General features: G+C 44.3%; 1 protein-coding gene and 1 long non-coding RNA gene across 2 annotated transcripts; one reads left to right on the top strand and one right to left on the bottom strand.

Annotated features, from left to right (window-relative positions):
• The first annotated feature begins 56,246 nt into the window (after positions 1 to 56,246).
• On the top strand, positions 56,247 to 133,300 carry PTGS1 (prostaglandin-endoperoxide synthase 1). Its single transcript, XM_072123465.1, has 11 exons — positions 56,247 to 56,373; positions 56,451 to 56,516; positions 89,276 to 89,392; positions 90,815 to 90,955; positions 91,809 to 91,952; positions 95,780 to 95,961; positions 107,041 to 107,124; positions 108,858 to 109,104; positions 110,690 to 110,976; positions 124,798 to 124,945; positions 132,812 to 133,300. The coding sequence occupies exons 1-11, from the start codon at positions 56,367 to 56,369 to the stop codon at positions 133,168 to 133,170; spliced, it is 1,782 nt and encodes a 593-aa protein (XP_071979566.1). The 5' UTR covers positions 56,247 to 56,366; the 3' UTR covers positions 133,171 to 133,300.
• Positions 93,562 to 141,452, bottom strand: LOC140076770 (uncharacterized). The gene is made up of 3 exons (XR_011849651.1): positions 141,411 to 141,452; positions 140,228 to 140,312; positions 93,562 to 93,930 (listed from the first exon to the last, which is right to left on the bottom strand). It is a non-coding gene; the product is annotated as an uncharacterized lncRNA (long non-coding RNA).
• Positions 141,453 to 144,179: the final 2,727 nt, after the last annotated feature.

Raw genomic sequence — 144,179 nt, 5'->3', positions numbered from 1 at the left:
GCGGCGATCGCCGTGAAAGCACGGGTGTTACCGGTAAGCCTTTGCTGCAATATGCAGCAAAGACTTACCGGCTATGGAGAGGGCTCGGCCCGCGAACCCTCTCCATGCACCGGGACCCGGCGCGCACCGTACTAGTACGGCGCGCGTCGGGAAGGAGTTAAGGTAGATCTGGTGGTAGGTGCCTCTATTGTACGTGAGGATAGCCCTTTTTGCCCTAATATGCTAATTTTCTAGAAAGATGCAACTGGGGAGTGGAGTAGCCAGGGGTGAGGCTACACGGCGCGGCTACTCCACCCCCCAGTAACCTCTTTGATCCTCCTACTGGCATATCTTTGGCATGCAGCTCCTCAACCGCGAAGCTGGCACCTGCATGGTCACTGCTCCATGCACAGAGAGCTCCGGCTTCAAGGCTCCTCGTAGCTGCGCACCGAAGATATGCCGGTAAGAGGATCAAAGAGGCTAATGGGGTTAGTTGCGCGTGTAGCCTCATCTCCGGCTACTCCACGCCCAAGTAGAAAATTAGCATATTAGGGCAATAAAAGTTATAATAGATACAGGGGACGCCTTAAAAGGGCTGTCCTCATGTACAATAGAGGCACCTACCACCCAATCTACATTAATAGGTAGATCCGTGGTGGTAGGTTTCCTTTAAGATCACAAAATCTCTCCCTCTAACCTGCAAACAATCTTCCCAGAACCATTGACGTTACAGGGATAATTGCAAATGTAGATGTTAAAAAGAACTTTCCATATTGAGGTGTTTTTATTGGTTTTGTTTTCAGCTTTCCTTAGTTAGCTGCCATAACACTGGTGCGCATCATTGCCAAACGGCATACACTAAACAGGAGCCGATTGTACAAGCTCAACACAACACAGACAATACAAGACAGGCGAAGGGATGACGTTCCTGTAATAGAAGTAGGGCTGATCAGTGTGTGCTTCATAAATCCAGAGGGAATTAGCACACAATTATATAGTAACGTCACTGAAATGTCTAACATTATTATATTAAAAATACAATTTCAGACAACACAAGACGCTATACAAAAAAAGGGTTATGGAAAAGAAGGAAAGGGAAAGAAATAGGGGACTGCAGTGGATCCCACCACGTCTCTCTCCCGTATCATATTACGAGTTGAGCAAACCCATTATATGAACAACCCCATATAAATTCTAGTGACCACTTGAACTAGAGCATCGCCAGGGACCCCACAAATAGTCAAACTTATCAAGTGTACCCACCACAAAGATACTCAGGCGATCATTGACCAGAGTTTTGCTCTTATATATACGAAAGTTGTGGTTTTCCACGCTCATGCAATATGGAGAAACGTACCCTCATGACCACAACCATGGAAGCAGGACCCATCGGTTGAGGGACCAATTTGGCGTAATCTAATCGGAAACATATACCACCTTATAATTACTTTATAACTTGCCTCTACCAAAGAGGTGCTCATTGACAATCAGGTTTTGGAATAGACCAAGTCTCTCCATTTCGGTAACTCAAGTTCCATTCCCAAGTCCTCTTGCCATCACAGCATGTATGGTAATTTACCAGGGTGTGACTATGATACAGATATTTTACCTCCTATCACCTGAGAGCGACAAAAGTATACTAACGGGTCAGTTTAAAAATATCTTTGTACTTTGTCTTCCAAGCTAATCAAATATCAAATGTGACAAAGCTGTCGATAACAATGCTCCTCTGCAGGTGAGAGGGAGTGCAGAGAGTTTCCCACCCAATTGTCCCTACTACTATAAAGCCTCTTATTCAACCGTCATTGAAACTTTGATTTTTGCAGATCCAGGGGGAACTCTGCGTTATAACAAATTGCCGCCATGGGAACATGTGGTGAGACTGGGCCACTTGAGAAGAACATCCTGCAGCCATCATCTGTGACACAACCAGTGACATTATTTTTACTGGATTTGGTGCAATTTATTGGACAAAGTTAAAAGTGTATTTACAAATAAAATAGAATATAAAGGAAGGACCTGTACTTTTAAATTGGCACGTGGACACCGCTCAATAAGAAATGACTGCCCAGGCCGAAAAGATGGGCAAGAGTAGGACATACAATATCTTTTGCGGCAGTCAGTTCAGCCATGGTGTGCATCCTCCGGCCATGTGGCTAAGTCCATAGAAAGTAATGGGACTGTGAGCTGCAAAAAAAATTGGTTAGCTCATGGTCCCATTACACGTGTAAAAAAGCCCAAAAAATCCACAGTATAGAAGATGAGTGTCTGATCAATGGCAGTATGACTGCTGTGAATCACAGGAGTCACAAGAACAGAAGTCACTGAGTCTCCAATGCCGATAATATTCCCGTTGCACTTCATTCTCAAAAACAATCCCCTTCATTTCCAAAAAAGTGGGCCTTAAAAGTTCAGACTTTCAGTAGATCCATAGCTGTAGACTTGTAGTTGTAATTGTAATTCATCACAGTCGCTGCTTGTGACTCAGGGAATGTCAAAGACTCGGTTTTGAGCTAAAATTTTCACCCGTGTTTTCCAAAATCCACTTATTAACCACCATATACAGGAGCCATTGTCTTCTTCTGCCTTGGCAGTTGGAAACTGAGCCCTGATTGGTTGCTCTTCACAGGTCATTAATATGAGCTCTGAACTGTGATTGGTTACTACAGGCAATGAGTATAAGACGCTTCTGTGTGAGGTAACATGGATAGCGATACAGAGATAGAGGGAGATTTATCAGAAATGTCTTAGGTAAAACTGTTCCAGTTGCCCATGGAAACCGATCAGAGATCAGCTGTAATTTTATAAACAGCTGTGGCAAAATGAAACTTGAGCTCTGATTGGTTGCCATGGGCAACTAGAGCATTTCTGCTCTCAGACACTTCTGATAAATCTCCCCATAGACAAAGTGACAGTTGGAGACGGAGACAGTTGCTGGAATGAGAGTGTCAGAGAAAGAGAGACAGTCGCTGGAATGAGAGTACCAAAGACAGACAGTCACTGGAAAAGATTGTTAAAAAAAGTTTATAAAAAAGGGACCGTCTGACACCGTATATAGATACATATAGAATATTTTTTTTACCTATTCTATTTTGTTGTAGCTAAGAGCAGTTATTTACTATCCCAAGCCGGGAGCTACAGCTAGTTGCTTATAAATGGTATTGACTGAATTAGTTATTGGTACAATATTACCATATACAACTTGATGATCATATAGGAGTATCTGTCTATGGTTTGTATATAATTATTTCCCCAAAAAATTGTGGTATGAACAGATACCATATTACCAGCTGTGTAAGGGAAATTTCCCTTTAATTAGTGAAATGGTAAACAATGTCCACAATTGTTTTTTCATGGAAATACAAAAACTTCGTAGAGTGGACATGTCAGGAGAAATAACAGGTCCTGACCTTAAATTAAGCAAAAATTCGTCAAAACTGCAGTGGAAATCTTGTTCCATAGAAGTGTTTTTCTTAAAGATGGCTGTATACATGGAATATAAGGTAAATGAAAAAAATCTAATAAAAAAAATCTAGTCTTGATCAAAGATGTGCTTCTCCAAGATGTGGGAGATGTTTCTTTGATATATCCAGAATGTTACCTAGGTTCATCACATAGTTTTGGTATTATACACCTTAATTGGTTATATAACCAAATTGTTTTATTTGTGCTCAGGTAAGTACTTTTAGAGAGAGTTAAAGGGGTTGGTATCAGAGTTTAAGGGGTTGGACACTATGTTGCTCATGTACCTTCACTGCCTTAATAATTATCCCTGAATGTTCATCAAGTGATTCAGCATTCCCGCTACTTACTTTAGTGCTGTTTTCAAACTCTCCGTGAATCTTTGTTCATATGTCTGATGAATAGGCGGAGCCAGAGTATACCAGGCATTGAAGCTTTTATGGTCGGAATAAAGAGTGTGGAACCTTGTGGGTGACTGTAAGTATTTATGGAACAGTTCTCCAACTACAGTGTTTTACTCTTAGTTTTTCCATTTCCTTTTTTGATGAGGTTGAATGTCCCACATTGTTGCTAGATTAGAAAAAAGACAAGGGCAGAGAAGTTGTTACACAATAAGGAAGTGGTTTTAAAAAGGAAAGTTCTGAGTAAAAGGAATTCATTGAAACCGTAACACATGCTGAATGTTAACCAACACATGTTTACAGTACTGATCAGTAATTCTGAATGGAGCCCCATCACAGTACTAAGCAAAGTGGAAGTAGATCTGATGGTACATTCCTCCTGCTGCCTCTACCGTAGTCTGTAATTTAATAATCCTGGAATCTAACCTAACTTGTTAAAAACGTTATTTTAGTAATATGTAAATTATCTGCAGAGGCTACAGGGGCGTGTACTATCCTGGCCAGGCATTGGGAGGTAAGGCTACTCCACGCCCCATTAGCCTCTGCAGTTTATTTACATATTATTAAAATAAAGTGTTTAACAAGTTACGTTAGATTCCAGAATTATTAAATTACAGATTGGGGCAGAGACAGGCAGGAGGAATCTACCATCACCTCTACTTCTGATGGTAGATTCCTTGTGGTAGGTTTCCTTTAAGGGCAGGAATTAATGTGCTACAGGGCAAACATAGGGCAATTGGGATACACAGACAGTGAGCCCTAAAACTTGTCCCATTTAGCTCTCTCCACCTACTTGCCTAAGGTTGAATGTGACAACTGACCAACATTTCCATCCTGTGACAAAGTGAAAATATGGAGACAAAACCAGGAAAAATAAACACAGAATAATGGTGGTAGAAATACAGGTCCACGCCTAGAGAAAAACGTACTGTAAAATCAGGAGACATACGAACAGTCGGAAGACAGGAAAGGGTCAGAAGGTCAAAAAATCTGGAATTCACTAGAAGAAAACACTAGCAAGCTCCAAAGAAGAATTATAGCAAACACAGGGAAGAGAGCAGACATTCATCTTATGAGATAGTGGGGCTATTTTATTAAGGGTCAGACTGTGCACCTTTTTGGGGGCTAAAACGGCTTGCACAGGTATTTAAGAAGTGTGTGCACTGGGATTGTGGCGCACAATTAATGTGGGTGCAATTGGGTGCTTTTAATGTGAGTTTTTACCAAATCAAAAGCCCTGCAATTATATAAAACTTTATCAAGCCTGACAACTTGATTTACTGTGCACTGGAGTGTTATCATAGTCGTTGAGTCTGAACATTAAGTAAAATGTCACAGGTGCTTGGGTCATGGGCACGCCCGTGCCCCTCCCTGTGACCGCCGCCGCTCCCCCCTACTCACTCACCTCTCCACACTCCTGCTCCCGTCCTGGCTTCCCAGCGCGCAATTACTTGGCTCCTAGGGGGCACGCACCGGCACTTGCAAATTTAAAGAGCCAGTGCACCACTGGTTGCCGCTGGACACTTCCCAGAATTAGTTAAAAACCGTCTCTTTCCAGTATTCCGTGCCGGATCTTCATGCTCTATGCTATTACCTGTGTGTTACTCCTGTGTATAGACCTCCCGTTGTGACCCCGGACCTGTTACAGATTATGCTCCTCAGCTGCCAGCCCTGACCTCCTACTCCATCTCTGACCCTGAACCTTTGCTGCCTGCCTTGACCTCTAGCCTATCCCCAACCTCGTACTCGCCTGCTGACTTTGTAGCCCGTCTTTGGCTGTCACCGTGGACAAGTCACACCTGTGGAACGACCTGGTGGTGCCACGCCGCAGCAAGTCCAACCCGCTTTGCGCCAGGCTCTGGTGAAGACCGTGTGTCACTTAAATTCCAGTCCCAGGTTTTGGCTTGTGTCATCGTCCGCGGGTGTCCAGGGGGTTCACTACCCCAGAAGCTTGACATAAAATAAGTCCTGAACAATAAATAAAATTGACAAGTGGAGGGTAATACACACATATGCAAACATTTGGCTACTTTTCTATACAACAAAATACTGTAAAAAATAAAAGTTACCTCTCGATGTGAGCAATTTACAACCTAACTGAATATAAGAATGCACAAATATAAAGAATATACACTTCCTGGAAAGAATGAAAAATAGTAACTAAACTAATCTGGAAAATTTCTTCACCCTTGTTTCAGAAATAATCCCTATGTCCTTTTTCTGAAGACTCATGAAGAATTTCCTCTAACAGGTCAATGCCAAAAATTATTCCATGTTTCTGACGGAGCGGTATAAGGCCGTTTTCATGAACAACAATACTATACTTAAAAAGGTCCTGCACCACAGATTTTTATCGGAATTCTGGCACCATCATTCAAGATTAATTGCAGATCACAGAAGAATGAGATTACAAGTAAGTGAAAGAGAAGGCAAAACCACAGCATCTATCTCATTCAATTTTTTTCATACACAAGAATGCTGCTCAGTAAACTAAATACCCGCATGATGTAGAGTATAGGAGACCATATAGCAGCCATTTTCCAGCTCCTAAGAAGGTAAAGAACCTACAAGTGGGAAAACTGTTAAAAAAAAATCAGGATGTATGTTATGTATTGGATACAGATAGTGTTTCTCCTTATGGCGCACGTAGTATAAATTGATGTAACCAAATGTAAAATGTCAAAATTGGAGACAATTCCAAATAATAAGAATCTTTCCGTTTTTAAATTAAAAGTCAAGTTTATAGCGTTTATTTGTCAAGATGGATTAGAGGAATTGTGTTTTTTTTTTAACTTAAAGGCTAATTCTATAGGAATGTGGGTAGGTATTTGACAAAGAATATGTCTTCTTAAAAATGTGATGTAACATCAGTGCCATGCTCCGTCCTTGGTGTGTGCGATTAAGGAGGTGCTGTATTATCTATGTGCCTTGCTTGCAGTTTATAGTGTGAACATGGGTTTCACTTGACTGATTTAGCCCCTTACCTGTTTCTTTCCTGCAGTTTAGTTTTGGTCCAGCAGTAGTTCACTTGTGGTTATTGACAACTTCACACTCCTCACCTGTTCTCTGGATCTCTGTGTTCTGGCCCAATCACTTTTGCAGCCGGGGGTTTGAGATCGCGTATTAGTCCTCCCTCAACTTTTTAAAGACGTTTTCTTATCAGCTTCATGTTCCTTGTGATTTGTATCTTTGTTTTCTGGTATGCTGACATTGGCTTGTTATTCTGACCTCTCCCCAGTCTAGTGTTTTTGTACTGTGCTTTTCTATCTGTTGTGCACTTCTCTTATTTGTTTGTATAGATTTATCCTTGTGTCTGTGCTTTCCACTTTAGTGTAGGGAGGGATTGCTGTCTAATTATCCCATACCACCTAGGGCAGTGGTGGCGAACCTATGGCACGGGTGCCAGAGGCGGCACTCAGAGCCCTTTCTGGGGGCACCCGGGCCATCGCACCAGACAGGACTCAAAGAATCTTCCTGCAGTTCCAAGCAACTTAAAAGATACTGTTTTCAGTCATATTTTGATACTTACTTCGCTACTTGGGACTGTAGGAAGAGGGAGAATGAACAGACAGGACCGAATTATCTTTTGAGGACCTTCTACTGGCCCCACGATTCTCTGTGTACAGAGGGACACTGGAAAGAAGCTAAAATGATAATGATGGGCAACAGCATGGCCATGACAGAGTGACAGAATGAAGCTAGATAGCATGTAAAACATCCAATAATTGACCCTGACACTATAGGGGACGGCATGCAGAGGCAGCGGCAGCAGCGGCAGGCTAGAGAGTGGCATGGCGACATACTCTAAATGGACTCAGGCTTCAAACCAATGGGTGGCAGAGAGGAACCAAAGGAGGTGAGCAAGAAGCGCTCAAATAATATCGGTACATGATAAAAGTTTGCCAGTATATTTTGTGGATTACACAGCAGGGTGGCGACAAAGTTAACATGGAAGCCATGAAAACAACCCAAAATTCTGCCTGACACAGCTCGTTTGATAAGGGGACCATGTATGGAGGCAGTGAACTAGTAGTAGATTAAAGGTGCTGCAGTTAAAACTATGTTAGTTGGATCTTGGCATGGAGCTGGCGCTCCGCTGCCAGGCGAGCTTTCGCCAATCCAAGCCCCTGTCTCTAGGCTACTCCCCAAACAGCACTTCTAAGAACCTTTTGTATAAGATCAAGTGTAGTAGCGTTCTTATAAGTTTGGGATATGGCGGGTGAGGGGAATGTAAACAGATGCGCAAGAAGCGCATGATGCGCATGGAGCTGGCGCTCCGCTGCCAGGCGAGCTTTCGCCAATCCAAGCCCCTGTCTCTAGGCTACTCCCCAAACAGCACTTCTAAGAACCTTTTGTATAAGATCAAGTGTAGTAGCGTTCTTATAAGTTTAGGATATGCCGGGTGAGGGGAATGTAAACAGATGCGCAAGAAGCGCTGAAATAATATCGGTAAATGATAAAAGTTTGCCAGTATATTTGTGGATAACACAGCAGGGTGGCGACAAAGTTAACAAGTTTGATGTGGAATCCATGAAAACAACCCAAATTTCTGCCTGACACACCTCGTTTGATAAGGGGACGATGTATGGAGGCAGCTATATGGACGACTTTTGGAGGTAGCAATGGAGACAACGTGTGCATTGGACACGTTGCAGTGGACAATTTAATTTGGATAGTGCCTGTATGTGGCAGTCCAAAAAAGTTTTCAAACAAGAGGAGCGGGTAGGTGGCCCTCCAGAAAAATGAAATAGATTGAGTACCTGTATGTGGCAGTCCCAAAAAGTTTTCAAACCAGAGGAGCGGGTAGGTGGCCCTCCAGAAAAATTACATAGATTGAGTGCCTGTATGTGGCAGTCCAAAAAAGTTTTCAAACCAGAGGAGCAGGTAGGTGGCCCTCCAGAAAAATTGAATAGATTGAGTGCCTGTATGTGGCACTCCCAAAAATTGTTTAAAACAGAGGACCGGGTAGGTGGCCCTCCAGAAAAATTGAATAGATTGAGTGCCTGTATGTGGCACTCCCAAAAATTGTTTAAAACAGAGGACCGGGTAGGTGGCCCTCCAGAAAAATTAAATGCATAAAGTACTATAGCTAGAGCCAGTGGGCCCTGTCAAAAAATAGCCAGTTTCCTCTGCTTTACTGTACAAAGAGGAGGAGAAGGAGGAAAATGAGGAGGAGGAGGAGTGGATAAATTATTCAGGTTGAGCTTCCTTCACCTGGTGGAGATTGGAAATTATGAGAAATCCAGGCTTTATTCATCTTAATAAGCGTCAGCCTGTCAGCGCTGTCAGTCGACAGGCGTGTACGCTTATCGGTGATGATGCCACCAGCTGCACTGAAAACCCGCTCGGACAAGACGCTAGCGGCAGGGCAGGCAAGAACCTCCAAGGCGTACAGCGCCAGTTCGTGCCACATGTCCAGCTTTGAAACCCAGTAGTTGTAGGGAGCTGTGTGATCATTTAGGACGATGGTATGGTCAGCTACGTACTCCCTCACCATCTTTCTGTAAAGATCAGCCCTACTCTGCCGAGACTGGGGACAGGTGACAGTGTCTTGCTGGGGTGACATAAAGCTGGCAAAAGCCTTGTAAAGCGTACCCTTGCCAGTGCTGGACAAGCTGCCTGCTCGCCTACTCTCCCTCGCTACTTGTCCCGCAGAACTACGCACTCTGCCGCTAGCGCTGTCAGAAGGGAAATACTGTTTCAGCTTGTGCACCAGGGCCTGCTGGTATTCATGCATTCTCACACTCCTTTCCTCTCCAGGGATGAGAGTGGAAAGATTTTGCTTGTACCGTGGGTCCAGGAGAGTGAACACCCAGTAATCGGTGCTGGAATAAATTCTTTGAACGCGAGGGTCACGGGATAGGCAGCCTAGCATGAAATCTGCCATATGCGCCAGAGTACCAACGCGTAAGAATTCACTCCCCTCACTGGCCTGACTGTCCATTTCCTCCTCCTCCAACTCCTCCAACTCCTCTTCTTCTGCCCATACACGCTGAACAGTGAAGGACTCAACAATGGTCCCCTCTTGTGTCTCGCCAACATTCTCCTCCTCTTCCTCCTCATCCTCCTCCACCTCCACCTCCTCCGATATGCGCTGAGAAACAGACCTAAGGGTGCTTTGGCTATCAACAAGGGAATCTTCTTCCCCCGTCTCTTGTGACGAGCGCAAAGCTTCCGACTTCATGCTGATCAGAGAGTTTTTCAACAGGCCAAGCAGCGGGATGGCGAGGCTGATGATGGCAGCATCGCCACTGACCATCTGTGTTGACTCCTCAAAGTTACTCAGCACCTGACAGATATCAGACATCCACGTCCACTCCTCATTGTAGACTTGAGGAAGCTGACTGACCTGACTACCAGTTCTGGTGGAAGTTGACATCTGGCAGTCTACAATCGCTCGGCGCTGCTGGTAAACTCTGGATAATATGGTCAGTGTTGAATTCCACCTCGTGGGCACGTCGCACAACAGTCGGTGAGCGGGCAGTTGGAGGCGGCGCTGCGCTGCCCTGAGAGTGGCAGCATCTGTGCTGGACTTCCTGAAATGCGCACAGATGCGGCGCACCTTCGTGAGCAAATCAGACAGATTGGGGTATGTCTTGAGGAAACGCTGAACTATCAGATTTAACACATGGGCCAGGCATGGCACATGTGTCAGTCTGCCGAGTTGCAGAGCCGCCACCAGGTTACGGCCGTTGTCACACACAACCATGCCTGGCTTCAGCGGTGCCAGCCACAGATCAGTCTGCGCCGTGATGCCCTGTAATAGCTCTTGGGCGGTGTGCCTTTTATCGCCTAGGCTCAGCAGTTTGAGCACCGCCTGCTGTCGCTTAGCGACGGCACTGCTGCTGTGCCTAGAGCTAGCGACTGATGGCGCCATGCCCACGGATGGTAATTCGGAGGAGGAGGAGGTGTAGGAGGGGTGGGAGGAGGAGGAGGCATAGTAGGCCTGAAACACCTGGACCGAGGTAGGCCCCCGCAATCCTCGGCGTCGGCAGTATATGACCAGCCGCAGGGTCAGACTCGGTCCCAGCCTCCACCAAGTTAACCCAATGTGCCGTCAGCGACATATAGTGGCCCTGCCCGGCAGCACTCGTCCACGTGTCCGTGGTCAGGTGGACCTTGTCAGAAACGGCGTTGGTCAGGGCACGGATGATGTTGTCTGACACGTGCTGGTGCAGGGCTGGGACGGCACATCGGGAAAAGTAGTGGAGGCTGGGGACCGAATACCGAGGGGCGCCGCCGCCATGAGGTTGCGAAAGGCCTCGGTCTCTACTAGCCTATAGGGCAGCATCTACAGGCTAAGCAATCTGGAGATGTGGACATTAAGGGCTTGGGCGTGCGGGTGGGTTGCACTATATTTGCGTTTCCGCTCCAGCGTCTGGGGTATGGAGAGCTGAACGCTGGTGGATGCTGTGGAGGATCGTGGAGGCGACGATGGGGTTTTTGTGGCAGGGTCCTGGGCAGGGGGCTGACTATCAGCTGACACAGGGGAAGGAGCAGTGGTGTGCACGGCCGGAGGTGAACGGGCTTGTTGCCACTGAGTGGGGTGTTTAGCATTCATATGCCTGCGCATACTGGTGGTAGTTAAGCTAGTAGTGGTGGAACCCCTGCTGATCCTGGTTTGGCAAATGTTGCACACCACAGTCCGTCGGTCATCCGGTGTTTCCTTAAAGAACCTCCAGACTTCTGAAAATCTAGCCCTCGCCGCAGGAGCCCTCGCCACGGGAGCTTCACTAGTTGACACATTTGGCGCTGATGCACCAGCTCTGGCCCTGCCTCTCCGTCTGGCCCCACCACTGCCTCTTCCAACCTGTTCTGGTCGAGGACTCTCCTCTGTCTCAGAAGCACTGTGTTCACCCGGCCTATCAACCCAGCTTGGGTCTGTCACCTCATCATCCTCCGATCCCTCAGTCTGCTCCCCCCTCGGACTTCCTGCCCTGACAACAACTTCCCCACTGTCTGACAACCGTGTCTCCTCATCGTCGGACACCTCTTTAGACACTTCTTCCACTACGTCAAGAAGGTCATCATCACCCACAGACTGCGACTGGTGGAAAACCTGGGCATCGGAAAATTGCTCAGCAGCAAACGGACAAGTGGTTTGTGAGTGTGGGAAGGGTCCAGAAAACAGTTCCTCAGAGTATGCCGGTTCAAATGGCAAATTTTCCTGGGAGGGGGCAGACTGGGGGGGAGGAGGCTGAGGTGCAGGAGCTGGAGGAGTGCCGATTTCGGTGACATGGGTGGACTGCGTGGAAGACCGACTGGTGGACAAATTGCTCGAAGCATTGTCTGCAATCCACGACATCACCTGTTCGCACTGTTCTGGCCTCAACAGTGCTCTACCACGAGTCCCAGTAACTTCAGACATGAACCTAGGGAGTGTAGCTCTGCGGCGTTCCCCTGCTCCCTCATAAGCAGGTGGTGTCTCACCACGGCCTCTGACCCCTGCAGTAGTTGGACGCCCACGTCCCCGCCCTCGTCCTCTACCCCTAGCCCTCGGGTTAAACATTTTTAAAATGAGAGTTATAACTTTAATTTTTTTTTTACTTTTTTTTGTGTTTTTTTTGTTTTTTTTTTGTGTTTTTTAGTTTTTAAAACCAAACGATGCTATCCTATTGCTATGGCTATTTTCTAGCCAAGTATGAAAGCACACTACTATGCCAGATGAGATGACGCTGAGTTATTAAACAAAATAAACGTAAAATAAAAAAGGAAATGGCAGACTGTGCCTAATTGAAATCCAACCCCTAATAAATTTTTCCACTTCGGTCTTTGCAATGGATATGTGCATCACTAAGCGCAAAACACAGCGGTCGCAAGTCTCACTACGAATTGCTCACAATTTGCTAGTAGATGCACTGCAGCAAGTACAGCCACCAGCAGATCAACCAGAAATCAAATATATATAACGCTACTGTAGGCGTAAGTAAGCCGTTTGGATTCTCCTATGGCTATTTTCTAGCCAAGTATGAAAGCACACTACTATGCCAGATGAGATGACGCTGAGTTATTAAACAAAATAAACGTAAAATAAAAAAGGAAATGGCAGACTGTGCCTAATTGAAATCCAACCCCTAATAAATTTTCCCACTTTGGTGTTTGAGGTGGATATGTGTGTCACTAAGAGCTAAACACAACGGTAGCAAGTCCCCCTGCTAATTCCTCACAATATGGTACTAGCTGCAAATAAAAAAAAAAAGTATAACGTTATTGTAGCCCTAAGAAGGGCTGTTGGGTTCTTGGAGAATCACTCCTGCCTAACAGTAAGCTAATAGAACACCCTAACGCTTTCCCTGACCAGCAGCAGCTCTCTCCCTAGCGGCATCCAGACACAGAATGATCCGAGCAGCGCGGGCAGCGGCTAGTCTATCCCAGGGTCACCTGATCTGGCCAGCCAACCACTGCTATCGACGTGTAAGGGTACCACGTCATGCTGGGTGGAGTGCAGAGTCTCCTGGCTTGTGATTGGCTCTGTTTCTGGCCGCCAAAAAGCAAAACGGCGGGAGCTGCCATTTTCTCGAGCGGGCGAAGTATTCGTCCGAGCAACGAGCAGTTTCGAATACGCTAATGCTCGACCGAGCATCAAGCTCGGACGAGCATTTTCGCTCATCTCTAATCGTATCCTTTACAGGATTTTCCACTATTTGCATTTAAATGTTAGTAAAACCATGTTATATAATTACAGCTAAAAAAGTTTACAAATATCAGATTCCTGTGTACAGTGGTTAGGCCAACACATCCTAATAAAGTTCTACTGGATGTGGTTTGACTAACGTAAATAACGTTTTAGATTTGCAAACAGACTCCAGATTTAAAGCCATCTGCTATGTATCACCCAAAATCTGACACACGATAATTATTCTCCATTAGTGCTTGTAGTAACAAGTTTCTGTTTCCTAAGGTTTGGGGGGGGGGGGGGGGATTACAAAGCCTAATATCTTATCAGACTTATGATAATTCAGGCACTACAAGAAAATTTTATAAAACGACTGGTGAGTGCTTTCATTGTTCAGCGTTTATACCACAGTACACTACATAGCAAATTCATTAAGAAATGCAATGGTTATTCTAGCCTTCCTGTCACCGCTGATGCAATGTCTAGACTTGCCGTTCCCTATCTGTTTTATGTCATGATTTGTCTAAGATAAGATTACACTTTCTAATTTCAGGCTGACTTAAAATGTACATCAACGTTAAAATCTTCTTTTATCATATGAATAATAATTCCTTTATTTATATAGCACCTACAGATTACGCAGCGCTGCACAAAGCATGTCAAATCGGTCTCTGTCCCCAATGGGCCTCACAATCTAATCAACCTACCAGAATGTTTTTGGAGTGTGGGAGGAAAACAGAGGAAACCCAGGCAAACACGGAGAGAACATACAAACTCTTTGCAGAAGTTGACCCTTGGAATTGAACCCAGGGCCCCAGCACTGCAAGGCTGTAATGCTAACCACTAAGCCACTGTGCTGCCCAATCAATAGTGTAAAAACATTCTATGGACTTCACCTTTACAGACTTGGATACTTGTCGTTCCGTAACGGTATCTATAAGGGGAACTTTACTTGAACGGAAGGTAAAAGTTGTAAGGAAATCGAGTCTTTTAAGAGTTGGGAAACTGAATCAAGCATCAGACACATCAGAGACTCTCTAATTTGTATATTACATATCATCAATTCCTAACAGATATCTGGGGGTATTAAGAAAGGTCCATGCCTGAATGATGGGCCACCAAATTCCATAATGTGGCACCAGGGCTGTTAAGAATCAACTTTGAATCGCATGTCATGAGCAATAAAAATCAAGACTGCCGTATTTTTAGGACTATAAGGTGCACATAAAATCCTTTGATTTTCTCAGAAATCAAAGGTGCGGCTTATAGTCCAGTGCGCCTTATATATGAACTATACTTACAGACAACAGCTGCCTGGAACTGTGCACAGGTCTGCCACCTGCTGGTCATTCATCCTTTTAATCCGGTGCGCCTTATAATCCGGTGCGCCTTATATATGAACCTAGACATTTAAGCAGGCATTTATTGATGGTGCGCCTTATAGTCCAAAAAATGCGGTAAACTAGAGGCAAGTGGAAATAACAAACTCCATAACATTCCCAAAGAGCTTATAGACTGGAAATACTCAATGAAGACATAGATAGAGGGAAACATTTATAGATGTGTAGTTGTCATTTCCCAAAAAAGTTCTGTGTTTTAGGGATCCAACCCCATAATCATATGTCATTTAGAGTCTGAACGTAGAGTGGCACAAAAACTTCTTCATTAAGGTAAATACAGTGTAAATTTTACTGAGGCTTCGGCCTATTTGGCCTTCATCAGACACTGAAAATGTTAACAAATGAAGTAGATAAAAGAGATATTAGACATTCAGAAACATGAAATGAATTACACCATTATATCTGTGAGGGTCAAGAAGTAGCATGGTGGCTCCTATTACCATAGATCCACACGGGGAAACCATGGTCGGGACGTAAGAGTCATTGAATTGTAATGAAGAGACCCAATCATGTCGAAACAGCGCTGTCTGGGAGTCTGTTCCTTCTGGAATAGATATACTGGTTTGGTTTTAATCCTGCATCATGTCATTAGGCTTCCTGAAGGTCATGCTTGATGTCAAGGGAGCTGCCTTACAAGGTAGCTAAAAGAGGCGTGGTTTTCTTATCCCATCCTAGAAAACTTATTAGCATATTTTTTCAAGGAAACCATGTACAGTGATATAATCATCTACAGGGTAAGCATTCGGGAATGTTACTGCAATGTGTCATTTACTGGGTGTATATAGTAGTATACCGCTGTAAAAACTAATTTTCAGAGCCAGTATTTATGATATACAGGCAGTCCCCGGGTTACCTACAAGATAGGTTCCATAGGTTTGTTCTTAAGTTGAATTTGTATCTAAGTCGAAACTGTATATTTTATAATTGTAGATCCAGAAAAAATTTTTTTTGCTCCAGTGACAATTGGAGTTTCAACATTTTTTGCTCTAATGGGACCAAGGATTATCAATAAAGCTTCATTACAGACACCTTACAGCTGATTATTGTAGTCTTGGACTATAGTAAAGCATCCAGAGAGCTTCACCAGAGGTCACAGCAGGCAGAGGGTTCTGTCTGCAACTAGGGGTCGTCTGTAAGTCAGGTGTCCTTAAGTAGGGGACCGCCTGTATATCAAACAACATGAATTATACAAACATTTCAAGCCACATTTACATACAAATCATGATGATAACATTTAGTGAATAAGCAATATCAAGTATCTCCTATTATCTGACATCTGGTGTACAATGCAAAACTCTGTGACATTTTCTGTTAATCTAAAATAGTGAAAGTATAATGGCAGGAATAACATCTGATAACAGCCCAGATATCAAACAGGGACTGACCCATCACGTTCTCTGGTCAGATCTTCAAGCTGCAAAAGGAATATACAAGATAAGATAAGCTTACCACATGTGCATAGAGAGATCGGGTATCAGGCACAGTAGTCGCCCTGGAGTGGGCGCCACATGTAATGTTCAAGAAAGGGAAAAAAAAGTTTTTAAAAAAACTGTGGAAATTTCCCCCAGGGGTCTTTTATGACATCATGTGTGACATATAAAGTAAACACACACGCATAAACACACAAAGTATTAATAAATATTTAAAAATAAACATTAATATTTCCCAATAAAATGAAATAAATCCCCCACTACACTCTATAAAACATCACTATAGTCGCCCTATTTGCCTGAGACTATTACATATTGGGGCACATTTACTTACCCAGTCCCTGTGCGGTCCCCAAAGTGCGTTATCTGACGAGGATGAAATCTTCTGCATTTCAACAAGATTGTGCGCCCGATATCCTGCATGTGTCGCCTCCCCGCTCAGGTCCGCCAGGGTTCACCTTTTTCTTCCCGGTGTATGTGAGTGCATGTCTTGCCAGACAATTTGACTTGTTAAAGCCCGCGCGTAGTCTGAATCCATCGGATCGTCCGCCGGCCCGAAGCCCCCCCTGATTTGTGTTGTGTGAAAGCCGGCGCAATTGCAACACTATCCGATCGCGTGCGACACAATCCCCGGAGCGATCCCCGAAAATGCCGGAAAGAGCGACGATATAGAGGCAACGAGACCTTAGTAAATGAGCCCCATTACAGGCAGTCCCCGGGTTACGTACAAGATAGGGACTGTAGGTTTGTTCTTAAGTTGAATTTGTATGTAAGTCGAAACTGTATATTTTATCATTGTAGTTCCCGACAATTTTTTTTTTTTGCCCCAGTGACAATTGGAGTTTCAAATTTTTTTGCTGTAATAGGACCAAGAATTATCAAGAAAGCTTCATTACAGACAATTTTAAGCTGATTATTGCAATCTGGGACTATTTTAAAGCATCCAGAGAGCTTCACCAGAGGTCAGAGGGGTCTGTCTGTAACTATGGGTTGTCTGTAAGTCGGGTGTCCTTAAGTAGGGGACCGCCTGTATATATCAAAACAAGAGTCGCACACTTGGAGATTCATTTATACTGGTCTTTTTGAGTCAATGTGAAAACTTAAAAAGACATTCTAGATGTTACAATAAAAAATCCATTTCTACTTTTTTGTAACTTTAGACCCTTAAAAAAAACAAAAAAAAGGTATTTTTTAAAACTATCTCTTTATACATCCCACACACAAAAAAATTGTGTCCCTTTGACCAATAAGTATACAAATTTGCTAAAATTGTCAATGCCACATGGCACTGAAGTCCTTTAAGGCTTGGTCAGAAAGGGGTTATTTCTTGGGAATGTTGCGACATTTTTCTTGTACTCCAGTCCTGAATGGATAATGTTAGTGTAATAAGTTCAACCACGACTTGTAAGGATTCACCAAGTTAGTCATCAGTATCTTGAGGAAACAATTTAAGAGTGTTGCCAATTTGTCAAGACTTGCACGCAAAACCTCAGACTAATGACCTCAGATTCTGCTTGAGCGTTAGTAGTCATGATGGTGAATTGGTAAGTTAATGTAAGTAATGTGGAGACTATGCTATGGATTTTATGATCCTCCCATAGATAACACACAATATTTAGCTCCTTTTATAAGCAGCAGCATGGAGGATATTATACAGCAGTGCTGAGCAGTTACAGCTGTAATTCCCATACCAGCCAGCAGGGGTACCCAGCAGCTCCCCCTCATCCCTCTCTTCTTTGTAAACTAATCTGTTGATGATCTGCAAACCTGCCTTTACTGAGCAGTGAATTGAGAGTTCAGTACAAGAGGCTATGGGGTAGAGGAAGGAGGAAGTGGAAAAAAAGCAATCTTCTTTAAAAGGTTTTTGGGCATGAAATGTCATTTCTGGAATTGCCTCTTGTATCTGATATTGCACCCATTTACCTATAATGAATCGACTCCAAATTCATGTCATAATGACCAGAGAAGAGTCATATTTGCTTGAGATGAGTCAAGTATAGAGGCTGTGGAGGGAGAGTCACTTATCTTCGCTTCTATAGTACATGATGCTGATGTCATCTGAAAAATAAGAATCTCATCTTTCATATCACTTCATATACATTAATAAACCTGATTGAGACAGTTATGGATACTGAAACCCCATCGATCTGATTTTCGGCCATCAATTTGATCAACTAGAATATCTCTTTAAGCTTCAGTGTTTTTTGTGAAAAAAGAATAGAAATAAAATGTTCTACAGCAGCTTGCAGTGATATACAGTATATAATTTAATGTAATATCAGATCTACAATCTGTTTGGGAAATCCAAGTGCAGTTTTTAATGAGAATTCATCTAATCTCTGGTGTAAAATGACAGATCTGTAAACCATTCACATAAAAGACCTGGAAGGAGTCCAGAGATCAGTCATCACTTATAAGTAATAGGAGAAACTTCTTTCCCAATCTTTGTTGTTTATTAAATATCCTTCCATCATAGTCACAGCACAACAACCTCTTCAGAGGAAACCTCAGCCCCCCCACCCATAGATATCTCCCCTACAATCTCTGCTTCCTTCATCTCTCACTTCCTTGATGGCCGGGACCTAACCCTAAGCTATGGCTGTGAGGTCATTAGAGAATGACATTAAAGCAGGGGCTGGTAAATCTGAATTTATACAATGCAAACTCGTCTGCACTCAGATGGACTCAGCCCTGCTGCAGTGTGACCTTTTAATATAAAGACCCTTTAACATTACTAAACAAGCAGAAACATTGGAGAGTTTACATTCCATAATATATTTATACTTGTAACCCTATAAACCACTGACCCTAAGCGACTCATCCTAAGCTACAAACTAACCCTCTAACCCTGAGCTACTTGCCGTAAACTACTCACCCTAGCCCATTAACGCTAAGTTAAAAACCCTAAGCTATCAACCTACTAACAGTGTGTACAGAAAGTGTTCAGTCTTCCACTCTTTGTTTCATTGCAGCCAATTGGTGATATCAAAAAAGTTCCTTTATTGCTCATTAAGTCTGAGGTCCAGAGCCTCTGGAGGTTTCCATCCAGGATATCTCTGTAGTTGGCCGCATTTGTCTTTCCTTCTATTGCAACCAGTCGTCCTGTCCCTGCCCCCATAGCATGATGCTAACACCAAAAAGTTCAATATTCATCTGATTAGGCCAGGGAATCTTATTTCTTATAGTCTTGGAGTCCTTCATGTTTTTTTTTGCAAACTGTATTCGACTTTTGTATGTCTTGCACTGAGGAGAGGCTTTCGTCGGCAAAATCTGCCATAATGGGAGAGCGGAGCCTGCGCAGCTGGGCGTAGAGCGGGCATGACAGGCTTGGCAGGGAGGGACATATAATACATGGGTGGAATTCTATTGGGGGAGGAGAATAACAGTGTTAGGGATAGGGGGAATTTAAAATGGGGGGTGGAGTTAGAGGTTATTTAGGCAGTGGCAGGAAGAGTTGGCCTCATTCTGGCCAGAAAAAATTGTAGCAAGTAGCTGAGGGTGTTTGGTGGGTTAGGCAAATTGTAGCAGTTATCTGAAGGTGTTCTGTAGGTTGGGCCTGAGTTAGGTAGGGGACTAGGGTGTTAGGGCAAGGTAGGGATGGCTGACCTGGAGGAGTTCCTGGCGAGGATGAGGGAGGAAGCGGCCACGCGGGGGCCCGGCTGGATGGCGGAGCAGATGGCGGTGTGGGGCCCTGGAGGATCCATCGAAGGGGGAGCGGAGAGGCCAGCGCGGGCCAGGAGGCCGCCGGTGAGGTTGAGCCCCTCCACCTCACCGCAGCGAGGAGCAGACCGGGCAGTACCGGAGGGCAGAGGCGGCGACGACAGAGGAGCGGACCCACCTGCAAAGAGGGCGCGGGCGAAGTCGGCGCCATCCGGGCGCCGTGAAGGCAGAAGTGGAGCGGGAGCTGGTTCCAGGGCGGTGATGGCACGCGGAGCAGAAAAGATGGCGGCCGGAGGGAAGAATCCGCGGCGGGAAGGCGGCCGGAAGAGGAGGTGTGGCCTAGCGGAGGAGACCGGAAGTCGGGGACGGCAGCGCAGTCCGGAGCCGGGGGAGCCGAGGCAGACATCGGTCACCACCAAGATCGCGGTGAGTGACAGGGGGGCAGCCAGGGAGCAGGGAGCGGCTGCCTGCCAAGGAGCGGGGGGGCGGGGGGGAAGCCCCCGTCCTCCCAGGGCTGCAACATGGGAGCAGGCGGTTAGGGGGGGTAGGCCAGGAGAGGCGGCCACCCCCTGGGAGCTACAAGAATTGGAAAGGGAGAGAGAGGAGATGTTTGGCGCACCGCCAGAGGTGCAGGACCAGCGGCTGGAGGAGTTGAGAGGGGGCAGGCCCGGGTCTATGGCCACGGACTCGGGGCTGGAAGCGCCTGCGGGGGTGGAGCGTGCCAGAGGGCTCCCCTCCAGGAGTGGGCAGTTAGCTGGGGGGGTAGTGGAGGGCAGACATAGGGCTGCGCTGGGGGACGCTCGTGGCCCAGGGGAACTGTACAGCAGGGGTTTGGGTGGGGAGACTGAATACTTCCAGGGTGTTTCGTCTGTCCTTTTTCCACTGCAGGAGAGGGGTGGTTCGGACGGCGCCATTCTGGATATGATGCGGCGGGCCAGTGGAGTGGCTCCGCCAGGAAGCGGTGGTGCGCCAGGTGTGCTGCCAGGACTGGACGGTTCCGCTGGACAGAGGACATCGGCGTTGGAAGCGGGATCTGCGCCGGCGCCGCTTAGCGGTGGCTTGCATCTACCAGGTGGGTCTTCAGCTACACACACTCCAGACATCACCACACCATTGGGTCAAGGGGCAAGTACTACAGGTGGGGCAGGTCAGTCGGGGCTGCCCCTAGGGGGCAATCTATACCTGGGAGCGGTAGGACAGTTGTTTAATGGGTTTCGTCAGTTACTGGTGTCGGTTGAATCATCTTTGGGGTCACAGTTGGGGGGCCCGGTAGGGGCCTGGAGGGGCGAACAGGACAGGCCGTCTGGGCAAGGTAGTGGGGGACCTCAGGTGGTTGGGGGGGCCACCCCGGTTAGTGAAGGGCCTAGCGGGTCTACGGAAACGGGGGTTCAGACTGAGAAGGAGGGTTCCAAGGGGCTGCAAGTCTCAGATGCGGCCAAGAGCAGTCTATACATTTGTTTTGATGGGCCATTGGGGGGTCATTTAAAACAGGAAGTGAAGGAGAAAATTTGGAAGAGGGAGAACATAGACATATTTACTTTGTTACCTTTAGAGCGCTTTAGTATGGAGAAATGGGAGAAAGGGAAGGAACACAGGAAGGAGGAGGATGAGGAAAGAAGACGATATAGGTTAATTCCGAGGAATTTTGGGAATTGGCTTCATGCCTTTGCCATTTTGGGTAGTGTTATTGGGGAGAAACATCCGGAGTGCTGCTCTGGGCTGTTCGGGTACTTGGACACGATCTGGGAAGCCTATAAGACGTATGGGGGCATTGCGTGGCTCAAGTACGACGAACAGTTCAGGCAGAGGATGGCAGTACAGCCGACCCTTCAATGGGATCACAGGGACATTGCACTGTGGATGAGGATTATGACGGCCCCTAAGACGGCGCCGAGGAACCCATTTGCTAATGCGGGTTCAGGGTCGTTTCAAGGTGGGCCCGACGGGGGTAAGAGTGGAAACTCGTCGGGCGGATTCAAGAAGGGAGTGTGCTGGAAATACAATGAGGGGGCATGCTCCTGGGGAGCGTCTTGCTCCTATAGACATGAGTGTTCAGGATGTGGGGGAGCCAACCATCCGCTTACTAAGTGCTTCAAGAGGGCAAAGCCAGGCCAGCAGCGTGCTGGGGATGGGGCTCACAAAGGGGGTGACTCCGGTGAAGGTAGGAGAAATGATGCGGTGGCTAGAGAGGTATCCAAATAGGGATAAAGCTGTGTTATTGTTGGATGGTTTTCAGTTTGGTTTTAAGATCCCGTTTAAAGAAGGGGGTGGGGTTGGTTTTGTTAAGAACTTAAGGTCAGTTAAAGATCATCCAGAGGTGGTGAGGGAGAAGCTGCAGAAGGAGGTGAGCTTGGGCAGGATGTTGGGTCCATTCGACAGCCCTCCGGTGGGGAATTTGAGAATTTCCCCACTGGGGGTTGTCCCAAAGAAAGAGACAGGAAAGTATAGGCTGATTCATCACCTGTCATACCCGTCAGGGGCGTCTGTCAATGATGACATTGACGGCTCGCTGACGGCGGTGTCCTATACTTCGTTCGACGCAGCAGTGGCATTGGTTCGGGATGTCGGACATGGGGCACTGATGGCTAAGGCTGACATTGAGTCAGCCTTCCGGCTTCTGCCAGTGCATCCCGAATCCATGCATCTGCTGGGTTGCTATTTCGAGGGCGGATACTATGTAGATGGATGCTTGCCTATGGGCTGTTCCATTTCATGCGCTTACTTCGAGGCTTTTAGCACTTTTCTGGAATGGGTCATCAGGCAGGAGTCTGGGTCGCGAAGGGTAATTCACTATCTAGACGATTTCCTGTGTGTGGGCCCAAGTACGGGATGAGGGTGCCGGGTGTTGTTGCAGACTTTAGAAGATGTGTTTAGCAAGTTTGGGGTTCCTCTAGCAAAGGACAAAACGGAGGGCCCGGTGACTTGCTTGTGTTTCTTGGGGATTGAAATAGATTCCATTAAGATGGAATGCCGCTTGCCGGAGGCCAAATTGGAGGATTTGCGAATGAGAGTGCAGGAAGCGATGGTGAAGACAAAGGTGTCTTTGAAACAGTTACAGTCCTTGTTGGGGAAATTGAACTTCGCATGTCGGATCATGCCAATGGGGAGGGTTATTTGTAGGAGATTAGCGCAGGCAACGGCAGGGGTCAGACGCCCAGAATTCTTAATTAGATTGAAACAAGAGCAGAGGAACGATCTGCGTGTGTGGGATGAATTTCTTGCAAGTTACAATGGCAAGACGTTGTGGATGGAGGAGCAGGTGTCTAGCGTAGCCCTAGACTTGTTCACTGATGCTGCGGGTTCAGTGGGGTTCGGGGCATTTTTTCAAGGGGAATGGAGCGTGGGCGGTTGGCCAGGGAGATGGGTAGAGGCAGGATTCACAAAGAACCTATGCCTGCTGGAGCTGTTCCCTATCATAGTGTCAGTTGAATTGTGGGGGGCACGGCTGGGTAACAGGTGTGTAGTATTCCATTGCGACAATATGGCAGTAGTAGACGTGATTAACAAACAGTCAGCTTCATCGTCCCCGGTGATAAAGCTGCTACAGCATTTGGTATTGTTATGCTTAAAATGGAACATAATTTTTAGGGCTGTGCATGTCCCAGGCGTAGACAATAACATTGCTGATGCATTGTCTCGCCTACAGTTAGACAGATTTCGGAGCCTGGCGCCAGAGGCAGCGAAAGAACCATTGCAGTGTCCAGAGCGCCTGTGGGATTTAGTTTGGTAAGGTTGCTGCATTGGATTCGGCGGTCGTTGTCCCCGACCACCTGGGAGGTGTACAGAAAGGTTTGGAAGAGCTGGTTTATCTTTACTGATGGATGGGTAGTTATGGGGGAGCAAGGGACGCGGTTTGATCAGTTGTTTTGCTTTATGGCGTTGCTGTTTGACAGAGGGGTGTCGGGGTCAGTTATACGCAAAAATCTGGCAGCACTGTCCTTTTTGTTTAAATTGATTGGAGGAGAAGACTCGACGCAAGCCTTTTTGATACGACAGGCGACTAAGGGGTTTGTAAAACAAGGGGTCAGGCAAGATGGCAGAAGGCCGGTGTCTTTTGATTTGTTGGGGAAGATAATGCGTGAGTTGGGAGCTGTTTGCAAATCAGGATATGAAACATTGCTGTTCAGGTTAGCCTTTTCGTGGGCATTTTTTGGAGCTTTCCGGATTGGGGAGTTGGTTAGCGGTAATAGGAAGAGTGAAGGAGGTGTGCAGTTCAGGCATGTCAAGAAGGAGGGTGAGGCGATACATATTTGGTTGTTTGGGTCAAAGACTGATAAGAAGGGGAAGGGGTTCTTGATAAAACTTCATAGATTGGCGGATTGTGATTTTTGCCCGGTTGGGGTATATGAGGCATTTGTGGAGTTAGGGGTCAGGAGTGTAGATCTCTACTGGTGCATGAGGATGGTTCGACCCTGTCGAAATTTCAGTTTGTAGCAGTTTTTAGAGGTTGTTTGGCGAGAATTGGTTTGTGCCCAGAGGAGTATAGCTCGCATTCCTTTAGAATCGGGGCGGCCACAGAGGCTGCGAGATGGGGCATGAGGGAGGAAGAGATCATGAGGATTGGCAGATGGGAGTCGCAGAGGTTCAAATCTTATGTCAGGCCAGGGCTGTTGGAGTAGCAGGATGGGAAGTGCAGTAATAGGGGGCGGTTGTTGGGTGTTAAGTTACTGTTGTAATTCTGTTTATATTTCTCAGGGGCAGGAAAATGTGTTGTGTGGGTTTTTGGCCATTCTTTCGTGTACTGGGCAGAGAGAAGGGCTAGGCTTCGGCTTTGCGGTAGGTCATTGGGCTTGAATCCTGATCAGGTGAGTGTTCACTGGTTGGGTTTTCGGGGCCTGACGTGGAGCAGGGTGCAGCCTAAGCTCCAGGAATGTTTTCGCAGATGGGGCCCACCGCATGTGTTGATGTTGCATGTTGGGGGGAATGATATTGGGAAGTTCCCAATGCGCCCCCTTATTAAGAGCATAAAGAGGGACTTACTTTGCTTATGGGACATGCACCCAGGAATGATGATTGTATGGTCAGATATCATTAGGCGTGAGTCCTGGAGGAATGCGATGTCCGTGTCAGCATTGAACAGGTGTAGAGTGAAAGTGAACAGGAGTGTGGCGAAATTTGTGAGGCTGAATGGAGGCATGGTGGTCCGCCACACGTTGCTGGACGAAGAAAAAAGTTACACTGGCCCGGATGGGGTGCATCTGACTGAGGTTGGTTTGGATGTCTTCAACTTTGGCCTCTCGGAAGTTGCTGATTTGTGTATGAGGGTGTGGGGGAGCATGTCGACTTAAGGGGTCAAGTCGACATGCTTGGCGGGTTCTTGGCAACAGCCAGTGGTACACTTAAAGTGTGGTTACGAAAAAGATAGCCACGAAGTATCAGTAAGGTGAGGTTATTGATGTGAGGTTGGTGGTTTTTCCCCTTGGGATCGGTATCAAGGTGGAATGTTGGTTTTCATTGTCTCCGAGTTGGTTTGGTCTAGGGCCACATCTTCGTTCGCCATTTTGCTAGGAGGTTGGCGGCAAAGTGGAGCTGGGGGTGTGGTTCTCGTGCGCTGAGCGTGCATTTTTATGGTTTATGGAGACAATGAGGTAAAACGGTGGTTTTGGTTACGTTTTTTATCCTATGCCAATTAGGGTTGTTGCCAAGAACTTTGCCGTCAATTTTTTATGTTGATGTATTTTATTATTATGTTAACAAATGTTTCCTGTTTTTCAGATTGACATCCATTTGCAATAAAGCTGTGACCATTCACCTTTCCAACTAATAAATGTGTCTGTTTTTATTTGTAGCTAGGTGGTGGTCAGGCTAGGGGGGTATTGTGGGTCTTTCCCTGTGTGCCGAACTCGGCCATTGCCTGGTCAAGCCCCGACTGGTGGAGGCTGCAGTGATAGGTGACTTTGTAGAACTTTCTCCCATCTCCCCATCTCTGTAGTTCAAACACAGTGACCTTGGGGTTCTTCTTCACCTCTCTCACCAAGGCTCTTTTACCATGATTGCTAAGTTTGGCTGAACAGCCAGATCGATGAAGGGTTGAAGTTGTCCTAAACGGCTTCCATTTAAAGGAAACCTACCATTTAGAATGGCCGGGGTAAGCTGTAAGTACCGAGCACCAGCTCAGGGTGAGCTGGTGCCGGCACTTACTTTAGTTAGTGTTATAAACCGCGGTATCGCGGTTTTAACACTTTTTAAACTTTAGAGCAGGAGAGGCTTCGGCGCTGCGCGCGACCGTGCGCGCGCAACATCTCCGCTATTTCCTATGTAGGCGCGCGCATGATCGTGCGCATGCAGCGCCGAAGCCTGTTCTGCTCTAGAGTTTAAAAAGTGTTAAAACCGCGATACCGCGGTTTATAATACTAACGAAAGTGAGTACTGGTGCTCGGTACTTACAGCTTACCCCTGCCATTCTAACTGGTAGGTTTCCTTTAAGGATTATGGAGGTCACTATGCTCTTAGGAACCTTGAGTGGTGAAAAAATTCTTTTGTAACCTTGGTCAGATCTGTGCCTTGTCATTTTGTCTCTGAGCTCCTTGGGCAGTTCCTTAGACCTCATGATTCTCTGATATGTACTGTGAGCTGAGAGGTCTTTTATAGGGAGATGGGTGCCTTTCCTAATCAACTTCAATCATTTCAGTTTTTTTCTGTCAAGATAGGGGGCAGAGTGTACATTAATGAGCAAAAAATTATTTTCTTTTATATTACCAATTGGCTGCAATGAAACAAAGAGTGAAAATTGAAAGGTTTCTAAACATTTTCCGTACCCACAGACCAACTCTAATCTACTAACCCTAAGCATTTAACCATTGTCCACTAACCCTATGCTGCTAACCCTAGGCCACTTACCGTAAGCTACTCCCCCAAGACAACTAACCCTCAGCCTCTTATCTTAGCTACTAATACTACACCACTAAGATATACAGTGCCCTCCATAATCAATCATGACGTCATTGTATTATATATATTATTATATGTCTTACCCATGTGTTGTCTTTTTTTTATTTTTTGAATATCCATTGACTTCTATGGAGGTCTGTGGTCTGCATGTGAGAAAAAAACTGAGCATGCTCAAATTTTTTTCTCATTGTCTGCAAATCCATGAAAAAAATGGATGTGTGAACACACCCATAGAAATCAATGAGTCAGTATGTCACCGACAATAAAAGGTGGACCTCCAAAATGCCTGTCTGAGTGAGCCCTAACAGCCGTGTAGGATTAGATAGGCTATGAGCAGAGAGAAGCCAATATCTAGACAGATATCTATTAGACTACCTGTTCATTTGATGTTCTCTGGCTGAAAACAATAGATCTGTGTCTTTTTTGGCAGTCAATGGGGCACATTTACTTACAAAGTCACTGGAGTTCACTTAAAGTGCTATTTTCCATGGATAATGCTGCGTGCGGCGATTCACTAAGGTCGTGCGCCCGATATCATGACTGTTACACTTTCCCTCAGGTCTGACAGAGTTCAGCATCTTTTTTGTAGGGCTTGCGGCACAATTTACTGCGCTCAGTCCGAATCAGTTGGACCGTCCGACGGCACGACCCCTAATTTGTGTCGCATGGAAGCCACAAAAGGGTCACGCGCGCCACAATCCCAGTGCACTCACCTCTTAAATATCCGTGATGTTTTAGCCCTGAAAAAGGTGCACAGTCTGGCAAAAGTGCAGCGCGCAACGCTTAATAAATGAGCCCCAGTATGTCATCATTGTGTACTGAGTTTTTGATCCATACGACTGCATTTGTTTTTGCAGATCTGCAAAAAAAGGCTGAAGGGGCACGTGATTTTTAATGTTCCCAAAGACTTTTAGGGGCAGTTTGCTTGTTTGGCGAAAGAATGCACTGCTCAAGAATTTGTTTTTAGTCCACTGTCTCTAAGCCATAAAACGGGCAGCGGTAAATGTCCCCCATTTAGTCCCTCTGTGCCGAATGAATGGGAATTAATGGGAATAAAATTTCTTTCCTGTGTCGGAAGACTCCATTACTTTATAATGACTCTCATGTTTCCATCAGTTATGTGCAGTGTAGTTCTAGTGAACATTACCATATACGCCTCTTATACTAAAGCTTTTAGCTGCCGCAACCTCAACATTTACTTTGTTTAATCAAGAAATCAGAAGCAGATTTGGCTGGAAGAAGTAAAAGATGCTTTGTCCTCTATTCTCTACCAGTAGGTGTTCAGCAAAGAAAAATAAACCTCCAGTGCATTTCATGTTTTAAAAGTCTAGAAGTAGTTAAATGTTGCAAAAACTGGTTTTTAACTTTTTTATGCATATACATTTTCTATAATGGGATTTGTCACCAGTTTTATGTAAAAAAACAAAAAACAATAGATTGGAAAAAAGTTTAAAACATCTGGCATAAAACTGCTATTACATAATTAATATATAATAATATTAATAATAAACCTGGGGCACTAACTCATAGATCCAGGAACTGTGACTGTGATAATATTCTTATATTTGTTATCCATGGCCTCCTTCCTTCTAAAATTAACTTTTAAAATTATATTAATGAGCCAGAAGGGCACCCCTCTTTGCAGTAGCTTCACAGGCTGTTACACTCTGCAGGAGCACTCCCCCCTCAAACTTGGTGAGATTACAGCAGGTGAAGGGTGGAATGGCTGAGGGAGCAGGGGGGAAGGGGAGACCTGCGCCTGCACAGTGTAAAGGATGTGAAGCTACAGTACAGTGCTACAGCACGAAGGCATAATATTAGCATAATTTTTAAAGTTGGTATTAGAAGGAAGAAGGCCATGGGTAACAAATATAAGAAGATTATCACAGTCACGGTGCCTGCATCTATGAGTAAGTGCCCCTGGTTTATCATGATGGATTTTGGTAGATTTCCTCTCACCTTCCATTGATTTTTTTGGGGGGGGGGGGGGGGGTTTGGGTCGAGTATGTGGTGCAGTTATCCATTCGTATAACGCTCTAGAGGTGACTGGAGAGCCCTAGTTCTTGTGATTTTTTCATGGGTCTCAGCACTCGGATGACAAGTGAACTGACCCATCCTATGCATTAGGGGATAACTATCTTTTGTGGGAAAACCTCATTATTTTTATTTGCAATTGGATTTTTTTAACAACATAAACAAGTTTTCCAATATCCGATTTAGTTTTCTGAGCAGAACAGATATTGTCCAAGTGGGAGACTGTGATACAGCTCAGCAAATTGGGCTTAAATTTTTTGGATTGCAATAGGGACAAAGCTCTTTTTACATGAGACCAAGTACTGGTGTTCAGGCATCTCATCATTGCAGCTCACTAAACAAAGGCGATCAGTGTGGTCAGGAGCAGAGGTGCTGGAACTGGTGCGGAATAAAAACCTAAATAATGCATATTTTATTATTTTATCATATTTTACCTACATGGGGGATTTTTTTGCCCAACTTTGAAAACTCCATAAGGTTTTCTCCCTTCCATGAAGGGAACATGCATAGGATTGCTGTGAGATGTCTGCATTTGTCAACCATGACCTCTCAAAAAGTCCACTCCGTTTCACCAAACATTTATGTTACTTTAAGAATATTGTGAGATAAGAGACCGCATGCCAGACCGATGCCACTTATCTTACAGACACAAAACAGGATGTCTAATGCACAGATTATCATTGGGTTAATATATACATTGCCCTCACAGATAACGGTGGAGCATGTTACCTGTGGTTTACACATAAAATAAGTACATTATGAAAAAATTGTTATAAAATATACAGAACTCTGTTATTTATGTTACCCTTTCCAACAAAACTTATAGAGAAACCCTAAATCCCCATACATTTCTGATCATAGGCATCTGATGTAGTGCCCATGATGCACTTCTGTTTTCTGCCGTGTGCAGGAAGTCAATGAGACACATGATGAATTTTTTTTTGGAACCCACAATCGGATATTTATCCCGTATCCTGAAAATACATGACATACCAAGTTTTTTCATCTTTCTTAAGCTGAGTTTTTCTGCACAATTTGTGAAAAAATAAAACTCATATTACTGGGGGAGGGCTGCATTTCATTAATGAGGAGAGGCTACATGTGGAATTTCATCAATGAGGGGAGGGCTGCATGGGGAATGTAATTAATGAGGAGAGGGCTGCATGGGGAATTTAATTAATGAGGAGAGGCTGCATGGGGAATTTCATTAATGAGGAGACGCTGCATGGGGCATTTCATTAGTGAGGGGAGGGCTGCATGGGGCATTTCATTAGTGAGGGGAGGGCTGCATGGGGAATTTCATTAATGAGGAGAGGCTGCATGGGGCATTTCATTAGTGAGGGGAGGGCTGCATGGGGAATTTCATTAATGAGGGGAGGGCTGCATGGGGAATTTCATCAATGAGGGGAGGGCTGCATGGGGAATTTCATTAATGAGGAGACGCTGCATGGGGCATTTCATTAGTGAGGGGAGGGCTGCATGGGGAATTTCATTAATGAGGAGAGGCTGCATGGGGCATTTCATTAGTGAGGGGAGGGCTGCATGGGGCATTTCATTAGTGAGGGGAGGGCTGCATGGGGAATTTAATTAATGAGGGGAGGGCTGCATGGGGAATTTCATCAATGAGGGGAGGGCTGCATGGGGAATTTCATTAATGAGGAGAGGCTGCATGGGGAATTTCATTAATGAGGAGAGGCTGCATGGGGAATTTCATTAATGAGGAGAGGCTGCATGGGGCATTTCATTAATGAGGGGAGGGCTGCATGGGTGTCACGGCGAGGACGGCGCTGCCTTGTCAAGTGACTTGGGGTGCGACTGTATGGGTTAATTTAGCCAATTCAAACTTGCGCTCACCTTTCACTCAGGACACAAATTGAGCATAAATCACAACTCATAAAGATTCACTCTCCAATTAATCTGCTGCCACCACTTATTGCATTTACACTGGGACTCTACATCCACTCTTGCTTCTCAAGAGTTACCCTGTCACACCACTAGACATGTACTCTCAACTCTCTAGCAGTCACACAGCTAATCACACTTTAAAAGGCTATGGGGCATTTCATTAGCGAGAAGAGGCTGCATGGGGCATTTCATTAATGAGGGGAGGGCTGCATGTGGCATTTCATTAATGAGGGGAGGGTTGCATGGGGCATTTCATTAATGAGGGGAGGGCTGCATGGGGCATTTCATTAGTGAGCAGAGGCTGCATGTGGCATTTTATTAGCGAGAAGAGGATGCATGGGGCATTACATTAGCAAGAAGAGGATGCATGGGGCATTTCATTTGGCTTATACTCAGGTATATACGGTAAATGTCTTTTATGGAAAAACCCTTTCATATGTACAGGATAGTTGATGGGCCAAGCAAAAATCTGGATAAAATGAGAATGCCAAAGGCTTTAATTTACATTGACTTGCCCCACTACCACCTCATCAAGCCTATAAGTGGCCAAACATAGCCTAAAGAGGAAAATACATATTTTTGCCACAATCACAAGGGAGGATCAGTAACGTAGATTTTCCATAGATACCGTTTTTGTATATGAGAGCAGAATAAGGGCTGTAATGTCATTGATTGCCAGCTAGAATTCCTTGAATGGCTTATTTGTGCACTCAAATAGGACATTCATTACATGGCCAAAAGTATCTGGACACTTTACCATTTAACCCTTTATGAACTAGTTCAAGATCTTTGGATTCAAACATGGACATTTCTATATGGATTGATATCTATTTGGGGGTAAATGTTTTTGCTCACAATCTGTGTTTTAATTTATATATATAAATATTCATGAGGGGTCAAGATACAACTCTGTGCAGCTGCTCAAGCTCCTCTATATCAACCTCCTCAAAACTTGTTTTTATGGACTTTGCCTTTGGCACAGGGGCACAATTGGCACAATCATGCACAGACTGTAGCCACTTCATTACTTGATAGTACTGTTCTGTGGGTTTGCAAGGTCCCGATGTGACTACTTTATATTAATAGCATTTCATAGCATTTATAGTTGAACAAGTCAGATCTAGCAGATCAAATTTTTTGGAACTGGCTTGCAAAGTTGCAAAACCGCATTTTAAGTCACTAAGGAAAGTTCCATTTAGCTTAATCAGTTTGTTAATGTGAAATAGCAAAACTCTTAAAAAAACTCTTAAGGAGGGCCTGACAGATCGATTCAGGTGGTTCACGTTCCCAAAAAATAAAAAAAAAACACATTTTTTAACTCAACAGAAGTGAGTCTGATGAGGCACATCAGACTAACATTTGCAGATCCAGTGCTGGTGCCTCCTCTCGTAATGCGGCAAGTGAAGCTGGGATAATAACCCAGTGCTCGCATTCATTGCGCATGCACCATGCCTACGGCGCTTGTGTGGTGAAGCCGGGGTGAGTATAACTGTTTATTTTTTATGCACCCGAATAAAAACAATTCTTTAAATATGATTTGGGACACTAAACCACTGACTCACAAGGGTCTGTGGGTGGTAAAGGGTCCCAAACTGCACTTACAGTTTCCATTTAATACACCAAGAGGGACATCAAAACCTGTAGGTTCTCAGACTTTTGCTGCAATGCATGCCTACCATGGCCTCCTGCTCAGACTGGACATGTGGATCCAACATCTCCCTAGAGCCAAGCTCCAACCAAATTCCACTGAAACTACTCTCTTTTTTTGCATATTGTTCTTTTGGAGGGATCTTTAAAATAGTATTACAAGAGAAACAACTTAAATGTGGATTTACACCCTTTTAACGCTTTTGTAGTTTTGTGCATTTCTTTAATAATTTTGAAGGTCTTAAAAAAGTTGTTTGCCTCATGGCAAGATTCACACTCACAGTTTTATATGACACACATTATGGCACATTTACTTACCCGGTCCAAGGAGTTCACAGAAAGTGCATTGTCAGACGATAATGCACTGTGCACTAAGACCGTGCGCCCGATATCCTGCATGTGTCGCTTCCACGCTCAGGTCTGACAGAGTTCACCTTCTTCTACCCAGGGGGAATGTAAGTGCTTGATCTTGCGACACAATTTGAATGTTAAAATCCACCGTTAGTACGAATCAGTCGGATTGTGTGATTTCCCCCAATTTCTGTGGCATGAAAGCCAGCTCAGCTGGGACACAATTCGATTGCGTGCGACACATTGCCAGCACAAACACCTGTTAACTAACTGTCAAAGCTGTGGAAATCCCGTAACCGACGGAAAGTCTAACGAAAGTGAGCGTACGGACCCTTAGTAAATAAGCCCCATTGTAATGGGCCAACCGGTGTAAAATCTGCACTCCCCATCTCTCTTTATATTTTTTGCCAAATAGCTTTAGAAGAAGCACAAAGGGTTCACTTACTTTATTCCCTGCATTGTGCCTGTCTGAGTAAAAGAATGTAATGGAGACATTGGACTGAGGGACAACAGATGGGACAGTGCTCCCTAAAACTCCAGCTCCCAAGAGCCCTACCTGCTTGCCTCTGCATATCCTAGGTCAGTGATGGCGAACCTTTTAGCGGCCGACTGCCCAAACTGTAACCCAAAACCCCCTTTATTTATTGCGAGGTGCTTCTCTCTAGTGTCTCTCTGTACACAGTAAATTGTGGGGCCAACAGAAGGTCTTACAAAGATAATTCGGCCCTGTCTACTCATTCTCCCTCTTCCTACATACCCAAGTAGCGAAGTAAGTATCACTTTAATATATGACTGAATGCAGCATCTTTTAAGTTACTTGAAACTACAGGAAGAGTCCTGTCTGGTGCGATGGCCCAGGTGCCCACAGAAAGGACTCTGAGTGCCGCCACAATCCAGGTAACCGGTAACATAGCATATAAAGTAAAGAATAGTATACACAGAAGAATAGTCAAGAATGTAAGCCAAATTTTAAAAAACAAAACAAAAGTACAGATCTATAGCAAGTGCAGCACAGGCAAGAAAGCTAATACGAAAATCCTAAACTAGCAATCAGGATAGGCCACACAGGGAATTTTTTTAGAGTAGAGTGTGTGCTCTAGATGAGAGGGGCAGAGCTCTGAGAATGAGAGTGTTAACCCTTGCTGGTTCAGCCCAAAGTACAGCCATAAAGCACTGTTAAGACTTCCGACTGAAAAGATAAAAGTCCTTGTGCAGAATAATATGGAGGTTCTAGGACCAGTGGTTATATGATAATAGAAAAGGTTCTTCAAAAAAGAGGAGAGTTCTCCAGCATCAACAAATACAAAAAAATCCCTTTATTTATAGCATAATATTAAAATCCTGTATCAATCACTATCTGATGGGTTTCAGACAGTGGGAAGGTCACTGGTAGTCATAGCTAAGATACACCCATCTACGAATGAGGACTACTTTTCTCAAAACGAGTTGAAATAAGGGAAGTTTTATATGTTTTCAGCCTTTACTGGGTACCAATTTTTTTCCTTTGATGACATCAATGTCTTGGATAACAAGTTTGGTTTGTTGGCACCAATCCTAATAACAAGTTACTGGATACTAAACTACACAAGACACTAATTTGGTAGCATTTACCCCATACTGTCAATATATATTAAATAGAGATCATGATGCCCTCAGAACTTTTATTTGAACCTAAGAACCTATTCAAATAAGTCAGGTGACCGCACGGAGTAGAAAGACGATATATGCCTACCCGGCCTACTTGATTTAGTATAATCATCATGATATATAAAAAAACATCTAGATACAAGTCTCCAGCCAGACTTCTGTTTATAGAAGACATAAAAATGTGAAGAATGTAAGCAACTTATTAGTAGTCTATGTGCTGCTTCAAGATCCACTTTATGTACGAGCTCTGGTACCTGGGCCAAGATCATAGGATGGTATTTTATTTGACTTATTAATGCATTTGCTAGCTATTTTATTGGTATATTTGATACCTAAAACATGTCAGGGCCATATTACATCACAATTTTCTCACAACCATCTCTAGGACTTCTCCAGTGCACCCCCCCACCCCTCTCTACAAAATGTGCCAGACTGCCCCCCACCTTCCAAACATAACCTGAAAACCTACCTGATCAGGATCGCCTACAGCACACCATAACCCCACTGCTCTGCTCACCTCACCTTGATTCTCCATCTTAAATCCCATATAGATTGTGAGCCCTCATGGACAGGGTCCTCCTTCCACTTGTCTCCCAATCTCTGTAGTATTATATTTGTATTGCTTTTGTTTTTTTCATAATATAATGTATGTGAACCCCTTATTGATTGTGCAACACCCTGGAATTTCTACAGAACACTGTATTATATTTATTATACAGATAGTCCCCGGGTTACATACAAGATAATGACTGTAGGTTTGTTCTTATGTTGAATTTGTATGTAAATCGGAACTGTATATTTTATCATTGTAATCCCAGCCAGAACTTTTTTGGTCTCTGTGACAATTGGATTTTAAAAATGTTGGGTTGTCATAAGAATCAGGATTTACAATAAAACTTAATTACAGACTCCTGTGATAACTGTTACAGCTGTTTATTGTAGCCTAGGACTAAAGTACAGTAAATTACCAATATCCAGAGGTCCGTTTGTAAATAGGGGTCGTATGTAAGTCGAGTGTTCTTAAGTAGGGGACCGCCTGTACATTATATTATTATTATATTAGTGTGTATAGCACTTCTACATCTACATCCAGTGGACAGAAATTTGCCCATGGTCACACAGGTGCACTGCTAGATATATCACAGAGAGTAATCAGAGCTGTGTGTCCACGGTCAAATTTCTGTCCACTGGATGTAGATGTAGAAGCTTTCTATAGAATGACAGCAAGTGAGGAATTGATAAAGGAAGTATATATTGAAAGTTGTATAACTTTTTAATATACAAATAATAACATGAATTTCCTGTAATTGTAATACCCCTTTAATAAGTATCCATATAGGGTAATACCTATATAATGATAAAGAAAAAATAATACATTTAAAATAATAAAAGTAAAACATACACACTCATCTGGCAATAAATCCCACTAGGCAGAATTTCCCATAAAATCAAGGATTTGTGGGAGGAAGCAATAACTGACACTTTGCTTCCTGTTTTACTTACTATTTTTTAAACAGGAATTCCTTCCTCACCGAAGAATTATCCGGATTTGAAGAGCGGAGCGGTAAATGTTATGGATACAATGCTGCTATATAACTTATATTGGAGTCTATGGAAACAAAAGCAACAATTTTTAATTTGTATGGGATATTCTTGATGATGTCTAGACACCAGGAAGATGTTATTATCCCTAGTTTTATATAGAAAGAAATACAAACAAAGATCTAGATGAAAACCTTTTGTTGCCTGGAAGCTGTCAGCGAATTTAGAGCTTGGTCAGCCATTGATTTTACTGGGATTGGAATAGCATTTGAGTTGTATGAAGGCCTCCTAAATAAAAAGGGTTGTCTGGAGATGACTGATGTCTTCCACCAAAATAGTTGACAAATTGAAATCCATTTCCTTAAAGTGTAACCATCATTCTGAGCAAAATAAAAACTAAAATACATAATTCTGCTCCAGGTGTCGCTGGGAATTATTCCTCAAAGTATTTTGCCTCTCGGTCCTCATTTAGTACCTCTTTTGGCCCATAGCAACCAGGGTTTCCAGCTCTCAAAAAAACTACAATCAGCAAGATGGTGGGGCGGGGCCTGTCTCCTGTCACCTCATCACAAGCACCTGCTGCTGACCAATTAGACCAGAGCTATCTATCTATCTATATATATATATATATATATATATATATATATATATATATATATATATATCTTCTATCTATCCCATATCTATCTATCTATCTCCTATCTATATCTATCTCATATCTATCTATATATATATAGGTTCAGTGAAGAGGCAGCACTCTTTGTAGTGGTGAAAGGGGTGAAGCTTTATTCCATAAAAAGCGACGTTTCGGTGTACCGATCGCGGGTGTTTTCACCTCGATCGCCGCCGGCAATGCTGCCGGCGGCTTCAAAGAGATGGCGCCGCATGGGCGCCGCCATCTTGTCGTGGATCGCTGCTCCCCGATGACGTCACGGGGAGCGGCGATCCATCGCCATGGTAACCTTGGGGTTCCGAATACCCGAGGCTACTTCGTTTTAACCCATGCATTACAATGTGCTAATTGCACATTGTAATGCATGGGGAGTAAAATCCACATATACTGCCATACTGTAGTATGGCAGTATATGATAGGATCGATCAGACTACCTAGGGTTAGAGTACCCTAGGGAGTCTGAAAAATAGTAAAAGTAAAAATAAAAAAAAGTTTAAAAAAAAAAAATTATAATAAAAAAACCTAAAAATTCAAATCACCCCCCTTTCCCTAGAACTGATATAAAAATAAATAAACAGTAAAAATCATAAACACATTAGGTATCGCCATGTCCGAAAATGCCCGATCTATCAAAATATGATAATGTTTTTTCACTACGTTTAACCCCGTAACGGAAAATAGCGTCCAAAGTCATTTTGCCATAACACAGCTCTTTATGTGGAAAAATAAAAAAGTTATAGATTTTTGATGTTGGTGAGTGAAAAATGGAAGTGAAAAAACTAAAAAAGGCCAAGTCGTTAAGGGGTTAAAGGATTTGCCAGGAGATTGAAAAACATGGCAGCTTTTTTCCAAAAACTCCTGACCATGGTTTGTGTTGGTATTGCAATTTAGTTATATAGAGATGTATAGAGCTTAGTGGCAGTAACCATTGTCAGGTGTGGCACTGTTTTTAGAAGAAATCAACCAGACAACCCCTTTAAGATGAAGAAAATAGATTTCAATTATTTTGGACACTTGGCAATTGAAAGCCTGTGCATAGAAGGAGCGAGTGGAGGGTCATGATATGAACAAAAATCACTACTGCATGAATAAGGGCTAAAACTGACAACCGCAACTGGTTTGGTGGAGGAAAAAACAATCTCTTGTCAACCTTAACCTTGCGATGTTATCAATATGTTATTAATTTCTAAAACATTTGCATAAACTATAACTGAGCTGCATCATACGCACACAAATACTTTACTAAGCTAAAAGCTGCAACATCCCGCTTTAAAGGAGTTGTAACAAAAACAATTCTAGTGACATTGTATTCATTGGAATATGAGGATGTAAAGATTCGGGGGTTGGTGGAGGTAATCAATGGTTCTCCATTATATACATCAAAATGTAGACTACAACCCTTGTACCACATTTTTTGGAAATCCTTTCTAAAGAAGTGGGTTTTGTAGGCTTCAATCATAGAGGACAGTCCAATGTGTTGGAGTAATGACTTTCAACATACGGAAGAGGCACAGGCGAAAAACTGGAGATGCTTATGAGAGGAGCAGGTAAGTGAAGAGTAGAAGGAGGTCTCACAAAACATGAAGAGAACGTGTGGGGAAGTATCGGGAAGTTAGGTCAAAGATACAGGCTTGGATTATATCATTAGTGGATCCACAAGTGGGCCTATTCGTGGGTTACAGACAGGGCTAAGACTATAAAACAGTCAAAGAGGTAGAACGCAAGTTATTGTTGTAAAAAATTGGTGTCAGCTGTGTTTAAGGCATTTGCAAATGGGTATGAGGAAAGCCAAACCCGCAATACTCCGTGCCCAACATTGTGGGTTTGGGTCTGGCATCCAGGCTCAAACCCCCACCCCCGACACTGATCACGGTTGTTAACTGTTTCAAATGCCGGCGGCGCGTGCATGTCGACATTCAAATGCCATTTTTCCCCGTACTGCAAACCCGAACCTGGAAGGGTCTGTTCATCCTTAGGTCCCTTGCACATGAACCTCATCCAGGCTACATCCGTGCAGTAGAACTGTGAAATATAGGACATGTCCGATTTTTTTCCATGCACAGTCACAATGTGAAGAGACAACGTGTGCTCACTGCACCGTGACCTGGCGCCACAGGCATCAATGTGAACAGATATCCGGCCGCAAACTGTGTGGGTGGATATCGGTTCCCCCACACATTTGTATGCATGGGGCCTTAGTGTCAGCTTGTATCTTCATATAACAGTGATGGGACTGAGGAATGGATTTTACTGGTGGGCACTAGGTACCCCAGTCTGACATGCAGTCAGACTGCAAAAATGTGTCTGGAGGTGCGAAAAAGTTGGTCAGGACTGGTATGAAGAAAATAGTAAGATTGTGGATCCTGTCACCTGAGCTTAGTGTTTAAGTAGTCAGTCAGGCCAGTGCTGGCGCCATAGGTCACCATGGATGTTGGTAGGCACACTTGTAGCCATTAGTGCTCCCAGTCAGGTGCTGGTGCCAGTGCTATTGCTTCCAGTTGGCAGAGAGGTTTAGTGAGAAAACAGTTCCTCCTTGTTATCCGTGCACATGCAGGCACTGGGAGGGGGTTGTAGGTGGTGCAGGTTCTTGGCCTATATTTTGTGTTCTGCTATGGCCCACGTGGTGCTGCAGTGATTTCTCTGCCATAGGAAGCCGTGGCCTTATTATTTGCACCCTTGTTATTTGCACCCTCATAAGTACCGTGTGCCAACGTGTGCTGTCAGCGTTTCCCATATTGTCAACAGGCCGTGGCTTCCCATAGAAGCACCTTGTGCTGGTGACCACCACAAAACATTTGAGTGGTATGACAATGCTACTCCCGTACACCTGGTTTAGACTAGGTGTACTAAGTACTGTATCAGTGATCAAAAGTTTTTAATGGACATCCCCTAGTGGGAATTAAAAAAACAACTTCAAATGTAGAAGTGATAAAACACACACAGCTTATACGCAGGCATATATTTCTATGTTTGGTATTGACACACTAAATTAAAACTGTGCGGTGAACACCAAATGATTCCCATAATGGTATAAAAAAACATCCATGCCATCCTGAAAAAACATTAGCAGCAATGAGTACATTGATTGTAAAATGCTAAATGTATAAAACACAAAACATATATATTGTCAACACTATTGTTGCAGCGTGTATAAAACATATATTATTTAAAGCCACACAAATCAACTTTTACAACACAAAATAGTAGGCCAGAGCTACAGTTTTTTTCCAATTCTTCCGCAGAAATGTTAAGTTATATATACCAAATATAAACCCTGTATATGCAGTTCAAAAAAAGTACAAATCCTGTAAACACAACCCCAATAACAGTGACACCATGAATAAATCTGGGTTTCGGATGACGATTAAAAAATGTTTTTTAAAAATTTTTTTTCCTAAAGGTGAAATGTATTCTGGTCATAATGTATTCTGGTATAGTTATCACATCTGTATCTCAGCTGCTGGAGATTCTCCAGACTGTTCTGTATCTTATCACAAGGATGATGAATACGTTTGTTACACGTTAACTGGGTGGTGGTTTCTATGACACAATTTCATCAAGTTGTAGTGCAACAAAATTATCAGTCCAACTGGTAGATAACATTTTTAAGCTGTACAAATTTAGTGAGAAATCAACCCTACACTACGTCTTTGACGACGATGCACTTGGGAATCCTCCCCCCCTGTCCGGGTCATGCTGTTTGTCTCCCTGTCCGCTTTTCCAACTTGGTGTCGCATATTTAGATCTCTAGATGATGGCTTGATTTTAAACACTTTATTATCTGGTAGAATGTTTGATGCATGATGCTGCAGGACTATATAGACATTCACCATATTTGTGAGCTCTTTGATCAGCATTTGTTTGTATTGTAGATACCATAGATTTCTCCCGGCAATTACCAGGAGCAAGTCGCCTTGGGCGGTAGAGCTGCTGCATTAATGAGGAGGCGGCATCTACGGGCAGTGCTGCCCCACCACAACCCCCCCCCCTCCTCCGTAAAATACTTTCTGGCCGAAGGTGAGGATATTGTGTTTTTTTAAGGGGCATGGGCATTGCATTAAAGGGGGTGTGGGGGGTTCACTGCTGTGAAAAATTAGAGGGGGATTTTGCAGGGGACATTACATTAAAGGGGGGCTCTGCAGGGGACATTACATTAAAGGGGGGACTCTGCAGAGGACATTTCATTAAAGGGGGGCTCTGCAGGGGACATTTCATTAAAGGGGGGGCTCTGCAGGGGACATTTCGTTAAAGGGGATATCTGCTGTGGACATTTTATTAAAGGGGGCTCTGCTGTAGACATTTCATTAAAGGGGGGCTCCGCTGTGGACATTTTATTAAAGGGGGGCTCCGCTGTGAACATTTTATTAAAGGGGGGCTCTGCTGTGGATATTACATTAAACAGGGGCTCTGCAGTGGACATTTTATCAATAAGGGGAGGCTGCTGGACATTTCATAAATGAGTAGCAGCTGCATTTCCCTCCCTAGGCTTATATTGCAAACAATAAGTTTTCCCATTTTACTTGTGGTATAATTAGGTGCCTCGGCTTATACTTAGGTATATAAAGTACAAGCTGTAGATCCCGGTGTTGCTCAGGATAATAAATAACTGCACTTAGCTATAACAAAATAGAATTAGTTAGCAAAAAAATAATAGATATCTATTAGAGATGAGCGAACATGCTCGTCCGAGCTTGATGCTCGGTCGAGCATTAGGGTACTCGAAACTGCTCGTTACTCGGACGAATACTTCGCCCGCTCGAGAAAATGGCAGCTCCCGCCGTTTTGCTTTTTGGCGGCCAGAAACAGAGCCAATCACAAGCCAGGAGACTCTGCACTCCACCCAGCATGACGTGGTACCCTTACACGTCGATAGCAGTGGTTGGCTGGCCAGATCAGGTGACCCTGGGATAGACTAGCCGCTGGCCGCGCTGCTCGGATCATTCTGTCTCTGGATGCCGCTAGGGAGAGAGCTGCTGCTGGTCAGGGAAAGCGTTAGGGTGTTCTATTAGCTTACTGTTAGGCAGGAGTGATTCTCAAAGAACCCAACAGCCCTTCTTAGGGCTACAATAACGTTCTACTTTTTTTATTTTAATTTGCATCTATTACCATTTTGTGAGGAATTAGCAGGGGGACTTGCTACCGTTGTGTTTAGCTCTTAGTGGCACACATATCCATAGCAAAGACCGAAGTGGGAAAATTCAGTAGGGGTTGGATTTCTATTAGGCAATAACTCAGTGTCATCTCATCTGGCATAGTAGTGTGCTTCCTTTGATACTTGGCTAGAAAATAGCCATAGGAGAATACAAACAGCTTCTTGAAGCCTACAGTAGCGTTCTATATATTTGATTTCTGGTTGATCTGCTGGTGGCTGTAGTTTCTGCAGTGCATGTACTTGCCAATTCTGAGCAATTTGTAGTGAGACTTGCGACCGCTGTGTTCTGCGCTTAGTGGCGCACATATCCATAGCAAAGGCCGAAGTGGCAAAATTCAGTAGGGGTTGGATTTCTATTAGGCAATAACTCAGTGTCATCTCATCTGGCATAGTAGTGTGCTTCCTTTGATACTTGGCTAGAAAATAGCCATAGGAGAATACAAACAGCTTCTTGAAGCCTACAGTAGCGTTCTATATATTTGATTTCTGGTTGATCTGCTGGTGGCTGTAGTTTCTGCAGTGCATGTACTTGCCAATTCTGAGCAATTTGTAGTGAGACTTGCGACCGCTGTGTTCTGCGCTTAGTGGCGCACATATCCATAGCAAAGGCCGAAGTGGGAAAATTCAGTAGGGGTTGGATTTCTATTAGGCAATAACTCAGTGTCATCTCATCTGGCATAGTAGTGTGCTTCCTTTGATACTTGGCTAGAAAATAGCCATAGGAGAATACAAACAGCTTCTTGAAGCCTACAGTAGCGTTCTATATATTTGATTTCTGGTTGATCTGCTGGTGGCTGTAGTTTCTGCAGTGCATGTACTTGCCAATTCTGAGCAATTTGTAGTGAGACTTGCGACCGCTGTGTTCTGCGCTTAGTGGCGCACATATCCATAGCAAAGGCCGAAGTGGCAAAATTCAGTAGGGGTTGGATTTCTATTAGGCAATAACTCAGTGTCATCTCATCTGGCATAGTAGTGTGCTTCCTTTGATACTTGGCTAGAAAATAGCCATAGGAGAATACAAACAGCTTCTTGAAGCCTACAGTAGCGTTCTATATATTTGATTTCTGGTTGATCTGCTGGTGGCTGTAGTTTCTGCAGTGCATGTACTTGCCAATTCTGAGCAATTTGTAGTGAGACTTGCGACCGCTGTGTTCTGCGCTTAGTGGCGCACATATCCATAGCAAAGGCCGAAGTGGCAAAATTCAGTAGGGGTTGGATTTCTATTAGGCACTAACTCAGTGTCATCTCATCTGGCATAGTAGTGTGCTTCCTTTGATACTTGGCTAGAAAATAGCCATAGGAGAATACAAACAGCTTCTTGAAGCCTACAGTAGCGTTCTATATATTTGATTTCTGGTTGATCTGCTGGTGGCTGTAGTTTCTGCAGTGCATGTACTTGCCAATTCTGAGCAATTTGTAGTGAGACTTGCGACCGCTGTGTTCTGCGCTTAGTGGCGCACATATCCATAGCAAAGGCCGAAGTGGGAAAATTCAGTAGGGGTTGGATTTCTATTAGGCAATAACTCAGTGTCATCTCATCTGGCATAGTAGTGTGCTTCCTTTGATACTTGGCTAGAAAATAGCCATAGGAGAATACAAACAGCTTCTTGAAGCCTACAGTAGCGTTCTATATATTTGATTTCTGGTTGATCTGCTGGTGGCTGTAGTTTCTGCAGTGCATGTACTTGCCAATTCTGAGCAATTTGTAGTGAGACTTGCGACCGCTGTGTTCTGCGCTTAGTGGCGCACATATCCATAGCAAAGGCCGAAGTGGGAAAATTCAGTAGGGGTTGGATTTCTATTAGGCAATAACTCAGTGTCATCTCATCTGGCATAGTAGTGTGCTTCCTTTGATACTTGGCTAGAAAATAGCCATAGGAGAATACAAACAGCTTCTTGAAGCCTACAGTAGCGTTCTATATATTTGATTTCTGGTTGATCTGCTGGTGGCTGTAGTTTCTGCAGTGCATGTACTTGCCAATTCTGAGCAATTTGTAGTGAGACTTGCGACCGCTGTGTTCTGCGCTTAGTGGCGCACATATCCATAGCAAAGGCCGAAGTGGCAAAATTCAGTAGGGGTTGGATTTCTATTAGGCACTAACTCAGTGTCATCTCATCTGGCATAGTAGTGTGCTTCCTTTGATACTTGGCTAGAAAATAGCCATAGGAGAATACAAACAGCTTCTTGAAGCCTACAGTAGCGTTCTATATATTTGATTTCTGGTTGATCTGCTGGTGGCTGTAGTTTCTGCAGTGCATGTACTTGCCAATTCTGAGCAATTTGTAGTGAGACTTGCGACCGCTGTGTTCTGCGCTTAGTGGCGCACATATCCATAGCAAAGGCCGAAGTGGGAAAATTCAGTAGGGGTTGGATTTCTATTAGGCAATAACTCAGTGTCATCTCATCTGGCATAGTAGTGTGCTTCCTTTGATACTTGGCTAGAAAATAGCCATAGGAGAATACAAACAGCTTCTTGAAGCCTACAGTAGCGTTCTATATATTTGATTTCTGGTTGATCTGCTGGTGGCTGTAGTTTCTGCAGTGCATGTACTTGCCAATTCTGAGCAATTTGTAGTGAGACTTGCGACCGCTGTGTTCTGCGCTTAGTGGCGCACATATCCATAGCAAAGGCCGAAGTGGGAAAATTCAGTAGGGGTTGGATTTCTATTAGGCAATAACTCAGTGTCATCTCATCTGGCATAGTAGTGTGCTTCCTTTGATACTTGGCTAGAAAATAGCCATAGGAGAATACAAACAGCTTCTTGAAGCCTACAGTAGCGTTCTATATATTTGATTTCTGGTTGATCTGCTGGTGGCTGTAGTTTCTGCAGTGCATGTACTTGCCAATTCTGAGCAATTTGTAGTGAGACTTGCGACCGCTGTGTTCTGCGCTTAGTGGCGCACATATCCATAGCAAAGGCCGAAGTGGGAAAATTCAGTAGGGGTTGGATTTCTATTAGGCAATAACTCAGTGTCATCTCATCTGGCATAGTAGTGTGCTTCCTTTGATACTTGGCTAGAAAATAGCCATAGGAGAATACAAACAGCTTCTTGAAGCCTACAGTAGCGTTCTATATATTTGATTTCTGGTTGATCTGCTGGTGGCTGTAGTTTCTGCAGTGCATGTACTTGCCAATTCTGAGCAATTTGTAGTGAGACTTGCGACCGCTGTGTTCTGCGCTTAGTGGCGCACATATCCATAGCAAAGGCCGAAGTGGCAAAATTCAGTAGGGGTTGGATTTCTATTAGGCACTAACTCAGTGTCATCTCATCTGGCATAGTAGTGTGCTTCCTTTGATACTTGGCTAGAAAATAGCCATAGCAATAGGATAGGATTGTTTGGTTTTAAAAACTCAAAAAAAAACAAAAAACACAAAAAAAAAAAAAAAAACACAAAAAAACACAAAAAAAAACAAAAAGAAATAAAAAAAAAAAAAAAGTTATAACTCTCATTTTAAAAATGTTTAACCCGAGGGCTAGGGGTAGAGGACGAGGGCGGGGACGTGGGCGTCCAACTACTGCAGGGGTCAGAGGCCGTGGTCCTGGGCGGGGTGAGACACCACCTGCTGATGAGGGAGCAGGGGAACGCCGCAGAGCTACACTCCCTAGGTTCATGTCTGAAGTTACTGGGACTCGTGGTAGAGCACTGTTGAGGCCAGAACAGTGCGAACAGGTGATGTCGTGGATTGCTGACAATGCTTCGAGCAATTTGTCCACCACCAGTCAGTCTTCCACGCAGTCCACCCATGTCACCGAAATCCCCACTCCTCCAGCTCCTGCACCTCAGCCTCCTCCCCCCCCAGTCTGCCCCCTCCCAGGAAAATTTGCCATTTGAACCGGCATACTCTGAGGAACTGTTTTCTGGACCCTTCCCACAGTCACAAACCACTTGTCCGGTTGCTGCTGAGCAATTTTCCGATGCCCAGGTTTTCCACCAGTCACAGTCTGTGGGTGATGATGACCTTCTTGACGTAGTGGAAGTGTGTAAAGAGGTGTCCGACGATGAGGAGACACGGTTGTCAGACAGTGGGGAAGTTGTTGTCAGGGCAGGAAGTCCGAGGGGGGAGCAGACTGAGGGATCGGAGGATGATGAGGTGACAGACCCAAGCTGGGTTGAGAGGCCGGGTGAACACAGTGCTTCTGAGACGGAGGAGAGTCCTCGACCTGAACAGGTTGGAAGAGGCAGTGGTGGGGCCAGACGGAGAGGCAGGGCCAGAGCTGGTGCATCAGCGCCACTGTCAACTAGTGAAGCTCCCGTGGTGAGGGCTCTTGCGGCGAGGGCTAGATCTTCAGAAGTGTGGAGGTTCTTTAAGGAAACACCGGATGACCGACGGACTGTGGTGTGCAACATTTGCCAAACCAGGCTCAGCAGGGGTTCCACCACTACTAGCTTAACTACCACCAGTATGCGCAGGCATATGAATGCTAAGCACCCCACTCAGTGGCAACAAGCCCGTTCACCTCCGGCCGTGCACACCACTGCTCCTTCCCCTGTGTCAGCTGCTAGTCAGCCCCCTGCCCAGGACCCTGGCACAAAAACCCCATCGTCGCCTCCAGGATCCTCCACAGCATCCACCAGCGTTCAGCTCTCCATACCCCAGACGCTGGAGCGGAAACGCAAATATAGTGCAACCCACCCGCACGCCCAAGCCCTTAATGTGCACATCTCCAGATTGCTTAGCCTGGAGATGCTGCCCTATAGGCTAGTAGAGACCGAGGCCTTTCGCAACCTCATGGCGGCGGCCGCCCCTCGGTATTCGGTCCCCAGCCGCCACTACTTTTCCCGATGTGCCGTCCCAGCCCTGCACCAGCACGTGTCAGACAACATCATCCGTGCCCTGACCAACGCCGTTTCTGACAAGGTCCACCTGACCACGGACACGTGGACGAGTGCTGCCGGGCAGGGCCACTATATATCGCTGACGGCACATTGGGTTAACTTGGTGGAGGCTGGGACCGAGTCTGACTCTGGGGCTGCTCATATACTGCCGACGCCGAGGATTGCGGGGCCTACCTCGGTCCAGGTGTTTCAGGCCTACTATGCCTCCTCCTCCTCCCACCCCTCCTCCACCTCCTCCTCCGAACTACCATCCGTGGGCACGGCGCCATCAGTCGGTAGCTCTAGGCACAGCAGCAGTGCCGTCGCTAAGCGACAGCAGGCGGTGCTCAAACTGCTGAGCCTAGGCGACTAAAGGCACACCGCCCAAGAGCTATTACAGGGCATCACGGCGCAGACTGATCTGTGGCTGGCACCGCTGAACCTCAAGCCGGGAATGGTTGTGTGTGACAACGGCCGTAACCTGGTGGCGGCTCTGCAACTCGGCAGACTGACACATGTGCCATGCCTGGCCCATGTGTTAAATCTGATAGTGCAGCGTTTCCTCAAGACATACCCCAATCTGTCTGATTTGCTCACGAAGGTGCGCCGCATCTGTGCGCATTTCAGGAAGTCCAGCCCAGATGCTGCCACTCTCAGGGCAGCGCAGCGCCGCCTCCAACTGCCCGCTCACCGACTGTTGTGCGACGTGCCCACGAGGTGGAATTCAACACTGACCATGTTATCCAGAGTTTACCAGCAGCGCAGAGCGATTGTAGACTGCCAGATGTCAACTTCCACCAGAACTGGTAGTCAGGTCAGTCAGCTTCCTCAAGTCTACAATGAGGAGTGGACGTGGATGTCTGATATCTGTCAGGTGCTGAGTAACTTTGAGGAGTCAACACAGATGGTCAGTGGCGATGCCGCCATCATCAGCCTCACCATCCCGCTGCTTGGCCTGTTGAAAAACTCTCTGGTCAGCATGAAGTCGGAAGCTTTGCGCTCGTCACAAGAGACGGGGGAAGAATATTCCCTTGTTGATAGCCAAAGCACCCTGAGGTCTGTTTCTCAGCGCATATCGGAGGAGGTGGAGGTGGAGGAGGATGAGGAGGAAGAGGAGGAGAATGTTGGCGAGACACAAGAGGGGACCATTGTTGAGTCCTTCACTGTTCAGCGTGTATGGGCAGAAGAAGAGGAGTTGGAGGAGTTGGAGGAGGAGGAAATGGACAGTCAGGCCAGTGAGGGGAGTGAATTCTTACGCGTTGGTACTCTGGCGCATATGGCAGATTTCATGCTAGGCTGCCTATCCCGTGACCCTCGCGTTCAAAGAATTTATTCCAGCACCGATTACTGGGTGTTCACTCTCCTGGACCCACGGTACAAGCAAAATCTTTCCACTCTCATCCCTGCAGAGGAAAGGAGTGTGAGAATGCATGAATACCAGCAGGCCCTGGTGCACAAGCTGAAACAGTATTTCCCTTCTGACAGCGCTAGCGGCAGAGTGCGTAGTTCTGCGGGACAAGTAGCGAGGGAGAGTAGGCGAGCAGGCAGCTTGTCCAGCACTGGCAAGGGTACGCTTTACAAGGCTTTTGCCAGCTTTATGTCACCCCAGCAAGACACTGTCACCTGTCCCCAGTCTCGGCAGAGTAGGGCTGATCTTTACAGAAAGATGGTGAGGGAGTACGTAGCTGACCATACCATCGTCCTAAATGATCACACAGCTCCCTACAACTACTGGGTTTCAAAGCTGGACATGTGGCACGAACTGGCGCTGTACGCCTTGGAGGTTCTTGCCTGCCCTGCCGCTAGCGTCTTGTCCGAGCGGGTTTTCAGTGCAGCTGGTGGCATCATCACCGATAAGCGTACACGCCTGTCGACTGACAGCGCTGACAGGCTGACGCTTATTAAAATGAATAAAGGCTGGATTTCTCAGAATTTCCAATCTCCACCAGGTGAAGGAAGCTCAACCTGAATAATTGATCCACTCCTCCTCCTCCTCCTCATTTTCCTCCTTCTCCTCCTCTTTGTACAGTAAAGCAGAGGAAAATGGCTATTTTTTGACAGGGCCCACTGGCTCTTGCTATAGTACTTCATGCATTTAATTTTTCTGGAGGGCCACCTACCCGGTCCTCTGTTTGAAACAATTTTTGTGAGTGCCACATACAGGCACTCAATCTATTCCATTTTTCTGGAGGGCCACCTACCCGGTCCTCTGTTTTAAAAAATTTTTGGGACTGCCACATACAGGCACTCAATCTATTCCATTTTACTGGAGGGCCACCTACCTGCTCCTCTGGTTTGAAACATTTTTGGGACTGCCACATACAGGCACTCAATCTATTCCATTTTACTGGAGGGCCACCTACCTGCTCCTCTGGTTTGAAAAATGTTTGGGACTGCCACATACAGGCACTATCCAAATTAAATTGTCTCCATAGCAGCCTCCACACGTTGTCTCCATTGCTACCTCCAAAAGTCGTCCATATAGCTGCCTCCATACATCGTCCCTTTATCAAACGAGGTGTGTCAGGCAGAAATTTGGGTTGTTTTCATGGATTCCACATCAAAGTTGTTAACTTTGTCGCCACCCTGCTGTGTTATCCACAAAATATACTGGCAAACTTTTACCATTTAGGGATATTATTTCAGCGCTTCTTGCGCATCTGTTTACATTCCCCTCACCCGGCATATCCTAAACTTATAAGAACGCTACTACACTTGATCTTATACAAAAGGTTCTTAGAAGTGCTGTTTGGGGAGTAGCCTAGAGACAGGGGCTTGGATTGGCGAAAGCTCGCCTGGCAGCGGAGCGCCAGCTCCATGCGCATCATGCGCTTCTTGCGCATCTGTTTACATTCCCCTCACCCGCCATATCCCAAACTTATAAGAACGCTACTACACTTAACTTGGTGCAGGCTGGGACCGAGTCTGACCCTGGGGCTGCTCATATACTGGCGACGCAGAGAATTGCGGGGCCTACCTCGGTCCAGGTCTCAAAGGCCTACTATACCTCCTCCCACCCCTCCTCCACCTCCTCCTCCTCCGAATTACCATCCGTGGGCATGGCGCCATCAGTCGGTAGCTCTAGGCACAGCAGCAGTGCCGTCGCTAAGCGACAGCAGGCGGTGCTGAAACTGCTGAGCCTAGGCGATAAAAGGCACACCGCCCAAGAGCTATTACAGGGCATTCCACATCAAAGTTGTTAACTTTGTCGCCACCCTGCTGTGTAATCCACAAAATATACTGGCAAACTTTTACCATTTAGGGATATTATTTCAGCGCTTCTTGCGCATCTGTTTACATTCCCCTCACCCGGCATATCCTAAACTTATAAGAACGCTACTACACTTGATCTTATACAAAAGGTTCTTAGAAGTGCTGTTTGGGGAGTAGCCTAGAAACAGGGGCTTGGATTGGCGAAAGCTCGCCTGGCTGCAGAGCGCCAGCTCCATCACAAGATCCAACTAACATAGTTGCAGCACCTTTAATCTACTACTAGTTCACTGCCTCCATAATAATAATAATCTTTATTTATATAGCGTCATCATATTCTGCAGCGCTTTACAAATCATAGGAAACAAATACAAATGTAATATAACAGAGCACAACATTTGTATGGAACAACAGGAGTGAGGTCCCTGCTCGCCAGAGCTTACGGTTTATGAAGATGATGGGGTAACACGAGGTAAAAGAATATTTAATGGTCAAGCCATTCTTCTTAGGGAATAGAAAAAAATATAATAAATGGAATTGCTGTCGCTTGAAACACTCAGCCGTCATCTTATATACCAGGTCCAGGGTGAATGGGACTGCAGAGAAGTCTGGTGCCTGTTGGTTGCTGGATAACAGATGGGAGGACGACACAGGACGGGTTAGTAGAAGAGTTAAAACTTCATGCAGTTAATGAGTGTTATAGGCTTGCCTAAAGAAATGGGTTTTAAGAGCACGTTTGAAACTTTAGAGGTTAGGTATTAGTCTGATAGTCCGGGGCAGAGCATTCCATAGAATTGGTGCAGCTCTAGAGAAGTCTTGGAGACGCGAGTGGGAGGTCCGCACTAGGGTAGAGGTTAATCTAAGATCACTGGCGGATCTAAGAGCACGGGTTGGGCGATAGACTGAGATAAGAGAGGAGAGGTAGGGGGGTGCAGCATTATACAGAGCTTTATGGATGAGGGTTATTATTATTTTAAACTATTCGAAAGGAGACTGGCAGCAAGTGCAGCGACTGGCATGAACTGTAAGCATACATGGTCCCCTTATCAAACGAGCTGTGTCAGGCAGAATTTGGGGTTGTTTTCATGGCTTCCATGTTAACTTTGTCGCCACCCTGCTGTGTAATCCACAAAATATACTGGCAAACTTTTATCATGTAGCGATATTATTTGAGCGCTTCTTGCTCACCTCCTTTGGTTCCTCTCTGCCACCCATTGGTTTGAAGCCTGAGTCCATTTAGGGTATGTCGCCATGCCACTCTCTAGCCTGCCGCTGCTGCCGCTGCCTCTGCATGCCGTCCCCTATAGTGTCAGGGTCAATTATTGGATGTTTTAGATGCTATCTAGCTTCATTCTGTCACTCTGTCATGGCCATGCTGTTGCCCATAATTTTGGCATAATGGTGCGATTAGGCAGCCTCAGAGGCATCCATGCATGCTGCCCCTGCTGTTTCCTGTCCATTTCCGTGGTGTTTCCATCCTTTTCTGAGGTTCCCAGGTGTTTGGCCAAGCTTCCCTGTGCAGAGCCTTGGTCCCCTTGAAAAATGCTCGAGTCTCCCATTGACTTCAATGGGGTTCGTTATTCGAGACGAGCACTCGAGCATCGGGAAAAGTTCGTCTCGAATAACGAGTACCCGAGCATTTTAGTGTTCGCTCATCTCTAATATCTATCTATGCATCAAACCCCGTCTGTCTGTCACTCACTCACTCTCACTGCCTGTCTCTCAGTTACTCTCCCTGTCTGTCTCTGTCACTCACTCTCCCCACCTGTCTCTCAGTTACTTTCTCTGTCTGTCTATCACTCACACTCACTGGCTGTCTCTCTGTCACTCACTCTCCATGACTGTCTCTCTGTCACTCTATCTCACTGTCTGTCTCTCTGTCACTCACTCTCACTGTCTGTCTCTCTGTCACTCACTCTCCCTGTTTGTCTCTCTGTCACTCAACCTCCCGGTCTGTCTCTCTTTACCTGACTGTCTCTATTCCTATCCATCTTGTCTCACACATTAGTTGTATTATACTCATTGCCTTTAGTAATCAAAGGTTGGAGCTCATATTGAAGACCTGTGGCAAAATAGAAGCTGAACAGAAGCAGACAATGGCTCCTGTATATGGTGGTTGTCTTATTACCTCACATATTACTTCACATCTCACTTTACACCTAACACTGCGTTTACACGTTGCATTTTGTTTGCCTTAATGCATGCGTTTTCAAATGCATCAAAACAGCTGAGAAGAGGAGATTTACCTACATTACTGTCAACATTGCATTTACAAATTTTTTGTGTTAACACAATGTTAACAAATGCATTCACATTTCATTAACACGAATGTTAACATGTATGTTAACATTGCGTTAACACTTGCATTTTGTAAATGCAATGTTGACAACAGTGTAATTAGGTGAATCTCCTCTTCTCAGCTGTTGTGATACGCTTGAAAACGCATTCGTTAATGCAAACAAAGCGCAACATGTGAATGCTGCCTAATCTGTATTATACGCATTGCCTTTAGTAACCTATCAAAGCTCAGAGCTCATATTAATGACCTGTGGCAAAAGAGAAGAGCTGTGATTGGTTGCTTATTGCCACAGCAGACAATGGGGCAAATTTACTTACCCGGCCCATTCGCGATCCTGCGGCGCATTCTCTGCTCTGGATTCGGGTCCGGCCGGGATTTATGAAGGCAGTTCCTCCGCCGTCCACCAGGTGGCGCTGCTGCGCTGAAAGTCATCTCATCGCGCCGGAATGCACCACCTCGGACCAGGTGAAGGTAAGCGCTCCCCAAGCGACACTTTTTCGGTTTTTAAATGCGGCGGTTTTTCCGAATACGTTGGGTTTTCGTTCGGCCACGCCCCCCGATTTCCGTCGTGCGCATGCCGGCGCCGATGCGCCACAATCCGATCGCGTGCGCCACAATCCCGGGGCAATTCAGGTACAATCGGCGCAAATCGGAAATATTCGGGTAACACGTCGGGAAAACGCGAATCGGGCCCTTAGTAAATGACCCCCAATGTCTCTGACATATTAGCAGACATATTACCTCAAATATTATCATATTAGGGGTATTAACAAGAAGGGCTACAGAAAAGAGTAGAAGCAGAAAAGGGCAGCAGCAGAAAAGGGGCACATATATAGCACATTATATGGCAGGGAGCTGTGGGTTCCTCAATTCATTATTATTACTAAGCACAGTATATAATTCTTTGACCTTTCGGGGGGTGGGTGATGGGTATTGGGCTTCTTTCTATAATTCGTCCATATCTATACCGTCTGGCATCATGAGGGTCCTCCTATATCCAAGCTAAGTACCCCTATCTTGTTATTGAAACACTTACCACTATGGCATACCAATTATGTACTCCATGTTTGATACTATTAGCTAATGATATATTTGTGAATTGCTTGGGCAAGTGCAATACTTCTTTTGATTGGTGTACACCCATGCCTCTATGAACTATATCTATTGGCACTAGTCATAATTGAATTATTTACATTATCATGGTATAAGAATTATGTACTCCATATATGATGCTATTGGCTAGGGGATATGTGCATTAATATACAGTTCACTGTGACGTGTTTGTGAGCTGTCTGGGCAAGTGCAATATCTCTGCTGTCTGTGGATGAATTGGGGAGTTTGTTTATATCCATACCCCTATGAATTGTATTCACATGTATACCGGCACTAATCACAAATTCTTTGTGCACAATTTGATAGGCCTGTGTGCAATTTAGAGTATTTTCTGTCATACTGATGTAATATCTGGCAAGTGCAGCATATATGTGGTTGTCTGTTTCAAAATTGGAGGATATCCAGGAGGTACCATGTGGGACTGACGCTCTTATATCCATAGATGACATAAATCCTCTTGGTGATATATCAAGTCACATTATAGGCATCCTGGCTATATGCAACTTGAGTTTCAAATGAAAAAGTTATGTAGTACATGACATTATTAGGAACTCATAAGACGGTATCACAGTCACATTTGGTGTTTATGTACACACCATGTGCGACCACTTTAAGTGGTTAAATACATTATTTGGGGCGTGTAATCTTATAACAACTATTTTAGTACACTATTAACGTTATTAATTATCTCTGTCAGGACCCCTTTTGGTTCGTTTTTCCCATAATAAGACCCCTGAGGAGCCGCTATATCAGAACAGCGAAACACGTATGGTTAAGTGGGTCTATATGTTTACGTATCCTATCATGGTGACAATGCCATAAGATACCTGAAATAGTGTATTGAATTAACGTTCTGTGGGGCATTCAGCGTCCTGGTACAGAGACCTTCTCATCTATAAGAAAATAGTTACCAGGACTCAATGGGGCAGATTTACTTACCTCGCCCATTCGCGATCCAGCGGCGCGTTCTCTGCTCCGGAGTCGGTTCCGAATACGTTGAGTTTTCGTTCGGCCACGCCCCCCGATTTCCGTCGCGCGCATGCCGATCGCGTGCGCCACAATCCCGGGGCAATTCAGGTACAATCGGCGCAAATCGGAAATATTCGGGTAACACGTCGGGAAAACGCGAATCGGGCCCTTAGTAAATGTGCCCCAATATATGTAATTTGTGTGTCTATTTGGAGACAATGGGGCATATTTATCAGGACCTCTGCGCACCGCCACTGGCGCAGAGGCCCTGAAATAATCGCAAATGCTAGCTTATTGCTAGCTTTTGCGATTATTTTCCCCAATCCGCCACCTTCATGCCAGTGGGGCGTGAAGGGGCGTGAAGGGGGGGCGCGGCCGGCCGAGCGGGGGGCGCCAGCGTATGATAAATATCCCCCAATTTGTCTCCTTTGTTTTAAAGGGATTCAATAAAAGCTATCTTTTAGATGTTTCTATTTTTCTGTGACTTTTTGATATTTTTGGAAACATTTCCATTTTTTGTCTTGCTGATGGGCTGACTGTCAGGCTCTGTGATTGTTCTATAATTCCCCCTCAGGCAGCAGAGCGGCTGGGTACACCCTCGGCCATAACTTTATTATTCATACCATTTACATATTGGATTAAGTGCATTTAGGAGAATGCTGGTAGGCTCGGGGTAGCTGACCATGTGATATGGTTTTAGGACAGGACGAGTTGGTGTAGGTGGTCTATACCACGGTCACTTTGCCTTTGACTCTTTGATCGTGTACATTATTATTTTTTTAAGTGTTTTTAAATGTATTGTCATGTGTAAGTGTCGGACAAAGCGCAGCCGCAAAACAAAGGTGGTGCAAACACGTAATACATGAGCAGACTACAAAAACACCTTATTTGGTGTAAACTTAGACAAAATACTGATGCAGACGCAATGATATATCTGGATGAATAGCTTATCTGAAAGCAGCATGTTATAGAGCAGGAGTAGATGGGCAGTTTGAACATAGTGTCCTATCTGCAGGGAGCATGTTATAGACCATGAAGAGCTGAAAAGGATGTACATAGTGTCCTATCTGCAGGGAACATGTTATAGAGCAGGATGAGCTGAGAAGATTGTACATAGTGTCCTATCTGCAGACAGCTCGTTATAGAGCAGAAGGATCTGAGCAGAATGTTCATAGTGACCTATTTGCAGGCGGCATGTTATAAAACAGGAGAAGCAGAGCAGATTGTACATAGTGTCCTAACTGCTGACAGCTCGTTATAAAGCAGAAGGATCTGAGCAGAATTTACAGTGTATTATATTTGTAGGGAGCATGTTATAGAGCAGGAGGAGCAGATGCAGATTGTCTTGATGTCCTAAGACAGATTGTTATAGAGCAGGAGTAGCTGAGAAATTTGTATATACTGCCCTATCTGCAGGCAGCTTGTTTTAGAGCAGGAGGATCTGAGCAGATTGTACATTGTGTCATATTTGCAGGGAGCAGATGCAGATTGTCTTGGTGTCCTTAGACAGATTGTTATAGAGCAGGAGAAGCTGAGCAGATTGTATATACTGTCCTATCTACAGACTATCTGTGCAGATTATATGTAGTGTGCTTTGCCTGCAGCATGTTATAGAGCAGGAGAAGCTGAGCAGATTGTACAACGTTTTCTATCTGCAGACATGTTATTGAGCAGACAGAAATGGGCAGTTTGACATAGTTTTTATCTAACAAAAAAAAACTATAAAAAGCTCACAAAAGGTGAAACATTATTTTTGCAATGTAGGTATTAAAATTTACAAAAAACTATATGAAACGTGTGTTTCAGTGATCCAACTGTCCAGATGAAATGTCTCATTCTGAGCGCCCAATGAAAACTTACAAAACCCATAATTGTGCTACATTTTTTTTTTGCAGTTCTATTGTATTTGGAATTTTTTGCCCCCCCAGATTTCCAGTTTATTGCACAAAAATGGATATTTTTGGGAAGGAAATGGAAAATGTGTCATTGTAGACTGTGATGATGTTGTGAGTGTTCTGTACAGCGATGCAGGGGATAGTGCCAGTCCTCCGGTGTGGAGGAGGAAGGTCTGCTATCTGGGCGGAGGAGGGGTCACATCCAGTGCTGCTGCCTGTGAAGCCTCCACAGTGGTCGCTCTTTATGAAGGATATAACATAACTGTGGAGATGGCTGGTAAGTCTCCCCGGCTTCACCAATATAGCAGTTTTATCCGGATAATCCGCTTCATGTGGACTTTTTCTACATTCCAGGTGGATACTTCTTTCTGCTCGTAGTGATCCTGAATGTTTCCTCTTCATTCCAAACCTCTGACACAGGTTAGTAAAAGTTTCTATACTTCCCTGGATTCCTCCCTCAATCCACCAGCATCATTGAGTCCTTGGGATATAGGGAGTAATGAGCCCCACTAGGTGCACGCTTTGTACAGCGCTGAGGAATAGGTCGGTGCTATATAAATACCAGGTAATAGTAACACCTCGGCGCTGCACATTCCATTGCTGAGAAGCGTTGGAACTTGTAGGCTGCTATACTCAAGTGTCAGTCTCCAGCTTTCCCACCTCTTCAGTGCTTGTTACATTATATTTTTGCTTCTTGGGTCTTGGTAATACAGGCAGGTTACGTACAAGATCTGTAGGTTTGTTCTTAAGTTGAATTTGTATGTAAGTCGGAACTGTATATTTTATTCATTGAAACCCCAGACATAATTTTTGTTTGGTCTCTGTGACAATTGAATTTTAAAAATGTTGGTTTGTCATAAGAACCAGGATTAATAAAAAAAAAAAGCTTACCGTATGTACTTGAGTATAAGCCGACCCAAGTATAAGCCGAAGTCCCTAATTTTAATACAAAAACCTGGTAAAACCTATATTTTTTTTACTCGAGAAAAAGCCAAGTTTAGGTTTACAGCACATTTTTTGTGCTGAAAAACTAGGCTTATACTCGAGTATATATGGTAATTGTAGACACCTGTGATAACTATTATAGCTGATTATTGTAGCCTAAGGACAAAGTACAGTAATTTAACAAAATCCAGAGGTCTGTTTGTAACTAGGGGTTGTCTGTAAGTCGGATGTTCTTAAGTAGGGGACCACCTGTATTTGGAGAGCCTCCCATGTAATAGTTTCCGTTAAACGGTATAGATGTTCCGTCACAACCGTTATCCCATTGCTTGACTCTTCTTGAGAAAACATTTTTTAAATTTTTTTACTATTTGTGTAAAGTTTTTGTGATATGTTTAGTTCATAGCGTTAGAGCAAAGGAGAACTAAAACCCTGTTACACACATTACATAACTTTTTTTTTGGGACCTACAATTTTTATATCAGAGACTTTTTGTAGAATCTTTTCATTTTAGACCGATTTACGTAATGGTGGAGGGGGCTGAATAATTAGAATGATAATTTAGAATGACTTCTTGTAAACAGAAACTCCAAATATTTAGATAAATAAGTAGATATTTTTTAAGCTTAAAACCCACATTCCTGTCGTGTCCTAGCAATACTATAACAAGCTTCCTTCCACAAACCTGCAACATTTTACCTCCGGAACAACTTTTTATTTTGTGCATTTTAGTTGCAATTGTTGAAGGTGTCACATAGGTTACACAGATGTTTGTATCCTATGTTGTACAGTGGGGGCAGGGTGTAGCACGGTTCCTTGGGTCTTCCTCTTTATCAACGCTTACAATGATTCAGGGCAAAATGGCAAATTCAGTAGAAATGTAGATTGAGTACTTGATGGACTGGAGGATATTTATACTTTTTATGCAGTTTTTTTTAGACGTTTACACTATACATTCTCTCCTGAACCGCATTACATTCTGGCTTCAAAATATTATTGAAATACTGCAGATGTGTGTAGTGTGGACGAGACTCTAAGTGGGTGGGATTTTTACGAGTGCTTTTCGCTGTATTAAACTTGTAGGTGGTCAGTTCATGCAGAACCTGCGGTAAAACTCAAAACCAAAAACCGGCCAATTTTAGGCTGTAACTTTGGGTCACTAGACCCACACTGCTGTTTTACGGCCATTTGAATAAACCCCAACAGTACATTTACATGAGGTGGGTTACTCCCTATGGTGATAGCAATAAAGTTTATTTTCAATGTGTTTCAGCTGTACAAGCTAAGAACTGCGAGCCTTAAAGGGGGATTTCCATTTCAGCAAATAAATGATATTGTTTGTATAATGAAAAGTTATTCAATTTTCTAATATACTTTCTGTATCAATTCGTCATGGTTTTCTAGATCTCTGCTTGCTGTCCTGCTATAGAAAGCTTCTATGATTACTTCCAGTGGACAGAAATCTGACCATGGTCACACAGGTGCACGGCTTGTTATATCCCACAGCTCTGATTACTCTATGATATAACGAGCCGTGCACCTGTGTGACCATGGTCAGATTTCTGTCCACTGGAAGTAAACATAGAAGCTTTCTATTGCAGGACAGCAAGCAGAGATCTAGAAAACAGAGAAGAATATAAGAATGAGACATAAATGTGTCTCCTTCTTGTCAGAAGATATTACCTGGCAGAACACCCATTTATATATCTCCAGCGAGGACCCCAACTAAAGTAGGAACAGGGGCCAATGTATACGGCTTTATTCCAGATCCATGTACTGCCCCCCCCCATATTATACAATGGGGGTCATTTACTAAGGGCCCGATTCGCGTTTTCCCGACGTGTTACCCGAATATTTCCGATTGTACCTGAATTGCCTCGGGATTTTGGCGCATGCGATCGGATTGTGGCGCATCGGCGCAGGCATGCGCGCAACGGAAATCGGGGGGCGTGGCCAAACGAAAACCCGACGTATTCGGAAAAACCGCCGCATTTAAAAACCGAAAATGTGTCGCTTGGGAAGCGCTTACCTTCACCTGGTCCAGCTCGGTGTATTCCTGCGCGTTCAGATGATTTTCAGGGCAGCAGCGCCACCTGGTGGACGGGGGAGGAACTACCTTCATAAATCCCGTCCGGACCCGAATCCTGTGCAGAGAACGCGCCGCTGGATCGCGAATGGGCCGGGTAAGTAAATGTGCCCCAATGTGTTCTAGGAGAGTCTAAAACTAATTCTTGTCTCATGTTAAAGGGGTTGGCAACTTTACCTCATGTCTTTTGTAATGTGTGTGTAAGTGTGGGGCAAGATATTAGTTAATTTACCAATATACATCTATGAAATGTTCTGCTGCACTTTCTTGTAATGTAAAGTAAAGCTACTGGTTCAGAAATGTCTTTTACCTCGTCAGCCGCCATTTTTTCCCCACAAAATGACTGCATATGAAGGGACATATTGGGACAGATTTACTTACCCGGTCCTGTCGCGATCCGCCGAGGATTCGGGTCTTCCGGCGATTCACTAAGGTAGTGCGCCCGATGTCCACCAGGTGTCGGTGCTGCATCATGGTCCTCCGAGGTCTTTGACCAATACACCTCCCAGGACCTTATGAAAGTGAATGCAAACTTAAAGGACATCTACCACCAGGATGAAAGAGTGTACGCAATTTCATATGGAGTCTGGAGCCCCTAAGGGTCATTTGCATACAACCCTTCATCCTGGTGGTAGATGCCCTTTAAGGTCCTGAAAGGTGTATTGGTCACAGACAGTTGGACTCTTCATCTGAAGCCATTTTATGTACAGGAATGTCAGGCTGATGAGGTAAAAGACATTTCTGTTCCAGGGGCTTTACTTTATATTTCATGAAGGTGGTGCAAAACTTGGTAAGTTACCTAATATCCTGACCCTTACACTTACACACACATTACAAAACATGAAGTAAAGTCTCCAAAACCTTTAAGGTACATTCACATGCATCACACAGAAATGTGTAAAAAAAACTTCTTCAATGTATTCCTGATGTTGCCCCATTGATGTGGCCCCACCCTCTGCCTCTGTGCCATCATCCATTCTACTGTGCTGCACCTAGTTTACCTTTGCATTAACAATGGCTGTAAATCTGCGGTACATTGTAGAACTCCAACACCTTGTCAGTTCAGTGTCACTGGGTGCCTGGAAACATGGAGGTCTGATATCAGTACGGGTCCATGCAAGGCTCAACCTTGATGGGGGGCAGTTGCGCCTTTATGTTTCTGTATTAGGAGGGAGCAAATGAAATGCACATTGGGTAAAAAAGAAGAAAATGAATTAACAGTGTGTGGAAGTGACTAGTTATAGTATAGATTTGTGGAAGCTGGGGGAGGGGGCAGAGAAATGGCTAAGGCTCGATGTAGATAAATGTAAGGCTATGCACTTGGGCTATGGAAACCAAAATGATAACTATGTTCTAAACTGTGATTTGGTAAAAGTGCTGTTGAAAAGGACTTGGGGTTATTGGTGGATGGTAAACTTAATTTAGTGACCAGTCAAAGGCGTCTGGGGCTAGAGCAAATAAAGTTATGGGATGTTTCATATGTTTCATACGAATAGATTTTCATGATAAGGATATAGTTTTGCCGTTATACAAATACAAATTTCTGGCGCAAGTTTTTAATAAATATGGTGCCCATTGCACTGTTCCGACAGAGTTCACACACTTCTGTCCGACGTTGCATGTTAAATCTGGCGCACGGTCAGACTTGGCACCAGAACTCCTCCTAATTTGTGTAGCATGGTGCCTAGTGCAAGCAGTTTGCACTAGAAAGAACATGAAAAGTCTGACAAAAAACTGGCGCACGGCCCTTAGTAAATGTGCTCCATTGTGTACAGTTTTGGGCATAGTGGAAGTGGAACGGGTGCAGAGGAGAGCTACCAAGATTATTGGGGGGAAGGGGAAACCTAATGACAATTTAAAAATTTAAAAACATCAAAATGGTCAGTAAAGAGATCTCTCCAAAGATCTTTTTATACCCAGGCCAGTTACCAGAACAAGCTGACATCCTCTACTACTAGAGGAGAGGCGATTCTACATCTCCATAGACAGGGAGCATCCTCTACACCTAGAGGAGAGGCGATTCTACATCTCCATAGACAGGGGGCATCCTCTACACCTAGAGGAGAGGAGGTTCTACCATCACCATAGACAGGGAGCATCCTCTACATCTAGAGGAGAGGCGGTTTTACCATCACCATAGACAGGGGGCATCCTCTACACCTAGAGGAGAGGTGGTTCTAACATCACCATAGACAGGGGGCATCCTCTACACCTAGAGGAGAGGTGGTTCTACCATCACCATAGACAGGGGACATCCTCTACACCTAGAGGAGAGACGGTTCTACATCTCCATAGACAGGGAGCATCCTCTACATCTAGAGGAGAGGCAGTTCTACCATCACCATAGACAGGGGGCATCCTCTACACCTAGAGGAGAGGTGATTCTACCATCACCATAGACAGGGGGCATCCTCTACACCTAGAGGAGAGGTGGTTCTACCATCACCATAGACAGGAGGCATCCTCTACACCTAGAGGAGAGGAGGTTCTACCATCACCATAGACAGGGGGCATCCTCTACACCTAGAGGATAGGAGGTTCTACTATCACCATAGACAGGGGGCATCTTCTACACCTAGAGGAGAGGAGGTTCTACCATCACCATAGACAGGGGGCATCTTCTACACCTAGAGGAGAGGCGGTTCTACCATCACCATAGACAGGGGGCATCCTCTACACCTACAGGAGAGGTGGTTCTACCATCACCATAGACAGGGGCATCCTCTACACCTAGAGGAGAGGTGGTTCTACATCTCCATAGACAGGGGGCATCCTCTACACCTAGAGAAGAGGAGGTTCTACCATCACCATAGACAGGGGGTATCCTCTGCACCTAGAGGAGAGGCAGTTCTACATCTCCATAGACAGGGGGCATCCTCTACACCTAGAGGAGAGGTGGTTCTACATCTCCATAGACAGGGGGCATCCTCTACACCTAGAGGAGAGGAGGTTCTACCATCACCATAGACGGGGGGCATCCTCTACACCTAGAGGAGAGGCGGTTCTATATCTCCATAGACAGGGAACATCCTCTACACCTAGAGGAGAGGAGGTTCTACCATCACCATAGACAGGGGCATCCTCTACACCTAGAGGAGAGGAGGTTCTACCATCACCATAGACAGGGGGCATCCTCTACACCTAGAGGAGAGGAGGTTCTACATCTCCATAGACAGGGAACATCCTCTACACCTAGAGCAGAGACAGTTCTACCATCACCATAGACAGGGGGCATCCTCTACACCTAGAGGAGAGGAGGTTCTACCATCACCATAGACAGGGGGCATCCTCTACATCTAGAGGATAGGAGGATCTACCATCACCATAGACAGGGGGCATCCTCTACACCTAGAGGAGAGGAGGTTCTACCATCACCATAGACAGGGGGCATCTTCTACACCTAGAGGAGAGGCGGTTCTAAATCTTCATAGACCAGGGCATCCTCTACACCTAGAGGAGAATGGTTCTACCCTCACCATAGACAGGGGGCATCCTCTACACCTGGAGGAGAGGAAGTTCTACCATCACCATAGACAGGGCATCTTCTACACCTAGAGGAGAGGAGGTTCTACCATCACCATAGACAGGGAACATCCTCTACACCTAGAGGGGAGAGGAGTTCTACTATCACCATAGACAGGGGGCATCCTCTACACCCAGAGAGGAGAGAAAGATCTACCATGACCATAGACAGGGGGCATCCTCTACACCTAGAGGAGAGGTGGTTCTACCATCACCATAGACAGGGGGCATCCTCTACACCTAGAGGAGAGGAGGTTCTACCATCACCATAGACAGGGGGCATCCTCTACACCTAGAGGAGAGGTGGTTCTACCATCACCATGGACTGGGGGCATCCTCTATACCTAGAGGAGAGGTGGTTCTACCATCACCATAGACAAGGGGAATCCTCTACAACCAATAGAAGAGGAAGTTCTACCATCACCATAAACAGGGTTTCATCCTCTACACCTAGAGCAACTTCTGGTCGCCTGGCACGTCCCCCACACGTCTACTGTGGCGACGGGTCAACGGAAGTTGTCGGAGTGGACCGCTTTGTTTATAGGTGGTGGTCTCCGACTGATCACTGACATCGGAAGTGCCAGAGGTGGTGAGTAAAGGTTTTTTTTTTTAAAAGCCCTCCCCACCCCACCTGCTACATTTTTCTAATACCTGGACAACCCCTTTAATCTTATAGGTTGGACTTTATGGAGCTGTGTTTTTCTAACCTTAACCTTTTCTTTTTTGTCTAACCTTATAACACTATAAAACAGTACACAGATCTTTTTAATGATCATTCTAGGGTGAGGTCAGTAATCAAAACATCTTCTACACCTACAACAAAAGCGGTTTCATCATCGTCCTGGACAGAGATTCTTTACTGTAAACTCAAGTAGATGTAGAAAAACAAGAGAGGGCACTTTCATAGAGTAGTATATTCAGCCAAAATAGTAATGGTGTAACGAGTCTCCCCACCAAGCCCTTAGAGGAGAGCTTATCTTCTTTTTGGCATTCTAGTAATGGATGAGATGAGAGAAACAAAACATTATAACATTGTATGAGTAAAATGTGTTATGTGATCCCTGAGGCCTTAGGTGTTACACTTACATTCAGTGTCTGGATTTAGTCCTGTTTACACTCCAGGGTTTGCTCACAGATTACAAAAGATTACGTGTAGGATTGTGTTCATTGATGTTATGTGCTTTGTGCATCCGTCCCAGGAGTCTGAGCCACATAGCGCATTCTTTTTGCAGGCGGATTGCATCTTTTATGAGGGCATAAAAATCACAATGTCAGCAGAACATCCTGGTGGAAATAGGGGATGTGCTACTAACAAATTGAAAACTTTATTTGGATGAACATATAAATGATCATTTGTCCCTGCACAATATGATTGCTGTATGTTGATGGCAGTTCATGAGCATCAAATGATATATAATTGTTATATAGAACAATTTTTAGAAGGACCCTTTGATATCCCATGGTTTAGGAGATCTCACTCTATAATTGAAGGAATGAAAAGGGCCCTTTAACAAGGGCATTTATTCACATGATGGACATATGTCTGTTTTTCAACTACCGTATATATTTGTACACTACACTTTTTAGTTTAATTTACAAACATGTGGACAATGATGTATCATTTCTTTTAAGCTTCGATTTAAGCTTGTGCTAGTAATGAGGAAAACTTCAAGAGGCAAAATTCTTTTACACATGTCAGTTTTACACTTACTTTTACACTTACTAGGATCTTTGGACCTTGAGCACTAAGTAGAAAGTAAGACACATTAGACCTACCAGAACAGAAATGGAGGCTGCGTTAACAACGAGGCATCTAACATGATGGCTTCAACAGTGGGCAATGAAGATGGTTTTTAAGTGTTTAGGGTCATCTTTCTACTGCAGAATAAATTTGGAACCAATCACACGCCACCCATGGTACCATTAATCCTACCCAAAGCCCTGATTCCGTTTGCCAAAATGCAGTTCCGAATTTGCAAGAAACGTCCACTGTGTTTCACTGTTGCCTGCAGGTACCTGTTATTGTTTACCAATCGCTTTCTGTTATACATCTGCTTCCATTTTTCCTTCTCCCCGTCTTCAATACTTATATTTTTGAAACCATCCAACCCAACTTTGTACCATTGTTTGCACACCTGCCTAGAACTTTTTGCACAGTACTGCACTGTATGTGTGTCAACCTACAAACCATTCTTGGTACAGGACATTCATTTGAACTTATTGATTTGATTGATTTTAAGATATGGTATCTTATACACACGTTTTATAACTACTAAATTGTGCAGTGATATAATGTATGACCTGAGTAGTTCTGGTGGTATGACTCTGTGGGTTGTCCTGAGGAGTGTTGACCACCCATATCTTTGGCACAATTAAAGTATAATGCTACCCTCAGACAAGTGCCTCCTCTGTCCTTGCTTAAGTATACCCAGGTGGATAACTATACCACATGAAAGCTATTAGCTCAAACAGTAGCTGATGGTAGGGGAAGGACTAACATGAACCCTTTTTTGCAGATACAGAGGATGATAAAGTAGGTCACCAATTTTATTCAGATACATACATACTTCCACACAGACTCTATATTTCCTGAAGTTTCTGAGGACTCTAACTGTTAGTTTCTTCTGTATATTTTCTATGGAATTCAGGTCAGGGGATTGGATGGGCCAATTAAAAATTTCCATGGCTGTCTAAGTGGGATCAGTGACTTGCTGTAATGCCCAACCTCATTTCATCTTCATCTTCTTGGTAGATGGTAGCAGATTTTTATCAAGAATGTCTTGTTACATTTGTCCATTCATCCTAACTTACATAACTTATCCTAAATAATTGCATGAAGTTTTCCGCTGCCTTTTGCTGGAATACAGACTCACACCTTGATGTTCCCACCTCTAAACTTCACTCTTTTCTTGTTGTTTTTGAGGCCATATCCATTGACTTTTGGACGTCAATCATGTTGTGTATTATTGCATTCAAAAAGTTCAATTTTGGTCTCATGAGACCAGACTACAGTCTCAGAGTATTTCACAGGCTTGACTTGATATTGTTGAGTAAACTTTAAACGCGTTTGAACATGCTTGTGTTTCGGCAATGGAGTCTTGCGTGGTGAGTGTGCATACGGGCCATGGTGGTTGAGTGTATTACTTATTGTTTTCCTTGAAACTATTGTACTCGCTGATTCCAGATCTCTCTGTAGTTCTCCACAGGTGGTCCTTGGCTCTTGGACAACTATTCTGATAATTAGTTTCACTCCTCTGCCTGAATTCTTACTGGCAGCACCTGGTTATGCCTGGCTCATGGTAAAATTATGTTCTTTCCACTTCCAGTACTCAATGAAACCTTCAGAATTTCTCCTCCAACTAATACCATCAGTATATTTCTTGTAAGACTGGTGGCTGGTTCCTTTCTGGATGTGCCCTCTGCCGCAAGGTTTTTTACAGCTGCCTTGCAGGCGTGTCACCGCAGGCACCTAACCGTAGTCCATTTCATTCCTTTGTGTCTGCAGTCTCCTCCATCTCCCATGGGGGGGGGGGGCAAGTGATTGCCCCTCTTTGCCTCCTAGAGGGCATCAGCACCAGTTTGTGCACCAACATGTGTGTTCCAGCCTCTTAGCCTTCACCTGGGGCTATATTACACTGCATGCTCTATTCCTCTGCACCCAAGCAAAGGATCCTAGTTAAACTAGTCATGATTTATGGTACTCTTGCTGTTTACATATGTTTTGACCCTTGACTTGTTCTTTGACTGCTCCATATCTGTAACCATCTGTCTAGAGCCCTGGCTTGTTTCTGACCCTTTGCTGCCTGCCACAGCCCTCTGCCTGTTACCTGACATTGCTAGTATGCTGCCTGAGCTGACTTTGGACTGACCTTGACCGTTTACTTGCCTGATACCTCTCATCCCTGCACCTGCTTGGCCAGCTGCTATTACCAGGACTACTACAAGAGTGCAAAACGGAAGGGATAATGACCTTTATTGTTACAGTTTTGCAACAATAAGTTTGCAAAGTTCTTGAGATAACTCGTCCATCATGAAATGTTACTTGTGTTACACCTTGATAGTAAGACACCTCTTAATAGGCTACCAGTTGATTATATTTCACTAAGTGGAAGGATTGCTTTGTAATTACAGATAGATTTCAGCTGTTGCCATGACTTTCCATGGGTTTTTGCATCACTCTTTCTTCTTTTTTTTCCTGTTTGATTTTTTTTGCCAATTTCGGAAAAGTTGGGTTGTTGTCAACATCTAGGAAGAAATTCAAGAAATGCACCTTTAGAAATATATTTAGTAAATTGGAGATATATTCAATACTTATATCACCTGCTGTGTCCTAATGTACATGGCTTCTTATAGACTAAGTCTATAAAATACTCTTTAGACCCAGTCCAATAGCCATTTGTTTATTGAAGATTTTGCAAGCTGAACCCAAAGCTGAGATGACTTTCTGTCTTCCAAAGTCTTTTGTTTCATGTGGCAACATAGGACAGAAATGTCTACAAGGACGTAGCTGTCACAATTGAACCTTGGTGTATCTGCCAGTGTGATGTACCAGTTTCCTAATTTGCCATGATATCTGAAATATGTGCATAATAGTCACTGTAGTTGTCTTATGAGTAGGTCATCAATATCAGTTTACGGGAAAACCACTTTATGACCAGGGACAGACAGGGCATGATGAATATGGGTTAGCAACAGCCAAATCCTCTGCAGCTAACGTCAGCTATTTACATCAGCGTCATAGTGGATGGGATTTATGCAAATCTCACCCATATACAGTACTGTGAGGAAGATCTGTAACTGTGTTTAGGGATGCTAATGTAGCATAATTAGAAAAGTAAAAAATCTTGGTCAAGTTTTGGTCGGAAGTTGTTACTTACAAGTAGCTAGCTATATTATACTATGTATAGTATAATACATTTAAAGTCTACTTTGTATTTGATAACACATACTTCTCTTGAAAAAAAGCACTGGTTTAGATAATCTCTCCCTTTGGACCTGTAAAATTCTGTTAAAGATGAATTTCCAGGAAACTATATCTGGTGGAAATTCAGAGAGCAGAATAAATGTTGCCCCCAGTTGGTTTGGGTTCTTCATAAACAACGAGAGAGCCTACTGTGGCATGACGAGATTTTGGCATGACCATAAATCGGCTAAAATGGAAATCTATGCTTTCTCAAATTTTATAACACAGATGCATACAAATGACCTATTTCTGTCATCGTAAGGTGTTTTGTGGGACTAAAGTCCTCAGTATTTCTTGCAGCGACTATGATCTCAATGAGCAATGGGTTATTTGCATCAGTATGGCAGCCTAATATTATAATAGGTAAATTAGATGGGGAAGTTTTCTCAGAAAACTCAAAGCTCAAGTCCATTTACTTGATTGATTTGAATAGTCATCCAGTAGCAGCTTATAAGGAGGAGGTCTCCATTGATCAGGTAGTAGAGTTTCACTTTGGGTTCCGCCACACATCCCGCAAATTGATGTCCCTTGCTACTAGCGATGGCCACAATTGGTGTCCCTTGGCTTATCATAGCCATGGCTAATAGCAAAGCACATCAATTTGCCATATTGGCTTTTCGGTAATTGTAACTAAGGGTCTGCTCATCTCTATCAAGCAGTAGTATTTTATCCCAAGTAATTTTATCCCAAGTCAGTTTAAAATCCTAGAAGACTACTTAAAGGACACCTGTCACCAGGTGTCACTAGTCCTGTCGCCACTACCTGTTGGAGCAGCTCACAAGAATATCTAGATAATTCTTACATTAATTATTCTATAGTCATATTTTCTTTATTATGTAAATGAGGCTGGTCACATGGAGAGACCAGCAAAAAAGACCGCAGCAGAGCACAGGATGAACTCAATAAGAGTGCTTTATTATTATTATTACTAAAGCACTCTTTTTGAGTTCATCCGTATCTGTGCTGTGCTGCATCTTCTTTGCACTTATTGGATCCATGAGGAACCCCTGACTTGGGCTGGCGGACTGCTGGCACCCTCAGCAACTATCAGTCTTTCTTTGACCTTAGGTATGCTGTCTACTTTTTCTGTATGAGAAGTGATGTCACCCCTGTTCCCCCTCCCCTCTCCTCCCCCTGCTCATGTCTGTGTGTAATGTATAGTAAAGCATTGTTAGTGCATGCTCTCTCTCCTATACAAATGGCTGCATCCTGTAGCAGTTGTATCTCATACACACACTCTGCAGGGGGTGCTAGCACCAGGATATACATAGAGGAGCCAGCACCAGGAGTGTCACATCATTATACTGCCTGTCAGTCATGTGTATAGGAGTATCTCATACACACAGGCTGCAGGGGACGTGGCTGCCAGCACCAGGATGAACATAGAGGAGCCAGCACCAGGATTGTCACATCATTATACTGCCTGTCAGTCATGTGTATAGGAGTATCTCATACATACAGGCTGCAGGGGACGTGGCTGCCAGCACCAGGATGTACATAGAGGAGCCAGCACCAGGATTGTCACATCATTGTACAGGCTGTCAGTCATGTGTATAGGAGTATCTCATACACACAGGCTGCAGGGGACGTGGCTGCCAGCACCAGGATGTACATAGAGGAGCCAGCACCAAGAGTGTCACATCAATATACAGGCTGTCAGTCATGTGTATAGGAGTATCTCATACACACACAGCCTTCAGGGGGCTCCAGCACCAGGAAGTACATAGAGAAGCCAGCACCGGAAGTGACACATCATTATACAGGCTGTCAGTAAAGCACTGGGGAGTCTGGCAGTACCTCCTGCTCATGAAAAAGCTGGACTGGTGAATATGATAATGACTCACTGGACATCTCACAGGTCATTTGCATACAGCTTTAGGACCTAATTGCTTAAGTCTACAGGCATGTAGAGGGACAATTACCGGATAGGGACAATGCTTTCTAATGGCAGTTTATGAAAATATATTTTTTTTGGGGGGTAACTTTGACTGAAAGGTTCTCTTTAAGGCACAGATCGTGGAGGTTTGCAGCTGAATATTCACACAGACCAAACCAAACTTTAGACAACTGGGTTTTTGCTATGGATTTAAGCTGCAAATTCTCTGTTTATGAGTTAAGACAACTTGTACAGAAAAATGTTGAATAAAGGGCAATACATCTGCCTTAACCTGATAAAGGTATCCCCAATAATCAGCATTATCACCCAGATATACAATAGGTGATAAATGTCTGATTGTTGGGATCTATTGACCACTAAAGTAGGAGTCTCAAAGTACTTTATGGGACTGAAGAAGATGGCCAGGTAGCATAGTAGCAGGGCCGGATTATAGGCGGGGCTCCCGGGGCTAGAGCCCCGGGGCCCCCACCATCTTGCCCCCCCAGGGGGCCCCCACCAGATCACCCCCCCTGGGCCATGGCTCCTCTGCCGCCACCTCCCAGAGCTGTCCGCCCGACCACGGCACAGGTGACCGCCTCCCCGCATGGCCGAGGCGTCTGCCCCCCGCACAGGTTCCCACCTCCCTGCCCGCCCAACTCGCTGCATGGTTAGGCCTCCCCGCCCGCTCGTAACCCCGCTCGCGCTCGTCCTCCCCAGCCCGAACAAGCGGCCGCCCTCCGCAACCCCCCCTCCGCAACCCCCCCAGAAATGTGGCCGTCCTCCGCTCCCCAACCCCCCCAGAAATGCGGCTGTCCTCCGCTCCCCCCCCCCTCACCAGCGGAACAAGCGCCCTTCCTCCACTCCAAACCCCCCACCCGCGCCCGAACAAGCGCCCGTCCTCCGCTCCTCGCACCCCCCCCCTCCAGCGGCGGATCAAGCGGCCTTCCTCCGCTCGCATCCACCACATCCCCCCCCCCAGCTGTAAGAAGCGTTCATCCTCCGCTCCTCCTCCCCCCCGGCGGAACAAGAAGCAGCGGTCGCCCTCCGCTCTCCCTACCCCCCCCCCCCCGGCAGAACAAGCAGCTGCCGTCCATCCTCCCCCCGGCGGAACAAGCAGCAGCGACCGTCCTCCGCTCTTCCCCCCCCCCTTCCCCCGGCAGAACAAGCAGCTGCCGTCCTCCGCTCCCCCCCCCCCGCGGAACAAGCGGCTGACCTCCGCTCCTACTACCCGGCCGAACATGCGACCCCCCCCTCTCCCGTCCAAACCAGCAACCGACCGACCCCCCCACGCCGAAGACCCGCCTGACCCGACAGCCAGTCATCCTAAAAAGGGTAAGTATACACTACATATGTATTTATCTGTATTTATATATGATGTATATACTGTGTATATGTGTATAAATGCATCTACTGTCTATATATTTATATACTGTGTTTATATGCATCTACTGTCTATATATGTATATACTGTGTTTATATGCATCTACTGTCTATATATTTATATACTGTGTTTATATGCATCTACTGTCTATATATGTATATACTGTGTATATATGCATCTACTGTGTATATGTGTATATACTGTGTATATGTGTATATATGTATATACTGTGTATATGTGTATATGCATCTACTGTCTATATTTGTATATACTGTGTATATGTGTATATATGCATCTACTGTGTATATGTGTATATACTGTGTATATGTGTATACATGCATCTACTGTCTATATATGTATATACTGTGTATATGTGTATATATGCATCTACTGTCTATATATGTATATACTGTGTATATGTGTATATATGCATCTACTGTCTATATATGTATATACTGTATATATATGCATTTACTGTTTTTATACACGCATATATTTGTATAAGCATATATATGTGCACATTTAAATATATATATATATATATATATATATATATATATATATATGATGTATGTTTATGTTTATATGCTGTGTACATGGTATGTATGTATATGCTCCGTATACTGAATGTGTGTGTATTTCCCGTATGTCTGTGAAAATGCTGTATATACTGAATGTGTGTGTATTTGCTGTATGTGTGTATATTGGGGGCGAGGCAGCTGTATGTAGGTGTGTTACTGGAGAGGCATGTGTATGTAGCTGTGTTACTGGGGATGAGGCAGCTGTATGTAGCGGTGTTACTGGGGATGAGGCGGCTGTATGTAGCTGTGTTACTGGGGATGAGGCAGCTGTATGTAGCGGTGTTACTGGGGATGAGACGGCTGTATGTAGCTGTGTTACTGGGGGTGATGCGGCTGTATGTAGCTGTGTTACTGGGGGTGAGGCGGCTGTATGTAGCTGTGTTACTGGGGTGAGGCGGCTGTATGTAGCTGTGTTACTGGGGATGAGGCGGCTGTATGTAGCTGTGTTACTGGGGATGAGGCGGCTGTATGTAGCTGTGTTACTGGAGAGGCATGTGTATGTAGTGGTGTTACTGGGGATGAGACGGCTGTATGTAGCTGTGTTACTGGGGGTGAGGTGGCTGTATGTAGCTGTGTTACTGGGGGCGTTGCGTCTGTATTTAGCTGTGTTACTGGGGGTGAGGCGGCTGTATGTAGCTGTGTTAATATGGATGAGACGGCTGTATGTAGCTGTGTTACTGGGGGTGAGGCAGCTGTATGTAGCTGTGTTACTGGCGAGGCGGCTGTATGTAGCTGTGTTACTGGGGGTGAGGTGGCTGTATGTAGATGTGTTACTACGGATGAAGCGGCTGTATGTAGCTGTGTTACTACGGATGAGGCGGCTGTATGTAGCTGTGTTACTACGGATGAGGCGGCTGTATGTAGCTGTGTTAATATGGATGAGACGGCTGTATGTAGCTGTGTTACTGGGGGTGAGGTGGCTGTATGTAGCTGTGTTACTGGGGGCGAGGCGGCTGTATGTAGCTGAGTGACTGGGGGTGAGGCGGCTGTATGTAGCTGTGTTACTGGGGGCGAGGCGGCTGTATGTAGCTGTGTTACTGGGGGTGAGGCGGCTGTATGTAGCTGAGTGACTGGGGGTGAGGCGGCTGTATGTAGCTGTGTTACTGGGGGCGAGGCGGCTGTATATAGATGTATTACTGGGGATCAGGCGGCTGTATGTAGCTGTGTTACTGCGTGGATAGTGTGCAGGAAGACGTGTATGCACGCTGCACACAGTGGGGGCCTCCACCAGATTTTGCGCCCAGGGGCCCCCACCAACCTTAATCCGGCCCTGCATAGTAGTAAATGGTGCACTGGTTACAGAGAGGACTGAGTGATACCTGTTTACCTATTTTTTTTTTATTAATTGAATTACAGACGGTGCATAAAAATATCTGCTCCTACAATCATTAGTTCGTCTTACGTATGTCCGGTTCTCGTACCCTCACTATACTTTACATTATTTTAGCAGCAGTCTGGACAAATCTTTAACAACTCATTTATGGAAAATCAAATGTCTCTAAGGCACAATACATCTACTATAAACTTTCTCCAGACATTTTCTCTTGTTCTTACACACATGTGCAAAAGTGTGGGGTCACATAGAAGACACATTGGTCCCCATGGACAGTATTTCACATACTGTAACATTTATGGTTTTTAAGGGAGCAGTAAAAATTGCTCTAGAAACTAAGTATGTGTAATAAAAGGAAAAAGTGTAAGATCTAATATATCACAAACCAATAAGGAAACCACAAACGGTAATGACCACAATGTGTTGAGCAGCCTGTCTCCGCTTGTGAAACCTTTAAATGAAGAGGACTTCACATGTGAGCATTGGCAAAGAACGGGTTACCGGTATGTGAAAAACATAGTAAATATTACCTCTTCCAACAAGTACGTATTAGGATAGGACAAGGGATATGTATCACAGTGTGGTCTGTATACTATTTGATGGTACTATTTGCCTCTACCAACCCATGGAAACATTTTTGTTCTTATATATAGTATTATATTTAGAAATGATTGATCCTTGATCACATTGTAATATGTTGGAGATGATGGGTATCATAACATTCGTTGGCAGGTCTGGGTTGAGGGTTAAAAGTTTGAGTGGTTTTTATCATATGCCTCTCAGTCAAGTCTCTAGCCCAGAATAAAGCCTATTTTACGCTGGGATTCCTTGCCAGTTATTATTAAAACCCTCCTATGTGTGAATACTTCCTGATCTTGACTCTAGTACCAGACATTCCTATTTAAATGTTTTCCTTTGAATTTATAACCCCTTGATTGGTTTCTATGATGGTTGTTACTGGTACTTTTTCTAAAGCAATACCTTTCTACTGCATGGCATTGGAAGAAGATTACAGGACCAAGCATCCTGCTGCTGCTGCCGGTGCTGGGCTGTGATAAACCCAAGCACTAACATCGGAGGTTAGAAAAGCTCCATTCCTGGGTCTTTAACCTTTTAGTCAACATGGACTGTGCTGTCTGAGGAGCTGTACAGGGGGTGAGCTTTTCTACCACCTATCGGCACCCTGCAGCAGCGATCGCAGGTCCCCAATGAAGTCACAGGCAGCTGGGGATTGTGAGGGACAAGCTGCCTGTAGTATTCTGGCCATGCCAGAAGTATGGTCTAATAGAAAGCCTGTGAGAAATTGATAGTATAATGCACTGCATTACATAAGTAGTGCAATGCATAGCACAAGAGATCAAGTGCTCTTATGTCACCGTCTCCTTGTGGGATAAAGTCTAATGTAAAGTCAAATAACACAACAACACACAAATATCACCGATCCCATAAAAAAACACAACTTGTACTTCCGCACCGAATCTAACCCAGGCTGTAAAATAATAGTTCATCCCATACAACAAAAAACAAAGGCACAAATTGAAATTTTCTTTTAATCATCCATCACACAAAAAAATTATATTGAATGTGATAATGTGAGAAAAAACATTATGAACCCCAATAAAAACTACAGGTCCTTATGCAAAAAATAAGCCCTCCCCAAAAGGATGTGGTTATGAAATTGAAGGTCATTAAAAAAAATAGAAATTTGGTTTATCTGTATACAAATTGACCAATAAAAGTATAACATTTTAAAATTGTCAGTAGTTCATCAGTATGACATATGAAACTCAAAACTACATTTCGTACTGAAAAACAAGACCCCATATAGGACTAGAAAATAAAAATGTATAGCTTTTAGGATGGAGTGGTAGAAATTCCAAGAAATGGCCTGACCATTAATGTGGAAAACTGTTGCCTAAGGTTAATTTTTGTACTGTGCAGCATTCACGTTGTGCCTTCGGTTTGGACTTTGTAATTTTATCCTGTTGCGATGCTTCTGTATTTGCTGCACCTTGCTGACTATGGTTTTGTTTCTCCTCTTCTCTATACTTTATCTTGTTTACCCTTCAGGAGACCTTGTTTGGGGCAGTTTTCAAGTTGGGGTATTTGTATCAGGGCTTCACTTACATTAGACTCTACTTGAGCACCCTCCCATAGAAGTGAATTTAACAGTAGAGCATTTGAGACTCAGCACTTCATTCACTCAGGAATGAAAGAAACAACAGTGTTGTGATTTGGTGAAGGTTCTAGTAGAAGGACAGCAGTTCTCCATCATTACATTTTGGAAATATATGTGATAAATTGTGCTGTGCAGGCTTCCGTCTTTTGTTATGAATTGACACATCTATCAATAGGACTATAACAGTAATATACTGGGGCAGATTTACTTACCCGGTCCATTCGCGATCCAGCGGCGCGTTCTCTGCGGTGGATTCGGGTCCGGCCGGGATTCACTAAGGTAGTTCCTCCGACGTCCACCAGGTGGCGCTGCTGCGCTGAAGTTCCCTGAGGCCCGCCGGAATGCACTGAAGTTCACCGGCCTATACCTGGTGAAGGTAAGCGCGAGTCCCGCAACACAATTTTTTTAAAAATGCGATTGTTTTTCCGAATCTGTCGGTTTTCGTTTGGCCACGCCCCCTGATTTCCGTCACGTGGATGCCAGCGCCGATGCGCCACAATCCGATCGCGTGCGCCAAAATCCCAGGGCAATACAGGGATAATCGGCGCAAATCGGAAATATTCGGGTAACACGTCGGGAAAACGCGAATCGGGCCCTTAGTAAATGACCCCCACTGTATCCACGGATAATAGACTTTTCTATTACTTCATGACACCAATCGGACAGTCTATTTACATAACACAAGCCAAAATATCCCTTACACATTTTTGGATATGTCTTTATTTGGAATCCATTTAAAAATGGATCATTTACATTTTTCATTACTTCACTGAAAATATGATGTGTGAGCCTTGTTGCAAAAGCCATAGATTTTGACTTAGATCAGTGGTGCCGAGGTGGCACTCAGAGCCACCTCTGTGGGCACTCGGGCTGTTACCCCAGCATAGAGATAGTCAGACAGGTTGAGTGACTCAAGTCCTGGGTAGCCCAGGATGTGTTATGTTCAGCACTTTTCCTTGGCTCCCTGTGTCTTCAGGAGGAGTAAGGAGGTGTGGACATGGCTGGATTATCATTGAAGCTCCTGCTCTACAATTCTTCCTGTCCAAAGGGAACCCTGGAGTGAAGATGAAATGATCAGCCAAATTTCCCTTCTTCTTTCAACTGTATTGGTGTCCTCAAGACGTCAATACGATTGAAAGCTGTGGTAAATCAGGGAGAAAAAAGTTGCTGTTTGAGAACTTTGTGAAAAACAGGTGATATTTTGTCTGTAGTTTGGGCGCTGGGCCTCTAAAAGGTTTACCCTTAGAGATGAGCAGGATTGCTTTTCAAGTTCAGGCCCGGAGTTTGGTTGTGTCCCGCCCAATCCAGACATATTGTATACCCACCAATCCGGCAAATTGATGCCCCTACCTAGTATCCATGGCTGTGATTGGCTAGGGGTGTCCCCCCTGGCCAATCACAGCCAAGGCTAGTGACTAATGACATTGAGTTTTGTTATATTAATTTATCTGTATCATCATAGAAATATTCTTGTACCAAGAATATACATACAGTCACCATAGTTTGTAAATTTGTGTTGAAAAACAGAATTATGGATGGAGAAGAACTAATCCATTCATTCCATTATTCATGTCTATAGAATTTATGACATACGAAGAGGATAAGATCTAAATCATCCATTAGTCTATGACGACTCTACATGGATCCATTGAGAATTTATGTCTTCATAGAGAACATTGTATACAGTTGTGCTGCTCCCCTGTGTGTAATACCAGGCTGTACGTGGTACCTTATCCTGTGCAATGTATGGAATGTACCCGGCTAATCTGATCTGTCTTCATGGATAATACTGGTAGACTAAATGCAGCTGTACGACAACCCAAAGGGTAAATTCACGCATTGCAGAGCTGTCATGTGAAATATGTTCCCTTTACCCAAATTGTAATGTTTTGCCAGCAAATTCATCGATTTCACAGGCCACAGATAATGGGACATTTCACAGAAAATCCAACAACTAAACCTGAAAGTAGAAATCAACCTAAGAGTAATACTAACAAGCCCATCAAATGTCCATCTTGTGGCACTGACATGGTGCATCAAATCGTAAAAATAAACTAAAGAGGCAAGAAGAACAAGAAGAATGGCACTTTATATAGAGTGCACTTTATATGGAGGGTATGCTTTTTCAATAGCACTTTCAGAGCCGTTTTCATAACCAGATATGCTTCACATTCTACTATACAATACCTTAAAGAGCACCCGTCACCAGATTTTGACCCCCTGACTAATAATGCCTAGAGATAAAGGGTTAGACAGTAGGTGTTCTCATTAAGGAGACAATGCCAATTAAGGCCACCTTAAAGGCATGTGGAGACTTAAAGCCATAGATGCTCCACTAGGGAATTCTGGGAAGAATGCAAATAAGTTTTCCAAGGTGTTAAATGGAAAACAATACCTCCTTTTGCTACCTTGAAAGGCAGCCCCCTTAACATCAAGTATGACCTACAAGAAGTCTAAAAACATGATGTGGGATGCCCAACCAGGTCGAAACAGTGCTGTCTACAGTTGGGAGTCTGTTCCTTCTGGAATAGATAAACTGGTTTGGCTTAATCCATCATCATGTTTTTAGACTTCTTGTAGGTCTGCTTGATGTTAAGGGGGCTGCCTTTCAAGGTAGCAAAAGGAGGTATTGTTTTCCTTTTAACACATTGGAAAACGTATTTGCATTCTTCCTAGAGATAAAGGGTTACAAGTCTTCCCCATATCACCTAAAATTAGCTAGCAGTGGGGCACCGTACCTTAATTAGACGTTTTTTCTGATATGCAAATTAGGAGAAGAGTCAGAGATACCAGTGAGGCACGCCCCATTGTTCTGCTCTGCCTCCTTGTACTTAGGAACCGTCTGCTAATATTCAACTACAGACATATAAAGCTCTATATACAGATGGTAAATATTGTGTGAATCTTTTTACACAGTGCCTTGTGTTACATTCATGATATGTGACCAGTGACATCATTGCAGGTCCTTCACCCTTCTAAGAATAGCAAACTGTACACCATGTATGTGATTACATGAAATCACAGCAGCCTCCATGGAGGATGAAGAGAAGTAGAAGTCCATGGAGGCTGCTGTGACTTCATGTGGTCAGATACATGCATGGGGTACAGTTTGCTATTCTTAAGAGTCTAAAGGACCTGTGATGTTACTCTGGTCACATGACATGAACTGTGACCAGTAAGGAGGCATAAGGCATGGGGTGGATACAATGGGAGGTTCCGGATGAGCAGGACACCCCCCTCTGATGCAAGGTAATATAAGATAACGGGTGATTTATGTGATTGTAAGCGAAACAATTTTTAGCTAAAAGAAGGGGGGCAGTCAGTTATTAGAGCTCTATAGGAACCTTTAATAGTCGGACCAAGTAGCACGGAATAGACAATAATTTGTACAGTGCTGGGCCCTCCACTAATCGTAACGTTAGAGGGATCCCGTATTCCAGATATAAATGGAGTTGCAGTTTGTGCAGGACTCAGTAGTGAATTATAATATTGGTGTTTTGGGTGCCTGACCGGGGCCATGACATCAAGGAGATGAATTGTTAGCCCTATATTGCTACTCTTATCCTGCATTTTTACACACAGTACATTACTACTACTATTCTGAATGTATGGCCAGTTCACAGAACTATTGCCCTTATGCTGCATAGGTGGGCACTGCACCATACTTCTGGGCCAGAAATCTGCTGCCATGCAGTGCTACATTTCTGGCATTTCAATCTCAACATCAAATATACTCAGCCTCAAAAAGGTATCCTCCTTCAATCTTCTTCTAATCTCTATGGCTGACACGGTTCAAGTCCACAGCTTTTCCAATATAAGCTATTTGGAGAATATATCATATTTTTCATTTTCCTGTATATTTTGTTTCAGTGTTGTTATGTCATTTTTTGCATGTAATTGTGTCTATTCATACAGTTAGTCAATGGGATACTTGGTAAGAAAGTGTGAATCTTCTGACAGTACATGTGAGGAAGTGATCCTATTTCACACTCTAGGGTAAAATACCAGATTAAGCTCAAGGAATGGGAAAAACAACACATATACTTTACACAGTGTCTAGAAAATGTATATTTGTATATACAGAAAATACAGGGTGATACAACTCACCCAAATCCTGTGCACGTACTAAAGCATAGTATATGTCTACCATCAAAATCAATCATGACAAACCAGGCACATTAATCATAGATCTAGGCACTGAGACTGTGATAATCATCATATATTTGTTATCCATGGCCTCTTTCCTTCTTAAATCAACTTTTAAAATTATGCTAATGAGCCCAAAGGGCTCTCAGGGTGGGGCATTATCAGAATTCCATGGCCTCTTGGGGTTATCTATGAGTAAGTGTTCCTAGTTTATCATGAAGGATTATGATGGTAGATTTCTTTTAAAGACCACATAATTAGGCCATACCCCAAAACTGGTAGAATGAGTAATATGAGTTAATATTAATGCAACCTTTCCGTTCAACTGTATTATTGAAATTGAGAGTAGATCAATAATGACCTCGAAAAAATCCATTCCAATAGTCTCTTGTGTTTACATAACAATTTATGTATCCTGAATTATTTAGCAGTTTCCCCTCTGAAGGCTCTAAATCTAATTCTCTTATGTCTCGGAGCTATGGTGTCTTCCATTTTATCTTTAATAGAGTTATAAGGCCATTATAGAGAAGTACTGACCTGTAATTAAATTATGCATGAAATATTTAGAGTAAAATAATTGAAAGGGGTTGGTCTCTTTACCTCATGTTTTTTGTAAAGTGTAAGTGTGGGGGGGGGGGAGGATATGAGGTAATTTACCAATTATACACCTATTAACAGTTCTACGCTGCTTTCTTTATATGTGAAGTGAAGTTTCCTGTCTCTTACTTCATCAGACATTCATGGCCACAGATGGAGGGTCATGTGATCTTTAACTGTGCATGAGAAAATGCCCCCCCAGGACCTTAATCTTATATTCATTAATACTATCATAAGGTCCTGGCAGGGCGTTCGGCCATGGACAGTTAGAGATCACATGACCCTCCATCTGCTTCCATTTTATGGTCAGGAATGTCTGACTAATGGGGTAAAAAACAAGAGGCTTCACTTAACATATCAAGAAAGAAGAAATGAACCCTTAATAGATGTATATTGATATATACCTAATATCCAGTCACCCTCACATGAGGAAAAAAGCCCACCCCTTTAAAGGGGATGTCCCAGGTATGAAAGTTATCCTTGGACACGGATCACGAAACAGGATCCCCATTTCTCCAGAGAACGGGGACCCACTAATGGGCGGAGCAGAAGGACAAACTTGTCCCCTCCTGCTGCGTGGAACTTGTGGACGAACTTGTATTACTTTAACTCTTCCTGGAAACATCAATGTTCTTTTACTTTTTAAAAACTTGACCATGCCACACAAATACTTTACTGTCAGTAAGGCTGTAGGAAGATTTTTCTTTTATGGGACGAGCTATTATTTTTATCATTATAATCGTGAGGTTCAAAAGATATATATTAGGTCTGTACATTTCCTCTCACTAGGATTACCAATTCCTTTGCATTTCGAAATTTTCCATTCCAAATATCTGATCTGTTAAGCATCACCATAGTACGTCAGCTATATTTATACTATCCCAGACTGCATCTGTCCCAGTCTGTTCAGATTCTGAGTACCTGCCAAAAAATTAATTTGCCTTAATTGTTGATCTAGGAGAGAGAATAATGTATCTATTTATAAACCAATGTCTATTCTTCCAGCTAAATTAAAGAGATCAAGAGAAGATTACAATCGCATTAAAAGTAAATTACCCAAATTTTCCAACATTATCCCAAAGTCTAAGGCACAATTTAGAGGACTATGCAGATGTTTGAGCTCCATTCTCTACTGTCACACACTTTCTGCCTTTGCACTGAAGGTGTGTCTGTAGGGGGCAGTCATGGAAGGCATCTTGTCTATGGGTACTAAGCTACAGGTTGTCCTAAAACTACCCATGGTTGTTTTTCAGTGTTTTAGTACAAACCATTAATATATTTATACTTGTAATAAATTTGACCACAGCCTTCTATTTTAAATTATATTTTCCTCCTTGTGTCCTATTTTAAAGGAAACCTGTCACCAGATTTTCACTAATAAACCTAATGTGAGGTTCCAATAACACTATGCTATCTATTGCCCAAACTATTTTTAGCAAAAAAAATCATTCATTTCCAGAAAATGAACTTTGTAAGCCTACCTGGCACCATGCCAGAAGGAGCAGAGAGTCCCATGGGCATGTTTTACTCCAGTATTTCCCCCTCCCCAGACTCTGCTCTGCCAAAGGGAGGGGGGTATGAATAATACACATGCTTTATGACTCATTTCTCCTTCTAGATGGGTGAAAGTTAATTTACAAAGTTCATTTTCTGGGTATAGGAATTGTGCATTTTTTTTTTAGCTACAACTAGTGTGGGCACAAGTTAGTATACTGCTATGGGAACCTGTCCTAGATTTATTTGTGAAAATTCTTTTAAGTTAAAGGTTTCTTTTAAGTTCAGTGTTGTCAGTTTTATGTGATCTGTTAACCGATTGGAAGAGGGGATTATTCTTGTTCATGAAGAATTTACTATTAGTCACATTGCTCATGGGCCTTTGGTGGGTAAATCTAATGGGATGTTTTTATGATGCCATCTTAGTTTCCTGTAATTTCCTGTAGCTCTCTGCTCCAGTCTTAGCATAAATGAAATTCCGGGAATATGGCAGAAGTCCATTGACTTTGGCAGGTTTACATGAGTCAGTATAAATTTGCTTTCCAAATAGACAAAGTTAGTCTGGACGTTATAAGGCCAGTCATTCATGGTTACTCCGATGTTTTAACAGACAAACTAATTCTCTGACCAGTCACTACGATTACTGTGGACCTGTGAAATTATCAATAAAACATATTTATTATGCAACAAAATCTCTGTTAGATGGAACCCATAAATGGATTAGGAAAAACATAATATAAATATGGTAACTGAAATTGTGATCTAGGTAAAGAGGCGGTGTGTGCACTGATGTGGAAATACCTGGCTTACCATGGAGAGATATTAGGAGTCCCTCTCGCTAGGAATAGGATCCTCTCTCAGCAGGGAATGTTTGTGCACACAGTCCTATGAGAGTGTTGGAATGAAGCACCAAGCAGCTTATGGGGTGGTGTCCAGTTACTCCATATAATCCTGCTTGGCCCATAAACAGGTGCCTGTCGGAGCTTGTCTTCCTGGTGCTTTGAGATTGTATATGCTCTACTGTGTTTGTGCTGTGATACTGTCCTTTTGCCTGTTCTTTGACTATTCTTTTGCCTATTGATTTTGTAAGTTGCCATCTTGGTTTGACTTTGTTGACTTGACTTTGCACAGTTGTCTCTCTTGCCTGTTTGTCTACTTCACTGTGCACTTATCCAGGGTAGGGGGTTGCCTCCCAGTTGTCATGTGCAGTTAAGTACATGGCTGGCAAGTAGGAAGTAATAGAGGTTATGGGAACAACCGGGTTCACACTTCTTTCACGTCTTGACATTGGGCCTTTCAATCACTGTGTGTTTCATCAGCCACCATCAGAGAGTCATGCAGGAACTTTACTGATTATGTATTATGTCTGTGTAATGATAACAACAAGGTCTCTGAAACCATTAAATCCATTCATGTGCATGCTTTGTAAAAGTTGATGGTGGGCCTAAATCTTAAACTACATGCTATCATCGACTATCCCACTAGACAGTGACGAAAAGTGAATACAGTAGCAATCTGGTGCACTTGTATGCAGTAAGCAATAATTACAGCCATTACTCATAGTCTTTCATGATTGATTGCTTTCCTCTTCTTCAGCATATTTTATAGTTGGGTTATGTCTTTTCAACTAGCTGCATCTAGCATAGATTACTTTTTGGTATGCCTTATCCTGCACTGACATGATGCCTCTTATGATGAGTACATTGTTTCTTTAGTATTTAGCGCCAGGACTAGTTATAGTCTGGTGGATAATGTAATCTGTAGAAGGGCTCTTCATTTTGTAATTATATCTTTAATTGACCCTTTAATCACAAACTAAACTAAATATGATGGTAGAAACTGTGGCCATGATGCTAATACATTATAAAAAATAATAGTTAATGGGAATCTGTCATCAGGGACCTCATTTTCACTAAAGACCGGTTGTAGAAATCCATTACATCTGCATTGCAAATCTATATTTCTCCCTTTTCTAAGTATTTGCATTACAATATAATTGTGTGTTATAACTTACCTTGCACTCTGACAGAATCCTCTGGGTAGTCCCAGGGGTTGGGCTTTGGTTTAAATGCATTTCAAAAAACAACATGTGACTTGTCTGTGCTGCAGACTGCTGAGCTCTTGGCCCCCACGTTTGTGCTCCTGTACAGATCCTCCCTCCTGCTCCTTCACAGAGGTCACAGCATGTTGAGCTGACATCAGTGGGGGAGAGAGGGGCTATACAGCACAAAGCTGGGGGCTGAGAGCTGAGGAGTTTGTAGCACAGACAAATGACGTGTTGTTTTTTTTGAATGCAGCGTAACCAAAGCCCAACCCCTGTGACTATACAGAGGATTCTATCAGGATGCAAAGTAAGTTATAATACACAATTATATTGCAATGTACAGCTGTAATGGTCTTCTGCAACCTGTCTTTTGTAAAAAAAAAAAGTAGGTCCCTGGTGACATTTTCCCTTTAAATACATTTATTTTGTGTTCATTATTATGGCCATCATCCTCAAATTGTCAATCTATAGGTCTTTTGCTGACTCCTTTTATGCATTTACAAACGTCTTAGGGCCACTTTCTTAGGAAGTCAAGCTCTTTGGATGCTAGAAGAAGCTAAAGTACCTGAAGGAAATGCTTTCACGGCTACTGAGAACATGAAAACTGAATGCAGATGTTTCCATGATCTGGAATGAAAGGGATCATTGACTGTAGTTCATAGCAGCTTTCGAAGATATAGAATTGTTACTCTGAGGTTCATAGAGAAGTTAGTGGTGCAGCCGTGTGTGTGAGAGGAAGGAGAAATTCTTTCTAGTAATTTATGACATAATATCTCATATCTTGCCCAATTCAGGCTTCCTTCTTAGTAAAGTCTACCCTAAACTACTTGAAAAGTCTACGAAAAGGTGATATTGTGGTTAAGTACCTCTATTATATTCTACAATAATGGCCCAGATATATTATTGTCTCTGTGTAAGTGGAGCTTGCACATACTTATTATGGGTTTGAGCCACTTTTGTGTTGCATTTTGTCTGACACTTCAGAAAACTGAAGGAGTGTGGTCGGGGGGATCCTAGTTTGCGCCACATTTGTTACAGCGATTCACCACAATTGTGTTGCAACCGCATGAAGCAAAGTGCGACCAGAATAAATAGCAACTATATCACATCCTAAAAACAGACCTGATTAACTAAGAGCGAGCGACACTATTACATAATGTGGTGCAACTGCACTGGGAATGATTGCACCAGTTTTCATATATACTCGAGTATAAGCCTAGTTTTTCAGCACCAAATTTGTGCTCAAAAACCCTAACTCGGCTTATACTCGAGTCAACTAAAAAAATAAAGTCAAAACTCACCTTTCTGACGTCACCCGGATCATCTTCTGTCTCCGATGCTCCGGTGCCACCCCGGGTCCTCTTTAACTTAAAAAATAAATGTAAGAATTTATTCCAGAAAGCGAAACGCAGATGAGAACTTGGCCTACGGCATCAGGAAACTTCCACACTTCCCCCATATATGAGAGGGATCAGAAGTTTCCTCAGTGACCAGCGTAATAGAAGCTAGAGCAGGGAAATCAATGAAAAATGTTTATGGTGTCGGAAAACGCCTTTGTTAAACAGGTATTCCCATTTCAGCAAATTCAATTGTTCTCAATAGTTCACATTACCCTGAGGTTTTTTGGCTTTCTTGGCCTTTTTTCAGAGAACATTGCCCCCTCTAACATTAATGCTTGAGGTCTTTTGTAGCTGTTGTGGATGAGGCTCTTTATTTTCTCAGATGGTAAAGCTTTTCTATTCTTCTTGGAAAAAATCCTCCAGTTCCTGTAAATTCCTGGGCTGTCTTGCATGAATTGGTTGCTTGAGATGGCTCAATGATATTGAGGTGAGGAGACTGTGTTGGCCTCTGCAGAACTGTTACTTTGTTCTGTTGTAGCCAATGACAGGTCGACTTGTCCTTGTGTTGTTATTTTGGAATCTCCAAGTACATCCCATGCGCAGCTTCCTGGTTGATACGGGCAAATTTGGCTTCATTATTTGCTGATAGTGCGCTGCATTCATTTTTCCTTCAACTTTGACCAAGTTTCCTGTACCTTTATAGCTCACACATCCCAACATCATCAGCGTTCCACCTCATCATAGGCCTTGTCGAAAGCTATACAAGTGGAAAGTTTAGGGTTGTGGCCAAAAAAGTTCGATTTTGGTCTTACCGATCCAAAGTATTTTGTTCCTGAAGTTTTGAGGTCTCTGTACTGTTCTAGGCGAGATATTTTGTGGCATGTGCCCAGTGATGGCTGGATGAAGATGCCAGAAAGTCAGTAGAATCAGACAGAATCTGTCTGGATCCCAGAAACTCACTCTAAGGTTACATTCAGACGCCCGACTATGGGGACGTACACGCGGCCGCAAATTTGTGGCCGCATATACGTCCCCATAGACAACAATGACAGCATGGCGGCGGTACGTACAACATACAACGGGAAAAGTTAGAGCCCGCTCTATCTTTTCCCGAGTGTGCAGCCGTGCGCCGCTGTTTTCTATAGAGGGAGGAGGGGTCACCTCCTCTCCAGCGCCCTGTCTGCACCCTTATGCAGGTCACAGGTGAGGATGTTACTAAATGTTTAGTAGCCACCCATTTGTGTCAACTTCTGTGCGTGTTATCAGGCCACAATCACCAGAGTATGTCAACTTTTGATTAGGATCATTTCGATGTTTTTGGCTGTTGTTATGGGAAAAAACTGTCTGACAATAAATGGCTCCAGCCAACCACTAACCAGGGAAAAATGTTTTAGTTTTAGGTTTTCTAGATCTCCCCTTGATGTCATTGTATTGGAAGCTTCTATGTGTACTTTCAGTGCATAGAACATCACATGGGATTTGCTGAAATGGAAACACCACTTTAAAGTGAACCTGTCGCCAGGAGTGTAATTTTTAGCTGGTGACAGGTTCCAATAACCTATGCAATGCTGATTTTAAAGATGCCTTTGTCAGCATCTTTATAAACTTTATTTCACATTACCTGGTTCCCTGAAAGCAGTGTGTGGTGAGTCCTGCAGCTCCTCTCCTTCACACTCATCCAGCTCCTTCCACCCCTCCCCCCCTCCGGTCATTTGCATTAAGCTAGCAGTGGTGGGAGGGGGATGGTGTGGAGGAAAGGAAGAATGTATGAAGATACACAGGCACACACAGGCCGCTGCCCTCCCCTCTTGGGACTCACCACATGGCTGAGAGCCAGGTAGTATGAAATAAAGTTTTATAAAGTAGTGGCAGCATTCCAATTTTTTTAAAATCAGGATAGCACAGGCTATTGGAACCTGTCACCAGCTTAAAATGACATTCCTGGTGACAGGTTCAATTTAACTTACATTTCCCTTCCCTCTATTTTAGCGCTGGCTTTCGAATCATCCCTTTTTATGCTTGGTCCCTTCTATTCCTATCATGTTGAACATTTTTCAGGAGTAAACAACATTAAAAAGGTGGTCCGACTTAGATAAAAACTCTAGAGGTGGGCGTTATAAAAAAAAATAATGCTGTACTTGCCTCCTCTGGCGCTCCTGGTCTCCCGTGCCGCTGTTTGTTTACCGGGGCACGGCACCTCCGCTCTGACTGCTTCCAGCCGCCTGGCACGCTCACCTATCCTCTGTCCGAGCTCCTGATACAATCCTCATTATAATTCTAGATGGATTATATTCCTCTATGTGTGAAGGGATTTGAATTCTTCGGTTTTCCAGTTTTACTTGTGGAAGCTCCAAATACTTGTAAATTTGACAATAAAAACATGTATCAAATAGTCGCGGTGTAGAATGGATGATACGTATCACAGTGAATGTCACATTCAGCTCCGTCCTGCCAAGGAAAGATTTCATGTTCCAGGAACTAACATACACATGACACTTTGGAATGGATTAGTGGGGAACAGTCAGGATTGTATATTTGGGTTGTGTGACTACTCGCTGTACAGCTGCTGGATGCAGCTGTTCTCACAGGAAATGTTGTTACTTTGATAAATTGCTGGTCCTATAATACACGTAAGGCTAATGCACGATTCTGTGAATTTACTGTTTGTACCAAATTACAATATTTTTTTGATGTTATGATGTTTACCTAGAAGTTGTCGTCTTCTAAAAACTGTTTTGTACGGACTCTTCACCTAAAACGTAACCCATACAACTCCATGGGGACATGGCTGTATTGTATCACATTATAAATTCATTTTACTCAAATATTTTGTATAATTTCTTTATCCCCACAATATTTTGTTGTAAGCATTTTCTAGATGTTTCGTTTTTTTAGGTCACTTTTACACTGTATGTGCAGAGAACTTGAATTTACAGATCAGGGGGTGCTATGGGCTATGTGAATTTTATGTAAAAATGATCCTAATATTTACAATTGATGCAAAATTGTAACGCACCTCATATATCTTAGTAGGTATAAGTAGAATAAAATAATAGGCTACAGTTTTTAAATAAATATATTTACAATCCGCTTCAAAGGGAACCTGTCATTAGGATTTTACATTTTGACCTTATGACAGGTTCCCTTAGGTATTTTTCTTATTACTAATGATGAATGGAACTGAACCGCAATGTTCAGGTTCATACCTTCTGATCATTTAGGACCCCCCCATGGTAACTCCCCCACCCGTTGCTGGCACTGACCACAGGTGTTATCCTTTACATGCTGCGGGGGAAAGCACCTGATCCCCTCTTCATATCAAGGAGCGTTATGTTTTACATGCCAAGGGCAAAGCTGCCCATGACATGCAATTGTCGCATGCGCTCCACCATGTTCCCAAGGATGTTCTCTCCCTGGGTAGTGACAACATTGCTGCCTATATGGTGTTGCCAGTAATTGCATGGCGCGGGCAGCTTTGCTTGTGACATGCAAAGGATAACACACCCCTGAATACACCTGTGGAATAATTGGACCATTTTTTGATGGGTTAGTACTGTTAATGGGTGTTCCAATTCGGGCCCAGGTCTACGAACCCAAATACTGTTGGGTCTGCTCATCACGCAATTCTTCTTTTAAAGTTTTTTTTTTAAATACATTTTATTGAGTTTTCAAAATATAACAAGGTTTTGACAAATTTACAGCCCAATGGGCCACCATGCATTTATAACAAATGAGCAATGCTTGTAAAACAGTGAGGATTTACATATCACAATTTTCTTTTAAAGTTAACATTGTTAGTTTTATTAAGTTTTTAAAAATTGTATGTGTGTATATATATATTGGGGCATATTTATCAAGGCCTCTGCGCACCGAAATAATCACAAATGCTAGCTTTTGCGATTATTTTCCCCAATCCGCCACCTTCACGCCAGTGGGGCGTGAAGGGGCGTGAAGGGGGGGGGGCGCGGCCGGCCGAGCGGGGGGCGCGGCCGGACAGGAGTGGGCCGGCGCGGGGCGTTACTGTCCCCGCGCCTGCGCACTCGCTGCTGCCGTCGACTTTTCATATGTGAAAAGTCGCCGGCTGCGTTTTTTTCTACGCCAGGCCCTGCCTGGCTTAGGATAAACACTGCGCTACTGGCAGCCTCTTGATGTATCGGGCTGCGAATACACGAGCGCCAGCGTATGATAAATATCCCCCATAGTGTCTATAATCCTGTGTCATGACAGCTCTGCCAACTCTCCCAAAACCCTCCCTCCTGCCCCCTCCCTCATTCAGACATGAGAAAAGCTGTGAAGACATAGGATTATAACAGATGCCCCTTTGACTCCATGCAGTTTGCTGGCAGCGGAGCCAAGTATATCTTTATACACTTTTAAAACTAAGAATGTAAATTATAAAAGAAGATTGATAAGAAGTATTAAACAGCCAAAGGAACCTGACATTAGGTCAAAATGTGAAATCCTAATGACAGGTTCCCGTTAAGTAGCCACCATGGTACAGAAAAGTGTAAAGCTATAGGTGCAACCTTATTAGTATTTCACAGGTGGGAATATAGTGCCATAGGCATCACACAGCATCTTTACTAAGTAGCTCTGATGTGGATGTAAATGTATAATGTAAACTCCTGATACAGTTGTAAAACATTTTAGCCATGTTATGCCTCATATGTAAGAATCCTTTCATTTTAATTCTAGTGAACCCATGCTGCTACTACCCATGCCAGAACAAAGGTGTCTGCGTGAGGTATGAACCGGACCAGTATGTATGCGACTGCACCCGGACTGGTTATTATGGGAGAAATTGCACTATCCGTAAGTTATGAGCGACAAGTCTTTATCAAGCCTAACACTTGTTTCCTGTACAATAAAATAGACGCTCTTGAGAAATTCTGCAGCTTTGGATATTTCACAGATAAAACCACTGTGTTGGGAAGGTCACATGCGCTTGTAAGGCGTACCTTCCTATCCAGATATAACAATAATATCTATGCTTGTTTAACTGCGTGATACTTTCCTGAGGAATCCAAAAGAAAAAGTTTAATTCAATGACTTTTCTCTTTTTTTTGTAATAAATTATGTTTTACTTTAATCTTAATTCTGAATAAACCTCTTTAAAGGGACAAGTCCCCAGATTTTACCCCATTAAACTACAAGGGAATGAAATGTCCTTTCAAGAATTCCCTCTTTTATGTGAAATCTCATCTGTTTCCTCCAAAGTCATATACAAATGAGCAGAGGAGAGTCAAATTTTGACAATATAGTCAAGTTTAGTGGCTAAAGTGTTAGTGTCAGTTCAGAGCTCCTATTCTCAGTTCTATAGCACCTAGAAATATGTCCCGAGATCAGGCCGTGGAACAACTGGTACAATGGGGGCTCTGCTGTGGGCTCTTCATTAATGAGGGAGGCTCTACTGTGGACATTTAATTGCTGGGGGGCTATGCTGTGGACATTTCATTAATGATGGGGGGCTCTGATATAGACACTTCATTAATGAGGTGGGGTATTGCTATGGACATTTCATTAGTGGGGGGCGCTACTGTGGACATTTCATTAATGGGGGGCTCTGCTGTGAACATCTCATTAGTGAGGGGAGGCAGCTGGATTTTCCACCCTTGGTTTATACTTGGCTTATAGTCGAGTATGTGCGGTATGTTTATATATTTTTCCTCACAATAAAAAGGCCAAAGACAAGGGGATGGGTGGTGGTGGTGGGGGGGGGGCTATAGAAAAAGTTGTTTTATAATGTCTCCTGTTCTGTAGCTCCCTTCTTATAAGCACAGACTACATAAAAATAAGCAATCAGGAGGGGGCTACAGAAAAAGGGTGCAGCTGAAGGAAAGGGGGCACTTTTGACCAGAAAGTTTTGGGTGCAGTTCATTCCCAAATACCAAAAGGCTGGGGACCCTTGAGCTACAGAACCAGATCTAGAAGCAGTTACTTATTGATCCGAATACAAGCTGTAGATAAAGATCCAGTTATCGCCTATTTGTTTAACTGCCTGTTTCTCCAGAAGATTTTTTTTTTATAACTAAGCAAATGAAATTTTACATAAAAGAGGGAATTCTAGAAAGGACATATTATCGCCCTACCAGAGGAGGCTGGAAGTTAATGGGGTTAAATCTGGTCACCATGTCCCTTTAAGCTCTTTAATATTTAATTTCTAAAAATGTAGTCAGAGGATATAAGAAAATAACCCTTATATAAGGCATTAACTTCATTTCATTTCATTTGCAGCGGAATTATTGACAAGAATACGAGACTTTGTGCGTCCAAGTCCTGCCTTTTACCACTACATCCTGACCCGGTTTAAATGGTTTTGGGAAATTATAAATAACACGTTTATCCGTGATACAATCGTAAGGCTTGTATTAACAGGTAAGATCTTACTCATCATTGTGCACCATGAATAGCCGCCAATGTAGCCGCGGGGTATAGACAAACCTAATCCAGGCTAGAGATTATACCATTTCTGGGGAAGTTAATCAGGGTATTGGCTCCTCCACCCCCTTTAGTATAGATTGACTCACAATGGGCTTCTCCACCCCTTTAGTAAAGATTGACTCACGACCTAGACGTTGGGTATAAACTTCTCTTTATTTCTTTAATAGAATATGTATGTTTTTGTATGACCAACACGAGTCCCGGCACCAGCACCTGGCTTACCTGGGCAAGTGCTGGGGAGCTGGAGGGGCCCACTCTGGCCCCCGAATCAATTGTACCAGTGTCGCTTTAAGACACTGGTACAAATGATCCCCTTCTGGCAGGTGTTGTTTTCTGCCTCTATGCTGCGCTTGTCGGGAGCGCAGCATAGAAGCAGAGTCCGAAACTCACCTGTCCTCGTTCCCCCGAAGCTGCGCTCTGCACGGTATGCGACGGCTCTGAAGCCGGCGCACATGATGATGTCAACGGATCATGTGTGACGGCTTTAGAGCCGACGCGGACAGCGGGCGCATGCCGAAGAAAAATTGCGGCTGTTCCTGCCCTGCTTTGGGGGAACGAGGAAAGGTGAGGGGCAGTGTAGCTGGAGGGGGGATACAGTGTGTCTGCGTGGTTGAGGGGGGGCATTGTGGCTATGCGTGGTAGGGGCGGCAATGGGGCTACTGGAAGCGGCCCATGAAGGGGTCCACTGAGGCTCTATCGCCCAGGGGCCCAATAAAACCTGGAGCCGGCCCTAACCAACAAAAATTCTTATGTTATTCAACAAATTTTTTTTTTTACATTTTTGTAGTGCGGTCCAATTTAATACCAAGTCCTCCGACCTATAATTCAGCATATGGGTACATCAGCTGGGAAGCCTATTCCAATGTCAGCTATTTCACAAGAGTATTACCCCCTGTGCCAGACGATTGCCCCACACCAATGGGCACAAAAGGTAAGATGTGCATCATATACCTGGATGTGTCCGTGCAGGGCTTTTTTTTGTATCATGTATCACTCTAAGAATGGAAAATGTACAATGCACAGCAGCCAGTTACTTATGAGTCATGTAATAGACATAATAAAGGTAAGAAAGTGAAATATTCAGGTCTGTACAAACTTGCCTCATTGTGACTCACTCTACATTATATAAAGGTAACTGGTGCAGACAGGGTTGTAGTCATCATCACAAGGCACGTGGAGATGTTCTGTGTCATACAACCACATACAATACAGATAACACGCTAACCTGATTTTTTAATTTTATTTTAATAGTTTTTACATTTTCTTTTATTTTACACATTTTATTAATTCACCTTTTCTTGATCATTGCATCAATATGTGATCAATATTAGATCAATGTATGTCCGATAGTTGCCTGATCAGCTGAAGTGTTAGCACTGTGACTTCTTCAGTCTGGTGAGCACAGTTCTTGTTTGGGACTATTGGGTCTGGGTCTGCAGCACAGACTTTCTTTTTAATATGTGGACCTTTGTCTATTTGTCAAAACATATCAAATAACTTCCAGAATAAATTTTCTGCTGCTCATTGGACATATTATTTGGGGAAGTGTATAGGTCTCCTGAAACTGAGTTCACAAGTTGTGTCTTGAAAAGCAATTCTAATGCAACTTGGAGGTGTTTTGTGCCCGATTGTATATTTGTTTCCGCTTTAACGGTTTAGATCAGGAATTAGTTCTTCTCCATTACATGCTTTTTAGTGGAATCACATATGCAATCAGGCTAAGCTCCTCAAAAGGCAATTGAAAGTCAATGGGGGTCATGTATCTTTATTTTGATTTTTTTTTTTAAATTTGCACATTTTTGGAGTATTTATACATCTTTTTCGCCTATGCCAGGGTGTTAAGAAGTTTGATGGTGTGTCTGGTGCAATGTTCCCAATGTATCTTTGCAGTACAGATGTTTTTCTGATTTACACCTTCTTCAGCAGCGATTTTTGAGCAAATAAGAGACTTCGTATGCACAAATTGAAGTGCAACTGACCCATACTGCCACCTGAAAAGTCACAAAAAAATTATAAAATGTGCAAAAAAATACCTCATGTTCTTATATATCTCAGGCTGAGATACATAAGAACACACTTGTGTGCCGACAGCAGAAAACTTTGAAAAGAGGCAGCAAAAATACAATGATAGATGTGACCCGATGGGTGAATGCAGCCTAGACTTTCATAGACTTGGTGAAAATAAACCCTTAGACCCATTTTAGCGTATATGATTTTCGAAATCTTTGTAACATCTGTTTAAAAGTAGTCAGTACATAAAATATATAACCTGTACTTGTTTGATCCAGCCCCATACAAACCATACAATCCATACAAAGACTAATGGAGCTCCACATTGGCCTCATGGGATCACATATGTATGTACAGACTATGACCACTCAGGGCAGTGACTCATGATGCTGACACATTGGTCATGACATTAACTTTGCAGTAAGGACCATTTTCGGATTTATTTATTTTTTTAAATGGGTGACCCATTTAATGTAGTATATATCAATTGTCCAGGTTATTATATTATTTTTATTAAAAATATGTAGCAATGTAATTGTTTATATTGGAATTGTTCTATTCCTGGAGACTTTTGGAGACCAGATATTGGAGTCTTGCCTACTGACGACTAAGTATTGGATGAGCATCCAGACAGAAGCTATAGATGACGCCTGCCGCTGTTTATACATCATACAGTTCACTTCTCCATTGATTCTCTTCTGCCTACGTGAGAACATTTCCTCACTAGCCAGGCATGATGTAATTCTAGAAAAATGTGCAGGTCGTTCTGAATGTGAGGTTTCCCCTCCACCATTTATTATCCGGGTTATCACATAACAGTTTGTTGATCTTGCAGCTGCCCAGGAATCTGCAGATACTTGTGCAAGGTGTGGAATCACAGAGAGAAAACTTCAGATCTCCTATTGGAAAAAAAAATCTAGATAATGTGTAATGAAAAGTAAATAAGGATATGTTAAAGAAAGCTTCCAGTAGGCCGTATAGGTGATGGTCATGGGTCATGCATATGATAGGGATAAAACTTTGTATAAGTATTAGTCTAGTGTCCATAGGATTCTATTCTGAGAATTCTGTATGTAAATGACATGTTGGATGTGTGTATTGATGTTATTTTATAATGCTTTGCCTTGTTTTATAATGTTTGGTGGTAGTTTTTAAGTATTTTATCCAATGTCCAACAGCTTTGGCCAAAGCACTTTGCAGAATGTTGTTGGACCTTAGGACCGGTAGAATAGGGAAGCTTTATAATGGAACAATTAGAAAGAAACAAAGCTTGCTAGTATCTCAGGATAAAAAAGAACATAAAAGAGATACAGTGCAGTAGATGGATGATAATCCCACACTCTTAATATGGCCAAAACAAACACTTACAAAATGGTGTTGTGAAAGTTGAAGCTTATGAATCATAAATTACTTTGGCTGCAGCCACACCCTTCCCGGGGTCCTTTTTGGGTCGGATCAATCATTTGTAGAAGAATACACATACTATACCTGTCCATCTTTTTGAGTTGTAAAAATTGTATGGGCAGCATCAATTAAAGAATTGCAAAATGTTCTTGCCTGTAGTGATACTTGTTGGCGCCTGGATGGTTAAGGAATTATGCAATCCACCCATGTTCTCAATTATTACATTGCTTTACCTATATACATAGTCTGGCATGGCTGCTGGGTGTGTTGGCACTTGCATTGTGTATGAGTTATTTCTTTTGCTAATACTTGTAAACACCTTAACATCATTCCTAACTTACGATGAGAGGATTTAAGACTCGTGATTCCATTGTAGTGGTTGTACCCACCTGATGCCACTGGCACCACATTATAGGACATACAACTTATGAGCTTAAATCTAAGATAAGGAATCTCTTTGGCAGAGTCAGTGAAACCACATTTATAGAATCCACCAAAACCGCTACAAATTTTTAAATTACAACTAAAACATTGCTTCATATAATATGTGTATACAAGTTCACACTGCATGTTCCACCAATAATTGAAATGGACATTCCCATGTCAGGTATTTAGGAAATGTTTACAGTACCCATCCCATATCTTAGGAGTGGGGGTCTAAATGGGGAATTTTTCCAAGAGAAAAACGGCTGTGTATATTCTCATTGATTTCCATGCTACCAATCTTTAATGGTTATAATCCACCTCCTACAAGATCTGTTTGTTAGAAGTTTGGGTATGGGTTTGGATAAACCCTCCACCATTAACGCCTATGATTGGTTCTGGCACGATTGTGGGCATTTACTTTTTAAATTGCACTGCTGCAGAACTAACGTTCCTCCCTAAAATGCCGCTGCACAGCGCATGCACACGCATGGCCATTTAGATACTGCTGGTGATTTTTTCAGCGGCATTTAAACTGTTAACAACCACGATCGGTGCTATTGGTTACCAAACCCATTACCAAACTTTTTAAATGGTGCTGCTGCAGCACTAACGTTCCTCCCTAAAATGCCGATGCACAGCGCATGCACACGCATAGCCATTTAGATACTGCTGGCGATTTTTCCAGCGGCATTTAAACTGTTAAAACCCACAATCGGTGCTATTGGTTACCAAACCCAAAGAAGTTGGGGCTCGGCCTAACCCGAGTTCTAACGGGTCGGATTATCACAAGTGGTAACAGATTTTTCCATCAAATCCATATTGGTGGTGAACTGGAGCTGCAATATTTCCATGTAAACATAATTTTATACTGATACAATGTAACTAAATTAACCGCATTATCTTCACCTGTATATTCAGGAAAACTGGAGCTGCCTGATGCCACTTACCTGGTCGAGACTTTTCTACAAAGACGCAATTTCATTCCGGATCCCCAGAAGACCAACTTAATGTTTGCCTTCTTTGCTCAACATTTTACTCATCAGTTTTTCAAGACCTTCGGGAGGATGGGACGAGGTTTCACTAAAGGACTTGGTCATGGGGTAAGTTACACAACTCATTTAGCGGAGGGGAGTCTCGACAGCACTTGGCCATATGACCTCTCCTATGTATCCTCGTCCAGTAACATCCTGATTTTAAGGGTGTTGTAATATCTGCCATCAGTAATTACATGATAAAAGCCGGGCACGTTCCACTCGGATTGCATCAGATAAGACGTGAATACCTGGCACCAAGACATAAAACTCACTCCCTCCTCTACTTATACATTTTCCTCCTACCTAAGGAAACTTTTATTTAAAGGGAGCCTGTTACCACAAGTCTTCCCCCCCTCCATATCCCCACAGAGAATAGAATAGACATACCCAAACAGTTTTTTAAGTAAAACAGTTTTTTACCAAAAAAAAGATAAATTAGATCAAAGTTAACAGGTTGTTGTATTCTGAGACTAGATCCTTAAGATATTACTATGTGAAGGGGAACCCATATATAACAGATGAGTCTTACCATGGGCCATGGCCAGAACCTTTTTAATTGCATATATGCATTTTAATATGTATATATTATATCACCTCTGGTTGAAACGTTGATCCATGGAGTGTTGCCTGCCTTTTTACATATATATATATATATATATATATATATATATATATAAAAAAAGAAAAAATCCACAGCAGTGGGGGGTGCAAAGAGTCAAAAGTCCTGGTAAGAGACTTACATGCATATAGTAATCGAGAAAATGAGGCAGCACTCCACATTCAAAGATGAAAAAAGGAAGGGTTTAATCCAAACCAGAGACGTTTCGGTGTTTATCACCTTTCTCAAGGAAGAAAGGTGATAAACACCGTAACGGCGCTGGTTTTGGGTTAAACCCTTCCTTTTTTCATCTTTGAATCTGGAGTGCTGCCTCATTTTCTCGATTACTGTATATATAGATAGATATATAGATAGATAGATAGATAGATATAGATAAATAGATATAGATACATATACAGTTATATAGCATGTGCGACCATATAATTTGAATGGACTTTAAAGAGGACCAGTAAAATAATCCTGGTCATCTCCCAGCACCACAGGGAACCCCTGGAGAGGCCCTATAGCAGTGATGGCGAACCTTTTAGAACCTGAGTGCCCAAACTTCAACCAAAAGCCACTTATTTAAGTGCCAGCGCAGCAATTTAAGTAGTAATTTATTTCTCCTTGTTCTTTGGCAACTTTCAATCGTTCAGCCTCCTAAAAACGCCAACCCAGTTGAAAGGAGGAGGGCAAATTCTTGTATCATTGTAGGAAGGTTCTGCAGGAAGATTCTTTGAGTCCTGTCTGGTGAACTTCATGCTGGAGTGATGGCCTGGGTGCCCACAGAGAGGGCTCCGAGTGCCGCCTCTGGCACCAGTGCCATAGGTTCGCCACCACTGACCTATAGCCAATCACTGCTTGAAATGGTGACAGTCTAAGATGGTGATTGGCTGACTGGACTTTCCTGGGTAACTGTAACAGAAATAGAATTGTATTTTTTCTGAAAACCACAGGCTCAGTAGATTACATCCAAGGCTCCTTGTCTATAAGGGGTTGTGCCAAGTTGTAAACACTACTGTTTCTTACTTGTAACTAACTACTAGCAATTTGGTTGTTTGGCAACCATATGCTCCATATCAGGACGATGTTCGGGGTTGTATTAGAGAACACCCTTTGTTGCCCAGCCAAGACATACATATCACTGAGCTGAAGGCAGCAGGAAAGAAAGAAGTAGCTTGCTACGACTTTCCATCCTGCATATTGCACAGTATCCTTTCTATGCCTTCATCTGCCAAAGTGTATACATATATGCGCATTGTATACATCGGGAGCTTTCCTGGAGGATACATACAGTGTGGTGTGAACCTGGCCTAACAGATACAGATCTGTCAATGAAACCAAATTGTCCAATGACTCTCCAAAGAAAAATCCAACAGTAGCTGCTGGAAGATGCACAAATGTATGAAAGTTATTAGTGTATGGATAAGGGTGGAGGCTAGACATGTTATTAATTTGATGAGGGATAAAGAACATCCTGTATAACAAGGGCACATAGTTAATCCATGTCTAACCGGTTTATATTGTAGTCTGAAGGGGTGGGAGGAAATAGTTCCAATATTTTTGGGTATTTTCTTTTTTAGAGCAAACATAACTAAGTTCATAGGACAATATGTACAATCTACAGGAAAAGGAACATACACCCTTTTTAAGATGACTGGTTTGGTGTCTATCCTCTTACTATAGAATTAATTATTGGTGCCCGCATAGATATCCAACCTCGTAGTCATGACCACTGCACCAGCTATGTAGTATTCATGCATATGTTTTTGGCAAAGGTTTTAGATGGGGTAGTATGTAGTTAAAGGGAACCTACCACCACCATTCTACCTATAAAGGATTTTTAGTGCTAATCTTCACGTCCCCGCTATTTTTTTAAAACTTTAATACCCTAATATGTAAATTTTTTTAAGAGGCTACTGGGGCGTGGTGTAGCCGGACATGAGGCTAGAAGTCGCAGCTACTCCACGCCCCAGTAGCCTCTTTTTTCCTCCTACCCTGACATCTTCAGCGTGCAGCTACGAGGAAGCCGTCGTCCGGGAAGCCGGTGTTCTGCGCAAGCAGGCAATGCTCCGAAGCCGGAGCTACTGCGCATGCTGCGCGCCGAAGATGTCAGGGTAGGAGGAGAAAAGAGGTTACTTGGGCGTGGAGTAGCCGCGACGTGTAGCCTCATGTCCGGCTACTCCACGCCCCAGTAGCTGCTTAAGAAAATTTACATATTAGGGTATTAAAGTTTTTAAAAGATAGCGGGGACATGAGGATTAGCTCTAAAAAGGGCTATCCTCACGTCCCATACATAGGATCGTGGTGGTAAGTTGCCTTTAAAGGAGATCGGTTTACTTACTAGAGTCCTAGTCCACACCCCCAATTATAGCATGGATACTCTGTCGAGGATGAACCATAATAGGGCGACCCTTTCCATGGCGGAAGGGAGAGCCTGGTTTATGATCACTTTAGAGAAAATGTATTTCTCGATACTAGTTGGGTAAACCAGACCTGCAATGATCACATGATTATGAAGTTTTTGACTATATTATTGTATAAAGTTAGAGGTAAATAGGGTTAAGTTATTATAGAACTTGTTATTCAAATTTTATAAATTTTACAATTTCCTAAAAATAGACATTAAAGACCTCTATCAGCAGGATAGTACACCAAGCAATAATGTTAAAAACTAATACAAATCGTGACAATTTAGGAAAACTCAGATGTATCCCATTTTTATCTTTTATGTTTTTACAATATTTTGTTCTTTTGAACAAAACTTACTTGGATTTCCTCCAACTTTTATTAGTTTCTTTTTGGCTGTAAACTTTTTAAAGTCTTTATTTGGTTAAAAGATTCACACAGGAACAGTTTTATTATTTTCTAACTATAGATGAGCGAACACTAAAATGCTCGGGTACTCGTTATTCGAGACGAACTTTTCCCGATGCTCGAGTGCTCGTCTCGAATAACGAACCCCATTGAAGTCAATGGGAGACTCGAGCATTTTTCAAGGGGACCAAGGCTCTGCACAGGGAAGCTTGGCCAAACACCTGGGAACCTCAGAAAAGGATGGAAACACCACGGAAATGGACAGGAAACAGCAGGGGCAGCATGCATGGATGCCTCTGAGGCTGCATAATCGCAACATTATGCCAAAATTATGGGCAACAGCATGGCCATCACAGAGTGACAGAATGAAGCTAGATAGCATCTAAAACATCCAATAATTGACCCTGACACTATAGGGGACGGCATGCAGAGGCAGCGGCAGCAGGCTAGAGAGTGTCATGGCGACATACCCTAAATGGACTCAGGCTTCAAACCAATGGGTGGCAGAGAGGAACCAAAGGAGGTGAGCAAGACGCGCTCAAATAATATCGGTACATGATAAAAGTTTGCCAGTATATTTTGTGGATTACACAGCAGGGTGGCGACAAAGTTAACATGGAAGCCATGAAAACAACCCAAAATTCTGCCTGACACAGCTCGTTTGATAAGGGGACCATGTATGGAGGCAGTGAACTAGTAGTAGATTAAAGGTGCTGCAGTTAAAACTATGTTAGTTGGATCTTGGCATGGAGCTGGCGCTCCGCTGCCAGGCGAGCTTTCGCCAATCCAAGCCCCTGTCTATAGGCTACTCCCCAAACAGCACTTCTAAGAACCTTTTGTATAAGATCAAGTGTAGTAGCGTTCTTATAAGTTTAGGATATGGCGGGTGAGGGGAATGTAAACAGCTGCGCAAGAAGCGCTGAAATAATATCGGTTAATCATAAAAGTTTGCCAGTATATTTTGTGGATAACACAGCAGGGTGGTGACAAAGTTAACAACTTTGATGTGGAATCCATGAAAACAACCCAAATTTCTGCCTGACACACCTCGTTTGATAAGGGGAGGATGTATGGAGGCAGCTATATGGACGACTTTTGGAGGTAGCAATGGAGACAACGTGTGGAGGCTGCTATGGAGACAATTTAATTTGGATAGTGCCTGTATGTGGCAGTCCCAAAAAGTTTTCAAACCAGAGGAGCAGGTAGGTGTCCCTCCAGAAAAATGGAATAGATTGAGTGCCTGTATGTGGCAGTCCCAAAAATGTTTCAAACCAGAGGAGCAGGTAGGTGGCCCTCCAGTAAAATGGAATAGATTGAGTGCCTGTATGTGGCAGTCCCAAAAAGTTTTCAAACCAGAGGAGCAGGTAGGTGTCCCTCCAGAAAAATGGAATAGATTGAGTGCCTGTATGTGGCAGTCCCAAAAATGTTTCAAACCAGAGGAGCAGGTAGGTGGCCCTCCAGTAAAATGGAATAGATTGAGTGCCTGTATGTGGCAGTCCCAAAAAGTTTTCAAACCAGAGGAGCAGGTAGGTGTCCCTCCAGAAAAATGGAATAGATTGAGTGCCTGTATGTGGCAGTCCCAAAAATTTTTCAAACCAGAGGAGCAGGTAGGTGGCCCTCCAGTAAAATGGAATAGATTGAGTGCCTGTATGTGGCAGTCCCAAAAATTTTTTAAAACAGAGGACCGGGTAGGTGGCCCTCCAGAAAAATGGAATAGATTGAGTGCCTGTATGTGGCACTCACAAAAATTGTTTCAAACAGAGGACCGGGTAGGTGGCCCTCCAGAAAAATTAAATGCATAAAGTACTATAGCAAGAGCCAGTGGGCCCTGTCAAAAAATAGCCAGTTTCCTCTGCTTTACTGTACAAAGAGGAGGAGAAGGAGGAAAATGAGGAGGAGGAGGAGTGGATCAATTATTCAGGTTGAGCTTCCTTCACCTGGTGGAGATTGGAAATTCTGAGAAATCCAGCCTTTATTCATTTTAATAAGCGTCAGCCTGTCAGCGCTGTCAGTCGACAGGCGTGTACGCTTATCTGTGATGATGCCACCAGCTGCACTGAAAACCCGCTCGGACAAGACGCTAGCGGCAGGGCAGGCAAGAACCTCCAAGGCGTACAGCGCCAGTTCGTGCCACATGTCCAGCTTTGAAACCCAGTAGTTGTAGGGAGCTGTGTGATCATTTAGGACGATGGTATGGTCAGCTACGTACTCCCTCACCATCTTTCTGTAAAGATCAGCCCTACTCTGCCGAGACTGGGGACAGGTGACAGTGTCTTGCTGGGGTGACATAAAGCTGGCAAAAGCCTTGTAAAGCGTACCCTTGCCAGTGCTGGACAAGCTGCCTGCTCGCCTACTCTCCCTCGCTACTTGTCCCGCAGAACTACGCACTCTGCCGCTAGCGCTGTCAGAAGGGAAATACTGTTTCAGCTTGTGCACCAGGGCCTGCTGGTATTCATGCATTCTCACACTCCTTTCCTCTGCAGGGATGAGAGTGGAAAGATTTTGCTTGTACCGTGGGTCCAGGAGAGTGAACACCCAGTAATCGGTGCTGGAATAAATTCTTTGAACGCGAGGGTCACGGGATAGGCAGCCTAGCATGAAATCTGCCATATGCGCCAGAGTACCAACGCGTAAGAATTCACTCCCCTCACTGGCCTGACTGTCCATTTCCTCCTCCTCCAACTCCTCCAACTCCTCTTCTTCTGCCCATACACGCTGAACAGTGAAGGACTCAACAATGGTCCCCTCTTGTGTCTCGCCAACATTCTCCTCCTCTTCCTCCTCATCCTCCTCCACCTCCACCTCCTCCGATATGCGCTGAGAAACAGACCTGAGGGTGCTTTGGCTATCAACAAGGGAATCTTCTTCCCCCATCTCTTGTGACGAGCGCAAAGCTTCCGACTTCATGCTGATCAGAGAGTTTTTCAACAGGCCAAGCAGCGGGATGGTGAGGCTGATGATGGCGGCATCGCCACTGACCATCTGTGTTGACTCCTCAAAGTTACTCAGCACCTGACAGATATCAGACATCCACGTCCACTCCTCATTGTAGACTTGAGGAAGCTGACTGACCTGACTACCAGTTCTGGTGGAAGTTGACATCTGGCAGTCTACAATCGCTCTGCGCTGCTGGTAAACTCTGGATAACATGGTCAGTGTTGAATTCCACCTCGTGGGCACGTCGCACAACAGTCGGTGAGCGGGCAGTTGGAGGCGGCGCTGCGCTGCCCTGAGAGTGGCAGCATCTGGGCTGGACTTCCTGAAATGCGCACAGATGCGGCGCACCTTCGTGAGCAAATCAGACAGATTGGGGTATGTCTTGAGGAAACGCTGAACTATCAGATTTAACACATGGGCCAGGCATGGCACATGTGTCAGTCTGCCGAGTTGCAGAGCCGCCACCAGGTTACGGCCGTTGTCACACACAACCATGCCTGGCTTGAGGTTCAGCGGTGCCAGCCACAGATCAGTCTGCGCCGTGATGCCCTGTAATAGCTCTTGGGCGGTGTGCCTTTTGTCGCCTAGGCTCAGCAGTTTGAGCACCGCCTGCTGTCGCTTAGCGACGGCACTGCTGCTGTGCCTAGAGCTACCGACTGATGGCGCCGTGCCCACGGATGGTAGTTCAGAGGAGGAGGTGGAGGAGGGGTGGGAGGAGGAGGAGGCATAGTAGGCCTGAAACACCTGGAGGTAGGCCCCGCAATCCTCGGTGTTGGCAGTATATGACCAGCCCCAGGGTCAGACTCGGTCCCAGCCTCCACCAAGTTAACCCAATGTGCCGTCAGCGATATATAGTGGCCCTGCCCGGCAGCACTCGTCCACGTGTCCGTGGTCAGGTGGACCTTGTCAGAAACGGCGTTGGTCAGGGCACGGGTGATGTTGTCTGACACGTGCTGGTGCAGGGCTGGGACGGCACATCGGGAAAAGTAGTGGCGGCTGGGGACCGAATACCGAGGGGCGGCCGCCGCCATGAGGTTGCGAAAGGCCTCGGTCTCTACTAGCCTATAGGGCAGCATCTCCAGGCTAAGCAATCTGGAGATGTGCACATTAAGGGCTTGGGCGTGCGGGTGGGTTGCATTATATTTGCGTTTCCGCTCCAGCGTCTGGGGTATGGAGAGCTGAACGCTGGTGGATGCTGTGGAGGATCGTGGAGGCGACGATGGGGTTTTTGTGGCAGGGTCCTGGGCAGGGGGCTGACTATCAGCTGACACAGGGGAAGGAGCAGTGGTGTGCACGGCCGGAGGTGAACGGGCTTGTTGCCACTGAGTGGGGTGTTTAGCATTCATATGCCTGCGCATACTGGTGGTAGTTAAGCTAGTAGTGGTGGAACCCCTGCTGAGCCTGGTTTGGCAAATGTTGCACACCACAGTCCGTCGGTCATCCGGTGTTTCCTTAAAGAACCTCCAGACTTCTGAAGATCTAGCCCTCGCCGCAAGAGCCCTCACCACGGGAGCTTCACTAGTTGACACATTTGGCGCTGATGCACCAGCTCTGGCCCTGCCTCTCCGTCTGGCCCCACCACTGCCTCTTCCAACCTGTTCTGGTCGAGGACTCTCCTCCGTCTCAGAAGCACTGTGTTCACCCGGCCTCTCAACCCAGCTTGGGTCTGTCACCTCATCATCCTCCGATCCCTCAGTCTGCTCCCCCCTCGGACTTCCTGCCCTGACAACAACTTCCCCACTGTCTGACAACCGTGTCTCCTCATCGTCGGACACCTCTTTACACACTTCCACTACGTCAAGAAGGTCATCATCACCCACAGACTGTGACTGGTGGAAAACCTGGGCATCGGAAAATTGCTCAGCAGCAACCGGACAAGTGGTTTGTGACTGTGGGAAGGGTCCAGAAAACAGTTCCTCAGAGTATGCCGGTTCAAATGCCAAATTTTCCTGGGAGGGGGCAGACTGGGGGGGAGGAGGCTGAGGTGCAGGAGCTGGAGGAGTGGCGATTTCGGTGACATGGGTGGACTGCGTGGAAGACTGACTGGTGGACAAATTGCTCGAAGCATTGTCAGCAATCCACGACATCACCTGTTCGCACTGTTCTGGCCTCAACAGTGCTCTACCACGAGTCCCAGTAACTTCAGACATGAACCTAGGGAGTGTAGCTCTGCGGCGTTCCCCTGCTCCCTCATAAGCAGGTGGTGTCTCACCCCGCCCAGGACCACGGCCTCTGACCCCTGCAGTAGTTGGACGCCCACGTCCCCGCCCTCGTCCTCTACCCCTAGCCCTCGGGTTAAACATTTTTAAAATGAGAGTTATAACTTTAATTTTTTTTTAACTTTTTTTTGTGTTTTTTGTTTTTTTTTGTGTTTTTTGTTTTTTTTTGTTTTTTTTGTTTTTTTTTGTGTTTTTGAGTTTTTAAAACCAAACGATGCTATCCTATTGCTATGGCTATTTTCTAGCCAAGTATGAAAGCACACTACTATGCCAGATGAGATGACACTGAGTTATTAAACAAAATAAACGTAAAATAAAAAAGGACAAATGGCAGACTGTGCCTAATTGAAATCCAACCCCTACTAAATTTTCCCACTTCGGTCTTTGCTATGGATATGTGCGTCACTAAGCGCAAAACACAGCGGTCGCAAGTCTCACTACAAATTGCTCAGAATTGGCTAGTACATGCACTGCAGCAAGTACAGCCACCAGCAGATCAACCAGAAATCAAATATATAACGCTTCTGTAGGCGTAAGCCGTTTGGATTCTCCTATGGCTATTTTCTAGCCAAGTATGAAAGCACACTACTATGCCAGATGAGATGACGCTGAGTTATTAAACAAAATAAACGTAAAATAAAAAAGGACAAATGGCAGACTGTGCCTAATTGAAATCCAACCCCTACTAAATTTTCCCACTTCGGTCTTTGCAATGGATATGTGCGTCACTAAGCGCAAAACACAGCGGTCGCAAGTCTCACTACAAATTGCTCACAATTGGCTAGTAGATGCACTGCAGCAAGTACAGCCACCAGCAGATCAACCAGAAATCAAATATATAACGCTACTGTAGGCGTAAGCCGTTTGGATTCTCCTATGGCTATTTTCTAGCCAAGTATGAAAGCACACTACTATGCCAGATGAGATGACGCTGAGTTATTAAACAAAATAAACGTAAAATAAAAAAGGACAAATGGCAGACTGTGCCTAATTGAAATCCAACCCCTACTAAATTTTCCCACTTCGGTCTTTGCAATGGATATGTGCGTCACTAAGCGCAAAACACAGCGGTCGCAAGTCTCACTACAAATTGCTCACAATTGGCTAGTAGATGCACTGCAGCAAGTACAGCCACCAGCAGATCAACCAGAAATCAAATATATAACGCTACTGTAGGCGTAAGCCGTTTGGATTCTCCTATGGCTATTTTCTAGCCAAGTATGAAAGCACACTACTATGCCAGATGAGATGACACTGAGTTATTAAACAAAATAAACGTAAAATAAAAAAGGAAAAATGGCAGACTGTGCCTAATTGAAATCCAACCCCTACTAAATTTTCCCACTTTGGTGTTTGAGGTGGATATGTGTGCCACTAAGAGCTAAACACAACGGTAGCAAGACCCCTGCTAATTCCTCACAAAATGGTACTAGATGCAAATAAAAAAAAAAAAAGTATAACGTTATTGTAGCCCTAAGAAGGGCTGTTGGGTTCTTGGAGAATCACTCCTGCCTAACAGTAAGCTAATAGAACACCCTAACGCTTTCCCTGACCAGCAGCAGCTCTCTCCCTAGCGGCATCCAGACACAGAATGATCCGAGCAGCGCGGGCAGCGGCTAGTCTATCCCAGGGTCACCTGATCTGGCCAGCCAACCACTGCTATCGACGTGTAAGGGTACCACGTCATGCTGGGTGGAGTGCAGAGTCTCCTGGCTTGTGATTGGCTCTGTTTCTGGCCGCCAAAAAGCAAAACGGCGGGAGCTGCCATTTTCTCGAGCGGGCGAAGTATTCGTCCGAGCAACGAGCAGTTTCGAGTACGCTAATGCTCGACCGAGCATCAAGCTCGGACGAGCATGTTCGCTCATCTCTATTTCTAACCTATCGAGAGGGTAAATAGTTTTGCAAACAAATTTGCGATGATACATTGAGGAATAAGATACGTGTAATGGCAGAGGAGATCTATGTATGTCTCTTTGTAGGTGTGTGGGGAATACTACAGGCTGTGCTTGCTCCACAAAGATTTCTGGGGAAGTATATGCAAATAAGATTTGCTGGATGGAAAAAGCAACGCTGTACTTCTACTTGGGAAGGTAGTTCCCTATAAGTAGATGCCTGGTGATTTTGTTTGAGTTTTTGCTTTGATTTGTTTGGATACATGGAAGTGACACTATACCCAGGGTTGGCTCCAGGTTTCAGTATGCCCTTGTGTACAGCCTTTTGTGGGCCCCCCAGCAGCCCTGGGCCCCAGCGCTTGCCCGGGTATGCCCAGTGCTGGCCCCGGTCCTGCCTGTACTGATAGAGTAGAAAAATGATGCCCTGGTGGTTGCAATGTGTTATGAAGGCCACACACATTGAATGGTTTTGAGATGAATATTTCCTAGTTGGCGATGCTGAAAGTTCATCAGTTATTTATGTGATCACTCTTGTGGATAGATAAGTTTCCTGACACACCATATCTATTAACATGATGTATTTCTCTCATTCATCTTCATTAAGTCTAATGGAGCACAATGTGATGTTTCTCCTTCTAATTATTTGCATCCATATGATGAAACGCCTGTCAATCCTTTCTAGGTTGACCTCAGCCACGTCTATGGAGATAACTTGGAGCGGCAACATGCTCTGCGACTCTTCAAAGACGGCAAATTAAAGTATCAGGTACGTATAATAACACCAAGAACATGTAGAAGATATTCTTATCAATGGTTGGAACCAAAATAAAAATGTAGTCAATCATTTTTAATTTTTTGCAAGGCAGACACAATGTGGGAGATATCAAGAGTTGTAAGATGCATGGATTTTTGCAGTCCATAAAATTGACACAATGGGGTTATTTATTATTAGGCGTCTCCTTGCGACAGTTCTCTGTTTTTGAAGCTCGGCTGCTCATTGGATTCACTAAAGTGACTTTGGCCCTTTAATAAATGTTAATTTGCTCTAATTTTTGTGTGGGTTTTTTTTCCCCCAAAAGTATCAAAATGCATAAAAAGTCCCAGCACATACACCAGCAGGGGACTGGAGTAACTATGAGACTTTTTATTGGACTTTTAGCAAAAGTCCCATGTCATGAATCTGGCGTTGCACTAGCAGTAGTTCTATGTATACACCAGATTAGTCAAGAGGTGGAAATAGTCCTGTGAGACTTTTTAGCAGTATAAAGTCTCATAAAACCTCAATGAGACTTTTTTGAGACTTTTTTTACACCAAAAAAGCTCAGGAAAACCAATGATAAATAACCCCCAATATGTATAATTAAAAGGGTTGCCCACTTTGGCTATTTTGTAATGTGTATGTACGTAAAGGGTAGAATATTAGGTACAGTAATTTACCAATATTCATCTCTTAGATGTTGAAACCTCCTGTCTTTTACCTCATTATTCCTGTCCATAAAATGGCCGCAGATGGAGGGTCATGTGATCTCTAACTGTCCATGAGAAATCTCCCTGCCAGGTCCATAATCTTCTATTCATGAATACTCTGCATAAGGTTCTGGCAGGGTGATTGCTCATGGACACTTAGAATTACATGACCCTCCATCTGCTGCCATTATATGGACAATGATGTCTGACTGATGAGATAAAAGACAGGAGGCTTCAACGGTGCAGAACATTTAACAGCTGTATTTTGGTAAATTGTCTAATATCCTGCCCCCCTCACTTACACACACCTTACAAAATGTGTGAGGTAAAGTGACCAACCCCTTTAATAATATATATTGCAATGTATATAATTGATAAATATGTAAAATATTTACCTCATAAAATTTAGCTTGAGATTGATTTATAAAACATTGTGTGTCACCACAAATCTCCATTATAAACCTCACACATTACTTCAGAGACGGGGATACAGGCATTTCATTGTTCCTATTGATGTTTCTGTAGGATTCCGCTGTACTGTAAAAACATCAGTGTGCGCACATCACAGGCACACAGCGCATGTGCCGTCCATTTGGAATGGGTAGGCAGTGACTTGAGTGGCAGGGGGTAGAGAGAGATGTAGCTGGGAACGAGCAGGCACCGTGCATACGCCGCCATCAGTAATGGACGGTAGTGACGTGGACAAGAGGGCAGGCCGGAGGGGCAATGTGGTGGGAGTTTAGCTAGATAGACGGCAGAGAGGAGGCTTTACTGGACCCGAGAGCTCTCCCCTGAACTCAACTGAGGAAGAATAAAAGTTTTTCCAGAACAGCGGAATCATAGAGAAACATGAATAGAATCGATGGAACGCCTGTATATCCCTGTCTCTGAGGTATTGTGTGACGCTTATAATGCAGGTTTGTGGTGACAGGTTCCCTTTAAGATATTGCAGTGTTTATTCTAGATTTTGAAGTTACACTTAATATAGAGCTTAAAAAAAAGCTTTTCTTCATGGGTCTGTTTGTACTTCAGATAATAAATGGAGATATGTATCCACCAACAGTGGCCGATGCTCCTGTGTACATGATCTACCCAGACAATGTCCCCGTTGAAAAGAGGCTTGCTATGGGACAGGAGGTGTTTGGTCTTCTCCCTGGACTGATGATGTATGCCACCATATGGCTTCGGGAACACAATCGGGTGTGTGACATCTTAAAAAAGGAGCATCCGGTATGGGACGATGAGCAATTATTTCAGACTGCAAGACTTATCCTCATAGGTAAGCAATTATAAAAAAAATACTATACGCCATAAGATTGTACTCTTCATATCCTATATACCAGTGGCGGCGAACCTATGGCACGGGTGCCAAAGGTGGCACTCAGAGCACTCTCTGTGTGCACCCAGGCTATCACCCCAGCACAGAGTTTCCAGACTTGACTCAAAACCACCTGCTTGCAGACCCTGGCCACCCAGGATGTACTGTGATCAGCGCTATTTTGAAGCTATACATCCTTAGGCTACATGCACACTGCCGTGAGCCCGCCGCACCGTAGCACGGCGGGCACACGGCAGCGCAGGGAGAGGAGGAGGAGGTGAGCGCAGCTCACCCCCGCGCCTCTCCATAGCGATATATGGCCGCAGCGTCATAATACGGGAAAAGATAGGACATGTCCTATCTTTTCCCGGGCTACGGAGCGGTACAGTGCCGCACGTGTGCTGCACCGTACCGCTTCCGTAGGGCGCCGCAAGCCCATAGAAGTGTATGGGGGACGTATATCGGCCGTATATACGTCCCCCATACATGTGTGTGAATGCAGCCTTAGATGCCTGGGACTACAGGAGGAGCATGGTGATACAGACAAGGCTGCGTTATTACTGGAGCTCCTGCTCTGTGCCCCGCAGTTCTTCTTTTTCTTGGGAACCTGGAAGGAAGCTGCATTGATAACCTGAATTCCTCCTCTTTCTTTCAAATGTAATGTTGTCCTCAGGCCCCAGATACAATTAAAAGCAGTGAGAAAACAGGTAGAAGCATGTTCCTGCTTAAATTGCCCTGTTGGCACTTTGCATTTAAATAAGTGGGTTTACTTGTAGTTTGGGCACTCGGTGTCTAAAAGGTTCGCCATCACTGCTATATACAGTAGTGTCATTATTGTATGGTATGTTGGTTACACCCGAGTATGGTTATACTGTGATATCGTTAGGCCTCTGGATGTCTTTGTAACCCATCAACACAATGGGGCACATTTACTAAGGGTCCACGTACCGTGATTCCATCGGGTTTTCCCGAATATTTCTGTTTTGCGCCGTTTTGCGATGAATTGCCCCGAGTTTTTGGCGCATGTGATCGGAATGTAGTGCATCGGCGCCGGCTTGCACGCGACAGAAATCAGGGGCCGTGGCCATCGGACAACCCGACGGATTCGGAAAAAACGCGGAATTTAAAGAACGAAATGTGTTGCAAGATCAGCACTTACATGCACCAGGAAGAAGAAGGTGAACTCCGGCAGACCTCGACGCGGAAGCAACACCTGCAGTTAATTGGACGCATGACCTTAGTGAATCGCGCCGGACCCGAATCCTCGTCGGACAACGCACCGCGGGGATCGTGACAGAACCGGGTAAGTAAATGTTTCCCAATGTGATGATGTTGAATGGTGGGTGTCCACCAATGCTCTGTATTGGCCTCCCGAGGTCCATGCAGTTGTGTGGAACGAGTTTTAGGCATAATTCTGCTGGGTGTAAAGTGAATCAGAAAAGAACAAAGTTCTTGCAAAGTTTCACTTCCACCATTTATCTGTACATACATCTATACATGCTACCACAAGCCTCTAATGCTTTTTTATTTTATTTTTTTTTACTAGGAGAGACCATTAAGATAGTAATAGAAGACTATGTTCAGCACCTCAGCGGATATTTCTTAAAGTTGAAATTTGATCCAGAATTGCTGTTTGGGGTCCAGTTTCAGTATCGTAATCGTATTGCTGTGGAGTTCAATGAGTTATATCATTGGCACCCGCTTATGCCTGACAACTTTAACATTTTGGGACAAGTTTACAACTACAGCAACTTCATCTACAACACTTCAATGCTCACAGATTACGGAGTGGAAGCTCTGGTGGAGTCTTTCACAAGGCAGATAGCAGGAAAGGTAAAGCACTTTTTGTTCATGACATAACCTTCTGTTACATAAACCTTACACCATCCTGCAACTTATAGACAAAATGGTGAAATGCTGGCATTTGAAATTTTCTAAGCCTGCTGCTATTTATGTCACACAGTGTTGCCTTCTAAACCAGTTAAAGCGAACCTGTCACCAGGAATGACATTTTTAGCTGGTGACAGGTTCCAATAACCTGTGCTATGCTGATTTTAAAAATGCCTTTGTCAGCATTCTGAATCCTTTCAGTACTTTATATAAATTTATTTAACATTACCTGTCTCCCTTCCAGCAACGTGTGGTGAGTCCTAGGAAGGGGGATTGGGAGGGGCCTATGTGACTGTGTCAGTCTCCTCTCTTCCACACTCATGCAGCTCTCCCCTCTCTACTTCCTGTCATGTGCATTGAGCAGGCAGGAGAGGAAGGGGGATGGTGTAGAGTAGAGGAGCAATACAGCTTCTAAAATGACACTCCATCTGTAGCCTCTAAACTTGACTCTCTTCAGGCAACCGTGACTTTGGTCATTTTCACATGATGTTGGGGAGATAATTTTATAGATAAACAAGGGAAATCTCACTTACAAGAGTGAATTCTGGAAAGCATATTTCATACCTTACCTGATGGGACTAGTATTTTTTTTCAGTATCAAAGTTTTTTAACAAAGATGGTAAATAAATATGGAAAATCAGTAGAGGTATAATCAGCAGGGTGTAAAGTATAGGCAAGGGGATTGTATTTTAATGGTGTAAAATCTGATGATAAGTTCCCTTTAAGGCAAGCATAGTCCTCCTGTTTCCCATAAATACACCAGCTGAGCATGCATGTGTTCTGAATGGGTAGCAAGGATAACAAGTGTTCAACTGCTCGGGGCTAATCCAAAATGACTTCTACCCCGAAGGTGTTTATAATGTCCACCTTCAGGGTAAAAGTATTTTTGGATTATACTGGGATAGGTCTCAATCCTTCGACTCTTGCATTTTTTTTAATCTTCTTGCACTAGGTTTGCGCCCTTGTTTCTTTTGTCTTGTTTAATTTGCTATAAGGGACAGCATACTTCACCCCAGAACAAAATTATTGGACATTCGGTAGTTATTCTTTTAACTGTATTTGCCCACAAAATTGGGGTCCGGTTCTTTCTGGTGAATCACATGACGCAGCTACCAAATTTTTTAAAAAATGCCTAGACTTCTATAAACCTGCCATTGCCTATAAAACCTATAAACTTGCCTCCCTGCTCTACTCATCATGTATATCTAGAGAGAAATCCCTATAGCTGTTTGTTCTTCTATCCCATGTGGTCTTGAAGCCTTTGTATTTGCAGCGAGTACATACACATGCCATTCTATTAATAGCATATAAGCTGATCGGGTGGAGACTTCTTTCATCATCAGCTCCTTACATGTTATTTGTTGCCTCGGGCGGCAAATCTCATGACACCTGGATATAAACTACATCCTAATAAAACATGTATTGCATACATTGCATGGTAAGGATTTTATAAATCTGCTCTATTGGAGACTAACAGAGTTCGGATTTCTTCCCTTCAGACTGAAGCTGTCTGTGATATGGCGACACAAGTATTAAAGTTTTTACTGTTTGTAAGCAATTTGTTCATATATGACTGTAATAACAAGTGATATTAATTAACTGTTTCACTGACAGGTTCAGCTCTGCGTTACAGACATTCAGGGCTCATATCTGTTCATCTCTATATCAGCCACTTCCATTACGATGAATTTAATAGGAAGAAAAATAACTAAAAAATAACTAAAACACATGCCAGGCCCCCTAAATATAACACACTGGTTATATTTTTGGTTTCTATGTAGGGAGAAGAGACAATTAATAGCCACCTTTCTTCTAAAGTCAACTTTCAAAATTATGTTAATAAGTAGAGATGAGCGAACACTAAAATGCTCGGGTACTCGTTATTCGAGACGAACTTTTCCCGATGCTCGAGTGCTCGTCTCGAATAACGAACCCCATTGAAGTCAATGGGAGACTCGAGCATTTTTCAAGGGGACCAAGGCTCTGCACAGGGAAGCTTGGCCAAACACCTGGGAACCTCAGAAAAGGATGGAAACACCACGGAAATGGACAGGAAACAGCAGGGGCAGCATGCATGGATGCCTCTGAGGCTGCCTAATCGCACCATTATGCCAAAATTATGGGCAACAGCATGGCCATGACAGAGTGACAGAATGAAGCTAGATAGCATCTAAAACATCCAATAATTGACCCTGACACTATAGGGGACGGCATGCAGAGGCAGCGGCAGCAGCGGAAGGCTAGAGAGTGGCATGGCGACATACCCTAAATGGACTCAGGCTTCAAACCAATGGGTGGCAGAGAGGAACCAAAGGAGGTGAGCAAGAAGCGCTCAAATAATATCGGTACATGATAAAAGTTTGCCAGTATATTTTGTGGATTACACAGCAGGGTGGCGACAAAGTTAACATGGAAGCCATGAAAACAACCCAAAATTCTGCCTGACACAGCTCGTTTGATAAGGGGACCATGTATGGAGGCAGTGAACTAGTAGTAGATTAAAGGTGCTGCAGTTAAAACTATGTTAGTTGGATCTTGGCATGGAGCTGGCGCTCCGCTGCCAGGCGAGCTTTCGCCAATCCAAGCCCCTGTCTATAGGCTACTCCCCAAACAGCACTTCTAAGAACCTTTTGTATAAGATCAAGTGTAGTAGCGTTCTTATAAGTTTAGGATATGGCGGGTGAGGGGAATGTAAACAGATGCGCAAGAAGCGCTGAAATAATATCCCTAAATGGTAAAAGTTTGCAAGTATATTTTGTGGATTACACAGCAGGGTGGCGACAAAGTTAACAACTTTGATGTGGAATGCCCTGTAATAGCTCTTGGGCGGTGTGCCTTTTATCGCCTAGGCTCAGCAGTTTCAGCACCGCCTGCTGTCGCTTAGCGACGGCACTGCTGCTGTGCCTAGAGCTACCGACTGATGGCGCCATGCCCACGGATGGTAATTCGGAGGAGGAGGAGGTGGAGGAGGGGTGGGAGGAGGTATAGTAGGCCTTTGAGACCTGGACCGAGGTAGGCCCCGCAATTCTCTGCGTCGGCAGTATATGACCAGCCCCAGGGTCAGACTCGGTCCCAGCCTGCACCAAGTTAAGTGTAGTAGCGTTCTTATAAGTTTGGGATATGGCGGGTGAGGGGAATGTAAACAGATGCGCAAGAAGCGCATGATGCGCATGGAGCTGGCGTTCCGCTGCCAGGCGAGCTTTCGCCAATCCAAGCCCCTGTCTCTAGGCTACTCCCCAAACAGCACTTCTAAGAACCTTTTGTATAAGATCAAGTGTAGTAGCGTTCTTATAAGTTTAGGATATGCCGGGTGAGGGGAATGTAAACAGATGCGCAAGAAGCGCTGAAATAATATCCCTAAATGGTAAAAGTTTGCCAGTATATTTTGTGGATAACACAGCAGGGTGGCGACAAAGTTAACAACTTTGATGTGGAATCCATGAAAACAACCCAAATTTCTGCCTGACACACCTCGTTTGATAAAGGGACGATGTATGGAGGCAGCTATATGGACGACTTTTGGAGGTAGCAATGGAGACAACGTGTGGAGGCTGCTATGGAGACAATTTAATTTGGATAGTGCCTGTATGTGGCAGTCCCAAACATTTTTCAAACCAGAGGAGCAGGTAGGTGGCCCTCCAGTAAAATGGGATAGATTGAGTGCCTGTATGTGGCAGTCCCAAAAATGTTTCAAACCAGAGGAGCAGGTAGGTGGCCCTCCAGTAAAATGGAATAGATTGAGTGCCTGTATGTGGCAGTCCCAAAAATTGTTCAAACCAGAGGAGCAGGTAGGTGGCCCTCCAGTAAAATGGAATAGATTGAGTGCCTGTATGTGGCAGTCCCAAAAATTCTTCAAACCAGAGGAGCAGGTAGGTGGCCCTCCAGTAAAATGTAATAGATTGAGTGCCTGTATGTGGCAGTCCCAAAAATTGTTCAAACCAGAGGAGCAGGTAGGTGGCCCTGCAGTAAAATGGAATAGATTGAGTGCCTGTATGTGGCAGTCCCAAAAATGTTTCAAACCAGAGGAGCAGGTAGGTGGCCCTCCAGTAAAATGGGATAGATTGAGTGCCTGTATGTGGCAGTCCCAAAAATGTTTCAAACCAGAGGAGCAGGTAGGTGGCCCTCCAGTAAAATGGAATAGATTGAGTGCCTGTATGTGGCAGTCCCAAAAATTCTTCAAACCAGAGGAGCAGGTAGGTGGCCCTCCAGTAAAATGGAATAGATTGAGTGCCTGTATGTGGCAGTCCCAAAAATTGTTCAAACCAGAGGAGCAGGTAGGTGGCCCTGCAGTAAAATGGAATAGATTGAGTGCCTGTATGTGGCAGTCCCAAAAATGTTTCAAACCAGAGGAGCAGGTAGGTGGCCCTCCAGTAAAATGGAATAGATTGAGTGCCTGTATGTGGCAGTCCCAAAAATTGTTCAAACCAGAGGAGCAGGTAGGTGGCCCTCCAGTAAAATGGAATAGATTGAGTGCCTGTATGTGGCAGTCCCAAAAATGTTTCAAACCAGAGGAGCAGGTAGGTGGCCCTCCAGTAAAATGGAATAGATTGAGTGCCTGTATGTGGCAGTCCCAAAAATTTTTTAAAACAGAGGACCGGGTAGGTGGCCCTCCAGAAAAATGGAATAGATTGAGTGCCTGTATGTGGCACTCACAAAAATTGTTTCAAACAGAGGACCGGGTAGGTGGCCCTCCAGAAAAATTAAATGCATGAAGTACTATAGCAAGAGCCAGTGGGCCCTGTCAAAAAATAGCCATTTTCCTCTGCTTTACTGTACAAAGAGGAGGAGAAGGAGGAAAATGAGGAGGAGGAGGAGGAGTGGATCAATTATTCAGGTTGAGCTTCCTTCACCTGGTGGAGATTGGAAATTCTGAGAAATCCAGCCTTTATTCATTTTAATAAGCGTCAGCCTGTCAGCGCTGTCAGTCGACAGGCGTGTACGCTTATCGGTGATGATGCCACCAGCTGCACTGAAAACCCGCTCGGACAAGACGCTAGCGGCAGGGCAGGCAAGAACCTCCAAGGCGTACAGCGCCAGTTCGTGCCACATGTCCAGCTTTGAAACCCAGTAGTTGTAGGGAGCTGTGTGATCATTTAGGACGATGGTATGGTCAGCTACGTACTCCCTCACCATCTTTCTGTAAAGATCAGCCCTACTCTGCCGAGACTGGGGACAGGTGACAGTGTCTTGCTGGGGTGACATAAAGCTGGCAAAAGCCTTGTAAAGCGTACCCTTGCCAGTGCTGGACAAGCTGCCTGCTCGCCTACTCTCCCTCGCTACTTGTCCCGCAGAACTACGCACTCTGCCGCTAGCGCTGTCAGAAGGGAAATACTGTTTCAGCTTGTGCACCAGGGCCTGCTGGTATTCATGCATTCTCACACTCCTTTCCTCTGCAGGGATGAGAGTGGAAAGATTTTGCTTGTACCGTGGGTCCAGGAGAGTGAACACCCAGTAATCGGTGCTGGAATAAATTCTTTGAACGCGAGGGTCACGGGATAGGCAGCCTAGCATGAAATCTGCCATATGCGCCAGAGTACCAACGCGTAAGAATTCACTCCCCTCACTGGCCTGACTGTCCATTTCCTCCTCCTCCAACTCCTCCAACTCCTCTTCTTCTGCCCATACACGCTGAACAGTGAAGGACTCAACAATGGTCCCCTCTTGTGTCTCGCCAACATTCTCCTCCTCTTCCTCCTCATCCTCCTCCACCTCCACCTCCTCCGATATGCGCTGAGAAACAGACCTCAGGGTGCTTTGGCTATCAACAAGGGAATATTCTTCCCCCGTCTCTTGTGACGAGCGCAAAGCTTCCGACTTCATGCTGACCAGAGAGTTTTTCAACAGGCCAAGCAGCGGGATGGTGAGGCTGATGATGGCGGCATCGCCACTGACCATCTGTGTTGACTCCTCAAAGTTACTCAGCACCTGACAGATATCAGACATCCACGTCCACTCCTCATTGTAGACTTGAGGAAGCTGACTGACCTGACTACCAGTTCTGGTGGAAGTTGACATCTGGCAGTCTACAATCGCTCTGCGCTGCTGGTAAACTCTGGATAACATGGTCAGTGTTGAATTCCACCTCGTGGGCACGTCGCACAACAGTCGGTGAGCGGGCAGTTGGAGGCGGCGCTGCGCTGCCCTGAGAGTGGCAGCATCTGGGCTGGACTTCCTGAAATGCGCACAGATGCGGCGCACCTTCGTGAGCAAATCAGACAGATTGGGGTATGTCTTGAGGAAACGCTGCACTATCAGATTTAACACATGGGCCAGGCATGGCACATGTGTCAGTCTGCCGAGTTGCAGAGCCGCCACCAGGTTACGGCCGTTGTCACACACAACCATTCCCGGCTTGAGGTTCAGCGGTGCCAGCCACAGATCAGTCTGCGCCGTGATGCCCTGTAATAGCTCTTGGGCGGTGTGCCTTTTGTCGCCTAGGCTCAGCAGTTTGAGCACCGCCTGCTGTCGCTTAGCGACGGCACTGCTGCTGTGCCTAGAGCTACCGACTGATGGCGCCGTGCCCACGGATGGTAGTTCGGAGGAGGAGGTGGAGGAGGGGTGGGAGGAGGAGGAGGCATAGTAGGCCTGAAACACCTGGACCGAGGTAGGCCCCGCAATCCTCGGCGTCGGCAGTATATGAGCAGCCCCAGGGTCAGACTCGGTCCCAGCCTCCACCAAGTTAACCCAATGTGCCGTCAGCGATATATAGTGGCCCTGCCCGGCAGCACTCGTCCACGTGTCCGTGGTCAGGTGGACCTTGTCAGAAACGGCGTTGGTCAGGGCACGGATGATGTTGTCTGACACGTGCTGGTGCAGGGCTGGGACGGCACATCGGGAAAAGTAGTGGCGGCTGGGGACCGAATACCGAGGGGCGGCCGCCGCCATGAGGTTGCGAAAGGCCTCGGTCTCTACTAGCCTATAGGGCAGCATCTCCAGGCTAAGCAATCTGGAGATGTGCACATTAAGGGCTTGGGCGTGCGGGTGGGTTGCACTATATTTGCGTTTCCGCTCCAGCGTCTGGGGTATGGAGAGCTGAACGCTGGTGGATGCTGTGGAGGATCGTGGAGGCGACGATGGGGTTTTTGTGCCAGGGTCCTGGGCAGGGGGCTGACTAGCAGCTGACACAGGGGAAGGAGCAGTGGTGTGCACGGCCGGAGGTGAACGGGCTTGTTGCCACTGAGTGGGGTGCTTAGCATTCATATGCCTGCGCATACTGGTGGTAGTTAAGCTAGTAGTGGTGGAACCCCTGCTGAGCCTGGTTTGGCAAATGTTGCACACCACAGTCCGTCGGTCATCCGGTGTTTCCTTAAAGAACCTCCACACTTCTGAAGATCTAGCCCTCGCCGCAAGAGCCCTCACCACGGGAGCTTCACTAGTTGACAGTGGCGCTGATGCACCAGCTCTGGCCCTGCCTCTCCGTCTGGCCCCACCACTGCCTCTTCCAACCTGTTCAGGTCGAGGACTCTCCTCCGTCTCAGAAGCACTGTGTTCACCCGGCCTCTCAACCCAGCTTGGGTCTGTCACCTCATCATCCTCCGATCCCTCAGTCTGCTCCCCCCTCGGACTTCCTGCCCTGACAACAACTTCCCTACTGTCTGACAACCGTGTCTCCTCATCGTCGGACACCTCTTTACACACTTCCACTACGTCAAGAATGTTATCATCACCCACAGACTGTGACTGGTGGAAAACCTGGGCATCGGAAAATTGCTCAGCAGCAACCGGACAAGTGGTTTGTGACTGTGGGAAGGGTCCAGAAAACAGTTCCTCAGAGTATGCCGGTTCAAATGGCAAATTTTCCTGGGAGGGGGCAGACTGGGGGGGAGGAGGCTGAGGTGCAGGAGCTGGAGGAGTGGGGATTTCGGTGACATGGGTGGACTGCGTGGAAGACTGACTGGTGGTGGACAAATTGCTCGAAGCATTGTCAGCAATCCACGACATCACCTGTTCGCACTGTTCTGGCCTCAACAGTGCTCTACCACGAGTCCCAGTAACTTCAGACATGAACCTAGGGAGTGTAGCTCTGCGGCGTTCCCCTGCTCCCTCATCAGCAGGTGGTGTCTCACCCCGCCCAGGACCACGGCCTCTGACCCCTGCAGTAGTTGGACGCCCACGTCCCCGCCCTCGTCCTCTACCCCTAGCCCTCGGGTTAAACATTTTTAAAATGAGAGTTATAACTTTTTTTTTTTTTTTACTTCTTTTTGTTTTTTTTTGTGTTTTTTTGTGTTTTTTTTTTTTTTTTGTGTTTTTAAAACCAAACAATCCTATCCTATTGCTATGGCTATTTTCTAGCCAAGTATCAAAGGAAGCACACTACTATGCCAGATGAGATGACACTGAGTTATTGCCTAATAGAAATCCAACCCCTACTGAATTTTGCCACTTCGGCCTTTGCTATGGATATGTGCGCCACTAAGCGCAGAACACAGCGGTCGCAAGTCTCACTACAAATTGCTCAGAATTGGCAAGTACATGCACTGCAGAAACTACAGCCACCAGCAGATCAACCAGAAATCAAATATATAGAACGCTACTGTAGGCTTCAAGAAGCTGTTTGTATTCTCCTATGGCTATTTTCTAGCCAAGTATCAAAGGAAGCACACTACTATGCCAGATGAGATGACACTGAGTTATTGCCTAATAGAAATCCAACCCCTACTGAATTTTGCCACTTCGGCCTTTGCTATGGATATGTGCGCCACTAAGCGCAGAACACAGCGGTCGCAAGTCTCACTACAAATTGCTCAGAATTGGCAAGTACATGCACTGCAGAAACTACAGCCACCAGCAGATCAACCAGAAATCAAATATATAGAACGCTACTGTAGGCTTCAAGAAGCTGTTTGTATTCTCCTATGGCTATTTTCTAGCCAAGTATCAAAGGAAGCACACTACTATGCCAGATGAGATGACACCGAGTTATTGCCTAATAGAAATCCAACCCCTACTGAATTTTGCCACTTCGGCCTTTGCTATGGATATGTGCGCCACTAAGCGCAGAACACAGCGGTCGCAAGTCTCACTACAAATTGCTCAGAATTGGCAAGTACATGCACTGCAGAAACTACAGCCACCAGCAGATCAACCAGAAATCAAATATATAGAACGCTACTGTAGGCTTCAAGAAGCTGTTTGTATTCTCCTATGGCTATTTTCTAGCCAAGTATCAAAGGAAGCACACTACTATGCCAGATGAGATGACACCGAGTTATTGCCTAATAGAAATCCAACCCCTACTGAATTTTGCCACTTCGGCCTTTGCTATGGATATGTGCGCCACTAAGCGCAGAACACAGCGGTCGCAAGTCTCACTACAAATTGCTCAGAATTGGCAAGTACATGCACTGCAGAAACTACAGCCACCAGCAGATCAACCAGAAATCAAATATATAGAACGCTACTGTAGGCTTCAAGAAGCTGTTTGTATTCTCCTATGGCTATTTTCTAGCCAAGTATCAAAGGAAGCACACTACTATGCCAGATGAGATGACACTGAGTTATTGCCTAATAGAAATCCAACCCCTACTGAATTTTGCCACTTCGGCCTTTGCTATGGATATGTGCGCCACTAAGCGCAGAACACAGCGGTCGCAAGTCTCACTACAAATTGCTCAGAATTGGCAAGTACATGCACTGCAGAAACTACAGCCACCAGCAGATCAACCAGAAATCAAATATATAGAACGCTACTGTAGGCTTCAAGAAGCTGTTTGTATTCTCCTATGGCTATTTTCTAGCCAAGTATCAAAGGAAGCACACTACTATGCCAGATGAGATGACACTGGGTTATTGCCTAATAGAAATCCAACCCCTACTGAATTTTGCCACTTCGGTCTTTGCTATGGATATGTGTGCCACTAAGAGCTAAACACAACGGTAGCAAGTCCCCCTGCTAATTCCTCACAAAATGGTAAAAGATGCAGATTAAAATAAAAAAAGTAGAACGTTATTGTAGCCCTAAGAAGGGCTGTTGGGTTCTTTGAGAATCACTCCTGCCTAACAGTAAGCTAATAGAACACCCTAACGCTTTCCCTGACCAGCAGCAGCTCTCTCCCTAGCGGCATCCAGAGACAGAATGATCCGAGCAGCGCGGCCAGCGGCTAGTCTATCCCAGGGTCACCTGATCTGGCCAGCCAACCACTGCTATCGACGTGTAAGGGTACCACGTCATGCTGGGTGGAGTGCAGAGTCTCCTGGCTTGTGATTGGCTCTGTTTCTGGCCGCCAAAAAGCAAAACGGCGGGAGCTGCCATTTTCTCGAGCGGGCGAAGTATTCGTCCGAGTAACGAGCAGTTTCGAGTACCCTAATGCTCGACCGAGCATCAAGCTCGGACGAGCATGTTCGCTCATCTCTATTAATAAGTCAACAGTGCTGTTGGGGGTGTTGCCTGAGTCCCTCCATTCTGCAGTTTCATAGGTTGTTACACTGTGAAGGAGCACACCTGTAACAGCCTGTGACGCTTCAACACAGAGGGACTCTGGCATAATTTTAAAAGTTGATTTTTAGAGGGAAGAAGGCCATGGAGAACAAATATAAGAAGATTACCAAAGTCACAGTGCCTGCGTAAGTGTCCCTGGTTTATCATCCTTGCTTTTGATGGCAGATTTCCTTTAAAGGAGTTGCCTGAGAATGTAAAAAAACCCATTGGTGTCCGGGAGGGGACGAGTTAAAGGGGTATTCTCATCTGGGCATTCACATTCAGTTTCACTAATCTTCCATATGTAAACATTTCTTCAATTGGATGTTATTAAAAAAAATCTTCCTGTGTGAAGATAATTTTGCATAAACATAGCCATCTTGTCCCTTAGAAACGAGATGGCTTCCTCGGATACGACCACATCGCAATCAGGCTGCGGTGGCCAGACTTGTGCTATTGAGTCCTGTCTGACCTCCTGGATTCAAGGATCATTACCACAGGACGGCTGTAGGACATGTAGTAACTCCTAGACATTTCATATACAAAAACTTTTTGTTTATTGATGCAATCCATCCAGCAGAGGTGGCCGTATCCGAGGAAGCTATCACGTTTCTAAGGGACCACATGACTACATTTATGGAAAATTATCTTCACACAGGAACATTTTTTTTAATAACATCTAATTGAAGAAATGTTTATATATGGCAGATTTATCAAACTGAATGTGAATGCCCAGACGAGAATACCCCTTTAAAAACAATTAAACATTTACTTACCTCCATGGTCGCTCCAGGCGTACAGAGCTGCTAATTTTCTGGTTCATGCCCCATGTAAACATACATGGGCACGGAAGCCGCGCTGCGTGCAGCTTCCCGGATGGCCAAGGTGGTCCCTATTCCCAGCACTGTATAATGTGGAATAGGTGGGCGTGGCTAACCGGAAGCCGAATGCAGCGCTGCTTCCATGCCCCTGTTTTTTTACATGGGGCATGGACCAGAGAGATAGCAGCGTGGGACGCCAGGAGGGATCGTGGAGTTGTTTTTTTAACTAGTCCCAAATGGTTTTGTTTACGCTCTCGGACCACCCCTTTAAGTGTTCTTCACCTTATCTCTCATGTCTGATTCTGGGACCTCCAGCGAATACAAAAATTGAGGAGAAAGGGAAACTCCCCGAAGTGGTCCATATGAATGGACTGTTGTGTATGTTCAACCAGCTCCATTCACATGCATAGTACTGTAGGCGATAAGTGTACTGGAAGTCCCATTGGAGTAGGTATGGAGAGCTGGTTGGGCACGTGCATTCATATGGAGCACTCTGATGCACTGGTGGGTTTCCCATTCTCGGAACCTATAGATCAGACTCAAGTCTTTATCTGGTAGATAGGAGTTCAATGTTTATAGCGGGAAAACCCCTGGAAAGGGAACCTGTCGCCTCTAGTCAGGTGGGGGCTCATCTACATAACTTGTCTCTGCACACGATCAGCATGGACTGAACATTGTCAGACTGACATTGCCTTTTATTTTTTATTATGGGAATGCAACACCAATTCATTCATACAATTTTGGAAGAATTCCATCAGAATCTTTCCCATTAGTATCAGAATGAGACATTATCCTCTGCATCTATATGATACAAGATCCATTATACCTCACCCATAAACTTTCATGTGCCCATAGGCCTCAGCTGGGTATAAAACATTTTTTTTTATATTTTGGATCTTCTAAATTTGTCTTTTTCACGAATTCCATGTTCATGAGAAATGAAGTCGGGTCCATTTCCTATGAATGTTATATTAGACTGGGTCCATTTCCTATGAATGTTATATTAGACTGGGTCCATTTCCTATGAATGTTATATTAGACTGGGCGCATTGCTCTTCTACCGGGGAAGATATGCTGCCGTTTCAGGTTCCAATCTCAAAGACCCAATGAATTGTATCGATGGGCAGGACGCTTATTGCTTTATAATAAAGACTTGATCACATGTAATATATATTAGCATTGAAGGGAATTACCTATTCTGCAATCATGGAATGGAAACCTCAAAAATATGTTAACGAAACCATAGTGCAGATTATGACAGTCATCACAATTCTCCACTGGAAATCATTGTCCGTGAATTATTCTTCTGACAAGGCTTTTTTTTTATTAGAAATGAGCAAATCCATAAAAAATGCTGTTATTATTGATTATCCAGGAGATGAATTGGCCCAATCTACATCTTCCATTGATTCTGTCATCTTCTGTGCTGAGCAGATGTTTTATAACTCCGTCATTGATTCTGGTTATGGTATATTTGAGGGATTTACTTAATATGTTTGCCTTGATCCTTTGGAAGACTAGGTTTCTCACTCTTTAAGCTGCAATACACTACCTACACAAAGGTAACTAAGGCTATATTCACATTACATTTTATGGATAGAAATATACTGGAAGAGGGAAGCCTCCTTTTTGCCCCTGTCTGCCCAGTAAACGTGTCATCCTGTAGGTAACACCAGATGGAAAGATGCAGCAAAATAATTCTTTACATCCTGCTGAGCGATATATAAGGTCAGAGGAGGCCACAATATGGGGGATGGATGCAACAGTACTGCTTCCACCTCCGGCCTCCACTGACCAAACGCTATGGGAGGTACTCTGCAGTGGAACCGAGAGAGTTAAATCACAGGGGAAACACTCTGAACATCAACAGCAGCCAATCCTGACATGTCTCACTGTATGAGCATAAAGTAGGATAGGACCTATCCCTCACTGCACCTGCCCACAACCTCATCTGAACATAGCCTTATAGTTACAGTGTAAGGAACGTACTGTAACTAGAATTAATTGGGCGTCATAGTAAAATGAGATGATCATTGTGGGCGGCACGGAGGCTTAGTGGGTAGCACTTCTGCCTTGCAGCACTGGGGTCCTGGGTTCGAATCCCACCCAGGTCAACATCTGCAAAGAGTTTGTATGTTCTCTCTGTGTTTGCGTGGGTTTCCTCCGGGTACTCCGGTTTCCTCCCACACTCCAAAACATACTGGTAGATTGTGAGCCCCATGGGGACAGGGCTCAATTTGACATGTGCAGCACTGTGTAATCTGTGTGCGCTATATAAATAAAGAATTATTATTATTATTATTATTATTATTATTATTATCCTCTGCCAGAAAAGGAAACTGAAATGGCAGCATGAATAGTAATAATCCGAAATATGGATAAGACCACGTTATGTAATAGAAACTATATACAGTATAGCAGAAAGTCACTAGTATATTATCCTCTATGGCAAATATTAAGTTACTATAGAAGCATAAAAAACAGTTTGTATATTGGTAATATTTTTATGTTTTTTTTAAATTGTAGGTTGGTGGCGGAAACAACCTGCACCCGCGCCTCTTGCACATAGCTATAGGCGTTATCGAGGAATCCCGGAAACTTAGACTGCAACCTTTCAATGAGTATCGGAAAAGATTTGGCTTGAAGGCGTATAAGTCTTTCCAGGATTTAACAGGTAAAATGATTATAAAAGATTGCAAACAAATATCGAGGACCGCGTTAAAGGGATTGTGCCACAACGGAAAATGATCCCTATTTACAGGAGCTGTAACTACCGCGACTGTACCCATGCAGTAACAAGAAAAGGGGCAGCAGCATCCCCAGGTGAATGGAAGAGAGGTATTCATGCATGGTAGCCACTTCATTCACTATTACAATCTGGCCACAGAAGTGACTAGCACGGTGGTCTCACATGCTTTCACATCGGGCACTTGTGGGCCCCCTTTCTTGTGAATATTATAGAAATACTGACATTTCTGACTGCTGGGAGTATTGGATCACCTGGACCCATAGCAATCAAACACTTTTTCCCTATCCTTTCAGCTCACGGAAGGATCAGGTTACAGACTTCCCAAAAACATCTATGCAGAGTGGAGAGGGACAGACTATTGTAGAGAGTCCCACACATGTAGACTACTGACTCCAGTGTGTCTTCTATCTTAGTGCAGTTCTTGGCTCACAACCTACATGCCCGGCACTGCTATATAATGTCCTCCATGTGGCTGCTACTTCTAAGGGTGAGCCACAGAATTTTGCGGATAACAGTCTCTTTTTCAATAACAACTAGATTCTGTTAACTAGTTTAGGGACAACTGAGATTTGGGAACAAAATTGGTAATAAGGAGCACATTCGTGTAATGGAATGGAAAGTAGCATGTAATGACAGGTATGTTGTAGTCAATATCTAAATGGGAGCTGTATGCATGCCTCAGACCACGGATCCGTAACTTAAATCACTGATAACTCCGCACAGAAGTAAAGGTTTTTTTTTAAATACTTTTTTTTGTCCCCATCACTGTGGGGCTGGTGTAGAGGCCTGAGCTCTTCTTAAAATAAGATGCTTTATAGAAGCCTCAGAGCCATAGGGACTAAAGCTGTCAGAGTTTTCTAGGCATGACCTGTGCAGATAGGAGGTAATTAGAGATGAGCGAACATACTCGTCCGAGCTTGATGCTCGTTCGAGCATTAGCGTACTCGAAACTGCTCGTTGCTCGGACGAATACTTCGCCCGCTCGAGAAAATGGCAGCTCCCGCCGTTTTGCTTTTTGGCGGCCAGAAACAGAGCCAATCACAAGCCAGGAGACTCTGCACTCCACCCAGCATGACGTGGTACCCTTACACGTCGATAGCAGTGGTTGGCTGGCCAGATCAGGTGACCCTGGGATAGACTAGCCGCTGCCCGCGCTGCTCGGATCATTCTGTGTCTGGATGCCGCTAGGGAGAGAGCTGCTGCTGGTCAGGGAAAGCGTTAGGGTGTTCTATTAGAATAGTGTTAGGCAGGAGTGATTCTACAAGAACCCAACAGCCCTTCTTAGGCCTACAATAACGTTATACATTTTTTTTTTTATTTGCTTGTGGCTGGGCTTGCTGGCACTAGTAGTGCAGCTAGTACCATATTGTGAGGAATTTGCAGGGGGACTTGCTACCGTTGTGTTTAGCTCTTAGTGACACACATATCCACCTCAAACACCAAAGTGGGACAATTTATTAGGGGTTTGAGTAGAATTAGGCAGAGTCTGCTGATTTATTTTTTTTTTAGCTGTATTTCATTTTATAGCTCAAACTCATCTTGCAAAGCAGTGTGCTTTCATTGTAGGCAACAAAATAGCCATAGGAGAACCCCAACGGCTTACTTAGGCCTACAATAGCGTTATATTTTCCTTTTTTTTGTTTGCTTGTGGCTGGGCTTGCTGGCATTAGTAGTGCAGCTAGTACCATATTGTGAGTATAGGGGTTTGAATAGAATTAGGCAGAGTCTGCTGATTTATTTTTTTTTTACCTTTATTTCATTTTATAGCTCAAAGTCATCAGGCACAGCACAAAATCCAGTTGTGTGCTGTCAGTGTAGGTTAGAAACTAGCCATAGCAATAGGATAGCATCGTTTTGTTAAAAAATAAAAAAAAATTAAAAAAAATAAACACAAAAAAAAAATTAAAAGTTTACACTTTAATTTGGAAAATGTTTAACCCGAGGGCTAGGGGTAGAGGACGAGGGCGTGGACGTGGGCGTCCAACTACTGCAGGGGTCAGAGGCCGTGATCCTGGGCGGGGTGAGACACCACCTGCTGATGAGGGAGCAGGGGAACGCCGCAGAGCTACACTCCCTAGGTTCATCATGTCTCAAGTTACTGGGACTCGTGGTAGAGCACTGTTGAGGCCAGAACAGTGCGAAGAGGTGATGACGTGGATTGCGGACAATGCTTCTAGCCATTTGTCCACCAGTCAGTCTTCCACGCAGTCCACCCATGTCACCGAAATCAGCACTCCTCCGGCTCCTCCACCTCAGCCTCCTTCCCCCCAGTCTGCCCCCTCCCAGCAAAATTTGGCATTTGAACCGGCATACTCTGAGGAACTGTTTTCTGGACCCTTCCCACAGTCACAAACCACTTGTCCGGTTGCTGCTGAGCAATTTTCCGATGCCCAGGTTTTCCACCAGTCGCAGTCTGTGGGTGATGATGACATTATTGACGTAGTGGAAGAAGTGTGTAAAGAGGTGTCGGACGATGAGGAGACACGGTTGTCAGACAGTGGTGAAGTTGTTGTCAGGGCAGGAAGTCCGAGGGGGGAGCAGACTGAGGGATCGGAGGATGATGAGGTGACAGACCCAAGCTGGGTTGATAGGCCGGGTGAACACAGTGCTTCTGAGACGGAGGCGAGTCCTATAGCAGAACAGGTTGGAAGAGGCAGTGGTGGGGCCAGACGGAGAGGCAGGGCCAGAGCTGGTGCATCAGCGCCAAATGTTGCCCGTAGTCAAGCTCCCGTGGCGAGGGCTAGATTTTCAAAAGTCTGGAGGTTCTTTAAAGAAACACCGGATGACCGACGGACTGTGGTGTGCAACCTTTGCCAAACCAAGATCAGCAGGGGTTCCACCACTACTAGCTTAACTACCACCAGTATGCGCAGGCATATGAATGCTAAACACCCCACTCAATGGCACCAAGCCCGTTCACCTCCGGCCGGGCACACCACTGCTCCTTCCCCTGTGTCATCTGCTAGTCAGCCCCCTGCCCAGGACCCCGGCCCAAACACCTCCAGTGCGAAAACCCCATCTTCGCCTCCACGATCCTCCACAGCATCCACCAGCGTTCAGCTCTCCATACCCCAAACGCTGGAGCGCAAAAGGAAGTATAGCGCAACCCACCCACACGCCCAAGCCCTCAACGTCCACATCTCCTAGTTGCTTAGCCTGGAGATGCTGCCCTATAGGCTGGTAGAGACCGAGGCCTTTCGAAACCTCATGGCGGCGGCCGCCCCTCGGTATTCGGTCCCCAGCCGCCACTACTTTTCCCGATGTGCCGTCCCAGCCCTGCAGAAGCACGTGTCAGAGAACATCATCCGTGCCCTGACCAACGCCATTTCTGACAAGGTCCACCTGACCACGGACACGTGGACGAGTGCTGCCGGGCAGGGCCACTATATGTCGCTGACGGCACATTGGGTTAACTTGGTGGAGGCTGGGACCGAGTCTGACCCTGGGGCTGGTCATATACTGCCGACGCCGAGGATTGCGGGGCCTACCTCGGTCCAGGTCTCAAAGGCCTACTATGCCTCCTCCTCCTCCCACCCCTCCTCCACCTCCTACTCCTCCGAATTACCATCCGTTGGCATGCCTCCATACATGGTCCCCTTATCAAACGAGCTGTGTCAGGCAGAATTTTGGGTTGTTTTCATGGATTCCACATCAAACTTGTTAACTTTGTCGCCACCCTGCTGTGTAATCCACAAAATATACTGGCAAACTTTTATCATTTACCGATATTATTTGAGCGCTTCTTGCGCATCTGTTTACATTCCCCTCACCCGCCATATCCCAAACTTATAAGAACGCTACTACACTTGATCTTATACAAAAGGTTCTTAGAAGTGCTGTTTGGGGAGTAGCCTAGAGACAGGGGCTTGGATTGGCGAAAGCTCGCCTGGCAGCGGAGCGCCAGCTCCATCCCAAGATCCTCCGAATTACCATCCGTGGGCATGGCGCCATCAGTCGGTAGCTCTAGGCACAGCAGCAGTGCCGTCGCTAAGCGACAGCAGGCGGTGTTCAAACTGCTGAGCCTAGGCGATAAAAGGCACACCGCCCAAGAGCTATTACAGGGCATCACGGCGCAGACCGATCTGTGGCTGGCACCGCTGAACCTGAAGCCAGGCATGGTTGTGTGTGACAACGGCCGTAACCTGGTGGCGGCTCTGCAACTCGGCAGACTGACACATGTGCCATGCCTGGCCCATGTGTTAAATCTCATAGTTCAGCGTTTCCTCAAGCCATATCCCAAACTTATAAGAACGCTACTACACTTGATCTTATACAAAAGGTTCTTAGAAGTGCTGTTTGGGGAGTAGCCTAGAGACAGGGGCTTGGATTGGCGAAAGCTCGCCTGGCAGCGGAGCGCCAGCTCCATCCCAAGATCCAACTAACATAGTTTTAACTGCAGCACCTTTAATCTACTACTAGTTCACTGCCTCCATACATGGTCCCCTTATCAAACGAGCTGTGTCAGGCAGAATTTTCAGGTGTTTCACCAGATACATAGTGGAACGCGGCCCATCTGTCGCCGCCATGCTGGAGACCTGAAGTTGCAATCATAGCAGCGCAATATGGATGCCCCATACTGTCGCTCTTAATCATGGAACCATTTCCGTAAAAACAATTAAAAATAGAACCACTATGCTATTCCATTATTCCTAGGTGAAATATTCAAACGACCCGGCCTGCTTTGAAAATTATAATTTTTTCAAAGTAAACGCTTCTGGCCCCCAGGCCCATTTTGGGTGGGGAGGAGCCGAGGAGGGGCTTGGACAGGCAAAAGCTCGCCTGGCAGCGGACCGCCAGCTCCATCCCAAGATTAGGCAGCCTCAGAGGCATCCATGCATGCTGCCCCTGCTGTTTCCTGTCCATTTCGCCTCCACGATCCTCCACAGCGTCCACCAATGTCTCCATGTGCAACTTTCAACTGTCTATACCCCAGACGCTGGAGCACGAGAGGATATGCAGCACATCATCCCCTTATCAAACGAGCTGTGTCAGGCAGAATTTTCAGGTGTTTCACCAGATACATAGTGGAACTCGGCCGATCTGTCACCATGCTGGAGACCTGAAGTTTCAATCATAGAAGCAATATGGATGCCCCAGAATTAGTCATCATGGAATCATGGAAGTCGTCTCCATGGCTGCCTCCCCATGTCGTCCCTTTATCAAAAGAGCTGTGTCAGGCTCATTTTTCGGGTGTTTCACCAGATACGTTATGGAACTTGGTCACTATGTCGCCACCATGCTGTGTTATCGACTAAATATACCGTCAACCTTTTGTTCACATAGGAAATCATTTCAGCGCTTCTTGCTCACCTCCTTTGGTGAAACCTGAGTCCATTTAGGGTATGTCGCCATGAGACTCTCTAGCCTGCCGCTGCTGCCGCTGCCTCTGCATGCCGTCCCCTATAGTGTCAGGGTCAATTATTGGATGTTTTAGATGCTATCTAGCCTCATTCTGTCACTCTGTCATGGCCATGCTGTTGCCCATAATTTTGGCATAATGGTGCGATTAGGCAGCCTCAGAGGCATCCATGCATGCTGCCCCTGCTGTTTCCTGTCCATTTCCGTGGTGTTTCCATCCTTTTCTGAGGTTCCCAGGTGTTTGGCCAAGCTTCCCTGTGCAGAGCCTTGCTCCCCTTGAAAAATGCTCGAGTCTCCCATTGACTTCAATGGGGCTCGTTATTCGAGACGAGCACTCGAGCATCGGGAAAAGTTTGTCTCGAATAACGAGTACCCGAGCATTTTAGAGCTCGCTCATCTCTAGAGGTAATCGATGATATCATCAGCAGTGAGTGTTATAGTCAGGAAACTCCACATACTGCAGTTTTCTGCATGTTTTCTTATACGACTGCAAAAACCTTCCTGGAAATTAACATTTTATAGAGTGGGCAAAATGCCAAATCTGCGAGGTGTGCTCTGGCAGAGCTACAGGATGTTCTAATTTTTCAGAAGTCTGTCCCACCCATCCTACCATTGAGAGCGCTATTATATACCTATATACTGTACAGCACAGTTTTCCTGCATTGCACTAGAAATCCCTATAGCCAGCAGCAGATAACAGTATAAGTAACTAAAGGGGCAGAGAAATAGAATAAGAATGGGAATGTCTTGGATCAGATTTATTTCAGTTTTATGGTTTTTTTTTTACTATATTGAATCATATGTGGACACCATATACAATATTCTTAGCTTCTCCTGCTCTATAACATGCTGCCTGCAGATAGGACACTATTTACAATCTACTTAACTCCTCCTGCTCTATAAAATGCTGCCTGGAAATTGTACATTTGTGTACTATCTATTTAGCTCCTCCTGCTCTATAACATGATACCTGCAGTTATCACACTTTGTACAATCTGCTCAGCTCCTCCCGCTCTATAACATGCTGCCTGCAGATAGGACACTATGTACAATCTGCTCAGCTCCTTCTGCTCTATAACATGCTGCCTGCAGATAGAACACTATGTACCATTTGCTCGGCTCCACCTGCTCTATAACTGTCTGCCTGCAGTTAGAACATTTGGGCTCATTTACTAAGGGTCCTGCGGATGCGATTCTGTCAGGTTTTCCCGAATATTTCCAATTTGCGCCGAATTGCCCCGGGTTTTTGGCGCACGCGATCAGATTGTGGTGCCGGCTTTCATGCGACAGAAATTGGGGGGCGTGGCCATCGGCCAACCTGACGGATTCGGAAAAAACACGGAATTTAAAAAATGATTTGTGTCACAAGATCAAGCACTCACATGCACCAGGAAGAAGCAGGTGAACTCCGACGGACCTCAGCGCAGCAGCTACACCTACTGGATATCGGGCGCACGACCTTAGTGAATCCCGGCAGACCCGAATCCACATCGGACAACGTGCCGCGGGATCGCGACTGGACCGGGTAAGTAAATGTGCCCCATTGTGTACAAGTTGCTGGGACACTGTAATGTGATTGTGATCTGATACAATTCTGTTTCCTTTTTTTCCATGATATGTTTTTATAAGTTTACAATTTTATGTCTTTTATACATCTTGCACTTGTATGAACATACTTTAATAGTTTGGAGTACTTAAGGAGGCTTAAAATGTTTAATTCCTAAAAGTCAAATATGGCAGACCACAAACCCACTAACCGCAACCCACTGTGGGCAGCCAGATTTTTTTTTAATGTTGACCTATACTTATGAATCTAACTCTGAGGCAATGAGAGGAGTTCTCCAAAACTGTAGCATTTTTTTCATTATATCATAGAATATTGATATTAAACAACTGAATTACATTTTTTTCAGCGTTCCTTCCATTTTATTAAATAAATGTTATTGCTTTTGTCATAAAAAGTTCTACAATTTTCCAGTATACTTTCTGTATCAATTCCTCCTGGTTGTCTATATCTCCGCTTGTTGTCATTCCATAGGAAACTCCATAGTTTACTTCCAGTGGGTGGAAATCTGTCCCTGGTCATGTGATGTCACACAGGTGCACAGCTCGTTAGTATCACAGAGAGTAATCAGAGCTGTGCACCTGTGTGACATCACATGACCAGGGATAGTTTTCTATCCACAGGAAGTAAATATTGAAGCTTCCTATAGAATGACAAGCAAACAGAGATTTAGAAAACCGTGAGGAATTGATACAGAAAAGATATTGTAAAATTGGCTGAAAGTGGACAACCCCTTTCCACTCATTTAAAATTGGTTAAATTTTGAACCTTGATAACAATTGTGTTTCCATGGTAACAGACTACAAACAACCCCCCTTGGACAAAACGGGAAACTTGATTTTAATTTTTTTGTAATTTTTCTTACACAGGTGAAACAGAAGTCGCAGCACAACTTGAATCCTTGTATGGTCATATAGATGCACTGGAGTTTTACCCCGGCATCCTCTTGGAAAAAACGCATCCAAATTCTATTTTTGGAGAAAGCATGATAGAAATAGGAGCGCCATTTTCACTCAAAGGACTTATGGGAAATCCTATATGTTCTCCAGAGTACTGGAAGCCCAGCACATTTGGTGGAGAAACAGGATTCAATATTGTAAAGACTGCTTCACTCGAGAAGCTGGTGTGTCTGAATGTGCAGAAGTGTCCACACGTGGCCTTCCATGTGTCAGTGCCTGGAGAAGAAAGTCCTATATCCACGGGGGCAAAGACCAGCGATGAGCTCTAGCAAAATGTTGTGCCTTTAGTTAATTTGTGCCTTAATAAATTGTTCCAGGAATCTGACAGTAAAAGTGTAAATTTTTACATTTTATACCGCGTTTTATGAAGTTGTCTCAATACAAAACCTGTTTATATTATTATAATAAGTGCAGTGGAATCTTTTCTGCTTTTTTTTTTTTTATTTTTTTAAACCTCAATTGGTCACAATATTATTTATTTCATGACTTTCACAATCTTGCTAAGTGAAGACATATTTGGGAGAATAGTCTGGCACTCTGTCACTAGATTGTACACCCTTATTGTACTGTTTAGAGTGTAAATGGTAGTTTCTGAAACTCCCACTTTTGTGTAAAATCTTGCCCTTCTCCCCCAAAGTCTTGAGAAAATGAGCAAAGAAGGGTCATATATCCTCCCAAGAGGAGTCAAGTTTACAGGTTCTGTGAACTACAGAGATACAGGCAAAGGGATTGGCCACCTTTACACTAAAACTTAAAAGGTAGGCCCACTAGATTGATTTAAGCCCCCCTCAGGCTCATTTGCATACAGTCCTACAGTCCTGCCCCCAATCCTAATTTTGGCTGATAAACCCCCTCATCGTCCTCGTCTTCAGGTTCCTGGTCTTTTTCCCAAATTACAGCAACATTCATGATTGGGCAGATTCAGCGACCGCGCCGTCTTCTTTGGGCTCTCAGGGTGTGGTCACACGTTGAAGTTAAAACTGCATCGTAATTAGTTTTGGGTTGGTTTTAGGTGGTATAACTTATTTTAACAAGTAAAAGACATCAAATGAATAGGTAAATGGCATTTGTGGAACAGCTTTCTCCTTCAAAATCAAATTGACCCGTTGAGTTCATGTCTTTCACCTGTGAAATTGACAAAACTGCACCTAAAACCACCTCAAAGCTGATAGCGATGCAGTTTTAACTGCAACGTGTGACTGCACCCTTAGCTCTGCACACGTGCAGTGTGTCACTGCTGTAAAACTTCAGTGAGCGGAGGTACAGCTAATGATGGGCTGCACAGGATGGATGGAAGATCACATGTTCCTCCGGGGAGTGAGATGGGGAGGGCGGTCACAGGATCACTTAGGCCCCTTCCACACTAGCGTTTTTCATGCGTGAGTTCTGCGCGTGCTTTTGACGCGCAGAACTTGCATTGCACTCTGTCCCATTGTTTCCAATGGGTCTTTCCTCATTTGCGCTGTTTTTCACGCGCATGCTTGCGTTTGTTTTGACGTGCGTCTAAATCGCAGCATGCTCTACTTTTGCGTTTCACACGCGTTTTTCCCGCCCCATTCAAGTCTATGGAGACGCATCAAAAATGCATTGCACTCGCAAGCATTGCAAGTGCAATGCGAGTGCAATGCGTTTTAAATGGATGGGTTGCTAGGTGACATGAATAATTCCCCTGCTCGAGATCGAGCATTTAATTAAAAAAACACAGTGAAGAATAGAATAAAAACAGTGAACACAGTGAACACAGGATCATTTAAGTGAAAAACACAGTAAAGAACACAGTGAAGAACAGTGAAGAACAGAATAAAAACAGTGAACACAGTGAACACAGGATCATTTAAGTGAAAAACACAGTGAAGAACACAGTGAAGAATAGATTACAGATGTTCGGCACATCTGCTTACTTGTCGGGAGATACGCGCGGAACGGTGCGAACAAAATAGTATGTGAAGAACAATATATATGTGTGTAAAGAACACATTGCAGATGTTTCCATACATCTGCAATGTCTTCTTCACACATATATATTGTTCTTCACATACTATTTTGTTCGCACCGTTCCGCGCGTATCTCCCGACAAGTAAGCAGATGTGCCGAACATCTGCAATCTATTCTTCACTGTGTTCTTTACTGTGTTTTTCACTTAAATGATCCTGTGTTCACTGTGTTCACTGTTTTTATTCTATTCTTCACTGTTCTTCACATCTGCTAACTTGTCGGGAGATAATATATGCGCGGAACAGTGAAGAATAGATTGCAGATGTTTGCATACATCTGCTAACTTATCAGAAGACATTCTTTTTCAATTAAATAAAACATTTTATTCCCGAACCATGGTCCCTTTGAAAAAGTGCCATTGACGTAAAAAACGCGCATGAAAAACGCACCGAAAACGCAAAAAAACGCGAACAAGACGCGCGTGAAAAACGCAAAAACGCTAATGACTCCAAGGAAAAATGGAACAAAAACGCAGCCAAAAACGCCAGTTTTTCACGCATTGCACCCTGACGTGAAATGCAACGCTAGTGTGGAAGGGGCCTTAGAAGGATCGGGACAACGCTGGAAAATTCCTAATGAAATTAAGTTTGACAAGTGTTTGTTAGCCTGCCCTCAAGCCACAGTTAAAATTTATATTACAATGGCCAACCCCTTTTAAAGAAATCGAGAACTGGATCTTTACTTATAGCTCGCAGTCTGAGCTTTACCTATATAGCACACACTGATTACAAAACGCTGCACAGAGGTTGCCAAATTGGTCCCTGTCCTCAAAGGGGCTCACAATCTAATCAACCTACCAGTATGTTTTGGAGTGTGGGAGGTAACAGGAGGACCTGAGGGAAACCCATGCAAACACGGAGAGAACATACAACTACAAGGCTGTAATACTAACCATGAAGCCACCGTGCCGCCGCTACATGTTTCTAGGTACTATAAGCTGCAGTTGTTGCACTCCTTTTACAATCTTCAGTACTAAAGAGAACCTGTCAAAAGGAGCTCTTTTTCTGGCTCCCCCATGTCCCCATAGATAATAGTGTGCACATTACCAAAGTGTTTTTTCCGATAAAAAGAAAGAGACACATGACGGAGCAGTTTTCCAAAGGGGGGAAAGGGCGCTTATCACCGGCCACTCCCATGGGACACAGCTCCGCAGAGAGAAGGGTAAACTTTCATCAAAAAGACAGTTTTATTATAAAAACACTTTGGCAATGTGTACAGATAAAGGGCTTCTGATGACAGGTTCCCTTTAATGCTGGAGTAGATGGCGCTGTACTGTGTGTTCCTCTGGTATATGTATACACTCTGGTGTTAATGTTTTGTTATTCTCTGGTGTTCTCCATCTTGATGTTGGTGTTACATATGATGGTTACTGCTTGTTCTTAAATAAAGTAACCCAGTTTGTTCTCCTATAGTGTCTGTGTACTGCTGGTCTCTGGAACTCTGATATGTCTTTAATGACACTCCCCTTACATGTTTTAAACTTGACTCGTCTTAGGCAAAAAAATTACCCTTCTCTACTCATTTACATAGTGATATTTCACAAAAAAGAGGGAATTCTAGAAAGGACATGTCATACCCTACCTGAGAGGACCAGAAGTTTAAATCTGGTGACCATTTCCTTTTAAAGGGTCCAGAGATCTTTTACTTGGGATAGATATAGGTTCTGCGGTTTGCATTGCACATAATTGTTAGCAGTAAACCAATGCTGCAAAGGTCAGAAACTACAGAATCGAATACCACATCAATTGCATCAACCAAAATCATCTTTTCCATTTATCAGGGGTTCTTGTAGTAACATCTTTCTTCTTTCTATTAACCTTGTAAAGGAAATCTATGAAGAGGTCACAGAGTAGTCAATGGAAGTCATTAAAGGAAGGTATAGAGCCTTTTATTTCCGATTCAGTGAGAGAGATTTATCAGAAATGTCTGATGTTAAATTGTTCTAGTTGCCCTTAGAAACCAATCAGAACTCGGCTTTGATTTTGTAAACAGCCGGGGGAAAATGAAAGCTGAGCTCTGATTTGTTGTTATGGGCAACTACAACAGCTTTACCTCAGACAATCCTAATAAATCTCCCCCAATGAACAGAAATATTTCAGCATTTTTACTGGAACAATTACTATTTCTGAGCATTTTTATGTATTCCTCTGAAAAGTACCGCATATACTAGAGCAGCGATGGAGAACCCTTTAGAGACCGAGTGCCCAAACTACAACAAAGACCCACTTATTTATCGCAAAGTGCCAACACAGAAATGTGATTTGTGATTTATACTCCCTTCTCTGTCACAGCTTTCATTCATATCAGCACCTGAGGACACCAATAAAGCAGAAAATAGAAGAGATTTGGATGATTATTGTAGCTTCCCTCCAGAGTCCCATAAACAGGAAGAATTGTCAGGGCCGGAGCAGGAGCTACAATGATAATCCAGATCTGTCCACACCTTCCCACTCCTCCAGTAGTCCCAGGCAGCACTGTCACTTTAAAATAGCTCTGTGCACAGCAAGTCCTGGGCTGTCTGGGACTGCAGGAAGATACATGGAGTCCTCTCTGCTGATGGCCTGAGTGCCCACAAAAAGGGCTCTGAGTGCCACCTCTGGCGCCTGTGCCATAGGTTCGCCACCACTGTACTAGAGTATAAACAGAGTTTTTCAGCACAAAAATCGGGCTGAACAAACCTAACTTGTCTTCTACTCGAGTCTATAAAAACCCCCGCAGATCCTCCTCTTGCTTCGGGTGCTCCGGCTCCATCTTTGGGTCCCTCTGCGATGCCATAGGCGCACAAACAATGACATTGGCAAGCGGCTGACCTCATTGTGTGTGCCAACCATGCGTAGAGATCCGAAGACGAAGCCAGAGGACCTGCGGGGTTGTCGGAAAGGTGAGTACAGAGTAATTTTTTTTAAATAGGCTTGGAATACTTAGGGCAGAGGCTGGCTGGCTATATACAGGGGGGGGGAGGGGGATAGACTGTCTATATACTGGGAGACATGGACTGATGGCTAGATATTGGAGGGGATGGGCTGGCTACATAATGAGGGAAGGGGGCTGGCAGGCTATATAATTGGTGGGAAGGGGACTGGCTAGTTATATAGTGGGCGGGGGAGAGGGCTGGTCAGCTTCATACTGGCTGGAGGCGGTGACCAATGCATTTCCCACCCTAGGTTTATACCCGAGTCAATAGGTTTTCCCAGCTTTTTGTGTTACAATTGGGTACCTCGGCTTATACTTGGGTCGGCTGATACCATCACTACAGTGACGAGTGCTGCAGCTACTTCAGTGTGTACAGTGACATACACATCAGTGTGGCTGTGTCTGGTATTGCAGATCTATCCAAGGTGCAGATCTGCTTACATAAACCAATAATGAAGGGGCCCAGAATTTCTGGCGGATCACCAATCATTGCTCGCCGTCACATCACAAAAAGGCTATTATTTTTGTCGAAGATCACCACGAGCAGATCGCAGAATCCAGCTATCTTTTCTTTGAAAAAAAAATCAATGATATTACTAAGAAAATATTATCGGCAGGACATTCTGTGGTTTATGTAAATGACATTGCGTATCGGATAATAGAAGGTAGTAGTAAGACCACACAGAATGATACAAGTGTCTGCCTTGTAGTGACTGCTATCAGTAACACCGAGGCTTTTGCATTCCTACAAAAGAACGTAACTTCCCCTTTCCAGTACCTGGAATAATAGCCTTTTCATGGACGATATATTAGTAGCCACTATGCAAACCTGAGTCTGTTTATTCAAGGTTATATTTTTCTCATTTGTTCTTCCAGTCAACAGATGATATTTTCTGGAAGTGCTTTTGGTTAATCACATAAATAGGACAAATAGGAACTTTAAAGGGGTTCTAAATCCCATTCCTGCATCATTAATGAGAACTCATCCAACGTGATGACATTATAGTTCATAGTTTCATAGTAGAAAAGGTTGGAAAAAGATGCAAGTGATCATTTAGAAGAAATCAATAAAAATAAAACCTGACAAGACTTATGCCAGATGGCCAACATTAGTGATTTTTCCCCGACCCCAGTATGGAATAACATCCTCAATAGGTGTAGACTAGAGATGGGCAAATCGATTCTAATGATTCTAACTTCGGTTAGAATTTCAGGAAAAATTTGAAGCCGAAGTTTATGCTGATTCGCGGGAACCATAATGCTGTTTTCACCCTCCACCACTCTATGACGTTGCCAGTGTTTGGTTTCCCCCTTCATTTCATCTGCCAGAAGGATGAAAAGCTTCAGGATTGATAGCCAAAAGCAGGAGTGGATACAGAACACAAAGGACATGCAAGTATCACATTTGCTGGTCATCTCTGGATCATATTCTGGATCAACTCCTATTTGTTTTTTGCTTTAGCAATAATGATGGATTATTGACCGATTGAAAGAGGACACTGACACGTGAAAAGAAGGGCAAAATGATCAGTGAAGTCAAATTACTGCCAACACCCTCTCCACTCTTTAGGGGGGTTTCTATATATATCACTGTATAAACTATGTGGATTTGACACGTAAATCTGGCTGTAAACTAGAGCCCCAAAAGGTATTACAATGTGCGTTTTACTGAAGCCCCACAACTGACAGTGTAATTTCAGCGAAAATCACTGTATAAACTACGTGGATTTGACACGTAAATCTGGCTGTAAACTAGAGCCCCCAAAAGGTATTGCAATGTGCGTTATACAGATACCCCACAACTGACAGTGTAATTTCAGCGAAAATCACTGTATAAACTACATGGATTTCACACATAAATCTGGCTGTAAACTAGAGCCCCCAAAAGGTATTGCAATGTGCGTTTTACTGAAGCCCCACAACTGACAGTGTAATTTCAGCGAAAATCACTGTATAAACTATGTGGATGTCACACGTAAATCTGGCTGTAAACTAGAGCCCCCAAAAGGTATGGCAATGTGCGTTATACAGATAACCCACAACTGACAGCTCCCTACTGCAGATGCATGAATGTCAAACAGATTTCTTCCTATTCGATTTTGTCACTAAATAGAACTGCTATTTGGGATATACAGATCCCCCTTAAAGAACAACCAGGGATTGGTCCACCAATCGCTACTGCAGATGCATGAATGTCAAACAGATTTCTTCCTATTCGATTTTGTCACTAAATAGAACTTCTATTTGGGGTATACAGATCCCCCTTAGAGAACAGTGAGGGATTGCAGCAAGAATCGCACAGTACAATAGCAGCAGCTGGACGTTACAACATGAAGTGTGACGTGCTGAGATAGAAAATGGCTGGTTTTATAGGGCTGTGTGACATCACATAAACCTGCCGGTCGCTGATTGGCTTACAGGTCTGCAGATGTCATCGGGGTGTTCCTTTCTCCTTCCCAGAGTTCTCTGCCCCATGTAACACGTTGTTCTCGCGCCCATTTAGCTGAAGAAAAGAGGAAAAAAAACAACTTTGTTCCCGTGAATCAGCATAAACTTTGGTTTCGTGACGAAACTAATTTTTCCTGAAATTCCAATAGAAGTTAGAATCATTAGAATCGATTCCCCCCATCTCTAGTTGTGGGTGCTGGGGCACCAATCTCCATATTTGGTGGGACTGCCCTATGATTCGCAGATACTGGAGATGAGTTAATCATATGCTCTATTTGATCACCATGATAAATCTGCCCCTATCGCCAAATAAAGCTTTGTTGAATGAAAAGATTCCTGATATTACTGCTCCTTCAAGGAGATTTGTGTCCTTTTTCTTTCTTGCAGCCAAGATAGCCATTGCCACTTGCTGGCAGATATCTGCCGTACCACTAGACCTGATTACATCTAAGCTAATGTGGATTATGGTGAATGATACTCTCCAATGTCTTATTAGCCATAAGGAAAATTACATTTTCATAATTTCACTTTCATTTGTTTTTCACCCGCATGAAACACTCAAAGGGTTAACAAACTCTCTAAAGGTTGTTTTTAGCATTTTGAGGGGTGCAGTTTCTAACATATTCTAACATATAGGCCTTATAAAGTCACTTCTAGCTAAATTGGTCCCTCCAAAAAGAAGTTTTGCCGATTTTCGTGAAAATCTGAAAAATCCCACCTAAAGTCCTAACATCTTGGAAAAAAAGGAAAAGATATTTGTAAAATAATGTCCAGTAAAAGCAGACATAAAGCAAATGTTAGTTATCAATATATTTTGATAACATGAATAACTTTCCCAAAAGTAGAACATTTGGAACTTGGAAATTTTTTTTCCAAATTTTAGCATAAATAAAATGACATCTTACACAGTTTACACTAAAGAAAGAAATATATTTTGGCCTCAGAATGCAGCAAGATAAGAATTAATTTTTCTACAAAGTTTTAGATTTTTTTTTACATTTACTGATATAAATTTAGTGTCTCCGTTATCCTACCGACCGAAAAAATAAAAGGGAGAACATTTGGAGCGCACACTGAAAGCTGGTCCAAACAAGGTCCAAAGGAAGAAGAAGGGGGGGGGGGGGGGAGTCATGGGGAGAAACCCCAACATTACCTAGGAAAGGTCACTAGAATACCTTGCGGTCCCTTGTTGGGGTTTTCTACTGTGTCATACTCCTGTGTCTGTAAATAAATACTGTATGAGATATGATTGATGATGTCACAATGACCTGGAACCTCAAGCCACAGGTGATGACATCACAAAGCTCAGATAACTCCCATATACATATCCACTCTGATTTGCATAATAGGCCACACCCATCAAAACCGACCAATCAGGAGCAAGTTCATGCCGCAAGGCCCGCCCCTAGGGTATAAAAGGCCGCACACAGCGCCCACTCTGTCATTATGGCCGGTGACATGGAGACAGCAACATCCATGGCCAGTCTTGAGGAGCAAGCCAGCCTGGAAGAATACAACCAGCTCCTACACTGGATACATTGAGCACTGTAATGCAGCTGCTACCACTAGCCTTGAAGAACAAACCATCCTGGAAGAACCAGATCCAGGAGCAGCTCCAAAGCTTGGATGCTGGATATAATGAGTACTGTACTGCATCTACCATCTGCCCTGTAGAGCAACCCATCCCAGAAGAACATGACCTGATCCAGGAGTAGCTCCAAGGCATGGATGTGTTTTACAACCAGCACTATGAACAGGAGGACAATATCAATGAGGATGGAGAGCCAGAGGGAGAAGACCAAACAAAGAAGAAGAAACTAAGAGATAAAACAAAAGTAAGTTCTTAGCCCAGCTCCGGAAATCCTGGGGATGGATTGCCAGTCTCACCCGGAGAGGAAACTATACCACGAAGGAGAACTGTTCTTGTGACATTCCAGTACCGAGCCACATGGTGGACACCAGAGGTTGGAATCACTGACAATCTTCATTTCTTTATTATGACATTTCAACTTTCACATCTCAGCGTTAAGGTAAAAAATGATTTGAATTATACTGCTATCCAATTTGACAATTGAGGCCTATAATATGTTAATATTCTCTAGTCAAACATCACCACTATTGCAAGAAATTTTTGGCGTACTTGGATGATTTTTGGAGCAGTTCTCGTCACGCCAATTCCTTCCCTGAAAGTCACACCCTTTGTCATATGTTTTGTAAAAAAGCTTCTAAAAACTTCTACAGTGCAAGGTGTTTTTTAGGTTTTCTTTTGTGCAAACAATAGCCATATTTTTCTGTTGACTGCACCACACACAGTTATTATGCAATATGATATACTGTGTCCCTCACCACTCACATTATACATATATTTGCTCATTTATAGGCAATACTACAACCATCCGAGGAGCTCCTGGGGACTGAATGGTCATCACAAAGTGGCAGCTGCCAGGGTGTCCATTGTCACCGCAGTTCTCTAGACCTACATTCACTAAAGGTGGTTTGGGGTTCTGCACCGTTATCCCACAGCAGCATGTGCCAGGACAAGAAAGCCACCACAGCCAAAACTTCAATGGAAGAAGACAGGACCCCCCCAGTGGACCTTCATTGCTCCAGTACCCCTAACTCTGCCTAGCTTCACCTTTTACCGTGCTTTGGGTCAAGGAGCATTTGGACATGTCTTATTGGCAACAGATGTCATCCGCAAACAGCACGTTGCCATTAAAGCTGTCAACAAGCGGGTATACACAGAACCTGGATACAGCTTTGTAGAGCGCCAAGTCCTCCAGATATTGCATCAATGCCCGTACCTGATTCATGGCCTGGCTAAGAACTATGTTTATTATGTGATGGAGCTGGCCGCCAGAGGAGACCTGCATCATGTCCTGGATGAGAACCTACCAATGGATATTGAAAAATCAACATATATTGCAGCAGAACCGGTCTGTGGCACACATTTTCTGCATGACCAAGGAATTCTCCATTGTGATCTGAAGCTTCTTAATATTCTCCTGACCAATGATGGCCACATCAAAATCTCAGACTTTGGCCTCGCTATGACTGGTGCATTCCATGGTACCACATTATGCTGTAGGGGTACACCAGGATATGCAGCCCCAGAAATGGTACATGGCTTGCTACATACGAGCGGAGCTGACTATTTCTCAATTGGTGTGATACTGTATGAACTGATGACAGCCATGATGCCCTTGCCTGGTAACAATTGAAAAGAACGTGAGATGTCTGTCCTCAATCACACTCCAGTTTTCCCCAGAGTCTCTTACACCAGATGCAGTCAGAGGACTGTTGTGCAAAGACCAGTTACAGCGACCAGGAGTCAGATGCTCCCAGAACCACCAGCAATCGTGAGGACAGGTGCTCCTGACCTACATCTCGAGGATACCCTATTCTATGCTGAACCAGCACAACAGAATCAGATTCAACCTAATAATCGGAAGCTATTCAAGGAGTCCAGCGTGGTCAAAAGGACTAGGAATTGGTTAGCTAGGCTCTTCACCAAATTGTCATACAGAAAGTAAGAACTATTGTGAATGAGTAATACTGGTGGACAACCAATTACTCCTTCCCTCAGTCCACAACTTGCAAATGGACCACTTGAAGGAAGAGCCTAGCTCCCCTAATTGTGCATCCATAGACCTCTTGAAGGATAGCTTGGTGCACCTTCAATCACCGAAAATGGATTGCCTGAAGGAAGAGCTTTGCTGCCTTCACCATGCGCCCATAGACCTCTTGAAGGTCAGCTTTGTGCACCTTAAATCACTGGAAATGGACTGCCCGGAGGTAAAGCTTCACTCCCTTCACCTTGCGTCTATAGACCTCTTGAAGGATACCTTTGTGCACCTTCAATCCTATAGACCTCTTGAAGGATACCTTTGTGCACCTTCAATCCCATAGACCTCTTGAAGGG

Source organism: Engystomops pustulosus, chromosome 9 (genome assembly GCF_040894005.1).
Source record: "Engystomops pustulosus chromosome 9, aEngPut4.maternal, whole genome shotgun sequence".
In the NCBI taxonomy this organism is placed as follows: domain Eukaryota; kingdom Metazoa; phylum Chordata; class Amphibia; order Anura; family Leptodactylidae; genus Engystomops; species Engystomops pustulosus.
This window is presented reverse-complemented; position numbering and strand designations above follow the sequence as displayed.

What these genes read in the sequence shown, in the direction of transcription:
- PTGS1 (XM_072123465.1), top strand. An exon ending in TGGGAGAAATTGCACTATCC is followed by an intron (nt 89,393 to 90,814) that starts GTAAGTTATGAG and finishes TTTCATTTGCAG; the next exon opens with CGGAATTATTGACAAGAATA. An exon ending in ACGGCAAATTAAAGTATCAG is followed by an intron (nt 107,125 to 108,857) that starts GTACGTATAATA and finishes TTTGTACTTCAG; the next exon opens with ATAATAAATGGAGATATGTA.